Source organism: Mytilus galloprovincialis, chromosome 3, assembly GCF_965363235.1.
Source record: "Mytilus galloprovincialis chromosome 3, xbMytGall1.hap1.1, whole genome shotgun sequence".
In the NCBI taxonomy this organism is placed as follows: Eukaryota; Metazoa; Mollusca; class Bivalvia; order Mytilida; family Mytilidae; genus Mytilus; species Mytilus galloprovincialis.
The window spans coordinates 60,549,452-60,687,415 of record NC_134840.1 but is presented as its reverse complement, the minus strand read 5'-3'; the positions used below and the strand labels follow the sequence as shown (position 1 = coordinate 60,687,415).

Below are 137,964 nucleotides of genomic sequence, written 5' to 3'. Positions count from 1 at the left end.
AGTTCTCCCAAAGTGAAACGCATTTTTATATTATTATTTGTTATATTTGAAATTCCTGCAAAAAAAAAATCACATGTCTAAGGGTATCTTCACCCATGTTTTCTATAAGTAAATAAAAATAAAAAATGGATTTGACAATGCTTTCTTAAATTGTCAGATTGCTTTGGATTTGTCCATATACCTGTTTCATTGCCTTTTATTTGCCAATATACCTGTGTTATTGCTTGGTTTGTTGATGCATCTGACAATGTAACATTGTTTTTGATTTGTCCATACAATTTTCTCTTTGCCCTCATTTTGCCAATACAATTGTCAACATTTTGCCAATACAATTCATTTTTGTCAAATTGCTTTTGATTTGAAAATACAACTGTCTCGTTGCTTTTGAGTAGTTTATACAACTGTCAGTCTACTTTTAGATCTAATTTGTCAATACACTCATGCACTCATCTCTTGCGTTTAATCTGTTAGTTTTGTTTATATAACTGCTGTCCCATTCTTTTGATTTGTCCCTACGTCTGTCTAATTGAGCTTTTTGGTTTGTCCAAAATTCCTCCCAATTGTGTTTGATGTCTCCATACAAATTGACGTCTGCTTGTTTTGGGGTTGTCACCTGTCTGATAAATTTTGATTTGTCCACACACCTGTTGCTTTTCATTTGTCAATATACTTGTCTTGTTGCATTTCATTTGTCAATATAAAATTGAGAATGGAAATGGGGAATGTGACAAAGAGACAACAACCCGACCATAGAAAAAAACAACAGCAGAAGGTCACCAACAGGTCTTCAACGTAGGCTAGCGAGAAACTCCCGCACCCGGAGGCGTCCTTCAGCTGGCCCCTAAACAAATATATACTAGTTCAGTGATAATGAACGCCATACTAATTTCCAAATTGTACACAAGAAACTAAAATTAAAATAACACAAGACTAACAAAGACCAGAGGCTCCTGACTTGGGACAGGCGCAAAAATGCGGCGGGGTTAAACATGTTTGTGAGATCTCAACCCTCCCCCTATACCTCTAGCCAATGTAGAAAAGTAAACGCATAACAATACGCAAATTAAAATTCAGTTCAAGAGAAGTCCGAGTCTGATGTCAGAAGATGTAACCAAAGAAAATAAACAAAATGACAATAATACATAAATAACAACAGACTACTAGCAGTTAACTGACATGCCAGCTCCAGACTTCAATTAAACTGACTGAAAGATTATGATTTCATCATATGAACATCAGGCACAATCCTTCCTGTTAGGAGTTTAGTATCATACCATCATAACATATATGAGAAGAACATAACCCGTGTCATGCCAACAACTGGTTTTTTAATAAATGTGTTTAGTTCCGATGCAATATACTTGTCTTGTTGCTTTTGATTGTCAATATACTTGTCTTGTTGCTTTTCATTTGTCAATATACTTGTCTTGTTGGTTTTGTTTGTCAATACGATCTCTCGTTTTAATAATTTTATTTTTATACAACTCCTGTCCCGTTTATTCTGATTTGTCCCTATGTTTGTCTCATTTTTTTGAATTGTCCATACAACAGTCTCCTTGCTTTTTTGTCTGTCTCGTTGGTTTTTAGTTATCCATGCAACTCTCTCATTGATTTTGAGTTGTGCTTACACATGCTACGTTGCTTTTGATTTGTCAATTCAATGTCATGTTTCCTTTAATTGTAATACATATGCTGTCCAGTATCTGATGATTTTTCCTATGTCTTACTCATTGGTTTTGAGTTGTTCATACAGGTTAATAATTGCGTTTGATTTGGCTACAGACTGTTGTTGCTTTTGATTTTCCATACACCTGATACCTATTTAATTGCTGTCTTAATGCATAATGATTGTCCGTAAACTTGTTGACTTATTGCTTTTGATATATTAATATAACTGCTTTCCTGTTTCTTTTGATTTGTCCCAACGTCTGTCTCATTGCTTTAGATTTGTCCCTACGTCTGTCTCATTGTTTTTGATATGTGTCTACGTCTGTCTCATTGCTTTTGATTTGTGTCTACGTCTGTCTCATGGCTTTTGAATTGTCCTTACGTATGTCTCATTGCTTTGATTTGTCCCTACGTCTGTCTCATTGCTCTTGATTTGTCCCTATGTCTGTCTCATTGCTTTTGATTTGACCCTACGTCTGTGTCATTGCTTTTGATTTGTCCCTACGACTGTCGCATTGCTCTTGATTTGTCCCTACGTCTGTCTCATTGCTTTTGATTTGTCCATACACCCGTCTCATTGTTTTACATTGGTAGATACAGCTGCTTTCCCGTTTCCATTGATTTGTACCTACGTCTGTCTGTCTCATTGATTTTAATTTGTCAATACAGTTTTTACATCGCTTCTGATTTGTTAATACAATTGTCTCTTGCTTTTGATTTAAAACAATTGATGTTCCTTTCTTATTATCTGCCTTTAACCTGTCTGGCTTTTGATATTTGTTGGTCCACTTGTCACGTTGCTTTGACTTGTACATACACTTGTCACACTTTTGATTTGTCCATGCTTTTAATTTGCATATTCATCTGTCACACTGCTTTTATTTGTCAATACAATTGTCTTCTTCCTTTTGATCTTTTAATTTCTGTTAATTCAACTGCCGTTTCTATTAATTTGCCATTTAAAACTGTCACAATGCTTTTGATGCTCAGGGAACCTGATTCGTTGCTTTTGTGTTGTCAACTGTTTCGTTGATTTTGACTTCTCAATATAAATGTCTCATTGATTTGAATATTCACTTGTTTCTTTGATTTTGACTTCTCAATATAAATGTCTCATTGATTTGAATATTCACTTGTTTCTTTGATTTTGACTTCTCAATATAGAATGAAATTCAAAACAGTGTAGCTGTGGCCATTGATTGACACATTAAAATCATCCATTGACTGGGACAATTTACGTGAACGTACCTACGATAGACATTTAAACTGTGGGGTCACCAAAGGTTTCTTAACGCCTTTAATTATAAAATAATTCGAAAAATTAATCAGGAATAACCTTTGTGTTTTGATTTATATAATTGATATAAATCAAAATATCGTGTTATTTCTGATTAATTTTTCGAATTACTTTATTTAGGTGTTGAGAACCTTTGGTGACCCCATAGTTTAAGTGTCTTTAAAAAGTACATAGTGAGCATTGGTCGTTACATACAAACGTTCACCTTAATTGTCCCAGTCAATGGATGATTTCAATGTGTCAATCAATGGCCACAGCTACACTGTTTTGAATTTCATTCTAAATGTCTCATTGGTTTGAATATTCACTTGTTTCTTTGATTTGATTTGCCAATAATAAAAGTGAGAATGGAAAGAGGGAATGTGCCAAAGAGACAACAACCCGACCATAGAAAAAAAAACAAATAAAAAAAAAAAAAAACAACAGCAGAAGGTCACCAACAGGTCTTCAATGTAGCGAGAAATTCCCGCACCCGGAGGCGTCCTTCAGCTGGCCCCTAAATAAATATATACTAGTTCAGTGATAATGAACGCAATACTAATTTCCAAATTGTACACAAGAAACTAAAATTAAAATAATACAAGACTAACTAAGGCCAGAGGCTCCTGACTTGGGACAGGCGCAAAAATGCGGCGGGGTTAAACATGTTTGTGAAACATGTTTTGTTGCTTTTGGTTTGTCAATACAATGTCTCTTTAACTTGTATTTCAACACAACTGCTATCCTGTTTCTTCCCTACATCTGTCTCTTTGCAACTCATTTGTCCTTGTCTGTACAACTGTCTCGTTGGTTTTGATTTAGTCAAATAACTGCCTCATTCACATTGGTTTGAATTTGTCCATTCACTTGAGCTGTTGCCTTTGATTTGTCCATACAATGACACTTGGATTTTCCTTCAATACAGGTTCTGTTGTTTTTTGTCTTTTTTTCCCCTTTGACTGTCTCACTACCTTTAATTACCAATACACCTGTAACTTTGATTTTGACGCCAATACACCAGGACTGGGTTGCACAAACGTCTATTAAGTTAATAGACTGTTAACTTCTAATAGACTATTAAATATCTAATTGACAATTAGTTAATAGAGTGATTTAATAGCGTTGCACGAATCACTTTTAAGGATACTATTACCTAATAGACAATTAAGTGACTATTAACATTTTAATAGTCAATTAAGTTCCATTTAATTCTGCGATTTTCATCATTTTTTCACAACGTCATTACGATTTTCTCGATTTTCATTATTTTCACGACGTCATCATGATTTTCACGATTTTCATCAATTTTTCATGACGTCAACACGATTTCAGCGATTTTAATCAATTTTTCATGACGTCAACACGATCATTCAGCGATTTCATCATTTTTCAACGGGGTTGTGTTCAACATCGAAGCAGCATAATGCTACGTAGTGCTACGTAGATGTATGACTATTAAACGTGTAGCTAGCCTAGCTTCTATCAATATCTACGTAGCTGCTATAATTATAGGCTAGCTATACGTTCAATAGTCATACATCTACGTAGCACTACGTAGCATTATGCCCTGGGTCTACTTTCAATTGACACCAAAACATGTCCAATTCTAAAATACAAGAAATTGCATATGTTGTATTGAAAAAGATAGAAAGTCTCGAAAAACAAGGGGAATAGGGGAATAAAAAAGTATTAGTCTTAAATTCCATTATGTTACTAATTTAAATATAAAGTTTATTGTCGACGTCTACAAAAGAATATTGACAACTGCAGCCTGCTATATTTATATCTTCCATTTCGAGAGACTGACTCAATCTAAGTCGATTTTTCACTTCGTTTTTTAACTCGAATAAATTACTATAGTCACAGTGTACAAGCGGACAGTGACACAAAACGGAAGTTGCTGATCTGTCCGACGGCGATCGGCTCGTTATTTTTCAAAAAAATATAGAATATCAACACAAAGTGTCCCATAATGGATTGTTCAGCAGCTCAAGGTAAGTGAATAACTACAATGATGTATTTTTGACCATTTAAAGCTTATTTTATGCTTTTAGCATCAACCGTCTTTTTAAAATAACTCCTGATCATGAAGAGGGGTCAAAATTTTGCGATTTTTCGAGTCATAAATCTTAACAAAACTCCGAAAATTCAAACATTTTCAAGATTTTTAATCGATACATAGTTGAATAATCATATTCCGCATACACACACAAAAGTTTGGTTCATTTTTTTTTTTATTATATTGTCACAATTGAATCTTTTCTATTCAAAGTGTACTGTCCGCCTCGTTGCCACCGTATGTTTTCATACTGTCCGATTCGTTGGTCATATTCATGATCGATATCTTAAGCAAAAGTAAGATTGAAACATGCAATTTATCCACATTCATGACCGATTTCCTAGGAAATATCAACATTTATAAAATGTTACTGATTATTACATATAAAAAGCATTGTTAATGCATGCACATGAAAATTTAATATACGTTTCTCTAGTTTGTTTTAGGAAAATGGGGCACGTAGGTGATTTTTATGGTATATTTATTCATACATTCATGTGGAACATTGTTATTTTTATCACTCAAAAACATAAATAGGGGTAATAACTTTTCATGAAAAATACAACCATGCAACAAAAGTTATTTCTAGGCCTTTTATAGCTGACTATGCGGTATGGGCTTTGCTCATTGTTGAAGGCCGTACGGTGACCTATAGTTGTTCATTTCTGTGTCATTTAATTTGTTATCTTGTTTAGAGTTGTCTCATTGGCAATTACACCAAATCTTCTTTTTTATATTTATAAACGTTTGACACAGAAAATCAAAACAATAGTTTCTTACACCCAGTTTGCGTCTTATTTCACCAATAATCAAACAAATCTCATGGCTTGGAATTCAAGTCAAAAAGAATCAATTGAAAAGTTACGGTGTACTTGAATGGTCCATGAGTTTGTTTTCCTATTGCCTTAGTAGAGGTAAGAATACTTATATACACACATTTAACATGAAGTATGCGGTGAAGCCTTTCTTGTTAAATTTTTTATCATAACTTGCATTTATTCTGTATGAGTTATTATTCAATTCTTATATGTACAAATCATCGATTAAATAAATTAATATGAATACATTCACGTTACTTAATACATGTATTTGTAATCGCTTAGGCAGTTGCGGATCCAGGCGGTCGGGGGTCCGGGGTTGGGAACCCTAGTTAGAATCTAACAACAAGGTCCGCAAACGATGAATACGAGCAGCAGACATGAGTAAAGGTTCTGGAAGAGTGACCAATGTCCCCCTTTAATTGACACGAGATCCAAGCTGAATATATAATCTATAAATATTTTCCATATATAATCATAGACAGTATCTGTGTTGAATAAAGTTTAAATGTGGATAAATTGCATGTTTCAATCTTACTTTTGCTTAAGATATCGATCATGAATATGACCAACGAATCGGACAGTATGAAAACATACGGTGGCAACGAGGCGGACAGTACACTTTGAATAGAAAAGATTCAATTGTGACAATATAATAAAAAAAAAATGAACCAAACTTTTGTGTGTGTATGCGGAATATGATTATTCAACTATGTATCGATTAAAAATCTTGAAAATGTTTGAATTTTCGGAGTTTTGTTAAGATTTATGACTCGAAAAATCGCAAAATTTTGACCCCTCTTCATGATCAGGAGTTATTTTAAAAAGACGGTTGATGCTAAAAGCATAAAATAAGCTTTAAATGGTCAAAAATACATCATTGTAGTTATTCACTTACCTTGAGCTGCTGAACAATCCATTATGGGACACTTTGTGTTGATATTCTATATTTTTTTGAAAAACAACGAGCCGATCGCCGTCGGACAGATCAGCAACTTCCGTTTTGTGTCACTGTCCGCTTGTACACTGTGATAGTATTTGGCACAATCGTGGAAAATCAGAAATTTTTAATCTCCCATGAGAGAAATTTAGCCGCTAATTTATTTCAAACAAGATACAAGAAATTACTTGTGTTGTCATTGAAAGGGATTAAAAATTCTCGGAAAAATACATGAGGGAAGAAATTAAGTATCATAAATCGGGGCAGCCCCGTTATTCAGATGTCCCATTAGTCCGACACCCCATTGGTCCAACAACCCAATAGTCCGACGCCCCATTAGTCCGACACCCCATGATAGTCCGACGCCCCATTAGTCCGACACCCCATGATAGTCCGACGCCCCATTAGTCCGACACCCCATGATAGTCCGATACCCCAAATAGTCTGACATGGAATAATTCAACAACTTTTTTAAATAAATAATTTTGATTTCAAGAGAATAATCCCATCAGTTAAACCTATTCCTCCTGATAGTCCTAAAAACAATAATACAAGTAACATATCATAAAGTACTTACAATTTTGCGTGATGTCCAGTGGCAAATATTACTGACATGTATGTTCAGGCCGAGAACAATCACTTGACATTAGAAAAAAATAGATAGGCCCTGTAATAGTTGCCATCCGGCATGAAAAAAGGTCAATGACACTTGAACTGCCACTATACAATGAAAGTACATACTAGTATTGAATAGGAACCGCAGCGAATTTGCCTTGTAGCAGGCTCAGGCAATTTATCACGGTCGGTTGGTAGATATGTATTAGTGAAAGTAGTCGGATATATTCACCCCTAAAAATAAAGAATGAATGAGACTCGGTGTAGCGAACATTTTGTCAAACTAAATACGCTTTGTGAAGCTTTATCGAATAACTAACATGACGATTCACAGCTATGTATCTCTCCCAAAGCAGAGAAATTAGAAAGTTAAGGCTCCAGTTAGGCTTTACCGCTTAGACAATTGTATGCGAGATGCTTAGTTTAGTGTACAGAATTATTTTGAGATGAACATTAGTTTAGTTAGTCTATATATACAACAATGTTTATACACTACTTAATTGAAGAGTGAATTATTTGAAGTTAATACGCGGTACGTTGAACGATCTATATAAGGTATGGGGGAATCTGCATTCAAAATATTTTTTTTCATCTGCTTGACCAGAAATATTTTTTTCCATCAAATTGGGGATCAGAATAATTTTTTTTTAGGAAAAAACCATAACCCCCTTGAAGTTAAATGGTCGTTCCCTGATCACGTGAACATTTTTCCTTATGAAGAGAGACTGAACTGCTGATGACATTTCTTTTTTTTTTAGTAGAATGTGTTCCCACTTTCTTATGTACCAAAACTTGCAAAGTTTTCAGTTTCTTTATATGCATATGGTTATGGTATTTCTTTGATAGTTATTTCCGATAGGTGGCATGCTAAAATCTATTTCTGTGATATTAGTAGAACGAATAGTTCAAATACCATGTCAACAATTATTCTACCAAGGGGTGTCTGGATTGGAGAGGAGGGGGTCTTTCATATCTGTATTCTTTAAAATGTTTGCCATTTTCTCTATTCTTTATACTTTTTGCCCGTTATTTTAGGACCTCATTTTTCTCTATTCTTTAACCCCCCCCCCCTCATTATTTTCTATTCTGTAAATCCACATCAACATTCTCATGAAGCTCTACTCATGAAGTATATTTTCTATTACAGCAGTTATTAACCTTTTTCGGCCTATTGGGGTGTTGGACCAGTGGGGTGTCGGAATATCTAGGCGATCCCCAAAAGTCCAATAATTGTTTATGTTATTATGAACCCTATCCCATGTCAATATCAGATATTTGTTTGAAGTTTATACCCAAGATATACTAAAGTGTCGGTCTACTCGGATAGTTTCGTTTCATCTATATAACAGTTTTCAGTTGCAATTAAAAATGTTAGATATGTATTATTGGTTATAAATATCATGGACAATTTACACTATGCCATCTTTATTTAAAAAAAAAACCTTGTGCACTGTTCTGTTATTTGTGTTTCTTATCTGTAGTAATCATTAAAATGTTAACTTGGCATGCCATACTTGGTAGAAATGCGGACGTGAAAGAAAGCACGTCTATTATATTTTTTTTCTTTGACGCCTTACTTCGACGTTGAAGTATAAAGGCGTCAAAGAAAAAAATTATAATAGCCTTTCAAGACGTCATAATTATTTGGACTAGTTCGATGCAGTCCGGTGTATCCGCGCATTGCAGAATTATTTTGAGAAGAACATTAGTTTAGTTTGTTTATAGACAATATACACCATGCCATCTTAAATAATAAAAAAAAAAAGATCAAAATTATCACGTAGTTTCTCTTATCTCCTACGAATAACAATGTATGTTATTGTACGTTATTGTGCACTGTTCTGTTATTCATTTTTCAAATCTGTAGTGATCATTAAAATGTTAACTCGGCATGCCATACTTAATAGAAATGCGGACGTGAAAGAAAGCACTCTTTATCAAAGTGTCAACGGAGATTGCACATTCTTCACCCCTGTTATAAAAGGTTTTCAAATGTCCAATGCTTTCGTCCATGCATGCCTTCTAAAAATTGTTAATTTTGGAGAATGGATTTTATACTAAGAAATATATTCAGTTTGAACAAAGCATACTTCGAAGGATGTGGGCAAAAGTTTTTTTCTTCAGTTTAATGACACTTGTCGTATTGAAAATAAAACCATTGTTTCCCTAATAGATTCATAATGAAAATGGTTAATCATAAAAAAACAATTATATCTTCATTTATGCTTCAAAAACTTATCAATTTTTATCTTTTCTTTCTATTATTATTTTAATAATAACAAAAACAATTCTTTTTGTGACGAAATCATACAATGTGGGATATCAGCGGCTGTGCGAGCTAGGCTCTCAGTCTGTCAAGTCATCGAGTTGAGAAGCCTGTCACGGTATTTTTCGGCTGATTTTGAGGTACAAGTAATCCAAGCACTTGCATGGCATCCATTTTAAATGTACAATTAAGGACTTAATAGCGCTCCTTCGTTCAATTAAACTTAATAGTGAGTTAAGGTGGTATGGGTGTCTTCCTCCATCTTGGATTGTAAAAAACAGAGAATCAAAGGTCCAGATTTTCCATCAAGTTAGCAAAATTTGATGCAGAAATGCAGATGTTTAATGTACATTTTCATTTAAAAGTACCAATTTATAAGAATATAACTTCTAAATATTGATATTTTTGCAAATGTTAATTATTTTTGGTTGTTTTTATCTTTTTTAAAAATTGTCATTTTAAGGGGAGGTAACTCTAAAAAAGTGCATTTTCTGAAGGATTCTGTATGGAATTTTCCTATTTTGTATTTTAGCCGGAAAAAACGTACGGTGACCCTATCTTTTCTTTTGATATTCTCAAAGCATTGTCTGAAAGCTATCTTTTCCTGAAGTATTTAACAATTCTATCATTTTGTTTAGTTTCTAATCACAAAATGGTGTTTTTTCCTGTATAATCCATACAAAATGTGTCATTTTGTCCCGTCCTGTAGCTTGAGAAAATGCGCGGTGACCTATCATTTTTATTATATTTTTCAACATGTATCAATAGATACAACGTTTTGGCAAAGTATGAACAAATTCTATCATTTTTATTTTAGACTCCCATACTACCTTAATAGACTATTAACGTTAATTAAATTTTGTGCAACGCAAGTAATAGACTATTAAATTTAAGTGTACTTTTAATAGACTATTAACTTTAATAGACGTTTGTGCAACCCAATCCAATGCAATTTTTGTCGTAAAAGCGAAACAGCAATCCTTCATTCCATCGTCGTCTGCCTTGTCCATAAATATTCACTTGGGTTAAGTGTTTGAGATTTTGATAACTTTCTTAAATCAAAGTGCTGGATAGCACCTCTGGAAAGTTTGCAACTGTATATGTGCATTATTTCAAATAGGTTATAGACGTGTATTATTTCAAATATGTATTTAATCACAGTTTTGATTTTTCAAACTAAACCATTGTCTCGCAGCAATTTCCAAAAATCACTTTTTATGCCCCATTTATGGGCATTATGTTTTCTGGTCTGTGCGTCCGTCCATCCGTCCGTCCTTCCGTTCATCTGTCTGTCCCATTCAGGTTAAATTTTTGGTTGAGGTCGTTTTTGATGAAGTTGAAGTCCAATCAATTTGAAACTTAGAACACACCCGTGATATTTGGGGTCCGTGACTGAACTAATGTATATAACTATGCGTAAGCCTTATTTTAGTATTGGGATTGTCATATGATAAAGTCATGCCCATTATAAGATGCACAGTTTCCTCTGCTTTCAAAATCTTTCTTTTTGAACCTGTCGACCTGGAACTTATCAATTATTGGGTATATTAATTATTCGGAAAACAAAAGGCCCTGAAGTATTTTTTAATTTTTTAATCAACATGCAGCATTGTCCTCTGTTTATTCATTTAGTTATAAATAAAGTTGAATTCTTTGATTCGCTGTTTTATGTCATACCCGCTAACAAATTGAAAACTGTACCTATACACCTTATTTTAGTATTCGTATTGTCATCTTAGAAAGTCTTACTGATTAAAATACTACAATAGGGAACAATTTGACAATGATTGAATTTATTAGTGTCAACCCTGCAATTATGACTCGTGTATATAGCAAAATTCGAAATACACCGTTTGGTGGTGCACCTGTCAGATGAGAAATGTACAGATAAGGTAATAGAAGAGGGACGAAAGATACCAAAGGGACAGTCAAACTCAAATATCTAAAACAAACTGACAACGCCATGGCTAAAAATGAAAAAGACAAACAAACAACAGCACACACGACACAACATAGAAAACTAAAGAATAAACAACACGAACCCCATAGGTAATAGGTGAATATACATGTACTATTGGTATAGGTATCGGATTCGACCCTAAACTTTTGTACTCATTTGTGTACTATGGACACATTCTCGTTTTATATATATACATATCTATACTTCTAAATCTAAAGACCGTTTTTATGTTCACCTGATAAATGTATAACCGAAGAAAGCTACAAGTCAAACCAATCTAATTAAAAACCGATCTCTCATCGCTCCTGTTTCTGATATGTCGCGTGGGAGATCTAACGAAACCCGCTTTGAGGTCACATGTGAGTGAACTAAAAGTCATGAATTTATAAAGATATGCAAATGAGTTGACGACCTATTAATAAGCCAATCAAAAAAGTTTATGAATTATTATGACTGACGATTTCGTCGTAAATAAAATGAGTTACATCCCTTTGCCTTACGTTAAACTTCCAAGATCGTGGAAGACTCAATTTCATTGGTCGAAAAAGACACACCTACGAGGTCACTCACATGTGACCTCAAAGCGGGTTTCGTTAGATCTCCCACGCGACATATCAGAAACAGGAGCGATGAGAGATCGGTTTTTAATTAGATTGAAGTCAAACTTATATAAAAGGGTAAATATACTTGATAGGGTATACTGAACATTTCACCCCTTTACATCTAGAATGGTAAAAGTGACGCCAACAAAATTCAAACTTGACTTGTGTTTTGTGTTTAATATAAGAATTGCGTATAAGTTTCATAAACTTTGGTTCATGCAAACTAAAGTAAGAGACGAGAAATCAATTTTGGGATGCATGGACATACGTACAAGTAAGGGACGTACATATTTACAGAAAAAAACAAGGATAAAACTCAATAAGGTGGGGGCATAAAAATAGTAGTATGACCTCAGGAATAAAACGTTTATATAATTAGATTCATACAATGTTGATCTGAGGTGCTTATAACCCTGTAACACATTTAAGTTGCTGCTGTGTTATTACCATTGAAGCAATGACATTTGAGATTTTTGTTTTAAGCCATTTATTTGATATACTAGTAAAACATCTGTGTTAGGACGACACATTGTTAATTATAGGTCAATCTTAAAGAATCATACTGCCCCAGGAATAAAGTGTGAGTATAAAAAGTTCTGGATCCGCCACTGCATTGTTAAGCACTAATAAAGTCATTGTGCTACTTACATGCTTCAAGCAAATAAGGCAAAATTCCAAATAGAAAATGCTGACTCAACCTGTCCCATTTGCAGGATTGAAGAAGAAAACCTTATTCATTTCATTACAAGATGTCCTGTCCTCGAAGGTATCTGTAGAAAACACTATGGAACCATCAAGCAAGAGATAGTGAACAAAATTGGAAGCATTCAGTGGAATAACAAGTTCCGTGATAGAGACATTATATGCCAATTGATAACAGACTGTAGGAAACTCACTGGAGAATATCTGCCCTATGATGCAGAGCTTATGAACAATATAGAGTCAACATCTCGTAAAATGTGCTATGATATGCATGTAAAGCGTCTGAACATAGATTAAAACAAAAGTGAATATGTACATGTACTCAGTATTAACCATAGTGACTAATCAATAGCTATCGTTTATAAATCATCTGTGTGCTTAGACTTTAGCATGCTTAACTATAGCATTATTGTAATTTGAATGGCTTAATCTGTGTGGCTTGGCTTACCTGCTAGATTAACAGTAGCAAATATTAGTGGCCTTGTCTTGCTATGTTGTGCTGATTACAAAACCTTTTATATGAAAACTTTTTAGCTCTTAAAAATTTCAGTCTGAAATTGTTAGTCTGTATATATTAACATTGAAAACAGTCCATAGTTTTATGATAGAAGTTTTAAATAACATTCTATGTGGAATACTTTTAAAATGGATTATATTGTGCCGTGTAACATAAGCCTCACATTCTATATTGATATTTGTGCCCGTGTAATATAAGCCAACTATTTCTTAAAATCCGTTTGGATGTACTCCTCATTAGCAGGAGGAAGATACAGAAAAGAAGAAGCTAGTACATGAATAAATGTTATAAGATCATTTTAATAATTTCTACAGCACTTGTCTTTAGCTTGACCTCGGTCTTGATACACTGAACTATAATATTCTAAGAAGTAGATGATGACTTGGTTGTTTTTAAATTATGCGGATGCTATGATAATTGTCATTAAGACAATGTTTTTCTGTTGTCAGTTTGATACACTTGAGCATGCTGAACGAGTGAAGGTCCTTATATCCACATAAGAATGTGAAACAGCTCGATATTTAAATAACGCAATAAAGTTTTCAAATGATTTTTGGCATCAAAACTTTCAGATCGATGTCAGTTTGGCAAAAACAATGCATTTTTCTATTAAAGCCGGTATTTACCTTTACTCGTCCTTGGCGTGAGACACAAGCCATATAATTGTCGATTATTTTATATTCTATCACCTGTGTATTGTTAAAATAAATCAAACCATTATCACTTGTCAATTATCTGACAACTTGGTCAAATATCTACTTGTTCTCGCATACCGGAATCTTTCGATACACTCGGGCTTTTACTTATTCAATAATAAACAGTTGTAAATATCGTACATAGTAAAAAAAATTCGTAAGGGTTCCACGGAACCCAATGTCTCGCCTACTTTTGCTGTTAATTGCAGACTCAACAAAAATGAGGAAAAACATCAATAAAAATTTCCCTCTCGATACTGTCGTTTGATTGAAAGAAGCTTCCAAGTTTGGTAAAAAATCCAGGATAGTTTATGAATCTAATAAATGTTTTATAAACTTTAACTGCAGACTGTATGCAATGTTAACTGGAAGAAAAACTAAGTCCATTTATAAGTAAAATACGGAAAAAGTGATTTTTTTTTTCACAAAATTTACTTCTGAATAATATCTTATGATCAGAAACAAGCTTATGTCTAAGTTTGGTAGAAATCCAGGATAGTTTAAGAACATTATAAAAAATTTTAAAACTTAAACCACAGAGTGAATGTTTTGTTTCTGGCCAAAAAAATAAGTCCATTTATAAGTAAAATACGGAAAAGTGGAAATTTATTTTTACAAAATTTACTTCTGGATACTTTCTTATGATCATAAACATGCTTCTGTCCAAGTTTGGTAGAAATTCAGTATAGTTTGAAAGTTATTAAAATTTCAAAAACTTTAACCACAGAGTGAATATTTGTGGACGCCGCCGACGACGACGCCGCCGACGACGGAATGTAGGATCGCTTAGTCTCGCTTTTTCGACTAAAGTCGAAGGCTCGACAAAAATAGTGCGGGAAAATGTTCATTCATGAAATATTCATGAATGAAACGCTGTCTCGCGTAGATTTTTTTTGATTTTCTCTTCAGCCAATGGTCGATCCGCAAAGTAGTGTTTGTGATATTTATTTTCAAAATGATGTTAACTCATCTGAATTGTCGGTGAACATTTATTCCTTTTTTTTCAAGCTGTAATCTTTTCAAAAGATTAGCAACTCAAAATATCCAAGAATCAGAATTCGAACACTAGTACTACATTATCATGGAGCAGAACATTGCGATAGTCTGTCTAATCAGAAGTTAAGGCCGATGCCTATGGAAAGTAGCTATAGCAAGCTACAGCAAACTTTCCAAAAAATAGCATGGATTTATACCAAATATGGACATAACTTGTTTATGATAATAAGATAGTATCAAGAATTAAATATTGTAAAAAAAAATCCTGTTTATCCGTATTTTACTTATAAATGGACTTACAGACACAAGACAACATAAATAAACAGCTGTGCCATGAGCGCATGATACGCCCGACGTCTTGTGTGGAAATTTTATGCAATAATCATAAATAGTTTCTGAGACACGGTGGGACTTGAACCCCCCCCACCCTGTTTTTTTTTTACAAATATCATTAAAATAAAATTTTGAATCAAACCAAAAAGTATACAGATCTTTAGATTAATATAACAAAGCAATAATCATAAATCGTTTTTGAGATACGGCGTGACATGTAAAAAAAAAACCCTCCTTTTTTTACAAAATACTCAATAACTCAAAAATAAAATTTTGAATCATCACCAAAAAGTATACAGATATTAAGATTAATATAACTAAGAAGTGTGTAAAGTTTTAAGCAATAATCAAGAATCGTTTTTGAGATACGGTGCGACATGTGAAAAAAACCACACCCCTGTTTTAGTTACAAAGTGCCGTAACTCAAAAAGTTTAAATCTTATTTTCACCAAAAAGTATACAGATCATTTGACCATCATAAAAAACAACTATATCAAGTTTCATGATAAGTCGTTCTCAAGTTACGGTGCGACATGTTTACGCCGGACAGATAGACGGACTGAGGGACACCGGACATTTGTATACCATAATACGTCCCATCAAAATTTTGACGGGCGCATAAAAACTAAAGACTAAGCAACAAAAACCCCACCAAAAAGGGGGTGATCTACGGTGCTCTGGAACTATCCTGGATTTGCACCAAACTTGGACAGAAGCTTGTTTATGATCAAAATTTAGAATAGTATCTGGAAGGAAATTTTGTAAAAAAATATTTCCTTCTACCTATATTATTATAAATGGACTTTAGTTTTTTTCTTCCAGTTAACATTACATACAGTTTGCAGTTAAATTTTTTAAAACATTTATTAGATTCATAAACCATCCGGAGTTTTACCAAACTTGGACAGAAGTTCTTACAATCAAAAGATAGTACACTACAGCTTGTGTGGATTTTGCTTTGTCCACCGGCCCACCATGGAAGTGGGCACCGGGTGGGCAAAATTTCTACCTTGTCCACTCTGCCCACCTGTAGGAGTGGGCATTCAATTTCTTTTGTATCATCAAAAGACTTGCAAGTACAATCACTTGAAAAAAGCAGATAAGCATTTTTAATCAATATTTTTACAAAAAAGAGATTATAGCTAGAGTGGGCACGGGTGGAAAAAGTAAAATCCACACAGGCTGTTGTGTATTTAGAGGAATTTTTTTAATAATGTTTTCCCCATAAACAAGAGCAAAAGTAGGCGAGACATGCGGAACCCTTTCAATTTTTTATATGGGTTAATAACATGGTAACATTATTTTAGTATGATCTCATATTTATATAACCAAGATAAAAAATTTCATGACGAGCCTTAATGTTTGATCTTGTTTTTGACAAGTGTCTGAATGAACTCTAAACCATACAAAAATATGAATAGGTCAGCAAGAAGCGCAGTTTGTTTCCAATGAAATGCTGTGCTGACAAATTAGAGTATTCTACAAAAAAAGCACGAACCTACAGGCATATCCTCATGAGTGGTGTATAAAACAAATAAAAAAACATCTAGAAGCAATGAAACAGTTGTATGAACAAATCAATGCAAAGAGAAAGGTTACAACTTGAAAGCACCATTCAGCAGCAATCAATAGCAAGGAGACAGTTGCATTGAAAAATCAAAAGCAAGACAGGAAAAGAAACCAGACATGTTTAAGGACAACTCCTTTATTTTGTATGTGAAGATGATTTTTGATATGGACTCGTTGATAATCAATTCATAAAAAGATTAACATTTATAGAGGCGATTCCTGAAACATCCATTCACTTCATAATACACACATTGGAATAAGAATTCAACAGCAACGGTCAAAATAAATATTTTTTTTACTTGTGTACATGCCAATAATTGTACAATGTGTCCATAGTACACGAATGCCCCACTCACACTATCATTTTTTATGTTCAGTGGACCATGGAATTGGGGTCAAAACTCTAATTTGGCTTTAAAATTAGAAAGATCATATTATAGAGAACATGTGTACTAAGTTTAAAGTTGGTTGAGCTTCAACTTCATCAAAAACTACCTTGACCAAAAACTTTAACCTGAAGCTGGACAGACAGTTGGACAAACGAACAGACACAGAAACCAGAAAACATAATGCCCTTGGAAAGATATTTTGTTGTTAGCCCAAACTTCTTAATTTACTTCTTTTTTTTCTGAAATGTCTGGAAGATTTGTAATCCCTAAAACAAATGACAATGGCTTTGAGTTCAGCAGATACAACCAACATTCGGCAGCTAAATAATCATCAGATTCCAATAGTATTATAATTTGTTTTAATTGGTTTATCAAAAAGTACAACAATGTTATGGATAACAACATTTAAACTTCTTGAAAAAAATGATCATCTGTATCTGACTATAGTTTTACATAAATTAATGACCTTTATACAGCACTGTACTACTTGGAATTATTTATGAAACAAAATTGTTGCAACTGAATCTCTAGGATTTCCTCAATGACACAATGGAAACGTCTGTTGAAGCCATTTTAAGATGTATCATGTCTTATTTAGGACAAAAAGAATTATTACATTTTCTTGGTCGTTGCAGATATATTTTCCAATCACTATGCAAACATTTACTATTTAAAACATTTTAATATGTCTTAATATTTTAATAATTGCGACTTAATAGAAAAAAGTTATCAGCTATTTAAATGCAAAATTCAGTTTTGTTTGACTTTTTTGGATAAAATAAATCCATTAGTTTTGTTATTTTTGAAAGATAAATGGGAGACAACTCTTAAATTTAAAACCAAAAATAAAAAAAAATTGGTTGTTTTGTTTTACAATTTCTCCTTCTGTCCTTTTTAACACATATTTACAAAGCTATTTACATTATATACACTACTATTTACAAAGTCTTATACATAAAATTATATAAAACTCATCAAAATATACATGATTTGACAACTAGGAATCTGGTGGATCAGTGTTTTACAATATGTACATATTTACATAAACATCTTGCCATCTTCTTAAAATGAAAATAGCAATTCCATGTAAATGTTAAAATATGAAGAAATAAACTACACTGTTTGTGTTTTGGTTGGTTTTTTTTTTCATTTATATAATAGAAAAATATAGAAGTCATTTTGAAACATGCATGTATATGAAAATGTTATTCTATCTTAATATATTAACAATGGCACTGTGTTCCAAACAAATAAAATAGTATTCCAATTGATTTTAAAAAAACTTAAAAAAGGTTTTGGTAATTTCATGTTTTCAAATAACAAAATAAGTATCATAGAGAAACAAGTGGCAATAAAAACTTATTCACAAGGTTTTGCATACATCAATTTTGACTACAGGACGAAACTTCAAGAATCAATAAGAGTTAAGGCTATCTCATAAGTGCTTATTAAAGGTGAGATCATTATGAACTTGAGTATTCTCTCATCTTAGCAGATTTGAATACATTTATTCCATTCTGTTCATTCATGTTTACCCTGACATTTAAACAAAATAATTTTTTAAAAAATATAATAAAAGTAGATTAAAATTAGTTGAATTTAGTTTAATAAAATTAGTTGAACTTAGTTTAATAAAAATTAGTTGAATTTAGTTTAATTTAAAAAAAAAAAAAAGCCAATTAAAATCTTCCAAAAATAAATTGAGCAATACATTTTCTAGTCAAACATAATGATAATGGAAATTAGCTTCAAAATAAAAATAATACAACATATCAATGGACATGATTAATAACAAAATATAAGAGAATATTGCTCTGGATTAGTCAGATTTGCACTAGTATATTTTTGGGAATATTCTATATGGAACCCTCTCACAGTACCGATCCCAGCTGGCTTTGTACTTCTTAGCACAAACTTGTTCATCTCTTCTCTGACGATGAATGAGCAGAATTGTGAAGTATATTGGATAAAACCATACAATTGGTGTGGAAAACCCTGAAAAATAAATATGTGATGAGTACAATTGGTGTGGAAAACCCTGAAAAATAAATATATGATGAGTGGATGTTATCAATATATAGCTTGAATAAAAAACTTTCTGAAGGCAAGTCAGGTTAATTACAAGTAAAATGTTAGCACTGCAATAGGATGTTCCCCAAACAGCACACTATTAACAAAGCCAAAAGAATAATGTCTGCAATACTAGGAGAATGTGAGTTTAATTTGCCTATGCAGGTGAACATTATTATTTGGAAACAATTTTATCTCCAAATTGCCATCTTTTATAAAAGATTAACTACCATGATGATTGCATCCAGTAGTAATTGAGTTTGTAAGAAGTTAACTAAATTGGGATTCAACAACAATCTTACAATTATTTGGATAATATAATTTGTTGAACCTGTATCTATAGGTGTCTTGTCCTGTTAAAATAATATCCTGATTTGCATTACTTATGTGTAAGCTTAGATTTAGGTTTGTATTTTTCTGTAAGCTTTCTGAGAAAAATATTCCTCACTAAATATTGACACTTTTTAACACTAATTCTAGAATACATACCACATGGTAATGACCAAGCTATAGACATGATTATATCACCAAGGTAGTTTGGTTTCCTACATAATCCCCACCATCCAGATACCAATAATCTATTCCCAATTGTTGTTGGAATAGTTTCCAAATCTGCAAATAAGAATATAAAATAGTTAATGACACTAGAAAATATCTTGTCTGTTTAAATATGTTTATTATTTCAAAGTTCAAATAACTACAACTTGCTATGCAGTATGAGTTTTGCTCATTTGTGAAGACCTCACAGTGAACCATATTTTCTAACAAGTTTATCATTTGATCTCCTTTGGAGAGTTGTCTCATTGGCAATAAAAATCTTCTTATTTTTTACTGATGTCAAGATTAAATGAAACTTTTTTTTTTACTAAAAGCACTTTCATAAATTCATATATAAAACAAGAAGTAATTGTAACAGGATGCTGTTACGAAGTCTCCCAAACAAAGCTCCCATAACTCCCCATTCATATGGTCCCATGTTCATTTGATTTGATTTTTTGTCCCATACAAGAATATATATGCCTTACGTGTAGGGATCTCCTCCATTTACAAGTTTTCAAACAGGAGGGGGTGGTGAGGACCCCCAAGGACTTGACCAACATTTCATTTGAGTTGTTTTATTGTCCCCTACGAGAATATATGATTTAGGGGTGGGGATATTGACCGTTTACAAGTTTTCAAACAAGAGGGGGTGGAGTGACCCCCCCCCCCTAGAGTTCCCTTTTATTTCATTTCATTTGTTTTATTGTCCCCCTACAAGAATATATATGGTTTAGGGGTTGGGATCTGGACCGTTTACAAGATAAAAGCACATTCTCAAATTGAACGGGGTGGGGGCAACCCCCAGGCACTTCCCTTTTATTTCATTTGTTTTATTGTCCCCTACAAGAATAAATATGGTTTAGGGGTGGGGATGTTGACCGTTTACAAGTTTTCAAACAAGAAGGGGTGGGGTGACCCCCTCTGAACTTCCCTTTATTTCACTTTATTTGTTTTATTGTCCCCTACAAGAATATATATGGTTTAGGGGTGGGGATCTTGACCGTTTACAAGATAATAGTACATTCTCAAATTGAACGGGGTGGGGGTGACCCCCAGGAACTTTCATTTAATTTAATGTGATTTGTTTTATTGTCCCATACAAGAATATATATGGTTTAGGGGTGGGGATATTGACCGTTTACAAGTTTTCAAACAAGAGGGATCAGGGTGACCCCCTAGGGACTTCCCATTAATTTCATTTCATTTGTTTTATTGTCCCCTACAAGAATATATATGGTTTAGGGGTGGGGATCTGGACCGTTTAAAAGATAATAGTACATTCTCATATTGAACGGGGTGAGGATGACCCCTGGGGACCTCCCTTTAATTTCATTTGATTTGTTTTATCGTTCCATTCAACAATATATATGGTTTAGGGGTGGGGATCTGGACCGTTTACAAGTTTTCAAACAAGAGGGGTCGGGGCGACCCCCTAGGGACTTCCATTTAATTTCATTTCATTTGTTTTATTGTAACCTACAAGAGTATATATGGTTTAGGGGTGGGGATCTGGACCGTTTACAAGATAATAGCACATTCTCATATTGAACGGGGTGGGGATGACCCCCGGGGACCTCCCTTTAATTTCACTTGATTTGTTATATCGTTCCATTCAAGAATATATATGGTTTAGGGGTGGGGATCTGGACCGTTTACAAGATAAAAGCATATTCTCAAATTGAAAGGGGTGGGGATGACCCCCCAGGGACTCCCCCTATATATCATGTGATTTGTTCTATTGTCCTATAATCATTTCTGAAGACTGAATGTATCTATCACTTACAGTTTTCAAGTTATATTCATTTGAAAATTTTAGAAAATAAAATCCCATAGGGTTCTATAGTAAACCCCTTCCTCCTTTCTACCCCCAAAATACCCCTTAATAGACCCCAATGCACAAACGAAAGATTGATGGCTCACCTAGACATATTGGTCTACCATATTATGAAATCCTAAGTCAATCTGACAAGCGGTTTTGGAGAAACGCTGCGGACAAGTTCATTTTTTAAAGTGGCGGAAGAGGAAAAGGAAGTGGAAGTGGAAGTGGAAGAAGAAGAATAATAAAAATAATAAGAACTGAGCAAAAACAATAAGTCTCCAAACTGTGTTTGGGAGACTTAATAATGTGAAAATTTGTAAAGTTATTGAAGGTTATCAACTACAGTGGTGCAGCACAATAAATACTGTTTTTGACTACAGGACCTTGTGTACAATCCTTGTGATGTTTTCATATTCACATGAAAATCCATTTGACCCATACACACGAGATTTCAGATTTTTAATAATCCACCTGAATAGACCTGACCTGCATGATCTAGAGGAATCTAAAAAGCCTGCTTCAGATTCGAAATAAATTCCAGTCAATTGAAACGTTGTTTTTTTTAAACTTTTAAACCTAGATTGAGCAATCATTTATTCATTTATGTTTAACAAGTCAAAATAAAGATCCAAACTGAAAAAGCAGGGTACAACAACATGTATATGCCTTCTATCAAAATAGATCTTTCTGCTAATTTACTGGGAATCTACAATAACTTGTTTTTTGCATTATAATTGCCTATTATCAATACTTACGTGATAATGTTGGATTATATGGATTCTTCCTAAATTCATTTTTCTGTGAATTACTTCCTCTGAACATGAAATAACCAATAACTACAATATAAAATGGCATTGGATTCATTTCTTTAATTTTACAAATTATCATTTATTTTTTTCCATTACCTTTTTAATGTCTCAGATATAAAAACCCTCTTAAAGAGGAATACTTGTACATAAGGAAGACAAATTCAGAATTAATCATTCATTTCTATTATCAAAATTATCTTATTCACAGTCTGTACCGTTAGCCCCTAAATGCCCCAGACTAGTAAAACTAAATTCAGAGCAAGGATTTTCAAAATTATATTTAGACACATATTAACATAAAAAAAAAAAAAAAAATGGTATATTGATTCTTTGGACAAGTAGTTGAAAAAAATCAGTATTTCAATATATCCCTTTAAAGTTCCTAACAGTTCAGGTACATGTATGACTAATTTTTCAGGTATGTAGCAGGACGCTTCTAATTATTCTTTTGGCCTTTTTGTAAAAAGGTATTCTACAAAATAAGGTCTGTAAAGTCTTTTTGAGACAACCATCATCCATCTGATATAATAATTATAAAAGCGAAAGGAAAACTACAGCATACAAATTTTGACTTCTCATTTAGATTGTGTTACCAATATTGATTGTCTCTGTCAACAGTAGCATGGCTTTTAATTCTTTTAAGGAATATTGTTAAATAATGGCGCTTAACATCAACTTAATGGAAATAATCAGATGGGTGTTTAAGTCTGGTAACTTTACTTTGGGATAAAAATATTTCCCTGATTCTTCCTCAATTTATCCCTTTTTGCACCTATTGTATAAAAAGATTTAATCAACCCCTGGTTCCTTTAATCTCAGCACCTCATTGGTTAAAATCCGATTATGATGTTGAATTTTTTTGCTTTCCTCTGGATTTCCTATTGTGACGGCATGAAAAATGGTGACCATGCCTGATGACGTCAGATAAAAAGAACACATCTTTTGCAGGTCATTCGAAAAGAAGGAATAAGTTTGCCTGTGTATTATTTGAAAATCATTAGAGAAACAGATTCCACCACCAAATCTCGTGTAATACGATATTTATCCACTCTTGATAGTTAAAATTTTAAATATTTAAAATGCTCTGCGAGCCTGGCATTTTAAATTTCATTTTGAAATGTAAACTGTCTCGAGTGGATAAATATTTTATCACACTTGATGCAGTGGTTGAATCTATATATATAGAAGAAGAGAATCTGCATACATTTATAAGAAAAAAACATCCCCAGCCTCTGACAGGAGGTTATAATAATACTTACAGTTTAAGACTCCAATGGCTGCCAAACAATACCAAAATAAATGAACATCATTCTCTGCCAGAAATTTAGTCTGTAGACAGTACAAGAATGGCACCCAAACAAGATCTCCAAACACTAACATGAACCCAAATCCATCATGTATAATATCCATTGTAGTCAGGATGGCATCCTAAAAATATGAAATAAAGTCATGTTCAAATCTATATTGGGTTTTTTAAAATAATTTCACAATGATACAAAATTTAAAAAGCAATGACACAGAATATGTCCCACAAGAATATGAACAAATTACGTGGTAGCAATCTTTACTTAAAAGATCGTTGAAATTCCATTGCAACTCTTCAAAACAGGAGCAAACATTGACAATGACAGCCTTCATGAAATTAAATAATTGACAGAAGAGCTGGATGTGGAAAGCAATATCAATTAAAAATTTCTTTAGTTTTATATTGCTTGTCTGGACCATGGGCTTAGGTAAACCTTGAAGACTTTGGTTACTAATTCAAAAAATAATGATTTAACAAAATATATCTTCCTTTCATTGCTTTATACATGTACCTTTATGTCAGCTCTTTTTTAAAATGAGTTCCAAACAGTTTGGAAACTTTTTTAATTTTGAAAATATGAACTCTTCAATAAAGTTATACTATTTATAACTAAACAGCTCCAAATATTGATACAGATATCAAGTCTTTAACTTACCTCAAACCAAAGAGCATCAGCAACATATAGTGCCTGGAACACAACCACCATTGTAAGGCCAGGAGGGAGAACACCATTGTTCTTTTGGTAAGCTTCTGTCAAAAATACTAAGTTGATCATTAACCAACCAATCAGACCTGGTCGAAGTTCACAGAAAAACTTCAGGTCAAAGCTTCCTATTCTTGGATTAAGTTCATGGCCAATGAAGAAGTCATACAAAAAGTTGCCTGTAAAATAAAGCAAAACCAAGGTCATTAAATATGTGTATATGAAACAACTGGCACAAATATAAAGTCTTTTCTCTGGAACTGAATTCAAAACTAAGCTAAATACTGAAATCCCATAAGATAAGATAAGATAAATAATAGTTTATTAAAGTGTCACATATTGATCTACATTAAAATACATAACATCATTAAAAAAAGGATCAATACCCAGCCTATAAAGACTTACGAGACACATATAAGATAAACATTGGGCGTCTTTTTTTTGTACATTATTTTTCAATGAAAGAGCATTAAAAATATTCTTTGTTTAAACCTAAAGGTAAAAAGCCATGTTCAAACTGCAAACTTTTTTTTACCATAGACATTCAGCATCTTCAGGATAGAACATAATGCCCTTAATTTTTTTTTTTTTTTTAGTTTTATAATAAATATTTCATTACCTGTATTTCCACCAGGAGCTAGACTGGCATTTAGTCCACGACGAGCTTTAATGTACAACAATAGACTCAAAACAAAGCTGAAGATAATTCCACTGGTGATCAACTGTATAAATTTAGTGTGGACTATCTGAATAGGATATTTCATGTAAACTGCTCCAGTAAAAGCCATTAAACTTACAATCAAGGCAAAGAATCCTGAAATAAAAACATGCATCTCTTTAAATCATAATGGTATTCAATTCAAATGGATAATATTGTGGTTTACCTATAGAACCAGGACAATTGTTTGAAATGTGATCACGCATAGAAAATATTGGTTATTTTTTTTCTAGGTGCGCATGGTGTTACTGTTTTCAATTTAAAACAAGTCTGACAAGTCCAAAATTAAGATTTATTCTATATCATATTCTACCAAGCTATTCATTGACAACCAGATCAATAACATTTGTTCAACTAAAATGGCGTCCTATTAGTCTTTTGAATACTGATATGAAAATAGCTTCTGCTGTTATAGCTAATAGACTTAAACCCGTTTTACCATTTGTCATAAGTGACACACAAAAAGGTTTCATTAAAGACAGATTTATGGGTGAGAACACACGCCTTTTATATGATTTGATGCACTATCTTGAGGAAAATAATAGGACAGGTCTTTTATTACTTGTTGATTTTGAAAAGGCATTTGATTCCTTGGAATGGTTATTTTTTAAAAATTCTTTGAAAAGCTTTAATTTTGGGCCTTCTATATGTAGATGGTTTGAAACTTTATACTCAGGGGCATCAAGTTGTGTTATAAATAATGGACACATGTCTAAGTTTTTTTCATTCAGAAAGAGATTGCAGACAAGGAGATCCTCTTTCTCCTTATTTATTTATAATTGGGGTTGAATTATTATCTTTGAAATTAAAAGGTAATCCTGACATAAGGGGAATTACCATCAATGATAATGAATCTCTTTTAAGCATGTACGCAGATGACACATTTCTTATGTTAGATGGAAGGGAAATATCGTTGAGGGAAACACTTTCATGTTTTGAATCTTTTTATAAAATTTCAGGTTTGAAAATAATGCTTCAAAGACAAAAGCACTATGGGTTGGAAGTAAAAAATATTCTGATCTTATTTTATGTCCCGACTTAAAACTTCATTGGTCACATCAAAATTTAAACTTTTGGGGATTGAATTTTCTTTAGATTTAAGCTGTATCACAGAAATTAATTTTGCTAAGAAAATTAAAGAGGTCTCTGCAATTCTGAAGAGCTGGCAACATAAAAAACTCACATTATTAGGAAAAATTACAATTAAATCACTTGCTCTTTCAAAGTTGGTCCATTTATTGACTGCATTACCAAACCTATCACACTCCAGGTTAACAGAGCTCACTTCATTATTTTATGATTTCATATGGAATGGAAAACCAGACAGAATTAAGCGAAACACACTTATTGGTGATATTTCACAAGGTGGACTTAATATGGTACATCTTCATTCAGTTAATATCTATTTGAAAATTAGTTGGATAAAAAGACTGCTGGCAAACCCTAGCGGTGGCTGGCAGCAGTTGTTACTGGCAGACCTTATGCAGTATGGGGGTGAAAGGGTTTTAAATCTTCAGAAAGAAAAGCTGATTGAGATTTCTAAAAGATGTAAAAATTCTTTCTGGAAGGATGTTTTACTATGCTTTTCCGCAGCAAAACCTATTACTGAGATTTCTGTCAGTGACATTATATCCTTAGATATTTTGACCTTTTCTTCTTTGGATGATTTCCCATATTACATTCAATGGGAAAAGGGGTGTGTGCAGTCAGTAAGTGACCTTATTAATCGTGAAAATATGATTTTTTATAAATTTGAACAATTTCAAGAAAAAGTACAAACCTACAATTTTATTAAATATTATGGTTTGTGATAAAAAATCCCTAACACTATGAAAAAATGCCTTAAAGAAAACTGTCTAAAATCTAAAAGACTTAACACTGGTGAAGCTTTCTTAAAAAAAATCGGGTGTAATGTGAAAGCCAAATTTGTATATAAAAACTTAGTAGATGAAGTTATTCAACTGCCAACAATCAAATTTTTGAAATGGGAAAAACTGTTATTAATTGATACTACAGAATGGTCAGAGTATTTCATGATAACAAAAAAGTCTTGTAGAGATGCTTATTTAGTATGAAATTCAAAACAGTGTAGCTGTGGCCATTGATTGACCCATCAAAATCATCCATTGACTGGGACAATTTACGTGAACGTTTGTCTGTAACAACCACTGTTCATGACGTACCTACGATAGACATTTAAACTGTGGGGTCAACAAAGGTTTCTTAACGCCTCTAATTATAAAATAATTCGAAAAATTAATCAGGAATAACCTTTGTGTTTTGATTTATATAATTGATATAAATCAAAATATCGTGTTATTTCTGATTAATTTTTCGAATTACTTTATTTAGGTGTTGAGAACCTTTGGTGACCCCATAGTTTAAGTGTCTTTAAAAAGTACATAGTGAGCATTGGTCGTTACATACAAACGTTCACCTAAATTGTCCCAGTCAATGAATGATTTAATGTGTCAATCAATGGCCACAGCTACACTGTTTTGAATTTCATACTAAGAACCTTTCAATATAAATTTTTGCATAGAGTTATAGCAACTAATACCTTTTTGTACAAAATCAAATTAAAAGATACCTAGTTATTTACTTTTAGTAAACTTGGAGAAGAAACCATTGAACACCTGTTTTTTGAATGCCCAATAACTTTTCAATTGTGGCAGTCTTTTTCCAATATTGTGAAACTTTTTTTTGTAAATTTTGATTTCAACAAAGAGAATGTGTTTCTTGGTTGCAAACATGAAAGTTTATTATTGAATCTGCTAATCATAATTACAAAGAATTATATATACAAATGTAAATTAAATGAAACAAAACCAAATATGATTGAGTTAAAGAATAAAATAAAGAAATACCAATTTCTTGAAAATCATATTGCAAAGAAAAATGATAAAGTCCAAGTTTGTGAAAAATTTTGGTCTCCTTTACATGTTATATTTAACTAAGTGTTGTTTTCATATTATCTATGTTTAGGTCAGAGAAAAGAAATAATTTATAAATTATGTGCAATTTTTTTATAAAAGATACTATAGCTGTTAATTTCTGTGTCATTTGGTCTCTTGTGGAGAGTTTTTTCATTTCTCAATCGTAACACATTTAATACTTTTATTTTCTTCACTTTCAACGAGCATTCCAAAGTAATATTATTGCTACTGCAGCAGTCTGCTATTTTTACAAATGTTTGCAATTTTTTTTATTACCATTACACCTGTACTGAAGTCTGTGTCCAGATTTAAGTGGCTGTCCATTGACAACTTTTCCTATTGGTAACATGTAAAGAAAAGCTTGGAACAGGAACCAACCAACATAAATTAATGCAGCTTCCTTGTCCAAATATGTCTGCCAGTTTGTTGAAATCTTTGGCATTTGCACTCCACATTTATTCTGAAATTGATACAGTAAAATTTAAAGGTGTGTATGAAAAATAATAATAAACAAGAATGTGTCCACAGTACATGGATACCCCACTCACAGTACCATTATCTATGTGCAGTTGACAATGTCATTGGGATCAAAACTCTAATTTGACCTTAAAATAAGAAAGATAATATTATTGGGAACATGTAAATTGAGTTTCAAGTTGATTGGACTTCATAACAAATCAAAGTGCTGGATAGCATCTCTAGAAAGTTTGCAACTGTATATGTGTATTATTTCAAATAGGTTATGGACGTGTATTATTTCAAATATGTATTTAATCACAGTTTTGATTTTTCAAACTAAACCATTGTCTCGCTAGCAATTTCCAAAAAATCACTTTTTATGCCCCATTTACATATTTATGGATATTATTTTTTCTGGTCTGTGCGTCCGTTTGTCTATCTGTCCCATTCAGGTTAAAGTTTTTGGTCGAGGTAGTTTTTGATGAAGTCAATTTGAAATTTAGTACACACTAGAACACACTCGTGATATCCCGGGAACGTGACTGAATTAATATACTAAAGTATAACTATTCGTAAGCCTTATTTTAGTATTGGGATTGTCATCTGATAAAGTCATGCCGATTATAAGATGCACAGTTTTCTCTGCTTTCAAAATCTTTCTGTTTGAACCCGTCGACCTGGAACTTATCAATTATTGGTAATATTAATTATTTGGAAAACAAAAGGTCCTGGAATGGAGTTTTTTTTTAAGCAACAGCATTGTCCTATATTTATCAATTTAGTTATAAATAAAGTTGAATTTTTTGATTCACTGTTTTATGTCATGCCCGCTAACAAATTGAAAACTGTACCTATACTCCTTATTATAAGTCCAGAGTTTAATTATTCATATTGTCATCTTAGAAAGTCTTACTGCTTAAAATTAATACTACAATAGGGAACAATTTGACAATGATTGAATTTAGTAGTTGTCAGCCCTTTGATTATGACCCGTGTATATAGCAAAATCAGAAAAATATCGTTTGGTGGTGCGCCTGTCAGATGAGAAACATACAGATAAGGTAATAGGTAACAGGTGAATATACTATTGGTATCGGTATCGGATTCGACCCGGAACTTGTTAGTTATTGGCAATATTAATTATGTGGAAAACAAAAGGGTCTGGAGTGGTGTAATTTTTAATCAAAACCATTGTTTTACATGTATATTGGTAGCAGGGCTTCCAAAAAATATTTGAGCCAGCCGGACATTTCATATCTGATCCCGATTTTAATCCCTTAAGACTTAGTCACAAAAGGCAATTATGGTAATCAGATGGCCATTCCAATGATTGACATTACATTAAAAAAAAAAAACGATTTTAAACTTTACTTTGATATGATATGAATTTGATGTTAGGATGTTACTGTTAAACTGGCAGTGTATCATTCAAAGTGTGCACATCAGCGTGCTCATATCTGCCATAGACTTTTTATTTGTGCAAAATGACATTGTCAGAAACTACTTTCGTTTTCAACCGGATGTTGACTTGACAATGGTAAAACATGGACCATAAACGGATACGTAAAATCCGTGTATTTTTACAAAGCACGACTGAGAGAAGAAGCTCTTTCCACGTTATTTCTTCAACAAAATACTTGAATTGAACGTTAGATACAGGTATCATTGATAATTTTAGCATTTTTGAAGAAATGTAGGATGCATTATTAAATTTCCCACCTGTGCACATGCGCACACGTGTTCTAGTTCATACGACATAGTTCTGACGATTTTTTATTTAAAACCTTAAAATTTTTCATCAAATCATTTTGATAAACTAATTTCTAATGATTTTAATCTTTAGAACGAAATCAATTAGATACAAACCGCTGAAATGTAAGAAAATATTTGTGATTAAACCGATCAATGTATACGATGTCCGGTACTGATCATAGTTCACCTGTCACCTGAACAGGTAGATTTCAGCTGTCCAACTGCTAATTAGCCTTGATTAAAATTAGAAAGTATTTAAGTAGGTGTTGTTTTGATAGTAATTAATCATCATGTCACATTTATGACCGGAAACGTGTTGATGTTAAAGGCAAAAGGTTGGGTCAAAAAGATCGTGAATTATGTAAAAATGACCGAAAAAGCCTTGAAAAATAAAAAAAGTATATGACCGTTTCATGCTTTGCCCAGCCGGACTTTTACCGGACATTATACAAATGACCGGAATATATGACCGTTTTGGAAGCCCTGATTGGTAGTCCGAGATTACTCTGACGTCCAACGGCTGTTTTGCCAGACAAGCTGGGGCTGTGGGACGTCAGAGCTCGTCCCATATCAAAAAGTGGATATTTGCCCACCCAAAATAGATGCGCTGCCTTGTTGCTTCTGGTGCCAATTGAGGGCCTTGGAATTATATAAATCGGGCATCAATCTGTTTATTTTTCATTTATCTCTTCATTTCTGTAAGTTTCACCTACCTGCCAACCTTTATTTTTCCATATTTTAACAGTTTTCACAGAGACCCATCGATTTCTGCATTTTGACTTTCATTTTCAAAGAGTATCACGTGACCACGAGAAAACAGTGCAAATGCCAATAATGTAACACCTCGTTCATTTACGATGCATGTCTAAATGTCTGAGAGCTTCCGATTGTTATCGTGGTCGGAACTAAATGCTTAATACCGATCTCCTGTAAAGGAGGTGAAAAATCGTGGTTGGCCTCTAGATGTTAAACATCGATCTCCTATAAAGGAGGTGAAAAAATATAAATATTTGCATATTTGAGTCTCAAGGCCACGAACTCTCTCGTAACTTGACGTCCATTTGAAAGTGAAAGTCAAAATGCAGAAATTGATGGGTCTCTGTGAAAACTGTTAAAATATGGAAAAATAAAGGTTGGCAGGTAGGTGAAACTTAAATATTTCCATACACCAAATATAGTTGACCTATTGCATACAGTATAAGAAAACAGACCAAAACACAAAAACTTAACTATAACCACTGAACCATGAAAATGAGGTCAAGGTCAGAAGACACCTGCCAAGTTGGACATGTACACCTTAGTGCTTCCATACACCGAACAGTGTTCTCCCCAGGATTTTTTTAAGGCGCAAAATTCAAGGGCGCGTAACTCCTTTTTTACAGTGAACTTTTGTGATCTGAATCAATCAGTCATAAATCATAACATGCAATATAGCTTTGTGTTGTGTGTTTAATAATGCAAAGTATTAATGAATTTATACAAGAATATATATGAAATAAATTGATTTTAAACACAAAAGTTATTTATATTAAGTCAATTAAAGAAGTCAAAATATAAATATTCATCTCTGTACTCTCAGCTACTTCTAGGGATATTGTTTCAAGATAGTGTTATTTTGTTGGACAGTCTGATCCTCAACATTGTCTTAATCCTCTTCAGGGTTGAAAACCCCCTCTCATTATATCTTTTGCTTATACCCCCCTTAACCCTTTCACCGATTGCTGCCCAGACAGAAGCTACTCTGAGACGATGGCTTCCCTGGCTACTTTTACTCAAGTGGGAGATCTTCATAATAAATCTCAATAAAAACTTGTTTGTAGTTATTTGTGTATTTATTTCATTCACTAACACCATGTTCACAGTTTTGTTTATGTTTTGATAATTTTTTCGTCATAAAATATTCAAATTTTCAAATTTTCGGCATTATATAGGTGAAATTCTCAAAATTCTGCTCTTTGACCCCAAATCGTAATTTTTTAACCCAAAACGGCAAAATTTTGAAAAATTTTATGAGGCTGTACAAATTCCTCACACTGAACGATGTCCATTCCAAGTGTTTTGTACATAAAACGACATATTATGTCAAAAAACTATAATAGTTTGGCTTCAATTCTTCCATATTCTTTCAAAAAAAATGTTCCCTCATTTCAAATTCTCGTAAATTCCGTAAATTTCCTCTGATTTTGACACGGTTTTCAACAAACGGAAGCGACATGTTTACACTTTCATCCGGGTATTCATCAAAGAAAGATAACTCATGTTTGCACTGTTTTGAGCGGGAAATATAAAAGATGTATTCTGATCCCGGTAAAACGGGACTCGTCGTCAGCTGTCTGAAGCGTGAATCCCGGTAAACCGGGACTCATCGGCGAAAGGGTTAATTTACATTTCTATGCCATGAAAACTCAGTCAGCCACTTGTCACTGAAACCAGAAACATGGTGCTTGCTGTTATCACTTGCTAAAACTTTAGCTCAGTTGGGATTAGGAAAAGCAATTATAACATCTGCTTATACTGACAGCTGAGTGTAGAGGGAGGTTTGTGTATTCCCCTTTTCATTAGAAGTCATTGATCTGAAAAAAAAAACTTCTACATTTGTACTTCCATCATGTCTTAAACTCTTTTGCTTAGAATTCACCCTTTGTTATTTGGAGAGAACATGTTCATTCAGAATTAATAAAATCGAATATGGTTAAGATACCGGTAGTTGGTATACAACTTTTTAAAACAAAAATATTTTAATGATCAGCTGACAAGATTCCGTAGTTTGACATTTATTTACGCTTCCATGTACATTATTGTTAAAACCTATCTTTGGCAGGTAGATATAAACCAAATTTCAGTCTTCACGACGAGTGGCAGCCCAGGCAGCCTAGGCTGGTAAAATTGCTCTCGGGCCTGTAAAAATCAGACCTACAGGCCAACAGAATCTAACTAAAAATTTTCAAAAATTGAGCTGCGGGCCTGTAGATTTAGCAGTTCAACGTGAAGACTGAAATTTTCGTTAAAGTTAAGACCATTGGAATTAATTACTAGTGACATTATACAGAAGCCGCGGCGATTCCGTACCCGTGTTGATTGTCACATAAAATCATAAAAATGTTCCCGACGCACAGATTCACGATCGATGTTCAATGATCATTTTATTTCTACAAATATGAAAATTAACACGCTGCGGGATCAAGTAGTAAGGGACAGCGGCCAATTAAGACGCTGCGGGATTTACGAAAATATTATGAAGGCGCTGCGGTGCCTATCGGCCTGGGGAGAACACTGCCGAATATACTAGACCTATTGCTTATAGTATCTCAGATATGGACTTGACCACCAAAACTTAACCTTGTTCACTGATCCATGAAATGAGGTCGAGGTCAAGTGAACTGTCTGACATGCAAGAGGACCTTGCAAGGTACGCACATACCAAATATAGTTATCCTATTACTTATAACAGTCTTCACGCTGAACTGCTAATTCTACAGGCCCGCAGCTCAATTTTTGAAAATTTTTAGTTAGATTCTGTTGGCCTGTAGGTCTGATTTTTACAGGCCCGAGAGCAATTTTACCAGCCTGGGCTGCCACTCGGCGTGAAGACTGTTATAATAACTTTTTTTTCAAGTAGTCACTGAACCATGAAAATGAGGTCAAGGACATTGGACATGTGACTGACAGAAACTTCGTAACATGAGGCATCCATATACAAAGTATGAAGCATCCAGGTCTCCCACCTTCTAAAATATAAAGCTTTTAAGAAGTGAGCTAACACCGCCGCTGCCGCCGTAGGATCACTATCCCTTTGTCGAGATTTCTGCGACAAAAGTCGCAGGCTCGACAATAAGCAAAGACTGCAAAATTTCCTTAAAATTACTAATTCAGGGGCAGCAACCTAACAAAGGGTTGTCAGATTCATCTGAAAATTGCAGGGCAGATAGATCTTGACCTGATAAATAATCTACCCCCATGTCAGATTTGCTCTAAATGCTTTGGTTTTAGAGTTATAAGCCACAAGAGTGCACACGCTGAAATGTCTCGCCTTCTATACTAATCATTGATATTATGTTGATAGTCCTAAGTATAAAGCTTAGTTTTATTACAACTGTCTCATAAACTTAACATTAACCAAGATAACTAAACAAAGACCAATGAACCTTGAAAATGAGGTCAAGGTCAGATGAACCATGCCAGGCAGACATGTACAGCTAACAATATATATAGTTGACCCATTACTTATAGTTTAAAAAAAAATAGACCAAAACACAAAAACTTAACACTGTGCAATGAACCGTGAAAATGAGGTCACCGTCAAATAAAACCTGCGCGACTGACATAAAGATCATAAAATATTTCCATACACCAAATATAGTTGACCTATGGCATACAGTATTAGATAAAAAGACCAAAACTCAAAAACTTAACTTTGACCACTGAACCATGAAAATGAGGTCAAGGTCAGATGACATCTGCCCGCTAGACATGAACACCTTACCGTCATTCCATACAACAAATATAGTAGACCTATTGCATATAGTATGAGAAAAACAGACCAAAACACAAAAATTTAACTATAACCTCTGAACCATGAAAATGAGGTCAAGGTCAGATGACACCTGCCAGTTGGACATGTACACCTTACAGTCCTTCCATACACCGAATATACTAGCCCTATTGCTTATAGTATCTGAGATATGGACTTGACCACCAAAACTTAACCTTGATCACTGATCCATGAAATGAGGTCGAGGTCAAGTGAAAACTGTCTGACAGACATAAGGACCTTGCAAGGTACGCACATACCAAATATAGTTATCCTATTACTTATAATAAGAGAGAATTCAACATTACAAAAAATTTGAACTTTTTTTCAAGTGGTCACTGAACCATGAAAATGAGGTGAAGGACATTGGACATGTGACTGACGGAAACTTCATAACATGAAGCATCTATATACAAAGTATGAAGCATCCAGGTCTTCCACCTTCTGAAATATAAAGCTTTTAAGAAGTGAGCTAACATCGCCGCCGCCGCCGGATCACTATCCCTATGTCGAGCTTTCTGCAACAAAAGTTGCAGGCTCGACAAAAAACTGCATTTTTCCCCTATGTTCTATTTTTAGCCATGACGGCCATTTTGGTTGGTTTGGCGGGTCACCGGACACAATTTTAAACTAGATACCCCAATGATGATTGTGGCCAAGTTTGGTTAAATTTGGCCCAGTAGTTTCAGAGAAGATTTTTGTAAAAGTTAACAATGACGACGATGATGACGCCGCCGGACGCCAAGTGATGGGAAAAGCTCATTGGCCCTTTGGGCCAGGTGAGCTAAAAATGAACAGATTGATGCCCGATTTATATAATTCCAAGGCCCTCAATCGGCACCAGAAGCGACGTTGTAGACATGTCTTATGATGTCATGGATACAATCAACATGAATGACTGAGTTCATGACCCCTGCAATTTCATCACAGCTACATGTTTACAAACATTTTAAGAGGGTAGACTTTTGTAACTTTTTCATTATAAAAGATTGAAAATGGAGAATGTGTCTATTGGACACAGATGGAAATCCCACTTGCATATCATATAAAGTTATAAAGGGACATAACTGAAGAACGGTAAAAGTGATGCTACACAAATTTGTACTTGATCTATGTTTTGTGGTAATAAATAGTGTGTATTAGTTTCATAATATTTGATTGATTAAAAGAGTTATTATCCTTTCATGATAATATTAACTAAAACAAAATGGCCATCACCTATACAATGACATTTAACTTTGCATACATGTACACAACCACACAATTCGAACTTCATGACCCAACACCACCTATACAAAAACAATTTAGAGTGTCTTTAGGCCAACAACCCCATTATATATTGTATCTTAAATAACCTTGAGTAAATACAACATATTGAACTGAATCCTGTTGAGTGTTCTTTACTGATTGACAAATTATTTCATTAACAATTTAAAAAAAAACGTACCTGAGAACACAAGATATTCAACCCAAGTACTCCAGCAGGTAGTCCTAAGACCATAAAGAATGATCCTATAGCCCCACCAAACTCTCTGGACCTTGTCATCCCAATTCGTACTTTCTCGGGTTCTTCCATCATCGGAAATTCAACAGGCTGCTTCTCTTTTTCTGGAAGTGTCTGTGGAAAGATGAGATCATTGAATGCCAATTATATTATAACTTTTTAGCTGTAAATATCAATACATAATTACTTTTCCATTCTCAAGCATTGTAAAAATAATTGGTATCTAATGATATGATGTGTTTATCACTTTTTCAATTTAAGCTGTTTAACAGATATTTACTATTTATTTTGGAGTGTTGAGGCAATCATGCATCAACGACTCCAATGGATTAAATTTGTTTGTATGCATCTGTTTAACATGTATAAAACTTGTACTAAAAGCCTGAGTCAATTTTATTCATTTTTATTGTCTGGGTTACATTTGTACATGAAGTTTTCAAGCTACATGTACATGCCATGTACATCGAACATATTTCAATTCTTTTTTATATTAGTGTAATACTGTACATGAAGCTGCAATTATTAAACTTGAAGATAAACAATGAAATTGAAATCTGTAAACAATATCATAAGTATGAAAGCATTTTAGCTTTCAATTACTTGTCAAAATTATAAAATGAAACTAAAAACTACCTTATTTACAAGTCTAGTAGACCTCCTAGTAGGAGTTACTGCTCTATCTTCCCTTTTCACTTTCCCAGCAGCTGGTGTTGCTGGTCTCTTTGTAGACTTTGGTGGAGAAGTTTTTGCTGGAGTAGATTTTGCTGGGGAAATTGATCTTTTAGAACGTACAGATCTTCCACGGCTACGACTTCTACTGCGACTTCTTGACCTTGTACTTCTAGAGGAACTTGTAGATCTCCTCCTAGAAGGTGATTTTGATGATCTAGTCTGGAATGACACAATCAAATTCACTTGTATATTACTTTTACAAATACAACATGTTTAAATTATAAATTTGTATACAACATTCATATTACAGGAAATTAAATTTAAATTGTTTGATGTTTATGAAAATAAGAAAGTATTGTATATTGGAAAAAATTGCATTGTTTTACAATTTATCATTGTGGAGGCTAAATAGGCTTATCGCTTGCAATAGGGTATGGTTTTTGCTCATTGGTGTAGGCTATCCAGCCACATTTAGTAATGAGCTTCCAAGTCTGGGAGAACATGTTTTGTATTTTTTTTTATCATTGTTGTACCTGTAGTATATAATAGGCCGACTAAGGCCCTGGCATTGGTTCATTAAGTGTTCTCACATAGTCTGAATGTTAAAAAGATAGAGGAACACAACCTTTTATATCTAGCATGTAGAGATCCCTGCACAGATCATTTACTTCATTCCTCAATTTTCTAAGGTACTAGAGGAATAATTGTATATAAATTATAAAAATTGTCAGGGTCGACCCATGAAGATTGAAACAGGAAATTAAAAATTTATTTAATAAAACCTACACTGGACACCAGACTCAGCATGAAAGATTATTAAACAGCAGCATGCTAAACAATATGAAGGTTATGAAACAAGATAATAATTGTCAATTATTTAGAAACAGACTATAAAATAATAGAATTACATTTTTTTAGATAATCATCATTTGAGGATTATGGATCCATACATTTCTTTATAAATTTAAAATAACAATACAATTTAATTTACCTGTCAACCTTTGATGGACTTTACCTATGGTTTGATTTATGTACACCTCTGAACTCAAGGCATATCATGTGACCAAAGTTCAGTTATTTAATAAACTCGACTATGTGACCCAACAAAAGTTTAAATATTTTTTTCAAATATGATAAGTGTACATATTTTACCTACTAAAATGATGTATTTATCTATATATATAACATTTAAAGATATAACAAGTAATATTACCAGACAGTCACATCAATTTTTTTTTAAATTTCAACAATTTCACATAAGGTATAGAAAAAACAAAGTATTTATTAAAAGGTTGAAAATGGAACCCAATGTTTAACAATTAACTAGGGAGTCAGAGTAGGAAAAGACATTTATCTAATCTAGGCCAAGGATTTTTTTTTTTGCATAAATAAAAGGTATATATTTATTCACTAATGCAAAAATGATTGTGGATTTAATCATATTATAAATTACAATTTATTGCTTGACCAGTTAATAGATAATTATCGTACCAGACTTTATAAATAAGTCATTATTTTAGAACATGAAGACGTTGAAAATCATGTTTTTACAAACTAATATCAAATATAGGAAAATTATTAAAATTAAATTTAAAAAAATGACTTTTCATCAATTTACATAATTTTAGTAGGTATGAATTTAATAACATCAGTAATAGCTTACCAATACTCTTAGTCTATACCAAGGATTTGTAGTGTCACTATACAAATCCTTCTCTACCATGTGTTTTAAAGTAAAATTTGCCTTCTAAGTACATGTATACAAAAATATTCCACCATTGTTTTATTTGAAGTATCATAGAACTTTCAGGGGGAAAGAAAAGGGAATTTGTGAAGCCTTTGCTTACCTTTCTTGGTGATGCCATCTTCTAATCTTTCAGTTTTTCACCTGTTAATTGAAAGAGTTATTTTTTTTGTATCCAGTAATAAATATACATTTAGAGTATAGACTAGAGTATGCTTTGCCTGTCATGTAGATCTGTAGATGTCAGTGGTTCATGTCTGTTCATTTGTTTTTAGGAAATTGTTTTGTTATATTTAAATAATGGTACATGTATTTCTTTTCTCAATTAAATTCATTTCATGTTCAGGCCTTTTTAAGCGATCTATATAGTATGCGTTATTTTTCATTGTTAAAAGCCATCCTGTTACCTACAGTCATATTGTTTGCCTTAAATTAATGGAGAATAAAGGCATGGTCCCCTGGAGAAGAATCCCAATTTAAAACAAGATGGCTTAAAATTATTCCCAAATAGACAACTTTTTTCCCAAACAGTGCAGTCTCACTGACTGTAGATGAATTCAAACTGAAAAACACTCATTTAATGATTTATACATTTTCATGCCAAAAATTACTATATGTGCAGATTTAAGGGTCTATTTACAATGTACGAATCATCACTGACAAAAAGGGGTCTTATTTCAAAGCAGGGTTTGACTCTTAAAAGGGGGTCTGTAAATTGAAGTTTCAGTCAAATTCATGATTTATTCTAAATTTCCCAATTTGATGAAAATTATGCATATTTTCCCAATAAAAAAGGGTAGAGGTTGTTTTGAAAAAAGCCAACAATATCACTGACCTATAATTGTTTGAATTTTAGAGTTTGGTGGATATTTGTCCCATTTACAATCATACTAGTTGCTACATCTCCTTATTTTAGTTTTATTTCTTTATTGTGTCTATATCCCAAGTTGCAATTTCAAGCATTGACAAAATTTGAGACAATGAAATTTCTAGATCTTTGTCTGTTTTATTTTTAAATAATTTTAATGAAACTGAAAATAGAAACGTTTATTTGAACTATTTGTCAGATAATTTTTGTCTAAATATGCTCCATATATTTAAAATTGGAATTTCAAAGGTACTCAATAAAACATTTCCTTGTATTTACATGTATATGTAAAATTTATGGAAGTGTCCACTTATGTTCAAATTTATGCATGCATATACCGAGAGTTATCTGTTCACCAGTGTTGCGAAATGCACCAAATGCAAGGACGATCTTTGTCAAACAGACTTTGTACTTTTCATGTAACTCTATGATAATGAAATGGACGGACTTTATTACGGACGAGAGAAATTAATACCGATTTGAATTTCGTCAATACATGTAGGTCATATCGTACCAAACGAACCACAACACAAAATTTGTTGGATGCCGAGTACTCACGAAATTTACATTTCTAAAAGTAAACAAAGACACGTGGACTAAATATTAAGTGTACAACTAAATAAAATCTCGTTAACATTAATTTATAATATACAAAAATATGTGCAGTTTTAACATTTTCATTCTTTTAGAGTTGGAAAGAAAAATTACAGTAAATTTTCAGCGACACAGCAGTTGTCAATCATTCATTTAAAAAAAGCTGATTTATTGTCCGAGGAGAACAAATCCCCGTATCTTTATATGCTGTAACTTATTTTGCACATAAATTGTGAGAACTTTTCAATATTTAATCAATTAATTTTTAATTCAGCATGCTATATTAATTAGAAATATTGTTTATTTACCTTCTTCACCCTTTCTTCTTGACAGACGCGACCAATTGTTTGGCGGGCTGTATTCTGATTGGCTGGTATTTAAGCCTGTTAGTGTCAAACATTATGATTGGATAATATTATTATACCCGTAAAACTTACAATATTTTGTAGTAAAGTTTGTTTCAAAAAAGTGTTTATGCAATGACTGAGATTATTCTTTATCAAGATCTATCAAGTAGATGACAATATAATTTAATATGTAATTTCTAATGACTTTTTAAATGTATCATGGAAAAATATAAAAATTATAGGTGATTTTTTTTATCTACCAGCTCTTCAACAATTAATTTCGTGAACAATAGAAAAATACCTTTATATAGAATAGAATTTTTAAATATATGGCAAAAAAGCTCTCAATCAGTATTCACATATATCATATACTAATTCATTTTAAGAATTGGATGCTTCTTTTTGTAAATTTATTGGGGTGTAAAAGCGTTGACCGAAGTACATTTTGTATGAAGCGCGGAAGCGATTCATTCTAAAAATGTACGCACGGTCAACGCTTTTACAACCCTATAAAGTTACAAAAAGAAGCATTCAATACTTATAATTACACTTTTTAGCTATGATCATGAAAACACGAATTTTATATATTTTATTATTTAATTCACCTGTGCACTTTATTGTTGGGGCACGTGTTATATCATAAGTGAAAAGTTGTATTGCGCAATGCAACTGCTTACGGAATAACACGTGATGTGCAGTAAGCCAATCAGAATAAAATATTATAATGAAACATACATCTAATGTAATTATTGAGATATGATATATGTGAAATATATCATATACTGAATGATTGAGAGCGGGAAGGGTGCGGAAAGGTTGAATAGAAGCAGTTATATCCAGGGGCGTAGCTGCCGTTAGGCACTTTAGGCACGTGCCTACACATAATTTTTTCACAAATATTTTTTTGTTACTGAAAAAAATAATAAACAACGTCATGTGTACATTAACTCTAATTATCGAATGTCATACATGTACACTAGTCTCTCGTCCTTAGTGAGTGGAATATTAGATAGAATTGAATAATTTTTATGTGTGTATCCGTTATATAGAAACTATAAACTAGAACTTTGGTTCAGATCATTTCAATTCTATCAACAAAAACTTGAATGAACCTCAACTTAGACACATGCATTTTTAATTAGTTGTTGTTAGTTTTCAACTAGCTTTCCACTTTGTCTTCACCCGACTTGCCAATGTTGGTCGTCCGTTTGGCTGTGCAGGATGTATAAATACGTAGTCCGTGACGTCTGGTCAGAATGGGGAAATTTAATATAATGCCTAGTTGCAGAGAGAATGCCACTCTTTGAGGAGTTTGTCATTTGTGAAATAGTAACGATATAAGATAAAAAGTTTTCGTTCTGTAATAATTTTTACAAATAAATTATAACCTCTGTAAAAAAAAAGGAAGATTGCGCATATTTCTTTATAAAGATCTAGAACTAAGTGTCGGCTATTTCAAAATCTGCCAAGATCGACATATTTGTAAAGATATTACAGAAACGTCATTAAAGATACACATACGGACTATGGTTTACCGATGAAATTGTGGGTTGCATCAAATATATTATAATAATTCAAGAAAAACAAGAAAAACGAACATTTTTCTACGATGCATTATTTTTTTTATAAGTTGTTAGTGGCTTTGAACTAGCTGTCAGTAACTGCGAGTTCTCTAAGATCAGTACTTGGTGTCTAATTTATTGTGGATATACAAGTACCCGACCACGTCCACTCTGTGTTTTTGTTAGATATATATATATATATATATATATATATATAATTTATAGACGGATCCATTACGGGAGCGACCCCTCCTTTTTTTTTAAGGTTATTTAGCCCCCCCCCCCTTTATGAAAAGTTTTGGATCCGCCACTGGTATCCATCTATTGAGTTAAGACTTATATTTTTACAGTTCGTTCGTATGTTGTACTGTTTCACAATTGTCCGAGGTAAAGGGGGGGGAGGATGGGATCCCGCATACATTTTAAATCCCACAACATTCTGTAGGTATATGCCTGTCCCAAGTCAGGAGCCTGTAATTCAGTGGTTGTCGTTTGTTGACGTGCTACATAGTTTGTTTTTCGTTCATTTTTTGTACATAAATTAGGTCGTTAGTTTTCTCGTTTGAATTGTTTTACATTTGTCATTTCGGGTTTTTTTATAGCTTACTATGCGATAAGGGCTTTGATCATTCTTGAAGGCTGTACGGTGAGCTACACAGGCGTGGATCCAGGGGTTGGGCCCCCCTGGATTAATTCGAAGTTGTTAAGTTCTGCGTCATTTGGTGGAGAGTTGTCTCATTGGCAATCATACCACATCTTCTTTTGTTAAATTTCATTGATTTTTTTTATTAAACTATTTCGTTTGTATTTGAAGAAATAAATAAATATTTATTTGAGATATTTTATGTAAAGTCTTCGAATTTAAATATTTAAATACATATATATGTTTAATATGCATTTAGTGTTCTTATCCCATATATTTTCAATTAGTAGAATTTGCTATGTTGTCTTGTCATATAAAAATTAAACATCGGTTGATTATTTTAGTTGTTAACGCCGACCATGGACAAAAGCCCATAATAATGTAATGAATTAATATTGTGACTAGGGTTAAACTTGTTAATGACCGGTCAACCCTTTCCTAGACTGGGACACTAGCTCACAGTGGCGTTGCAGCACAACATAAGAGCAAACTGTAAAATCAGTTGTAAATCCATTTGAATACTCATATATATATATGAACTACAGCTAGTTCACGTGAATGAAGTTTCCCAAAAATCAGACAGCGACTTCAAGTGAGAATGCATGAGCACACACAGACTTTTATTGATTAGTTTTGCTACCCGATTCCTACTAGTTGTTATAATTGTAGTGGCTGACAAGTTCTAATGGTACTGAAAACATCGCTTAATTTAAGCAATTTCGATAGCTAATTTAAGCAATTTCGAAAGCCACCATGTCAACAAAAGCTCCAATTCATATCCAAAATCATTGGCTTGAAATCCTGACAGAGTATTTGTAATATTTTCATATATATGGTGGATGTGGGTTTTTTTTCAGCAGGCAGTTGACATTCTTATGGGAACCAAATGTACCCTTAATTATTTTTACTGAATCATTCCTTTATAAATTCGTATGAGGCAGACTAGGCCTATTTTGGTTTACTTTTACAAATTGTGGCTTGGATAGAAAATGGTCTCATTGGTTCTCATTGCACCTCTTATATCTTTAAAATGTTAAATATAAAATACCATACGGTGTTTACGGGGTTGTTTCAACTTTGTACGTACTTCGCTAATCGTGCAGAATTTTATTTCGTTATATTCTATGAAGATTGCACCTTTCGTTGTGTATTTGTACTTCTTGATGTTTATTTTGGTGTCCTGTATTATTATTCACAAAATAAATAGGTTTATTATCACTTCATTTTGACAATTGACCAGGTATAATAAATAATACTCTTATTCAGAAGGACATTGATTTGTCACCAGGTTTGGTGACCGCAAGTACTTATGATTAAAATCTCTTGGTACATTGTCACTTATTTGAACCATTTATATCACCCTAATATTAGTTATTGTAAATTAAATGTAGCATGTCTTAATGTTTATCTTAAGTGGAAAGTTTTGTTACGGTAAATTATGTAACTATATTTTGTAATTGATATTAAAACTTCAGCATTTTAAAAGACGGTAACTGTAACTATTTGTTAAATTCATTATAGTTTTTATAAGCTGTTGTATGCTCTTTGGTCGGGTTGTTGTCTCTTTGACACATTCCTGCATGTTTATATTCTCAATCTTATTTTTTATTCATAAGCACATCTTAAGAATATCGCTCAACAAAATGAAATTCCAAGTTTTCAAGAAACGGTCACGTCTTTCTGTAGGGTGTGTCCGGGGAAATGGATATTTTGTTTATATAGATGAAGAATTACAATAAAATGAAGTTTCGAAGGCGTTTGACCTATTGATTTTAAAAGAAAAATGCTGTCTTATCATAAGTTAGCTCTTTCGTATTTCTTTCCGGACATTTAGCTGCCTTATTAGATCTTGAATGATTTTGATTAACGATTAATTTGTCATCTCAACGTACAATCGTGAAATCGAGTACACTTCTTCATATTTTATTGCTGTCTGGTTTTTGATTGTTTTTAATGTATTCTGTATTTCATAACTTGCCTTCAGCTACACATATTTACATCCGTTATAATAGATGCAACTATAAACATTGTGAATTATTAAAATCAAGTTATTATTACAGTGAAAAATGAAATCATTCAGAGACTACTGGTCTACATACAAATCTTTTTTATATATCTAGAGCTGTCCTGATAAGGCTTTTTCGTGGTGAAGTAGATTTCAGAAATAAATGTTGCATTTTGACAACATTTTTGATCGAATCTGTCAAACAAAATTGTCATTTGATAAGCTTCATTTATATACTAAGGTTTAATCAGAATTACCTTGTCATATATTTCATCTTTATTTTTCGACCTTGTCATATATGATAAAGATATGAATAGTGAAAATTTCCAGTCAAAAGAAATTTAAGGGACAAAACTAATTATGTAAACCAACCGCTTGCTTCTCAGGCTTTATTGTAACATAATCAGTTTTCATTTTAATACTCATTAGTTAACCTAAATAAAGTATTACATATAATATTTTTAATTTTAGTTTCTTGTGTACAATTTGGAGTTTAGTATGGCGTTCATTATCACTGAACTAGTATATATATTTGTTAAGGGGCAAGCTGAAGGACGCCTCCGGGTGCGGGAATTTCTCGCTGCATTGAATACCAGTTGGTGACCTTCTGCTGTTGTCTGTTCTATGGTGGGTTGTTGTCTCTTTGAAACATTCCCCATTTCAATTCTCAATTTTATAATCTTGTTGACCCTTAGTTTTATCTTTATCCCAAGACATTTAGAGTGGTCTCCCTTACATCGAAAAACGAAATTTGTTTTATCTCGCCTGTTCACTTACTTCCTACAGTTTCGTCTTCCTAACTGAAATTCAGGAACAAATGTGAACAAACTTTACTAAATAACGTGTGGACATCATTTTCAAATAAAATGTCAATGGGTCTTGATCTTCAGTTCTAGTCATTTTATCATAGTTTACTTTCTCTTGTAAAAAAACGTATGGACGAGTGATGTCTTAAAACCTAACCATAAAAAAAAACCCGGCCTGTTTTGAAATTGCTGAAACCAGAAATAATTTTATGCGGACTTCCCTCATACCGACCCTATAGACGAGATACTTATATTTGATTTTTAGTCGAAACTGAAACTTCTGTTGTAGAAAGCACGACATAGGGATAGTGATGTGGCGGTGGCATTAGCTATAACTCCTATAGACTTAAAAGCTTTATATTTTAGAAGGTGGGAACCTGTATGCTTCATACCTTTTATATAGATGCCTTTTGATGTGAAATTTTTGTCTGTCATATGTCTATTGTCCTTGACCTCATGTTCATGGTTCGGTGACTACTTGATTTTTTTTTTAATCGATAACTTTTTATTATTATGAGCAATATGATAACTATATTTAGTATTTGCATACCTTGAAAGGTCCTCATACCAGTTCGACAATTTTCATTTGACCTCGACCTCATTTCATGGACCAGTAAACAAGTTTACGTTTTCGTGGTCAAGTCCATGTATAAGATACTATAAGCAATATGACTACTACATTTGGTTATGGAAAGATTGTTACGGGTTACTTGTCCAACTTGCAGGTGTCATTTGATCTTTACCTCATTTTCATGGTTCAGTGGTCAAAGATAAGTTTTTGTTTCATGGTCTATTTTCTAATATTTTATGCAATAAGTCAACTATGTTTGGTATATGGAAATATTTTATGAACGCAGGTTTTATTTGACCTTGACATCATTTTCATGGTTCATTGCACAGTGTTAATTTTTTTGAGTTTTTGGTCTATTTAACTGTAATCAAAAGATCAACTATATGTGTTGTATGATGGAAGCATATTGTAAGGTATATATGTCTGTCTTGCAGGTATCACCTGACCTTGTCCTCGTTTTCATGGTTCATTGGTCAATGTTAAGTTTTCATGATTAAGTTTGTTTCTGAGATACTATAATAAGCAGCAGGTCAACTATATTCAATGTATAGATTGATTGTAAGGTGTATATGTCTGCCTGGCATGGTTCATCTGACCTTGACATAATTTTTATGGTTAATTGGTCAATGTTTAGTTTTCTTGGTTAAGTCTGTTTCTTAGAAACTATAATCAATAGGTCAACTATATCTGGTGTATTGAGTGATTGAGAGGTGAACATGTATTTCTTATTTGGTTTACCTGACCTTGACATCCTTTTCCTGTGTCACGTTAATATATGTAATACTTGAAGTAAAGCTTTATATTTAGGACTTTCAACATTAAAAACAATGATTAAGTAAAGAAGGAGATACATGTCAGCGTGTGCACTCCTGTATCTATATAACTGCAGGTAAATTTTGGATTTTAAAGTTAAGCGTATGAGGGCAACTTTAGGTCTAAAGATGAAAACGATAGCACTGGAGATGTAAAATCCACACTGCTGATGTTAACGCTGAAGATATAAAAACTGTCCTGTTGATATAAAATGTATATGCTATTCCGTATATCGTCAAGTAATTGGAATTCCAATGGGGACTTACTGTGCACCACTTAACGCGGACCTGTTTTTGTATTGTTATGAGTTACAATTTATGACTAAAATTAGCAAAGACCCATCGAAACAACATTTGATACAAACATTTAAGAATACTTTAATATATTTGGATGATATATTGGCTCTCAATAATGACGACTTCAGTATGTATACTAAAGAAATCTATCCTGTTGAACTTACTTCAAATAAAGCTAATACTAAAAATGACCACTGCCCTTTCCTCGATCTTGATATCTTTTCATTAACGGGAAGCTTGATACAAAAATTTATGATAAAAGAGATGATTGTTCATTTCCTATCGTTAATTATCCATTTTTAGATGGTGACGTTCCCTTGTCATCATCTTATGGTGTTTATATATCTCAACTTGCACGATTCGCTCGTGTATGTAACAACGTAATAGATTTTTAGAAAGAAATTTATCTATTACTGAAAAATTATTACACCCGGGTTTTCGACATCACAAACTAGTCAAAACATTAACCAATTTTATCATTGGTATAAGGAAATAATTCGTAAATATAACTCAACATGCAGACATCTTATACGTTCAGGTATTTCACATCCAATCTTTTATGGTTATATTCTTTACAAAGCACAAAAATGTCAGTATTCACCACAAAAGCTTACAAAACCTTTAAACAGACTTATTAAGAAGGGATATAGTTACGATACTGTTGTCAGGTCATTAAAGATTGCATATTTTGGCGTTAATATTGATTCACTTATAGGGTCTTTGCATCGGAACTAAACACGCTTATTTAAAAAAAACAGTTGTTGGCATGACACGGATTGTGTTTTTCTCATATTTTATGATAGTATGATACTAAACCCCTAACGGGAGGGATTGTGCCTGATATTCATATGATGAAGACATAATATTTCAATCAGTTTAATTGAGGTCTGGAGCTGGCATGTCAGTTAACTGCTGGTATAGTCTGTTGTTATTTATGTATTATTGTTATTTTATTTATTTTCTTTTGTTACATCTTCTGAAATCGGACTCGGACTTCTCTTGAACTGAATTTTAATGTGCGTATTGTTATGCGTTTACTTTTCTACATTGGCTAGAGGTTTAAGGGCAGGGTTGAGATCTCATAAACATGTTTAACCCCGCCGCAATTTTGCGCCTGTCGCAAGTGTCAGAAGCCTCTGGCCTTTGTTAGTCTTGTATGATTTTTAATTTTAATTTCTTGTGGATAATTCGGAGTTTAGTATGACGTCCATTATCACTGTACTAGTATACATATTTTTTAAGGGGCCAGCTGAAGGACGCCTCTCGATGCGGGAGTTTCTCGCTACATTGAAGACCCATTGGTGGCCTTCGGCTGTTGTCGGCTACGCTATGGTCGGGTTGTTGTCGCTTTGACACATTCCCCATTTCCTTTCTCAATTTTATTTTTATCACTAGACATATGCTAAAAAAATCTAACACTTACTAAAGATTTTAACATCTATGCTGTAGTCTATACAGCTCTGAACTTAAAATCTTAAGTCGAATAGTTGTAGGTTTCTTTAACATAAATCTAGTAGATATAAAAACATGCGCTTAAAATATAAAGCCTAGTAGCAGATATGTGAATTTATGCGCTGAGATATTATGTCCAGCGCAAGAGATGTTAAATATTTAGCACTGAAGATGTATCGTCTAGCACTAGAGATTTATAGTTAGGCAATAATGGTGTAACGTGTAGGACAATAAAGAAACGTACATCTAGCGGTTGAGATATGGACAGAGACGAATTTAGTGAGGTAGGGTGCCTTTCCACCCTCCTCCCCTTTTGTTGGAAAAAAATTGGTTGATTATAATTGACATAAATATTTTGACACATAACACTCTCTATTAACCAATGTTGCTTTAAACTCAAGTTAAATACGACAGTGATGACGATGTAAGGTTTAATGATAGAAAGGGAAAGAGGACTGTTAAAATTCACCACCTCAGTGTTGACCATCCAGCAGATTGAAATGAGCCATTACTCATTGACATAAATATTTTGACACATAACACTCTCTATTAACCAATGTTGCTTTAAACTCAAGTTAAATATGACAGTGATGACGATGTAAGGTTTAATGATAGAAAGGGAAAGAGGACTGTTAAAATTCACCACCTCAGTGTTGACCATCCAGCAGATTGAAATGAGCCATTACTCATTGACATAAATATTTTGACACATAACACTCTCTATTAACCAATGTTGCTTTAAACTCAAGTTAGATACGACAGTGATGACGAAGTAAGGTTTAATGATAGAAAGGGAAAGAGGACTGTTAAAATTCACCACCTCAGTGTTGACCATCCAGCAGATTGAAATGAGCCATTACTTATTGACATAAATATTTTGACACATAACACTCTCTATTAACCAATGTTGCACAACATATGCTGTATAAGTTAATTCCACTAGGTCATAAATCTTGTGGTTTGGTTTTTTTGTGTTTTTTTTTTCAGTTGAGTGATGATTGCAGAGATTTACCTTATGATATTTCTTATAAAGGGACTTCCCTTCATCTTTTTGGTCACGATCATAGAGTTTCGATTGCCAGGACCAAAACAAATACATGTTGCAAAACTTTACAACTTTAAGACTACAGCGCTGGAATTGACATCTCTCTTTATCTGCTCATCTCCAGTGAGAACTTTACTCTGTGGGACTGGGATTTATATTTTGAGTGATGGAGTTAACATCTTCACCTCTAACCTTAAAAGTCGTATAAAGTTAAGGAGATGTGTTACGATTGACAGGGAAACGACCACTCAGCAGAGTTAACTCTATATCTCTTCCAGACCAAAGGTGTTATTCATTTTAAAGTTCCAGTTCAGAAGTTGCAGATTTGCAGAGGGTAGACCAATTTGACACACAGTCCTTCTCAATCTGGACATGCAATCGTTATATATATATATATACATATGCGTGTTCCACGGAGTGACCCTAAATACTCATGCAAACATATACCCTTTCCAGCTCAACTGGCTCAATAAAAAACTAGAGGCTCTAAAGAGCCTGTGTCGCTCACCTTGGTCTATGTGAATATTAATCAAAGGACGCAGATAGATTCATGACAAAATTGTGTTTTGGTGATGGTGCTGTGTTTGTACATCTTACTTTACTGAACATTCTTGCTGCTTACAATTATCTCTATCTATAATGAACCTGGCCCAGTAGTTTCAGTGGAAAATGTTAGTAAAAATTTACAAATTTTATGAAAATTGTTAAAAATTGATTATTAAATGATAAAGGAAAAAAAACTGCTTCTAGGGGGTCAATTGACCATTTTGGTCATGTTGACTTATTTTTAGGTCTTACTTTGCTGTACATTATTGCTGTTTACAGTTTATCTCTATCTATAATAATATTCAAGATAATAACAAAAAACTGCAAAATTTCCTTAAAATTACCAATTCAGGGGCAGCAACCTAACAACGGGTTGTCCGATCCATCTGAAAATTTGAGTGCAGATAGATCTTGACCTGATAAACAATTTAATCACAGTCAGAGATTTTATCTAAATGCTTTGGTTTTTGATTTTAAGCCAAAAAATGCATTTTACCCCTATGTTCTATTTTTAGCCGTGGCGGCCATCTTGGTTGGTTGGCCGGGTCATCGGACACAATTTTTAAACTAGATACCCCAATAATGATTGTGGCCAAGTTTGGTTCAATTTGGCACAGTAGTTTCAGAGGAGAAGATTTTTGTAAAAGATAATTAAGATTTACGAAAAATGGTTAAAAATTGACTATAAAAGGCAATAACTCCTAAAGGGGTCAACTGACCATTTCGGTCATGTTGACTTATATGTAAATCTTACTTTGCTGAACATTTTTGCTGTTTACAGTTTACTAGCTATCTATAATAATATTCATGATAATAACCAAAAACAGCAAAATTTCCTTAAAATTACCAATGCAGGGGCAACAACCTAACAACGGGTTGTCCGATTCATCTGAAGATAGATAGATCTTGACCTGATAAACAATTATACCCTATGTTAGATTTGCTCTAAATGCTTTGAGTTATAAGCCAAAAACTGCATTTTACCCCTATGTTCTAGTATTAGCCATGGTGGCCATCTTGTTGGTTGGCCGGGTCATCGGACACAATTTTTAAACTAGATACCCTTATAATGATTTTGGCCATGTTTGGTTAAATTTGGCCCAGTAGTTTCAGAGGAGAAGAATTTTGTAAAAGTTTACAGACGACGGACGACGGACGCCAAGTGAGCTAAAAAGGGGTACAGTGCAAGATTTTTTACAATCGGAAAAACCGCTATCGAAAAGAAAATCTGACAGGAGCAAAAGTATTTGGAATGTTTTTAAGATGTAGTTTTTTTCACATTTGATAGACAATTATATATCAAGTAAATTACACAAATTATAATATTATTTATATAAAACTAGAGGTGAAAACAAGTCAGAAATTTGCCAAGCTTTAAAGAGAACTGTATGATACTACCCAAACTAATATAACTGATCAGAATTATGAAGGATGCCACAAGTTCATCTTTAACTTTATCCAAAATGCATTATTAACGTTACCTTTTTTGATGTATCTTTACATTCGTTTTCAAATCTATACGAATGTTTGTTTAGGGATATGCACTTATTCTTATCCTACACATGTTGGATAACATCTTGTGTCAGTTTGGGAAAAAAAAGTTGAAGAATAAGTTAAAAGTGTACCTTTATCTACTTGAAAATGTCATCTCTTCTTTTTACAATGTCTAAGTTATCCTTCAATTATTGGAGTTTATCTTTTTTATATATAATTATCAAGGTTAAATATACAAGAACTTGAAAAAAAGAAACAAAATCAAAAATCAAAATAATGTATGTACGTTTGAAAATTAACATTTATATAAAACTACATACAATGTAACATTTGATAACAACAAGTGTTAGGAGTAAACAAGAATGTGTCCAAAGTACACGGATGCCCCACTTGCACTATTATTTTACATGTTCAATAGACCGTGAAATTGGGTAAAAAATCTAATTTGGCATTAAATTAGAAAGATCACACCAAAAGGAACATGTGTACTAAGTTTCAAGTTGATTGGACTACAACTTCATCAAAAACTACCTTGATCAAAAACTTTAACCTGAAACTCACACTTTAATTTTCTATGTTCAGTGGTCCGTGAAATTGGGGTCAAAAATTTAACTTGGCTGTAAAATTAAAAAGATCATATCATAAGGAACATGTGTACTAAGTTTCAAGTTGATTGGACTTCAGCTTCATCCAAAACTACCTTGACCAAAAACTTTAACCTGAAACTCACACTTTCATTTTCTATGTTCAGTGGACCGTGAAATTGGGGTCAAAAGTTTAATTTGGTTGTAAAATTAGAAAGATCATATCATAAGGAACATGTGTACTAAGTTTCAAGTTGATTGGACTTCAGCTTCATCAAAAACTACCTTGACCAAAAACTTTAACCTGAAGCGGGACAGACGGACGAACAGACGAACGAACGGACAGACAGACGGACGAACGGACGCACAGACCAGAAAACATAATGCCCCCCTACTGTCGTAGGTGGGGCATAAAAATAGGAATGAGAGCAGATTCTTTCTGATTATTTTTTTTTTTTAAACTTTCGAATAAGCGGATACCAATGCTTTTACAGGCCGGTTTACGAAGTTAGTTACTTATAAAACTGTTTCATTCACGTTGTTCTTTACGTTATGAAATTTAATGAAAACAACAGTATAGTAATTAGTTATAGGTCAGGGCCGTAACTAGGGTTAGAATTCAGGGGAGGCAGGGGTTTGGGGCCACTGATTGAGGTCAACAAGAGAGAGGGGGTTGTGGGCGCAGCCCCCCCACCGATTTTTTTTTTCTCTCAGTCAAATGGCTAAAAATGACCCGTTTTCCTTCGATTAACTTACTTTAAGAAACATCATTATTGCTTGAACCTGGAAGCATTTTTTTTCAAACTGAGATTGCTGTTCGGGATAAGCCAAGGCTCCGTCTTGAAGGCCGTACTTTGACCTATAATTATTAACATTAAATACATAGTGACCTCGGATTTTGTTCTCAATATGGCTAAAAATCACCCGTTTTCCTTCGATTTCCGTAATTTAAGAAACATCAATATTGCTGGATCCTTGAAGTAATTTTTTATACAAACAATTATTATCTGTATTTAAAGATATTTTTGTTAGAAATCAGACTGGTAAGTTAAAAAAACATATAAAGCAAGATCATAGAAAGCAAGATATTTTTTTTGTCGAGGACCTTGAATTTTAATATTGTTGAAAGCTGAACAGACATGTATAACTACAACCAGGGACTTTCTAAACCAGTATATACTTAGTTTAGAAAGTCTATGTTTCAACGAATGGTAGTGTTTAACTACTGAGGCATTGACCATAATGTTCTCGTACGATCGGCCGGGAGACGTTAAAAAAATGACAACAGCTGATTCAGCCGGTAACGAATTTCCAATATCATAAAAGATTCACAATACAAAGGGAACTTCCTTTGTTTAATGGAGCCCCTAAATAAATGTGAATAGTTTTATTCAAAATTGTCGAACTGAAGCAAAGTTTCTTATGTGTTCTCGTACGAATAGTGAATAACAGACGGACAGCCACACGAAAAATAAAATACTGAAACGGTTCACTTTCGGTAAAAAATCTGGAAAATGACAGATATATCGAGTATCATGATAACAAGTGTTAAAACTTTAAACTTGTGTTCTTATAATATAAATTCAATTTCTTCGTGAACATATTGTCAATATTTCATTTTATTACTTCAAAAACAAATTTTTGTTGTAGAAAATTCAGGGGAGGCGAGGCACCCCTGAACTGCCTCCCCTGCCTCATAGGTAGTTACGGCCCTGTAGGTCCTTAGTTTATGACTAATTAGTATTAGATGTCGATGTTAGATGGGATGATGACCTTGGAAAAAAATTGCGGAAACGTACCGACTTGATTCAACATTTATATTTGTTACATTCGGAAACGATTTGTACAGAATACTCCAAAGAATATCCGAAATTCAAGAAAATCCCATTTTCAAGGATACATTAATCTGCTTATAAACATTGTGTAAATTTCGTACAGAAAGGATGACAGCGAATACAGGGACTGCTGTGCCTACCACTGTAAGAATTTTTCTTTAATTTTGTTATTGCATTCAAATTTGATTGATTTTAAAGTCCATAACAGTCGACACTGGCAAAGTTCGTGCAACGCAGAAACTGAGAAAGTCAAATTCTTAAATTAATACTCTTTTTTTCTTCTTTTATAAGTTTTGCAGTATATGAAACATGATTATTCACTATTGCATGCGTGGCCTTTTATCAAAAACAAACGTGATCAATTACAATTTTTTTTACTATATGCACCGCGACCGTATTAACTATTATTGTAAATATTGTTTTAGTCTTTTACTATTTAATCTTAAATCAAGCATATGATCTGATGTTAACAAATTTAAGATCAATTTAAGTGGTATAACAGGTTGGGAATAACCATTATTGATGAATGAGGGGTGGAAGATACTTTTTCATGACTTCAGAATAAACCTATATCATACATGGAATCCGGGTCCGTTCGCGCCCATTCACGTTCGCACCCACTCATGTTCGCCCCCTTTCACTTTCGCACCCTCCATGTTCGCACCCAATTTCAACTTTGTAATCAAGTAGTATTCGTATAAGTATTATTGTTTTCATTGTCTCAAAATAAAGTGATACAGCATTTTTTTGTGTTGAATAAATCTTTATCAAGTTTTGGATAGTGTATTGTTAAAAAAAAAAATATTCCTTTCTAAATAAAGTGGGATTCTGTCAACGTTTTATTTTGTGTTGAATAACTCTTTATCATGTTTTGGTTAGTGTATTACTATAACTTTGTTTCATTGACTTGTTTCAAAATGAAGTGAGATTCTGAATAGTTTTTTTTTTTTTTTTTTTGAGTCTTGAATAAATTTTATCATGTTTTGGTTATATTTTATTGTTTCATTGTTTCAGATCAAAGGGACCAAGCTGTTAAAAACAATTATCTTTTGTGTTTTTCATTTATAATCTTCAATCTTTTACTCATACCAAGCTATAAATACATTCAGTATTTACACGAAAGCAATTAAAAACAACAATGATGATTTTCCAATTATTCAACTGGAATTTGAATTAAAATTGGGCGCGAACGTGTAGAGTGCGAACGGACCTTGGATGCGAACGTGCGAGGTGCGAACGTGTAGGGTGCGAAAGTATATTGGGCGCGAACGGACCTGATACCTCATACATGTACATGTCTGTGGTAATTCAGGATAAGCCCCATATTTTTCGCTTGAATTCAAGACTTTCTTTTTTTTTTAAATTTAGATCAGAGGACATGAAAATTACTTGAACCTGTAGTTTTTATACAACCGCAAAAATTGGTCGTATATTGGTATCACATCGTCAGCGTCTTTCGATTTCCAGATAATAACTTAAGTATAAGTTAATAGAAATCAATAAAATTTTAACACAATGTTTATAACGAATCCCTGATATCTCGGCCTATAGCAAAATCGGACTATAACAAACTCGGCCTATCACATAATCGGCCTCCCAAAATCGGGACTATAACAAACTCGGACTACTAGAAGAATATAAGACATATATAAGTATAATGTTGGTTGTTTTTGCTATTGGGAATTAATTTTAATTAATTTGAAATTAATTTTTACCTACAATTAATTAAATAATTTATTTTAAACATTTTTGAAGGGGATAAAAAAAAATACGTTAACATGATAGATATCTATATATAAAAAAAAAGTACAAAAAACTTCTTTTTAATATGAAAATTCACCACTGATTTGTCTTTTCAGTATAATTATCCCTCTCTGAAAATAATTTTTTATTATATGCATATCTTAATTGATTATGACATTATGTCACGTGTATCGTTGACACCTTTTTAATCACCATAAGTTAAACAACTGGCACATGTACTGATGACACAGGTGTAAGGATCTTGATAATGATCAATATCAAGCCATTATTCAAATAACAGCTATTTCACAGGTTCATGTATTGCATTTCTTAAACACAAATAATCATTAATTGATTAGATTTCTTCACATTTTCATTTGAATTTTAGCCTTAAAACTAACTCTTATCTAAAAAAAAAATCCAGCACCTTAGAATGGAACATCCAGTGGGTGACTTAGCATGTTGTCTTTCGGGAGAGAGAAGAAAAAAATAATCCTTGGACACGGTCAATGATTCCTTTAACAAGAATATATCACCCATATTGAACAATGATTATCGATGTCAGTTTCTAATTCTTATACCACAAAAATAATAACTGAAACAATACATATTTATTAAACAATTATCTTATATTTAATGCCAAACAAGCATTTGGGTTTACGATTGCATTTCTTGTTTTAAAGAAAGGAATTTGTTTAAACATATCAAATCATAACTCATATAACAAATATTTAATACATTTCTATATATTGTTTTTTTTAAATATTTATTATAGTCTCATAAATTCGTATATAATTTTAATATAATTTTAATATATAAAGTGTTTTTTTTTTTGTTAAAGTGTATAATTTTAATATATAAAGTTGTTTTTTTGTTAAAGTAAAAAAAAAACCAATCTACTAATCGTAGTCCGATTTGTTCAATATACATATGTAGTTCTGCATATAAATAATGGTAGGCCGAGTTTGTTACAGTCCGAGTTTGTTATAGTCCGATTTTGTTATAGGCCGATTTTGTTTTAGTCCGAGTTATCCAGCAACGTTTATAACCACAAAAGGAAGCTTGGGATTGATTTTGGGAGTTATGGTCAATAAGGTTTAGGAATTAGGGGTCCAAAGGGGCACAAAACAAGCATTTATCTAGTGTCAGGACAATAAGTTGTGTATAAGTATTCCAATTGTTCTGAAATTGTACCACAATGTTTAATACCTTAAGTAGAAAGTTGGGATATATTTTAAGGGTTATGGGGCAAACAGTCTAGGAAAAAAGGACAAAAAGGGACCAAAAACAAGCATTTTTGTAGTTTCAATACAATAAATTGGAGTTATCTTTCTTTGTCCAGAATGGATGTTGAATCACCTTAAACCAATACTTTATGAAATCTTCTTTGAAAATTGGAGTTATCTTTCTTTGTCCAGAATGGATGTTGAATCATCTAAAACCAATACTTTATGAAATCTTCTTTGAAAATTGGAGTAATCTTTCTTTGTCCAGAAGAGTAGTTGAATCAACTTAAGTCAATGCTATATACAATATACAATGCAATATTCACTTCACTACCAACTGATAAATTAAAGCAATCTTTACCATTCAGTGATTACAAGCACTTTGATTACCATTCTACAATTATGCCCCTTTACAAATGGAAAATTGAAGAATTTTTTAGTTTCTGTTCTACTAACTTAAGTTTGTCTTAACTAAATTTAATGAAATGTGTATATTATGCTTATTTCCTCTAAACTCAGTTTAAGTTCAATTTTTGGGCAGCTTCACTTTTATAGTTCTAAAATTATGTCCCTTTATAACGTAAAATGCTAGAGTGGGCATCGTCTGTGTCCCTTTGGACACATTCCCCATTTATTTTTTTAGAAGTTACTATTAATTAATATTAATTTTAACCATGACTGTATGACATTTTATATTTTTATATTTATGATGTATTTAAATGAGTAGTTATTGTTGCAAACTGCATTAGCATTTGAATGGAGATCATTTTTGGAATAAAGGAAATGGGGAGGTGAATTTTTCTCATTTCAGATTTCAGAAATTAAAAAGAAAATTTCTTCAAATATTTTTTGTTTGAGAGGATAAATATTCAACAGCATAGTGAATTGCTCCAAAGCAAAAAAATATAATTTTAAGTTCATTAGACCACATTCATTCTGTGTCAGAAACCTATGCTGTGTCATTTATTTAATCACAATCCAAATTCAGAGCTGTATCCAGCTTGAATGTTGTGTCCATACTTGCCCCAACCGTTCAGGGTTTGACCTCTGGGGTCGTATAAAGCTGCACCCTGCGGAGCATCTGGTTTTTATTTACAGCACAAATAGACAAATAGTGTCCATTCATTAACATAATAATGCTATGTTGATATTTCCTGTGACTTAATTACAGTAGAGTTCAATTTTCACGATTTTAGCTTTTCTCATTGATGACTTGTAGCCCTTTCTAGTAACCAAAAGTGGTAGTTATTATGTGATTGAGTTATTTCCCTTTAAACAGAAAGTTTGATTACACTTCCATTATATGAAATGAAACGTTATGTGAATTTTTTTCTTTAGTGCTGGACAGGAGAAAAACTGTACTCATGCCAAGACTTAGTATTTCTTTATTTGAAAGAAAGGTAAATTCTGCATAATTTTTGGAAAAGTGCAGAATTTAACAAAGACTAATAGGGGAAAATCAATGGTGGTATTACATCTTTATATCAGTAATGTACTTGACACTTTTGAAAATAAGTACCGATCAGATATTGGTAACAATCTATGTCCCTGGAAATATTATTTTTAATGGAACTCAAAATAGAACTTGCTTTAAAGCATTCATTTCTCTAAGATATTGACAAAAAAATTAAAATAACAAAAAAAGTGTATTATTGCCCTTGTACCTTGTATGAAAAAAGGTGCAACACAGGGGACATTAGAACTCTTCTCTTTTCTTTATTTTCTTCCTGTTATTATGAAATCATCTTCATATTTATTATTTGGCTGTCTGAAGTTTTCTTCTTTTTTGCCTGAAAAATAGTAAACATTTTATTGTATTAATCTTATTTTATACTTAGACAATATATGTATAGTGTCTTGAAATATGAAATTTATTTGTATGAGGCTTAGAAACCGGGGAAATGCGAGGTTCTACCGAGCATTTCCCCTGTTCAGTGCCGAATACAAATAAATTTCATATTTCAAGACACTTTGTATATTTTTTTTAAACTGAAATCGATAAAAATAAAAAAAAATAAAAAAAATATGTAACAAATATTGTTAAAAAAAAGTGGTTGGAATTTCCCTCTTGGTGTACCATTTTTGGGTATTTCCCTATGACCTTAGTCACGGCGGTAGGACATTGACATTTTAAGGAATTGGAAAGGAAAAATGAACTTAGTTAATAACATTTAATAAACATGGTATATAAATTACAAATTTGAAGACATCACAAGTTTAAATTCTTAAAAGTTTGACTATTGTTACTACACGTTGTCATGGTTGTGACGTGACATTGTTGATGAAATATAGTAGTTCCGGTAAGAAGGCGGGGCTTATAGGTTAGTTGAGGTCATTGACGTATAAAGCTAACGTTTATACGTATAGCTTTATCTGTATAGTAAAATAGCTGATTGCAGTATAGATATTTTTTTACAACATATTTTTGCTATGATGGTGTTGTCAGCATCGTCTGCTTCATCGTCCAAAACACATTCGGTTTCCGGACCATAACTTTAGTTTAATTAAATGGATCTCTATAAATTATTTTAGAAGGTTCAATACCACAATTTAAAGAAGGTTGAGACTTATTTTGGGTATGATTGTCCCAACGGATTAGAAATAAGGGGCACAAAAGGGGCCTAAAACAAGCATTTTTTTTAGTTTCAGGATAATAACTTGTGTAAGTATTTCGATTGCTCTGAAATTGTACCACAGTGTTTGATGTCACAAGTAGAAGGTTGGCATGCATTTTGGAGGTTATGGTGCCAACAGTTTAGGAACTAAGGGCCAAAAAAGGGGACAAAAACAAGCATTTTTGTAGTTTCCGGACAATACATGTAACTTGTGTGTAAGTGTATGGATCTCTCTGATATTGTACCACAAGGTTCCATATCACAAAGAGAAGGCTGAGATTGAGTTTGGGGAAAATTGCTTCAAACAAGCAGGAGTAAGGGGCTAAAAAGGGCCAAAAACAAACATTTTTCTAGTTTCCAGACAATATCTTGTGTTTAAGTGTACGGATCTTATATTTTGTGTCAGAAACCTATATTTTGTCACAATTTGATCACAATCAAAGCTTGAATATTGTGTCCACGCTTGAATATTGTGTCCAAATTTGCCCCAACTGTTAGGCTTCGACATCTGTGGTCGTACCAGGCTGTGCTCAGCAAAACATTGCTTTACTGTTATGTCTTGGTTTGGTCTTTTATCAAATTCAATAAATTTGTTCATTTATGATGTGTATAGTTTTAAATGCAGAACTTAAGGTTTGTTTTTTTTTATAAATTCAAAGGTTATCTCCCCTTCTCTTCTGTTATCAATTATTTATCTTTTATTCTTTCTTGATGCAGAATATTTTTCATTCCTGCATATTTGACACCACAGATTTTTGCTGAAATGTTATTTCAACAAAAGCCTGAGATTATTTCGTTTAAAGATGGTGTTTTTCTGTTGGTCAAAGATACTTTCTAATAAAATTGTTTATTACCACACATAACAGGCACTTGTCTCTGAAATTAAAGTAAATATGTGTTATTTTTTTCATAGACAGACATTTGATACTTAAATGAACAAATTTAGTCTTTAGTGTCATGCAAGTAATAACACCTACCCATCATTCAAACTTGAGTTACATCAAAGTTTACATAGATATATATCATCTGTTTTCATTATGTCCAATAGAAAATTGGAAATGTGCTATTGCTGCATTAGGTGAATCAGAACCTGGGCATTTGAGAAATAAACTTGTCATAGAATACATGGTTGTTGTTTCTTTGACACATTCCCCATTTCCATTTTCAATTTTATTTAAAACAAATGCTTAATTAAATTAGGGTAGGTCCTATCCAGTTCCTATCTGTTGGACTGAAGATAATGATGTTTTGGATTGTTGTGTCACTTGGTTACTGTCTGACAAACATATAACCACATCTTCTTTTAATCATAAGTCTGAAAATACCTCATGCTGAATGTTAACTCATAGTTTTTAGTAGCATTACTCAAATCAAACCAACAATTTTTTTTATTTAAAAAATTGTTGTCTTTTCAATTTAGTTATTTATGATGAGACATCTTCATATTTTCTGGTTTAGCAATGCTTGAAGGATAAAGTTTCAAAAAGCTTGTTCTTCCTTGTTAAAAAAAACGTAAAAAAAGAAAAAGCAATAAAATTTGATGAGGCATTTGTTATTAATTTGCACAAATGACAACTTTGACATCACTTACCTGTATATGTGCTTTATAAAAGTCAGAAAAATACAAATCTGAAATTTGTCTTCAACAATTTAGTCCATAAACAATTCTTATGAATATTTTAGTATATTCTACAGATTTCTAGAATTACCGTACTTTTTTTCAACCATTTGGCTATTTAAACTGACAAAGACTATAGAAATTGAACTCCATATTGCAAAACAATCAATGAACACCTGAGACAAGATTACTACGTGTACTCGTCAGATTGTTTAATGAATAACAAGTACTTTTAGTTGGGTTTTTTTCTCGACATATCATGAAATAAACATATCATGAATTAAGTAAGGAGTTAGGAGTAGGAGAGATCTATGAATGATAAGAACATGACTGAGAATTGGGTAAGAAAAAAATTATAAATATGAAATTACATGTAATTTAAATAACAAGTAAAATTTTAAAGCTTTTAATTGATTTTTGTTTTTAAATGTAAAACTAGTATTTACAAGTCATGCATGTTTTTAAAAGTTAATATCAAAGAAAGGAGTTTTAATTTCTGTGAAACGATAATATGAAATGCACAACATACTTTAGTATTTAAAACGCACAACAACTATCTATTTCATATAAAAGTTGTTTTGTGTTTTTTTGGTGACAGACTAAAGGAACTTATTTTGAGAAGATATATAACATGTAAATAGAAGTATCATTTTGATGCCCCTCTTAAAGATTTACCTTTGTTCTTTTGACTGTTTTACTGTTAAATACAAGTTCAGTGATAAGGGGCAATGTGGCATAATTATCAATGAAAAAACTATCCACCGGAGACCAAAGGGTGCTGAATTATGTAACTGTGTGTCACTATATGTTTTCTGTGACAGGTAAATTGCTTGACCATATATTTTGGTATACTGATAACCCCCTCCCCCTCCCCCCCCCCTCTCCCCCCTCTCCACATAACAAAAGGTGAAATAGTCCAAACAAGAATACCTAAGGCTTTAATAAGCTATAACTATAAGTGGCCAAAAAAAAATGTTAGACAGCAACAAACAACCTCTTAACCACAGGCTCCTGACTCAAGTAGGCACATATAGAATGTAGTGGGACCAAAGACGCCTGTGAGGGGAGGTAAAAAAGACAGTGAAATGAGATTTTCCTGCCATGTATTATTATATGACTTGAATATTTGACCTTTTCAAAATAATTGTTGACTTTTGTAATTATCTTCCTTGTAATTGTTTTGCTATTTAAAAATCACTAAATGTGAGATTGTGTCCTTGTAAAATGCATAATACATTTTGTACAATTCTGTCTAGGATTTTTATTTATGAATATCATATTCCATTACACTTTTATTAAATTTATAGGAGCGTTACATATGTTTAAACATAAGGTTAATATTATCATGTATTATTACATTGGTTGCAATGAATTACATTGATTTCCCAGTTAAATAAAAACCGATAATTTCACATGTGAAATAAACGTGGTTATTTCGCTCTCTGACGTCATACAACAATAGGCGTTGTCAGGACGTCGATAACGGCGGATTAAAACAAATTGTGAATGCGTAGAAAAAAGACATAGTCCCTTACATGTTTAACATTAATTTCTTTAAAAAAGCCGTTTTTCAATGTAATAAAAAGAATAACTAATTAAAGAATTCAAATATCGAAAAATATTCAACTCGTGACCGAACAACACTGATAATTAACTCATGCGTTACTCGCATTCGTGAATTAATGTGTTGTTCGGTCACTTGTTGAATATTTTTCTCTATTTGAATTCTTAGATTAGTTATTCTATAATTATTGGTTTTCGTGCTATTTTAAGTCATACTTAAGAATTCATTGTGACGTCACAATTTCCATTGAAAAAACATGGTAAATACGAACATATATGACGTACGAAAACATGATCTGACGATATACACATATACATGTCTTGCAAGGATTTTTTTTACATGAAGCAATTTAATTTGAAAAGCAAACAATATCCTGTATTAATCCATGTAAAATCCTTGTTTCTAATGTTTATTATTTCAAGCTATCAATGGATTTATGAATAATTCTTAAATGGCTGTTTATGATTTATATTGTAATTTGATTCTATTTTAAACTTTTCATTAAATATTTAGACTATGGATGAACCAAGGTATTGTCCTTTCAAATGAATTAATTTTGGACTTTTTATGACTTCGAATTTAAAAGCAATGAATTAAATTAATTGTTACACCCATGTTGTCAGCAATGTATGATGTAATTTATTTAACTGTAATGTATTGACTCAAACATGCATTACATCGCTTTTGAATTTAATTTATCAATCATCCGCTTTTGAATTGAATTTATCAATCATCCGCACTAGCTGAAAAAAAGTGAATGCTGAATATTCAATGCAACTCACGTAAATTTTAAATATTTAAGATCTGATATTGCATATATCTCATTGATTTTAAAGTGTTTCCCATGCTTACTAAATCTAATATTTTACTAATAATTATTAGTTTTGGGATGCAACTTTAGTGAGCTTCACAGCTAGCAAACAAAAGTAGTTGAAGATGATCTTTTCGTTACTGGCTTGAATTTAATTTTGATCCTGTCAGAGCTTATTCTTCTAAATTTTATTCCCATCGTTGGTCATGCAAAATTGTATTTCAATTTATTTCTTGGTAGACGTAAGTGTAAACCTAGTGATAATGACCTTCATGTCAGCTCTTTTTAACCATTGAGTCAAAATTTACCACAATACATTTGAGTGCTAGTCACCCTCCTTGAAAGCTATCGTTTTGCATTAGCCGTGGTAGTACCATGGTGTAAATTAGATATCACCCTCTTTGATGTAACTTATATGAACAGTTAAACTGAATGAATAAAAGGAGACCTATGTATACACATCAATATAAATGTGGCAGGAACGCAATGTCTCAAATGGTCAAAGTCGACGCATACCCAGTTATTTTTAACAATAGACGGGTATGATGTATCTATACACCATACAGTATATCAAGGCTATTAATTGTCCCTGTTTAAAAAGAGTTGTGATTAAATTAATCAGGAACTATCTTAGATCTGTGCTCGACACCAATGTCTCCGAATAACATAAAACAATATGATACGACATAATACAACCATTGATGGGTTTCTAGAATGCACATGTACATATAAATGTGGTTAACTAATTTCCTCTCTTTTTTAGACCGATTAAAGATCGATTCAAAACGTTCACATTAGCCCTTAAATCGATTTAAAGCGAACAGATCTATTTCCAATCGGTCTAAATGTCCTAGTGTGAAAGGGGTCTTGACAATACTTTACTGAGTTTTCTTCATTTTACTTAATTAGAAATGTACCAGTAATCATAAAGAAGTGGATCATGTATAATACTGGCAGAAAAATCTTCTGAATAAATATGGTAATAAGCTGACATCGCCATCATTGTCTCTGTACATTTTTAAAACTAATGTAATGAGAATTAATTTTCAATGAGTTGTAAATTGCACCACTGTATTTGCAAAGCATCTCTTTAGACCTTTCCTATAAAAATCATTTCATCATAATTTTAAATTTTTTTTGTGATATTTGTTTGCATACAAATTAAATCTTTCCAAGAAACTTTAAAATCTGATACAAGGTAAAAAATGTATAATTGCTCTGTTTCGAAGAAAAATCAATCTTTAAATATTCAGTTTTTAAGTAGTGATAGAATCCAGTGAATTAGATAAAAGTTTGTAATTTAATCTGTTAATAGTAGGAATAAGTTTTCACACAACTTTCTAAAATTTTGCACCAGGCATAATTCAATGAATTTATGTGAATAATCAATCACAATGGCTAATGAGAGGAAGGGGGAGGGAGATCGAGGGGTGTTCTCAAAATCAAATTTTGGAACAGACATAAGGCATGATCCTGGGGTAAAAATCACACTCAATTCATATATTGAAGTATGGAAGTAAATCCTGATCCATATATATAAATTCTATAGCAAAATTATAACACTCATATCTTTCTCAGGTATCCAACAATCTGTGACATCTTAATAATTATATGTATAGCGTTTATTTAATTGACAAATAATGAAAAATCCAGCAGATGATAGATGTTATCATTATTGGATTATTAATATATTTATTTTGATCAGTTATCAGTGGCGGATCCAGAGGGGGGGTTCCGGGGGTTGGAACCCCCCTTTTTTTTGGCCGATCAATGCATTTGAATGGGGACTTATAGTTGGAATCCCCCTCTTTTTAAAATGGCTGGATCCGCCCCTGGTTATAGTACATTTTGTTAATCAGAAGTTGAAAAGAAGTGTCCAATTGACATATATATTACTACCCATTTACATTTTATCTCCTTGAAATTGCACCTTATGGAAGCAATTTACGTATATACAAAGTAGGATATACTAGGGGCTGTGTAAACCTTTGTGCTGTTTTGTTGTTGTCTCATTAACACCAGTTCTGCTGTGCTTTTAATACATATAACCAACTTTTACATTCTTCATGATGAATGTATTGTCCCCTTGTACAGTCTTCATCCCGAACCACATGCCCAGCAGCCAAGGCTTGTTAAATTGCTCTCAGGCATGTAATTATCATATTTACAGGCCAACAGAATCTAACTCAAATTTTCCAAAAGTTGAGTTTCTGGCCGGTAGATTTTAAAATTCATTGTTAAGACTGTATGTTTAGAGGGATAACACCTTTTGATATAAGGCATAAAGGTCATGCTAAGTTCAAGGTTAAAGGTCAAAATCTTGTCAAGACATTACTGAAACATAGATGCTTAGTTGGAATTTGTCATACAAGAATTGATGACCATGACAGCAATCATCTTCTTTGCAGTTATAATACAAAATTTTACAGCAGATTGTATATTTTCTGCTTGAGACTGTTTAGATGGTACAACATTAGGAGATGCTGGAGGATTATACATATATTTCAAGTTGTACATATAAACAAAAAAAAACCCACTTTTCTTAATGGCTATTAATACAAAATGCCAGACAGTTTTTTTTTTTTTCAAACTCTTATCTTATCCCATCTTTTTCCCCTGTGAATGTCATTCAAAGGTAAACATAAGTTGTTTAGATGTTTTCACCTTAAAAAAAAGTAACAGTAGAGACAGCTGTTAATAGAGTATATTTATGCTGACGTTTCCATGAACAATGTCAACTTTGATTGTAAGTGTTTGAATTTAATGTATATCATGCTCTTCAGCAATATTTAAAAATTTCTATGAGAACACTGTCAATATCTAAAAATTGTTTCTATATTATAATAATAGTTTAGCCTGTTTGTCAACAATACCCTTAGTGTGTTTTGGTAACTATATGTGTTAATTGGTTCAATGTTTCATAAATAAATTCATCAATCTTTTGATTTATCTTTGTTCATTTAATCAAGAAATTAAAAAAAAATGTCATTTTGTTCATAATGTTTCAGTCTGTGCTCAAAAGTTTTCCAGCTACATCATGTACATGTACTATCTCGAATCAGAAATTTCCAATAGCAGGCCTCAATTTTTACTCCCCCCCCCCCCCCCTCGGAGTGAGGATGACAATCATGACACCTTCATAGCAACAAGTATTGACTTCTATTTCACTACACCAACAAACAGAAAGTAATACTCTATATACCCTCACTCCACACAGGGGTTTCATTATCTTTCATGTTGACTGGTACTTTCCACGTTTCTAGGTGGTACTTTTCAATTTATTCCATGAATATCTTATATAAAACTTTCTACATTTAGGCGGTACTTGTCAATAGCATAGGAGGGTAAAAGTACCGGGTACCGCCTCCTAATGAATGGCCTGTCCACAACAAAGGAGTCATCTAACTACGAAAAACCCAAACGCCCCAGCCTATTTTATAAAATAACATAGCTGAATAATGATCCCTGGGGCAGTCATTTTAAGCTCTAAATAGATTTAAAGTCGTAAGTACGAACCAATGGATTTAAGGAGACAGTCTTAGATATTTGAGAGAAAAAAATTGACTCTGATTTTTGCCGTAATGTCTGACCGGAAAGTCTGTTTCGCCGAACTGATATATTGAATACTTTTTTCAAGACCAGACTGCAACCTGCCTGCTGGATGTGGCCTTTGTGAAAAATTCTGGCAGTATCTAGATTGAAAACAAAAATCTTGTCCCCCCTTTTGCTATTAGAAATGAATATTTCCAACAGAATTGTATGGCATTAAATGAACATGATGAAAAAAACGGGCATATTTGTTTGTGGCAGGGGTTTTAATGTCTGACCGGAATGTTCTTATATGATAGACAAAAAATAGGGAGAATACAGCATTGAAAATGTCCAACCCTATCAACACCTTTACAGCAACTACAAAATATGCCCCACGCCAGGAACGGTTTTTAAAAAAGTGCATATTACTTTATTTTATGTTTTTAGCCCAAAAAAGGGCTCCGCTCGTCGATCTTTAAAAACTTCGCCCCCCCCCCTTTTCCAAAATCCTGAATCCGCCCCTGAAATGGATTGTGACATCCTTAGTAAATTGAACTAAATGGTTGTTAGCAAAGCAAAACATGATTAATTTGTGTATTGACTTATAGAAGTTCAGTATCATCTCACACCTTGTACAATTATTCCCTTTGAATTTTTAATAAATATATATATATGTTACATCATTTATATTTATTGGCAGAGTGATATGATAGCAAATTGGACAAATATGTATGGTGCAAAAGTTATAACATCATATCTAGATTTCTACAATTGATATCTCTTCATTGATGTTAGGAACTGAAATGATATTGGAATGCCATATAATTTACCTCAATTTAGGATAAACTCTTGAATTTTAAATATATATATATATATCCTGATTGAATTATTTATAAAAGGTACCTATGTGTAAAAGAAAACAATAATTTGTGATCCATATACTTAACTAAAAAGAATGGTATTTCAAACTAAATGGTTATGATGTTAATTCTTTTAACAAAATATGTAAGGCCACCTATATTTTTATCTCTGACAGGTAAAATTAAAGAGAAAAAGAATGATGAAACCAAAAAGGAAATATGGTTAAAATATTTTTGTTCTTTATTTTATCGGCTGAGAAACCGAAGAATTATGTCATTGTGGCCTATCATCATAGTTTCATATTTCAGTGTCATCTAATTTGTAAGTTGAGAACATTTGGTTTATATATAATGTCAAATATGTTTTACTTTATCCCACGCTACTTGTTTAAAAGTAAAAAAAGAAATGTTTGTTGACTAAAAGTTTTAGCATAGTAGCAAGGCCACACAATATTTTTTCTCAATTTTTTTTATACAAATACACATACACACTAATGCAATTGTGAGCAAAATGATGGGAACTACATTTATAATTGCTTAAAGTTTTAATGTTTGTTCTGAAGTAGTATATCATAATCAGTCATTTTTACCTCGGCTTATCAATGAACATCTTGGAAGTTTTAAACTGATACAAAATAAACATACAAATAACAATAAGTCCTGTTTCAAATTTATCATCAATATGATTTAAGGATTAAACTGTACATAATTTGACATGTTTTTAAGACTCATAATACTGTTCATTACTCTAGATCAGTTGATTTTTAGCAGTTAAGCTTGTGAGGTTACTTTTTATATTACTTCCTCTACCTAAAAAAGTATGAGTACAATAAACATTCGTAATAAAAGTTTCTTTGAACAGCTCCAGTGGCCAGAGGTAAGTTATTGTGTGGGCGTAGGTGCTATGTACATTTTATTTTTTCAGATCTTAAAAAGTGAGGACTCTCTTGTTTATCACGCTTTATGCTTAGTACAAATTGATTATCTTACATTTGCAAGGGATTTGATGATGGTCAATACTTCCATTTGAAAGACACTTTTAAAAATAAAACTCTGAAAATAGCTTTCTTGTTCACTTGATGTAATATCAGATGGTAAACAAACAGATAAGTTTAAAAAGAGAATATTGTCAATATTTTATAAAAAAATATTTTTTAAAATTACAATAATACATTATGCAGGTTAGGAAATGTGTTTATCTTTGGCATTGCTTAATGAGATTTATCAAATTTTAATCATAGGAAAGATTTAATCTCTTAGCCAGTCAAATGATCAAGACATTTTGACAGCTTGTTTTTATAAAAGGGATATTTTGATTTTTACTTTATATTTTACAAGAGATTTATTTGATCCATAAAAGTTAACCAAAAAAAAGGATGTAAAGAAAAGAAATCTTAAGCAAACCAAAGAAAAAATTATATCAAACTAATTGTTACTTTCATCTTCATAAATTTTAACTGTGATTTGAACTCTGTCCTATATTCATATCTGACATTTTTTTATTTAGTAATTGGTTATTCATAGACTTCTAATTTACCTCTTGGACTTGAAGAGAAAAATAACAAGTTTTAATCCAGGGATTTTTTTTTTAATTATTGTTACTGTCTGCAGTTTGCCTTTTGATATAGATTTGAACATACACATTTTTAGTGATGAATTATAAGTACTTGCAAATGGGAGACAATCTATGTTTGACAAAAAGGAAAACATTACTATATCATAGGCTAGAAATAATAAACAGTATATTTATTGATATTATGAATATGTACATATTTATACGAGAAAGGTTGCTTTTGTAAACAAGTAAAAAGCTGTATATCTTGTTTCACCACAATTAACTCTTTTCTTTTCAATCTTATTATTAAAAACAGAAAAAGGGTTTCAATTTAAATATATTTTTACTGATTTATATGAGATAAGTTGATATGAGAATTATTGAAGTTCAGTAACAGAATTGAAAATAGAAATTTGATTATGTAAGATTTAAAGCTACTAACAAAAAGTAAAGTGAAAAGTTAAAAAGATTCATACATTTACATTTGATAAGAAAATTGGAAGGTTTCAATTTTAAAATTAGTGATTTAATCTTCTATAAATGTATGAAGTTTATGGTTTTAATTGTATTGGAAGTGATCAGGGTAGCTGCTGAAATTCTGTTACCAACTTTATGTCAGATCTTATGGGATAATGACAAAGGGCAACATTGCATGATAAATCTATTCAAGTAGGGACTTATTATTTTAAGAATAATAACTATTACTAAATTTGCTAGATAATATTATTTAATTACACATTTGGTATAGAGTCAGTCATACTTTAAACATTTAAATATTAATTTGAAGATGGGCACTTATTGGCGAATTTCTGTATTGTGGGTGTTTTATTTGTTGCGAGTTCACAAAGAACAAATAAAACACCCATAATACAGAAATTCGCCAATTAGTGCCCATCTTGACACTTGTGGTAAAAAGCATTTTCAAATAATGCCTATTTTTAAATGTAGACAGGATGAAGCATATAGAAAAGAGATGGAACGTTATATCATAACAACGTTCCGATCGAAATTAAATCCAGAGAACTTTTAATAACGAACAATGGCGGAACATCATAAACCTCCTTAACGATGTCGCCTATAGCGACACTACATCAGTTATCCTGAAGAGTCCCAATGGAAGGATGAAATCGATAGAATGGAATTGTTAACTTTTTACTTATTTTATTATTTTATTTAATGAATATATATATATTTATATCTTTTGAGTCTATTAACATTATTCAGTCTTTATTTTTTATAGCTTCATTGATACAATAAAACATTAACAATAAAACACTTTATAGAGGAAATAGCCTATATGAAGCTAGAGAGATTAGAAGTACTTTATACTACTAAATTGTTAACCCAAATATATGTCTCACCTTTATGTAATTTTGATACATGTACTAATGGTATAATGTAAATGCTGAAATTAAAATGGCAATATTTCAACATGTAAACTATGGAAAACATTTGAAGTCAATGAACCATGACTAAGGAGACAGTGCAAAATAAACTCTACGGAAATGAGATGTGCCAATGCTAATGCAAATGTTTTCAAAATATCATTTCCCTCTACATTACCAAGGAAATGTATTCATAATCAAATGAATAAGTCTTAAAAGTTTTCATGTTCTTAAAAAAAAAAGTTAATATGAACTTGTTACATGGTAAATTTGTACATGTCATACATATCAATATAACACCCAAAGGTTTAGAATACCACAAGATTGACAAAAAATGAAAGAAATATAAAATTTTATATGTAAAATTAGGTTTTTTATAAATTTGATTTAAATGAACTTAAATTTGATGTTTTTGTTATGCATAATTTAGTGATGATACACCTCTGTCTGTGTGTTCATCCCTTGTCATTGCGGTTGAAAGAGTTCCAAATGGTGAAGTTGAAATCATCCCTTCGTAAATTTTACGGACGCCATCACGAGTTGGTTGACCGTTATGGAATAACCGTTTCACAAATGATATCGGATATGTTCCTTACGTCGTAACTACAATCCCCTTCCCTTTCATGAATATGACCTACCGAATTAGACTATTTACCGGATTTGTAATCACTTAAGCAATACGACGGGTGCCACATGTGGAGCAGGATCTGCTTACCCTTCCGGAGCACCTGAGATCACCCCTAGTTTTTGGTGGGGTTCGTGTTGTTTATTCTTTAGTTTTCTATGTTGTGTCGTGTGTACTATTGTTTTTCTGTTTGTCTTTTTTATTTTTAGCCATGGCATTGTCAGTTTGTTTTAGATTTGTGAGTTTGACTGTCCCTTTGGTATCTTTCGTCCCTCTTTTGAAACTGTTATAACTTTGTAAAACAATTTCACAAAAATACAAAATATTTTCAAAATAAAAAACAAAATATATGTAAATTCACATGTAGTATTTGCAGAGGTAAACAGATTGAACAAAGTTCTATACTTTTTAGTTACATGTCTTCAGTACTGGACAGGGTTCATTCCTATTAGCTCATGTTGTCATTTTGTTGAGAGCCATAGATAAAATAGATTTACATTTGTTTTGTGTATACCATTAAAAGTAAGATGTCTTTAAAAGAACATTGAGAGATTCGAAAACATATGTTGCCTCAGACATATATATAAATAAATGTAAATAGGTACTTTAAATCATATATGATATTACATGATTTCAATCCATTATTGTTCCACTTGAATCATGGAAAATGGAGATGAAGAATGCCTATCATTTTATACATTACTTGAGGTATATTCACTTGCATGTAGTCATTAGTCAATAAACCTTAATATTTAAAAAAAAATCATCTGCTTTTCAATGAATTAAGGTAAGGATATAAACTAGTACTGTTATTTAAAATTTTCAATTCTACCGTTTAAGTTTGGTGAAAAAAAGTTAAATGCTTTACTTGATATTAATCTGGCATTGCTATATAAGCTGGACATATATAAATTAAGTCATTAAATTATAAACTAACAAACTAACAGTATAATTTTTTTATTATTATTTTTATTCTTCAATACCAATGAAAAAATCTTAGGAATTTTGTTTGTTTTTGTTTGTACCCAAAAAATCATGTACAACGTTCCTAAAAGTAACAGGTTTTTATTAATTCCAATGCAGTCACTGAATAAGATCATGTCACTATTTCAAGATAAATGATTTTTCCAAATACCAACTTTATGAGATGATTGTATGTTTTACAGACAGCATTTGTACGTGGACACAGAAGAACTGGAAGTGATGTACAGTTCATAGAAAGAACAAGACAAGATGCTCAGCAGTCCATGGGCAAGGAGCTTCAGAAATTAATTCTGACTGCTCCTGCTTCACAACAAGATGTAAGTATCAATAAAAAAAAAATTAGATTGAAAATTTTAAAAAAATAATTAAAAAAAATAATTTAAGAATTAAAATCCTAAATTCCTAAGATTATATATTTCAAGGGGTGAAGAGTAGGTACCTTGTATATCTGTTTTAGGTCCTGCATCTGATTGTTTTATTAGGTCCCTTAATAAGTGTAATGGGAATGTCTCAATGATCTTTTTAAATATTCAGTTTGATAAAATGATAAAAAAAAGTCAAAATGTTGGAAAGTTAAAATTTCATTTTCTTCTGACAAAAGAAATAAATGATAGTACGTAGAAAAAAATTAGGATGTCTATTTTTCTTGCCTACAACGAAAAGTGTGCCAGACATAAGGATTACTATCCTGTGGCTGCTGCAACAGCAGTGTAAATTATTTGTATAAAACTTTATATTTCAGAATATAGAAGAACTGGATGCTTTATATACCTTATGTTACAAAGTTTCTGTCTGTCACATGTCCATTGTCCTTAACCTCATTTTTAGTGGAAGAAGACGTCAAGTCTTCTGAAGACTTAAGGGGCCGACCATTGGCTTTGAGTCTCCGTATGCCGAATTCATTTCGTGTATTACAATTCCAAAACAACTTAGATTCCTGACACCGATTTTTACACATGATTGGGCATCTGAATCATTTAATTTGTAAATTATGATTGTAAAACAATCACTATCGTAAATATGACCCTTTTATTTATGTAAATTATTAGATTTCATCTCATCCACATGAACGTAATTTACTTGTAACAGGATGTTTTAACTGTAGATATTTGGGTACTTATAAAGTGAGAAACGGAATCGAAACGAAACGAAACGAAATATAACGAAACGAAACGAAATACAACGAAACGCAACGAAATACAACGAAACGAAACGAAACGAAATGAAAAAATGAAGAAACGAAACGAAATGGAAAATGAAGAAACGAAATACAACGAAATAAACGAAATAGGCCTATATAAAATATATCTTTTACATTGTTATAGGAGGTTAGGATTTTGATTTTAAACAGAAAATGTTGTATGAGTGCGAATGAGACAACTCTTATCCAAGCCACAGTGTAGTTTAACTTAGCAATTATAGGTTAGAGTACTGCCTTTCAATACGAACTCATGAACAATCACCGAACAAGATATAAAGGGTAAAAAATGATCAATGTAAAACTATTTAAACAGGAAACCAACGCTATAATTAAGATGTGGTTTGAGTGCCAATGAGACAACTCTCCATCCAAGTCGCAATGCATTTTAAGTTAACAGTTCAATGAGCATCGACTTGAACACAGAGTCTTTGCTAACACTAAACAGCAAGCTACATATAAAGTCCCCAAAATTGCCATTGAATACAAACTTTAAACAAGTTAATCAAAATATAGAAAACGAGAAACCCCTATGAACCACACCAACCACTGAACAACAGGTTACTGACAGTAGTATTGAATATGCATCTGGTTTAAACAGTTTAACAGGCTCGCCAACCTTCAACCTAACCTTAGACAGAAGTTAAACATTATAAAATAAAAAGACGCTATAAAATATTAACTCTATGAAAAAGACGCGATTTAAACAATATCAACACTTCAGAATATGTATGATCCGCGACACAATACAATATATACAAAACGAGAAACAGAAAACACATATGAACTACAACAACCACATGAACAACAGGCTCCTAAATAATCCAGGACAGGTGCATGCATACAAAATATACACAATTAAGTATCTTGTAAAATCTGCATGCACGTCAGTGTTAAGTTTTCGTGGTCAAATCCATATCGCCTATATTTTAAGCATTAGGTGCACTATATTTGCTGTATTCAAATAACAGGTATCATCTGACTTGGACCCCATTTCTATAGTTCATTATAAGGGGTGTACTTTATCAATAATTTGGTTTATATGATGCTAATAAGATGAAAATTGCCGTTTAAAAAATGTCATCTGACCTTGACCTGATTTTCATGGTTCATTGGTCAAAGTCCAATTTTTGTCATGTCACTGAGTTTGTTTCAGAGATACTTTAAGCAATTGTTCTACTAGATTTCAGGGAAAGGAATGATTTTGTACATACAAAAAAGATGTGGTGAGATTGCCAATAAGACAACAAGAGACCCAATGACACAGTTATTAACAAATATAGGTCACCGTACTGCCTTCAACAATGAACAAAGACCATACCGCATAGTCAGCTATAAAAGGCCCGAAATAATAAATGTAAAACAATTCAAACGAATCCACCCGCCCTTTAGAGTAGTCTAGTCTGATGAACAGAACGTTGTCTATATGTCGGACTAAACTACTTTCAAAAGTAACTACACTCAAAAGTAATGATTTCATGGTTCAGTTTGAAAGCAACTTTACCAAAGATATTGGTTTAATCTACACACAAGTCTGAATTGCTGTCAGTAAGATGTTTCAATATTGAGATAATCAACTTGCAACACGATGTAGATATTTGTTAATTATTAAAACATGGTGGACTCTTTCTGACCATCTAGGTATGTTGATTTTCTTTCTCATCGACGTCAGCAGCGGATCCAGTCATTTTCAAAAGATTGAAGGGGTCTCCAACCCAGGAGAAAAACATTCCAAATTTAAATCTCCATTCAAATTCATGTTTGGTAAAAAAAGGGAGTAACACAGAACGTTCACCTCAGATCTCTTTTTCAGTTCAATTTAGGTTTCGTTATGGCTACTCGTCAGCCGTTAGCATTTCACATTTTTAATGTCTTGTCAAATACAACTTCGCCAATTCAAACTTAGGGAGATACCATTTGATTTTTATGGGCTAGGATGAACTTTTTGTCCTGCATTTTATTTAGTTGTAATCTCTGTCCTACCTTTTTATTTTTCACTATATTTGGTCCTGCCTTTTTTATATAAATTTATCCCGTTTTTTTGCCCAGTTGCTCATCCTGCCTTCTTTTTTACTAAACAATCCTGTCTTGCCTTTTTTATACTCAAATCCCTGTCCTGCAGGTTTTTTTTTTTTATTTCATCATAGCCCTCTCCCCCCCCCCCCCCCAAACAAAAATCAAATGGTTTCGTTGTATTTCGTTTCGTTTCGTTATATTTCGTTTCGTTTCGTTTCGATTCCGTTTCTCACTTTATAAGTACCCTAGATATTTGTATTACGCATGCGTGAATTTGGTATCGGTACAACTCGCCCTGTTTACAAGTTCGCCCTTGAAGTTACGAATTTGCAATCCTGCAGACAAGAAGATTTTATTTTTATATAAATAAAAAGGATATATAAAGTGTTATCTTTATTCATGGGTTTCCTTTGTCATGTGAATTAGATGCCCTTCGTAACATACATGTGAACCTCCCGTTTAGGAGAAAAAACTCCCGTGTATGAAATTTTTTCAGACGCCATATTTGATCATTTCTTACTACTGTACGGGTGTAATTGACACCTGTGTTAAATTTTACCTGAACATCAAAGAAGATGTATAATTATATGGCTTCACTTGACAGCTTAGGTGTCAAACATACTGGTAATCAACGATGTTTACCTCCGGCTAACTGCCGTTGTGTTATCAAAACGATGTGTATTGGGAATATTGAAATACTTTTTTGTTACTTCCCTTTGTTTTATCCTGTTTTCAGTTATTTTGCTTTTAAAAATGTAAATGGTAAAAAGACTATCAATGATTAATATTTTAATCAAATAATCATAAAAGGATGTTGATTAAATGAATTTAAAAGATTTTGGACAAATAAAAAAATTAAAATTTATAAATTATTTTATTAATTTAGACCTCCTTTCAAGGATTAAATTGAAGTTTATATATTAAATTTGTTTATAACTGGTTAGAAGTCAACATACAATATGTGCAACTAGGCTAATAGTCTAGCTTCTGCTAGCTTCATGTATAATTTTTCTACCGATTTAATATATAACTAGAATTATGCAAACAGACTTAAGGAAAAGGCATGTAAGTCATGTAAGTTCATATAAATATGACACTTTTTCTAGACAATCCAGATCTTGCAAAATACAACGCTAAAAATTGTAACCTTTAATTTTGTTGTTGTGCAGTAAAAACCCATATGGGAACTTTCAAAAGTTGGCAGGTATGTAACAAGTCTTACTATTTTTATGCTCCATTTATGGGCAATATGTTTTCTAGTCTGTCCGTCCGTCCTGCTTCTGGTTATAAAGTTTATGGTCGAGGTAGTTTTTGATGAAGTTGAAATCCAATCAACTTGAAACTTAGTACACATGTGTTCCTCTTGATATGATCTTCTTAATTACTGCCAAATTAAAGATTTTACCTAATTTTTATAGTCAACTGAACATAGAAAATGATTGTACGGATGGGAAATCCATGTACTTACGACCTTTTCTTGTTTGAAGAAAAAAAATACATTTTAACGATAATGGAACAAAGCAGCCTGGGTAAGTGGGGCTGCTTTTATGGTAATTCAAGTTACCTTTTATTCACCTTCTTCCACTTCAGAGCTATCAGCTCTTTGATCATGGTTCAGGGACGGCTTGAAAAAAAATCAAAGTTTTTTTGTCATGTGTATTTCTCACTCATTATGAGTAATATGATAACTATAGTTAGTATATGGGTTCCCTGCAATGTCAGACAGGGTTCACCTGACCTCTACCTCAATTCATGGGACAGTGATCAAGGTTAAAGTTAGGTGATTAGGTCCATTACTCTGATAATTTAAGTAGTAGGTCAACTGTATGTTGTTTATAGAATGATTGTAAAGGGGTACATGACAGCCTGGCAAATTTCATTTGACCTTGACTTAATTTTCATTGTTCATTGGTCAATGTAACAATTTGTATGTGTTGGTCCGTTTTTCAAATACTATATATAAGCAATAGGTCAGCTATGTTTGGTGTTTGGAACAATTGTAAAGTTTTCATGTCTGTCTGGCAGGTATTATCTGACCTTGACCTTATTTTCATGGTTAATTGGTCAATAATAAGTTTTCATAATTTTGTCAGTTTATCATATACTGTAAGCAACACATCAGCTATATTTGGTGTAAGAAATGATTGTAAGGTGTACATGTCTGTCTGGCCTACATCATCCAATCTTCATTATTATAGAACATTGATAATATTAAGTTTATGTGATACATAACATAGTTGTAATAAAAAACCTTCTTGTTACTATCTTTCAACATGAATTCACCAATAATTAAAACAGACGAGACATTTCAGCATGTGTATTCTAGTTTTAAATCATTCATTTGTTTAGAATAAATAAATAATTTTCCTCATATAACTATATACAAAAACTGATTAAATACTATTTTAAACTCATGAATGTAGAATGTATTTTCATACAAAATATTCCATACTCTCAAAATATGAATTTGTATTTCATCCAGTATATGGATTTGATTTTATTGAGCTTTTTTTACTTTACCTATCAGTATACACCCAATTGCTAGCTCTTTGTAATTAAAATTAAGTCAAGTATTGACTAAGTACATTTACAACTTACAATGTACCTGTTTCGTGGATTTTATAACAATATACAGGGGGGGATAGGACCTTTATCTGGACACTGGGATCGAGTGTTTTTAAGCTCTTGATTTCGGGAATGACGCTTTCAGGGTCCAAGAATTATTTTTTTGAATTTCGGGGATGTCGGGATTTAAAATATTTAAATTCGGGACATCAGAATTTCGTGTTTTTAAGCCCAGGATTTCGGAATCAGGACCCCTCCTACCCCCCAAATATAGATCTATGCAAACAAAAGTAAAACTTTTTAAAACTATTTACACATCATTTATTTTGTATATTGTATTTTACATCTGTTGCCATGTCATGTTGTGCATCTGTTTACTAAATTATTAATTGATTTACAAAATAAAATAATGAGGACTATCAGATACCATGATAATGGATTTATATTGTATTACACAGTGTTAAACATTGCATTTATTATTTAGTTCAATAAAAAGCCCTTTTATTGGTTATTGCTGCTTATTTGTTATAATCATAGCAAAAGATAGTTTATAAATTTTATTAGTGTATGGAAACATATCATTGAACTGTAACAACATATCGCTGTTCTTCAGTTGAGGCAACAATATTTTGGTAATATCAACTGGTGAACAAGTTGACCATAAAAAGTAGACAATATCTATTCTTAATATCAAATGAGAACCTGTCGACTATTTAAAGTAGACAAATTTCTTTTGTGTCAACTTTTATCAAATTCCCCTACCTCTCATTCAACATTACTAAAAGTGACGCAAACTATGAAAAATTGATTGTTTGTATGCCCCATATGATAGTTATGGTTTAGGTAGTTACCACAAAGTTGTTGTATCAATTTCAAATTTCAGTTCATTATAAATTTAATATAAACTTTAAAAAAAAAATAGATGCTTAATATGGGTATTGACCTAGATTTTGTGGTTCACTGAACATTGAATCATAATCGTGCGACAGTGCATGGAGTCCACTATTCCAAAATTTTAGATGCTGTATTAGTACAGTTTGCCGTTTCACTCCTTAAGGTAGATGGGGTGTCTAAATTATAATCCATAGAATTTGCTAATAATTTGCCAAAATGTAGTTTATATTCTGCTTGTTTAAGAACATTAATAAAAAGAATGGGTCAACGGACTTATTTTCACACTACAGGTTGTGCAAAATTGTCTGATTTTGTATAAATTATGCATGGAAAACCCAATTTTCTGTCATAAACGAAAACTACACCATAGAATTTTGAGATAAAATATGAGAAGATAGCTCCAATAATATTCTTTCAGATAATAAGAAGAAAAAATGGGGTCACTTGACTCGTTTTCTTGCTACATAATAAAATGGGTAAATTACTAACACATTCTATTGTAAAAGAAACACCATCTGAATTATCTGCCCTTGCATTAGAGTTGTCTCTCCTAATTTGGCAAAGTTGGAAAAAAATGAATCAAACGAAAGTATTTGTTTTTTGGTAAAAAACAACCTAAATATGATTAAACATGGCATTTTCTATATTATAATGAAAAATCTTACACATGAATTACCTACTACAAAATTTGCACATTTTATGAAAAATCTAGACCTTGTTTTCTGGTATTTTAAAATCCAAAATGGAGGAAGACACCCTATCTACCTGAAACCAATTTTAAACAGAAAGGTAGTTCTTCATGAATATTTTTTCTTACCGGTACATAGATAATGTTTTTTTTTTTTTTTTTTTTCAGTTAGCTAGAACTGAGTTAGCTGGATTTGAACAGTTATTTGGTCGATACCTTCAGGAAACTGGGCCATCAGTATTATGGGATAAAATTAAACTGTTACCAGAAGGAGGTGTAAGTACCAGTTGGTATATATAAAACACATTATACTAGAATTGTGTTGCAATTGATCAAAGTTAGATATTATATTGATTTTCTTATTGTTTGTTTGGTTCTCATAAAATTCCATTACCAGTTCTGCACCTTGCTATTCATTTATTTGATAAAAGTAACAAAGGCTTGAACAATTATACAATGTATTAAACTCTGGTTTATTTTTTTTTTACCAAAGGTTACTAAACCAAGAAATAAAATGATTAATGCCTATAAACATAACATGGTGGTGTTCCTGTGATAAAGTGTGGAATGTTGTGAGTTTGATCCTGATTTTGGTCAAATCAAATACTTTAGAATTTGTATTTGCTGCTTTCAGCACAGTACCAAGCATTTAGTAGTAAGGGGTCATCCATAATTGTCAACCATTTTCCAAAGTGTACAAAACGTACACTTGGGGGGAGGGGGTTTAAAAATCAACATTTTTACCGTATGCTTTTTTTATTTTTTTATTTCCAGAATTTATTTTGTTTCCGTAGGGAAGGTCGATGTATAAAATCGAGAATTGGCTTGGGTGTGTTTCTCTTCTTATTTCTTCTTTATTATTTTCACTTGTTGATATTTATTTCGATATCATAATTCTCTTCAATCCAGATTGAACGATTAAAAGATCAAATCATATGAAAACTAAATCTTTCAAAAATGTAAACTTGTAAAAAACTTTTAAACAAAAAGTTTGCAAGCATTTCTCAGTATTGTCAATTTCACCTGCTTTATTATAGATCTTATCGCTTCACTCTGATTATTAAACAAAACTGATGGAAACACTAAATTCTTTGAATGTTTTGATTTTGACAAGACGCCATTTTGTGAAAAGATTTTAAACTGGTCCTTCGATTAATTTCCTTAAAATGTATTCCAAAACAGTAAACCAGTAAACCGGAAGTAAACTTATTTTTCTTAGTATAAGCCTCCTTTAATTAGGAGCACCTCCATATGAAGTTTAACCTTAACCTTAAAAATTATCCAATATATGTACACGTTACAGTATATTACATAAACGATAATAGTGCCATGAATGGCATATTTACAGGGACCTTTTAAGTTAGAATACAGGCGGGAAATTTGAAAACTTAAAATGTTTTAAAACATTACACTTTTATTGATTGCTGTCTTGAGCTTTGATTCCATCAACAACTGTCAGTCCATACTTTACCAATGCAATATATGCATTTATACAACCATGCATTTCCCTTTCTTTGATTCTTAGCATAGTTTATGTGCCCTTTTGTTAATCTTTTGAATGTTCTAGGTGCCCTTTTTCATCGGAGTTCCCACTGTGTGATAGGGGAAACACTAATCTTTGAACTCTTTATTCTAACAAAACACAAGCATCACAGATAGATGTCATAAAAAAAAACCAGTCAGATATGTTTTAGTTTATTTTCAATGCAAATTTCTATATTAAACTAAAATATAATAAACAGGATCTTCTTTTTATTAATAATGATTGATTTCTCTCTTGAAATCTGAAAATGGTTGATGTACACTTTTTGAGGGAGGGTGGGGGGTCTGAAAAAGTGTACGTTTTGTACACTTTGGAAAATGGTTGACAATTATGGATGACCCCTAAGAGCAAAAAACTGCTCATATCATAGTCAGAATAATATATCAGGGGGGAGGAGGGTTACATACATTTTTGTACTCATCTGAGGATTTTTACCTTTTAAACAAGAAAATTTGCAGTCATAAACATTTTTGTTTGATTGAAAGTTAGATTTTAATGCCACTTTTAACACTCTAACTATACTAAAATTATTAGCTAGTTGTTCTTGGTAAATGAAGGCTGAGTACCCTCAAATAACCATGAACCTTCTGCATATTAAAAAATCAGTGAAAGCTAATTTCATATTAAAATGTTGTGTTACTTGCTGCTTATCTTTCATTTTGTCTCATTCTAAAAAATCTTTGAAAATTCATGATTATGATTCTCCATAGGCAAAACCATATAATGATCTAGCAAGGCCTGAAACAGCCAAGGTCAAGGACTTATTAGACAAGTTAGTAGTCCTCAAATTAAATGGAGGTCTTGGTACTAGTATGGGATGTAAAGGACCAAAGAGTACAATCAGTGTCAGAAATGAGTTGACCTTCTTAGATCTCACAGTACAACAAATAGAGGTAAGTGTTGCTAAATAGACACATTCTTAAACAAACAACACATTGAGCCTTACTCATGATCAGATGCAAAATAACACTTGTTTGAGAAAGGTAAGCTGGATGTTTTATCTGCTAATTTGCAGAAGCATGAGTTCGAATCCTGCAGATTTAAAATTAGTGCTGATATTTAGAATAATTAGGAATACATATGTGCATAACCAATTAAAAGAGCATAATCTTGAATATTATTCTAACATTTTCAGAAAAAATGTAATGAAGGTTATCAATGCAATTCATTAACATCTTGTTAGGTTATATAATTGAAAATTTTGAGTTTGCTTTATGTAATCTGCAGACATAAATCAATACAAATATACAAAATAGATTACATCATTTCATAACAAAGATATCTGTTGACGCATGTATAGATAAAATATTTTTCAAAACAGCATGGACAAGACCATTTCTTAGTGAGCTCAGTTTATTAATAACAGACTGGGTCAGATTAGGTGAATATTCGTCTGTAACACCCAATTGTCATATTGTACGTGTTATAGACATTTAAACTGTGGGGTCACTTAAAGGTTCTAAACGCCTAAATCAAATAATACAAATAACTAGCATTAATAACTCGGACAAAACCTTGTGTGTTAATTTAAATGTTGAATGCCTAAACTTTTCTTCTCCTGCACCTACATTTACTTTACTATTTTATTCTATTTGAATCCCAATACGAAGGTCTACGACAGACTGAGTGAGCATAAAATCGGTGTTATCGAAGCCGATGACAAACAAGTTAAAGGTTAATGATTCAGTATTATTCCCAACAAAAGTATTGTGGCTGTCCACACTGTTATGAAAATGATTCTAGATGAAAGAAAACATTGGGTTATTTTAAATTTCTTTTTTTCACTTTTTTTTATTATTTGTAAATTATAGTTTAACATTATGTAGGTAATGGGATATAGGGAATACATATGTGTCGAATGACATTCTGTTACATTATATACATTTAGAATATATTGATATATTGTATTAAAATGACCTATAAAAAGATTTTTATGTCAGGATTACCTTTTAAGTCATACGGTTCAAAATAAGGTGAAAACAGCTGAAGAATCTTGGGATATTCAATAAAAAAATATTTATGTGAAAAAGCATTTTTGATATGAATGTCAATGTGTAAAAATATGATTAATAAGTAATTGAGTACTTGGATAATTATCATTTAATTGATTTCAATTTTTTTTAATAAATGATATTGGAACAAAAAATAAATTAGGAGATATGATTGATTCATTCAAGTACCATTAATGCACTTTTTTAAAAGTTTGAAAACAAGGATAAGTATGAAATATTTGTTACTAAACCATGAAGCAACAGTCACTCAATCTAATCAGTCATAAAGTGCTACTCAGGATTTTTATCTTTTTGTAGTATAAAAACTACTATTTCCTGCTCAACAACAGTCTGAATATTGATTATCAGTTTTTATGTTACATAATTGAATTTTTCATGCAATGCACAAATACTTGTTTATCAATTGAAATCCTAACTTCCATAGATGAAAAACTTATGGCGACTTAAATTTATGATACATATTTTTACTCAATATATATGGGTTAACAGTACTTTGTTTCAAAATATAGAATTTATTTATGCAATGCTTAGAAACAGGTAGAATTGAGGCAATTCCTAGCTTTTCTATCAGTTTCAATCCAAGTACAACACAAGTTTATAAATTGAAAGTCAATATATGCTTGCTCTCTTTATACTGCAACTATTTTCGCTTTTTCAAATAGCAAAAAGCACAGTTGCAGCATATATCATATCAAAACTAGAGCATTTCCATTCATGATTTTTGTAGCCAAAAAAAGAAATTTAAAAAAACATTTAACTTCTATGTCATTGGTCTCTGGTAAAGAGTTGTCTCATGGGAAATCATACAACATTTTAGTTTTACCGTACATTACTATTTTCTATTTACAATCTTTCTTTTTTTTCTAAAAATTTCTAAGAATTTGTTCTTTCTTCTAATTAGAGGAGGCAGATTTGAAGAAAAGAAGGATTTTAGAAATAAGATAACTTGTATATATTGTAGCATTTAAACAGAACCCATGGAACTGATGTTCCCCTTGTATTGATGAATTCCTTCAACACTGACGAGGATACACTCAAGGTTTTACAGAGATATGGAAAACTACAGCTACAGATACATACATTTAACCAAAGCAGGTAGGAAGCTTCATACATTTAACTAAACTGGTTTTGAAAAAATTTGTGATGAAGATTTATACACTTTTCATGCAAATGCCAGAATTGTGAAAATGTATATTAATATATTTTTTACTGAGTATTGATTCAAACAGTTCAGCCTGACTTTTATGATATTTTATTAAGAACAAAAGCACTTATGAACCAAAGAGAACTGAAGTTTATTTTTTTCTAAACGTTTATCAGTTTTTGGAGATTTATTCTTGTGTTTAATGCATTACTGATATTTGAAAAATAAAAGATGGTCAGATTTGTTATGCATGTATATGTATGTTTTAAAACAGATGTTTTGTTTTGTTATATGCTATGTCAAAGCAAATGGTTTATCATGAATTTCTCTCAGAAACGGTCATCACTCACATGCAAAGCTGATATTTTTTCTCCAGATATCCTAGAATTAACAGAGAGTCATTACTGCCTATTGGTAACAGTTTTACATCTGATAATACTGAGAGGTAAGCTACTGTTCTTGTTAGTTGAAAGAAAAATAATTCTGGACAAGTTGTATACCGATATCATACTGTTCATGGTCTCTGTTGATAATAGCTAGTAGTATTACTAGTTATCAAAGGTATAAGGCTTAAAATTTGATACCTCTACATAAGACTCATATATTTATCACCGACTCATCCAAAAAGAAAAAACATAAAGACAAACAATGCAGTGATATTTTTGTCTTTTTTCAAAACTACCTCTACCATTTTTTATTGGGAAAAATGCGTATTTTTTATTGAAATTGGGAAATATTATTCTAAACACATCTCCGATTTTTTGCTGACCTTTTCTGTCTTTTTTGCACTGTTTTTTCATGTAAATTTTTTGGTTGTCAGACATTTTCAACCCGTAAGGTACTTTTCGGAGAGGGGAAAGAAACAGAAGCAATGATGGTACTTAATGCATTGAAAACCACATGTGTTACAAACACCATGATGATTCTGATCAGAAAACTGGATCTCAAAAGTGCTTTATAATATCAAAATAATAACATGAATACGATATTTACAAACATAACTACCAATGCCATCACTGTTTGGGGAAAATGTAGACCTTTTTGGGAGGAATTTTAAGCCATTTTTTTTAGTAATTGGGAATTTTCTCTAGGGGAAAAGGCCGAATTTAGGCTGTTATTTGAGGCGAACAATATCACTGCAATATAAAATGAATGTCAGCTCCATATAAAAATAAGATGTGGTATGATTGCCAAAAAGACAACTTACCACCAGAATCCTTACTCGGGTCAGGCACATACAGAATTTTGCGGGGTTAAGCATGTTTCCTAGGACCAAACCCTCCCCTTAACAGGGGACAGTGGTGTTACAGTACATCTTAAAAAGAAATTATTAAAATGAGTTGAACAGGGCTTTACTCATTAGTGAGTAATGATAGGTCACAGTTCATCTGGTTATGCATGTACAAGGTTAATAGAGTCAAATGGGAACTGAAAAATACTTTTGAGTGTAAATCACTGAACACTGTATTAAACTTCGAGTACTTTCTTTCAGCTGGTACCCACCTGGTCACGGAGATGTTTATCAAAGTCTAGTCAACTCTGGTTTATTGAAACAATTTTTGGACAGTGGAAAGAAATATGTATTTATATCAAATATTGACAATCTTGGTGCCACAGTAGATCTGAGTATCCTTTCTAACTGTATATTTTAAAATTTTCATTGATTTTTATATCCACCATGCCTGGCTTTAAAGTGTCTAAAACTATTTTCACATAAGGATGATGGTCAGCATTTTATTTGACCTTTGTTGCATGAAAAATATTTAGTCAAACTAAAAGTTCATTAAAATTAATAAAAATGTTAAAGAAAAAACAAACATCAAAATTAATAAGGATGTTAAAAAAAAAAAAAAAAAAAAAATGACAGGAAAATACAAAAAATCATTAAAAAAAAAAAAAAAAATCACAAAGATATGAAAATAATAAAAATTAGAGCTATATAAAAAAGAAGATGTGGTATGATTGCCAATGAGACAACTATCCACAAAAGACCAAAATGACACAGACATTAACAACTATAAGTCACCGTACAGCCTTCAACAATGAGCAAAGCCGATACTGCATAGTCAGCTATAAAAGGCCCCGATAAGACACTGTAAAACAATTCAAACGAAAAAACTATGCTGGTCAAAAAAAATATAAAAGTATTCCTTAATTATTGTAAGACATTCTAAACTTTTTAATGGAACAAGAACAGCCACCAGAGTTTGTAATGGAGGTTACAGATAAAACTAGAGCTGATGTCAAGGTAAGACTAAATAGTATCAACTTTTCACTCTTCATGATTTGTACAGTTATTTCTACAGTAATGGGAACTTTCCATGAGGCAACAATTATAATGTTAAAAACAAGAATTTGAAAATTGTAACTGTTTATAAGTTTGTTCTTGACCAAATAAATGTTCAGGTGTCATGTGGTATTTTGAAACCCTGAAAAGTTAACCCAGGGTAAAAATGCCATAAGAAAGTGGGGTTATCAAAATATTTCTAAATCATTTTCAATGTTGAAAGAATGAACTATAATGATACAGTACCAGCTACCAAGAAATTAAGGACAATACCAATAAATCAATGATAATTATACATCTCATCTCAAAATGTCTTGTGCTTTTTGATTTTTTGTTATAACAGTTAAGGATGTTGGTATGGTTGCGAAGTTTTATTTTTAGGTAAATACATAACAATGTTTTTTGGATTTTTTTGTTAGACAAGAATATAAGTAGTAAATGTTTGCATTTTTTAAAAGATTTCTGAGAGATTATCAGTTTTATTACATTTTGAACTTTTTCTTTCTTTTCCAGGGTGGTACGCTTGTGGAATATGAGGGCAAATTACGGTTGTTAGAAATTGCTCAAGTTCCAAAAGAGCATGTAAGTGATTATATAAGAATGTAATGTTGTATAGAGACAGGAACTTGTTACATGTATATATAAACTTCTTAAAAAGGATAAACTATTTAACTTACATTACGTTATTTTAATCTGAATCAGAGAAGGAAATAGATAATAATACTTCATATCAAAAATAATAGTTGCTTTTCTTGTAGGATCATTTTGGGTTTAATATATCCTTTAGAAATGACTATACTGGTTTATATTGTAGGATATCTTATTACACAATTTGTCAGAATGTGTTTGTGTTTATTATTGTTATTATGATAAAACACCAAACAAGAGATTATAATAGATTATATGACATAGTAAAAAGTATAAATAATAGCATCCTCCTTTCTCCATAGTGAAGAGGATTAGGATGATACACAGACCATCTCATGAGTATTTGGGGGGGGGGGATCCCAAAAATAAATGTACCAGTAGTCTTTCTTTATCTTTTTCTTAATTTTGAATAAATTTAACCTTTATTTCTTTCTTTATAAACATGTGGTAAAATTTAAAAAAAATTGACATGCAAATTCATTATAGTTATGTATTTTTACAGGTTGATGAATTTAAAAGTGTATCAAAGTTTAAGTAAGTAGCCTTTAAACTCAGGTCTATGCATTCATTACTTTTGTTGTTTTGAGGCTGTTTTATGCCGATGTTGCTAGGAGAAGGTGGCATTAAGTGTAACTCATAAAGGATACTGAGAACCATAAATGCTTAACTTACCAAATAAACAAGTAAAGCTAACATAGAGATTAGAAGTAAAATAACTAAAGAATTCTTGAAGAATTGAGAAATTCACTGGAAACAACATAAAAACAAAATATGAAAATAACAAACAGCACAAAAGTTCCTAAGACTATAACAATAAATCTCTTTGCAAGCTAGCATTCACAGCTGTAGTGTCATTAATTTTTTATTTTTTTTTAAATTATTTTCATATATTATAAGCACGCTTGAGCTGGGGCATTCATGTCCTCAGACATATTACTCTTTTCTTTTCTTTTTTTTTTATTTTAGAATAAAAGATTATATGTTATCCACATAGAATATAAACTGCACTCTCAAGTTCATTCATTATAAAAATGCACTTAAAACAATATTCAACATTCAAACAATATAATCCCTAAATTATTGATCACTAGATTATCTGTTGTCTAGTATTCAATTATGATATATGGCAATAAATTCTGAGTTTACAGGAAATGCGAGCATAAAAAAAAACTAAATTTAAACTGATATTTTTTACAGAATTTTCAATACCAATAATTTATGGATAAGTTTAGATGCTATCAAAAGAGTAACAGATGATCAGTCACTACATATGGAGATCATTGTCAACCCAAAGGTAGGAACAATTTACATACAAAGATGGATAACTGATCCATGGCAGAAAAATTTAAAAAAAAAAAAGGAAAAGTTTTCGTTGTTCAGTATTGTATTATTTGGAAGTTCTTTCAGTTTTAATAGCATTTTAAGTATTTTTCAAATTGAAGAACAGAATATCTTTTTAAAATAACATTAATATTACTTAGATTTTTATCTCTGTGTCAATAAATACATTGTAATTATTTGTAATTTGAGTACAGCAATTTAAGTGTAACACATGTTTAAACAACACCAGTTGTTGACCTACAAAATAAGCAAATAATGTTAACTAAATAAAATCTACTATATAAGCTCAAAACGTACATGTACATAACATTTCAAGTGAATTTTTTTTTCATTTGTGTTAATTTTCCTTCAATTAAATGCAATGTGCTTAAAATATAATATAAAAACTTATAATCAGTTTATTATACTGGTTGTCGTTTTTAATATAAGACTTTGTTCTTCAAACATTATGGGATATGAGTAAAGCTATAGTAGGCTATATGTCAATGATAAAAAGACAGTAATCCAACAACACATAAAAAACACAAGAAATTAGTTCAAGTTTATCTAGTTAAAAAAAAAATCAGCTGATTTTGTCTAATTGAAAAATATGAGGTCATTGATAACTCTGGTTCAAGTGACAGAGTTATTTATCATCTTCTTGAAAGAAAAATACAAATGATACAGATGTTTTCTGCAGGGATAAGCAGACCTAAGAAGTATGAAGGGATATGCAATGTTTTTATAAATCACATATTTAGTCCCTGTTCAATGCTCAGGCTGGTATTGGTCAGAGTTTGACTCTGCATTGGAATTACAATTTTATAATTACTTATTCTCTGTGTAATGGATCATAGAACTCTGTTCTATGTACAGTACACTACCAATTTAATATATTAAAAGATCTTCTCATAGGTTTTTGATATTTAAGAATGAAATCTTATATTTCAGACATTAGACAATGGTGTAAATGTTATTCAATTAGAAACTGCTGTTGGAGCTGCTATCAAAAGTTTTGAGGGTGCTATGGGTCAGTATATCATTTGTGATAATGGGCATTTAACACTGATATTATACATTTTATTTATAAAAGAACAAGTATTGGATATAACAAGTGCAAACTTTCATTTTCATAAAAATAATCCATAGCTAGTAAACATATTGTTCTAAAAACTTTCAATACCTGGAGATTCTACAACACAGTTGTAATTTTTATATAACAAAAAAAAATTGCAAACATATCATATGAAATAAATTTAGAAAAATAAAGGGAAGTTGAGAGAGGATAAAATTATATAAGTGAAATATTCCATTCATATCAGGACGTGAACATGTAAATGTGAGAGGAATATGAACCCTGCAGTTTGTTGGACTGATGTGCTGAAACAGATTTTCAATGTGATAGTTCACTAGGTAACAGTCTGCAAGAAGACAATGTCATTCTATTTGAAGCCATTATTCTGACCTGAGCCTTACTGTTACCCCCAAATGCTTAGTGAAAAAGCTGCAGATACATGTATCAATTTTCAAGTATTTGGTTTTATCCAGTGGGAGTAGAACGCACAATTCCCCACAATGGATGAAACCTAATGATTTAATTTTTATTAAACTGTATCATAAAAAAAAACCAATAACAGTTTGATATAAAAATGTAGGTCACATTTTATACAAATATATCAATAAAAAATTTCAAACTGCAACATTTACAATAATGCCCAATACAAGTCTTACTTATTTTTGATTCCACAAGAGAAAAAAAATGAATAAAATAGGTCTGTTTTACTAATTGTAACTCAAATATTAATTGTAGGAATCAATGTTCCACGTAGAAGGTTCTTGCCAGTGAAGACTACATCTGATTTACTGATTGTGATGTCTAACTTATACAGCCTACATACTGGAGCATTACAGATGAACCCAAAGAGATCATTCCCACAGGGACCTCTAGTAAAACTAGGATCACATTTCTCAAAGGTACAACCATAATTTGAAAAAAGAAATTATTTTTGCAAATCATACTGAATTTAAAGGTGTATTCTAAATGGCATCACATTGTATAAAGAGAATATAACAATAAAAAATAAATCAAAAAGGTTTATGACTATCAACATATGTTCTCCTTTTATACAACCGCAAAAATTGAAAAAAATTTGGTCGTATATTGGTATGACGTTCGTTTTGTCGTTCGAAAGACATTTTGTTTTCGCACTATAACTTGAGTGTAAGTAAATACAAATCTTTGAAATTTAAACACAAGGTTTATGGCCATAAAAGAAAGGTTGGGATTGATTTTGGGGGTTTTGATCCCAACAGTTAAGGAATTAGGGGCCAAAAAGAGCCCAAATAAGCATTTTTCTTGGTTTTTCGTACAATAACTTTAGTATAAGTAAACAGAAATCTATGCAATTTTAACATAAGGTTTATGACCACAAAAGGACGGTTGGGATTGATTTTGGGGGTTTTGATCCCAACAGTTTAGGAATTAGGGGCCAAAATGGTCCAAAATTAAACTTTGATTGATTTCATCAAAAAATGAATTATTGGGGTTCTTTGATATGCCAAATCTAACCGTGTATTTAGATTCTTAATTTTTGGTCCTGTTTTCAAATTGGTCTACATTATGGTCCAAAGGGTCCAAAATTAAACTTAACTTTGATTTTAACAAAAAATTAATTCTTGGAGTTCTTTGATATGCTGAATCTTTACAGGTACTTAGATTTTTAGCTCACCTGTCCCGAAGGGACAAGTGAGCTTATGCCATCACTTGGCGTCCGTCGTCGTCTGTCGTCTGTAGTCCGTCGTCTGTCGTCGTCTGTCGTCGTAAACTATTTCAAGAATCTTCTCCTCTGAAACTACTGGGCTAAATACTTTCAAACTTTAACTGAATGTTCCTTAGGGTATCTAATTTATAAATTGTATCGGAAGTTTTGATCTATCAACAAACATGGTCGCCATTGCTAAAAATAGAACATAGGGGTCAAATGCAGTTTTTGGCTTATAACTCAAAAACCAAAGCATTTAGAGCAAATCTGACATGGGGTAATATTGTTTATCAGGTCAAGATCTATCTGCCCTGAAATTTTCAGATGAATCAGACAACCCGTTGTTGGGTTGCTGCCCCTGAATTGGTAATTTTAAGGAAATTTTGCTGTTTTTGGTTATTATCTTGAATATTATTATAGATAGAGATAAACTGTAAACAGGAATAATGTTCAGCAAAGTAAGATTTACAAATAAGTCAACATGACGGAAATGGTCAGTTGACCCCTTTAGGAGTTATTGCACTTTATAGTCAATTTTTAACCATTTTTCGTAAATCTTAGTAATCTTTTACAAAAATCTTCTCCTCTGAAACTACTGGGCCAAATACTTCCAAACTTTAATTGAATGTTCCTTAGGGTATCTAGTTTGTAAATTGTATCTTAAGTTGTGATCTATCAACAAACATGGTCGCCATTGCTAAAAATAAAACATAGGGGTCAAATGCAGTTTTTGGCTTATAACTCAAAAAACAAAGCATTTAGAGCAAATCTGACATGGTATAATATTGTTTATCAGGTCAAGATCTATCTGCCCTGAAATTTTCAGATGAATCAGACAACCTGTTGTTGGGTTACTGCCTCTGAATTGGTAATTTTAAAGAAATTTTGCTGTTTTTGGTTATTATCTTGAATATTATTATAGATAGAGATAAACTGTAAACAGCAATAATGTTCAGCAAAGTAAGATTTACAAATAAGTCAACATGACGGAAATGGTCAGTTGACCCCTTTAGGAGTTATTGCCCTTTATAGTCAATTTTTAACCATTTTTCGTAAATCTTATTTATCTTTTACAAAAATCTTCTCCTCTGAAACTACTGGGCCAAATACTTCCAAACTTTAACTGAATGTTCCTTAGGGTATCTAGTTTGTAAATTGTATCCGAAGTTATGATCTATCAACAAACATGGTAGCCATTGCTAAAAATAGAACATAGGGGTCAAAATGCAGTTTTTGGCTTATAACTCAAAAACCAAAGCATTTAGAGCAAATCTGACGTTGGGTAATATTGTTTATCAGGTCAAGATCTATCTGCCCTGAAATTTTCAGATGAATCAGACAACCTGTTGTTGGGTTGCTGCCCCTGAATTGATAATTTTAAGGAAATTTTGCTGTTTTTGTTTATTATCTTGAATATAATTATAGATAGAAATAAACTGTAAACAGCAATAATGTTCAGCAAAGTAAGATCTTCAATTAAGTCAAATTGACCAAAATTGTCAATTGACCACTTAAGGAGTTATTGCCCTTTAAAGACTTTTTTCACAATTTGTTCATCATGTTGACTTACTTTAAAAAATCTTCTCCTTTGAAACTGCTGTATCAATTTCAGCCAAACTTAGGCTAAATGAGTTTCAGAGTATCTAGTATAAATTTTATATTTTATTTCCTTGTATGTCAAGAAACATAGCTCCTATGGCTAAAATAGAACATAGGAGAAAATGATTATTTTTTTTGGCTTTTGAAGAAAATAGGACAATCCAAAAAACATTTAAATAAATTGAAAAGCCAAAATAATCATTGATGAGAGATTTAACCAAAAGAATTAAGGTGAGCGATTCAGGCTCTTGAGAGCCTCTTGTTGATTATGGGCCCAGTTTTCAAGTTGGTCCACAATTAAACTTTGTTTGAATATATGGGGTTCTTCAATATGCTGAATCTAACCATATAGTTAGATTTTTATACGACCGCAAAATTTGAAAAAATTTTCGTCGTATATTGCTATCACGTTGGCGTCGTCGTCTGCGTCGTCGTCGTCGTCGTCCGAATACTTTTAGTTTTCGCACTCTAACTTTAGTAAAAGTGAATGGAAATCTATGAAATTTTAACACAAGGTTTATGACCACAAAAGGAAGGTTGGTATTGATTTTGGGAGTTTTGGTCCCAACATTTTAGGAATTAGGGGCCAAAAAGGGCCCAAATAAGCATTTTCTTGGTTTTCGCACTATAACTTTAGTTTAAGTTAATAGAAATCTATGAAATTTTGACACAAGGTTTATGACCACAAAAGAACGGTTGGGATTGATTTTGGGAGTTTTGGTTTCAACAGTTTAGGAATTAGGGGCCAAAAAAGGGCCCAAACAAGCCTTATTCTTGGTTTTCGCACAATAACTTTAGTTTAAGTTAATAGAAATCAATGAAATTTAAACACAATGTTAATGACTACAAAAGGAAGGTTGGTATTGATTTTGGGAGTTTAGGTCCCAACAGTTTAGGAATTAGGGGCCAAAAAGGGACCCAAATAAGCATTTTTCTTGGTTTTCGCACCATAACGTTAGTATAAGTAAATAGAAATCTATGAAATTTAAACACAAGGTTTATGACCATAAAAGGAAGGTTGGTATTGATTTTGGGAGTTTTGGTCCCAACAGAATAAGGGGCCCAAAGGGTCCAAAATTAAACTTTGTTTGATTTCATCCAAATTGAATAATTGGGGTTCTTTCATATGCCGAATCTAACTGTCATGACTGTGTATGTAGATTCTTAACTTTTGGTCCCGTTTTCAAATTGGTCTACATTAAGGTCCAAAGGGTCCAAAATTAAACTTAGTTTGATTTTGACAAAAAATGAATCAGTTAGGTTCTTTGATATGCTGAATCTAAAAATGTACTTAGATTCTTGATTATTGGCCCAGTTTTCAAGTTGGTCCAAATCGGGGTCCAAAATTAAACTTTGTTTGATTTCATCAAAAATTGAATAAATGGGGTTCTTTGATATACCAAATCTAACTGTGTATGTAGATTCTTCATTTTTGGTCCTGTTTTCAAATTGGTCTACACTAAAGTCCAAAGGGTCCAAAATTAAACTTAGTCTGATTTTAACAAAAATTGAAATCTTGGGGTTCTTTGATATGCTGAATCCAAAAATGTACTGAGATTTTTTATTATGGGCCCAGTTTTCAAGTTGGTCCAAATCAGGATCTAAAATTATTATATTAAGTATTGTGCAATAGCAAGTCTTTTCAATTGCACAGTATTGCGCAATGGCAAGAAATATCTAATTGCACAATATTGTGAAATAGCAAATTTTTTTTTTAATTAGAGTTATCTTTCTTTGTCCAGAATAGTAAGCAAGAAATATCTAATTGCAAAATATTGTGCAATAGCAAGATTTTTTTTTAATTGGAGTTATCTTTCTTTGTCCAGAATCAACTTAAATCTTTGTTATATACAATATACAATGTATATTCACTTTTTACTACCAACTGATAAATTAAAATAATCTTTACCATTCAGTGATAACAAGCAGTTTTTTTACATCTTAATATTTTATGATGTATTTAAATGAGTAGTTATTGTTGCAAACTCCATTAGAAATTTTAATTGAGAGTAGTTTTGGAATAAGGCAAAGGGGGATGTGATTAAAAAAATTGGGTTCAATTTTTCTCATTTGAAATTTCATAAATAAAAAAGAAAATTTCTTCAAACATTTTTTTGAGAGGATTAATATTCAACAGCATAGTGAATTGCTCTAAGAGAAAACAAAAATTTTAAGTTCATTAGAACACATTCATTCTGTGTCAGAAACCTATGCTGTGTCAACTATTTAATCACAATCCAAATTTAGAGCTGAATCCAGCTTGAATGTTGTGTCCATACTTGCCCCAACCGTTCAGGGTTCAACCTCTGCGGTCGTATAAAGCTACGCCCTGCGGAGCATCTGGTTAATATTTGGGCCCGGTTTTCAAATTGGTCCACATTGAGGTCTAAAGGGTCTAAAATTGAACATTGTTTGATTTCATCAAAAATTGAATTCTTGGGTTTCTATGATATGCTGAATCTAACCATGTATTTAGATTTTGGATATTGGACCATATTAGGTAAATGTCCAATTTAAAATTATTATAAGTTTTTAAGTTTAAGTTCTTAGACCACATTCATTCTGTGTCTGGATCTCATATTTTGTGTCAGAAACCTATATTTTGTCAAAATTTGATCACAATCCAAACTCGGAGCTGTATCAAGCTTAAATGTTGTGTCCATACTTGCCCCAACTGTTCAGGATTCGACTTCTGCGGTCGTATAAAGCTGTTCCCTGCGGAACATTTGGTTACCCCTAAAAAGATAAATACTGTGAAAGTACTTTAATTCATGGGTATCAATTTTCGTGGTTTGAGCAATATTTACATGTTCAAATCAAGTACAAACTGTACTGGAAAATACAAGTACCTAAATATTACAATAATTCTAAAGTAAAGAAATAGTACTAGATATTCAAAGTAAATTTTCAGTACTACAGATTTTAAGTACAGAAAATAGTACCTATGCAGATTGAGTATAGTACCTATGCAAAAGTAGCTGTGTACTAGCATATCAATACCGGAAATCTGACTTTCATCGATCAAAAATATTTTTAAAGAGAATTAACAGATCAAAAGTTGTACAGTTTAGGTTATTAAAAATTAAATGGGTATAACCCGGCATTCGGTTGTAGTTCTGTGACTGCTATTAAAGTATTCTCAGATTTGGCGTTATTCAATATATTCTCTAACATATCAGTAGTCAAACCTACCGATGGATCTTTCCATGTCTTGATTCAATGGACAAGGGTTGTTTTATTTCGTAGGACACTTAAATTCGTGGATAAAGTCATCCACGAAATCCAGGAGAATTGGTACCCCACGAATAAAAGTACTTTCACAGTATATAATCAATATTAAACTGGAAAATTAACTAAAGCCTTCTTGAATTAAACCTTCTGTCCCTTTCAAAAGCCAGGAATTTGTAACCCTGTGAAAGGATGGTGCACACAAAATTTATGTCTCATGAAATATTCATTATATACAAAATTCTTATAATGATACAAATGAAAGGCTATCATATATTTTAAGTATTTATGTTTAGTTCAGTTCTGTTCTTTTGATGTTAATGAAAAGTCAATTGATGCAAATTAAATTTACCAATTAATGAAAGTATGTATGAAGATCCATTGTTCAATATATTAATATTCATAAAAGAATGGACAAAGATCTAGTTATTATGAAGAAAAGCCAATGAAGGGTAATCTTTAATTAGACAGCAACCCATGAGTATAAATAACTTAAAAGATATCTACTTTTCACTGGAAGAGAATAATCATTTACAATGTTTTACATGTTATTTCAGGTTAAAGATTACCTATCAAGATTTTCCAGTATACCTGATATGTTAGAATTAGACCATTTGACCGTGTCTGGAGATGTGACATTTGGCAAAAATGTGTCTTTAAAGGTATAATAAGTCATTAAATCTTGTATGAGAAATTCAAAACAGTAGAAATGTCTCTTGGCTTTTATACTCTACTACCGGTACTTAATAATTGCAATGACTAGAGAGTAATTAAAAACATAAAACCTGGTGTTACCAATTGTTAAAAGCTAACAGAAAAGCTTTTTAATTGAAGTGTTTTAATTCCAAGTACTTACCATGAGACTTGAACCTCAAATTGATGAAATTTGTCATAAGACAGTTTATCCCAGTTCTTGTTATCTAGAAAGCTTTCTTATTCCAATCCTTCTGTTTTCTACATTGAATTAGCGAGCAGTTTCATACTTTGTCACTGCATATTTTTTTGGTTTTACACTGTGTGAAACTTTATTTTCCCTACTTGTCAAATTAGCAAGCAGTTTAAACATGCTAAATTTATATTCCACTTGCCAGTATGTGAATTACTAATTTGGGACTCATATTTTTCATACATAATTATAGAATTTTAGTTTATATAGCATGTATAGTTTGATAGCATTATCCAAATTAAATCAGGAAAATTTTCACAAGGAACTCTTTTTACTGAAATCATTTGAAATGACACCTTGTTTATATATTATTATTCAAAAACATTGTCACCTTACTTACCTTAGTGATATCATTTTATCCTATGAGGATTTAGACAAAGTTCTCAGCTGTGTCAAACATAAGACCATGAAATTAGAAGAAAAAAGCTTCTCTGCCAACCACATACAATAAACAATTCTTCCTGTCATATGCGCATGAATGTTCAAAACTTAAATCGTTATGTCCTCTATTATAAAACAGGGTATGTTCATATAGAATTACCATACTGTCCTCATGAATTTGCAATATTTGATCTGAATGTGAGGCAGCCATCAGTCATTGTTCAATACAAGTTAAAGGGAGGTAACAAGAATCTTAGACCTACATTAAAACGATGATCTTCTTTCTTCTTCTTAAAAAAAAACAGAAAAACATCAACTGGTTGATGAATACTTTCTGATGCATGCCTGGTTCAACAGTATTGTTAATTATTACAAATTTATGGTGGAAAAACAGAACAATTGACAATGCTCTTGTTTTTTACAGGGAACTGTGATTATTATTGCTAATCATGGAGACAGAATAGACATCCCAGCTGGAGCTTTACTAGAAAATAAAATAGTGTCAGGAAATCTGAGAATTCTCGATCATTAAACAGCAGCTACATGTAGAGTACTTAATATTGGGCCTCATTCTACAATGTAGAAACTTTGTGTTTTATGATATTTTTTTTACTGTGGGAATATTAGAATAATTTGGTTGTGTAAGTTGCATTTTTGTACAGTATTCTGACCTGAGCAACCATTGCAGACAAGTGTGAAATATTGCTACTGCTTTGTGTCTTTTGCTAATAATTTCTTTTTGATGATGACATTGGTTCCCACATTTACCAGAGGGAAACCACTTGTTAGGCTTTTTAATGAAATTTATTGCAGTCATCTTAGTTTTCAAGTAAAAACAAACACACAGAAATTCTGAAAAAAATGCCCACTTTATAATGAATTAAAGAGTCTTTTTAGGTTTGAGAGTGACTATTTGTCAAAGATGTTAAGTGAACATACCGGCTTGGTAAAACTTTTATTATTATGATTTGACAAGTCTTTGTTAAGTTATCTACAGCATAAGTGTCCGTTATTGTATGTTAAAATGTTCATTGTGGGATTGTGTTTTTGATGCATGTGTAAAAGCAAATAACTCCCCACTTTTTTACCACAGCTCTAAAGCAGTGAGTATAATGGTTTACGTCAGTTGTTTTTCTGTCCATCCCATCAAATTTTTGTTGTGTTTTTTTCTCAGGAACTACAGGTATCATTAGTTTGCAATATCTCACATTTCACATGTTTAATTTTCAATCTGATTGTGATGCATTTCTATTTGCAATTTCATTCAGATTGGGTATAAAGTTTGACTGTCTGGGGGTGTGAATTACATAAAGTGCCATCTCCTTGAGTTTTTCTTTGTTCTTTATTTTGCACCTTTGATTTTTAATGTAAAATATAGAAATCTAGCAAAAGTAAAGCTTCTTGTGACTTTAATGAAGCCCACGTTGACTAGAAGTGGCTATCTGCCCTTTATTTTTTACACATAGTATAACAAAGCTATTTTTTTAATTTATGAAATGAAAGAGTGTTGTAACTATATTGTGCTTGGAATAAAAGACTTACTTACCCAGTGCTTTTTAATAGACTGAATGTTTTATTTTATATGTCTTTAGTTCACAATGGTCCTTGTTACACACATTGTGACTGAATTCTTGTTGTAATTTGTTCAATGTACTCCGTGGTGTAAGGGAGGAGTAAAGTTGTTTGTTTGACACTTGTTTTTGGGGTAAAGATTTTATGAAATACAATCAAAACTCCATTGACACTGGCTGAATAGCAATATTTTCATGGCATAGTTAATTCTGGACAAAGGAAAATAATTCCCAATTCAAAATATTGCCTTTCATAACTAAAAACATGAATATTCAGGTTTAAACTCTCATTGTAAAAATTCAAATCTGTAAACTTAGGTGCTCACAAGTACTTTGATTATTATTGAAAGTGGCATGAAAAGGTACAAAGTACATTTTGTATAATATGCATTTTTATAGGTTTTTTTTTGTTGTTGATGTATGAAAGGGCTGCACTTTGCCAACTTTGATGTTTTTGTATTTAATACAGAAGACTTTCTGTTATTTGTTGATTTTTGTTATATGTTTTAAACAATTGTTACTTCATGTGAGTTACAAGGTCAGGAAAATGACAAGTATTTTCCTTGGGTATCTTTCTAAATTATAAGGGGATTTAGTCTATCTTTAGGTATACTACATTTGTTCTATTTTAATCTTGTTATTGGGTTTAATTTACTGATAAAACATTACTAACAATTAACTTATGTATTGTTTGCAGTTTTGAATCAAACTTTATTTGGTTAAACCTTTTACTAACTAAAGGGAGATCATCAAGAAAATACATATTTTCATTGAGTGCAAATATGTTTATCTTAAAACCATGAAATGAAAACCAAACAAACCAAATATGTTTTCACAATCCACAAAAATTGATACCATGAAAATAAGTACTTCTACAGTTAACAATGCATAAATTAGATCTTTTTTTTTGTTAACTTTTAAAAGGATTGAATTATTCTTTTTGTAATTTTATTGCGTTGTAAAAGTGGAAACATGGAAACCCTTTCTATAACAAAAAATATGTTAGCTTAGAAAACCCTTTAAAATAACAGAAAAGATTCATTCAATTAACTACATTTCTATCTTATTACCATAAAGTTAAATTAAGTTTTGTCCTATGCACTGTTGTAATGTTGTCATGGAGAAATCGTTGCATTTTATTGAAAAATAACATAGCATTGGAATGTCATGAGATTGTTGTCTGCATGTCAAATAATGGAGTCTTCAGACACTTCATAATATCTAATTATATTTTAATGTTTTAATATATATACATTGTAGTCTTCCTAAACATTTATTTAATAAAACTGGTGACCTAACACAGCTTACAACTATATGTATTATTAAAAAAAAAAGTTGCAGATAAAGGACTTTTAAAAAGGAGTCAATCTTATTAAAATTAAATCCTTTAATTGCTCCTGTTCTGATATGTCGCACCTTGAGGCCCGAAATATTAGATTTGAAGCAATTAAAGAATGCAATTTTAAGTGCCAGTCTGCCTAAGGATCAGGCAGTGGTGAAAACATGACCAATAAAACCCACCCTACTTGACATTGATTTCAGTTCATAATATGTAGTTATGCACAAAAAGAACATTCATTTTTGTTTTCTGTTCTGGTAATAGAAGATACAATTTGGTTGAAATGCACTAAAAATTATCGAATAAGGGGAGATAACTCTGTAATTTGCTATCATTCTAACCAATTTTCTAACCGAGTTATTTGATATTACCAGACACACACAAACGAAAGACTAATAATTTTGAACTCAGGATGATGGTTAGTATTAAATAACATGATTAGCTCAGTGGGTTTTTTCTGATCATGTTTTGATTTTTACCTAAATTGCCTGCTTCTTACAAAGACTAGCACTTAATTAGATTGAAAAGGAGTCCAATTGCAGTCTTGAACAGTTTTATGGTTACTGTACATTAATATAGACAATAGCCCTGATCCTTCATTTGCAACTGGTTCTGACACTTACACGGAAAGGAGTTAAGATCAGCCATTTTCATTATGAAATATGAATTTAGTTTTTCTTACGTTTATAGCTGCTTATGTTAGTAGATATACCATTCAAACAATGTGATAGAACAGGTCAGTACAGTTTGTAATATATAAAAAGTAGATCTGAAATACGAATAGTCTTATATATTTCATCATTTAGATATAGGAATGATGGGCAAAATTTGAAATGTACAACATGTAAAAGGTAAACCTGGAGATTTGGTCTTTTTTTCATCATATGTTCATTGTTACAGCCCATTAACCAAAATAAATATATTGTGAGTATTTTGAACTACAAATTTGTTTTTTTCTTTTTAAATAAATGCAGCATGGCTTAAACATAACATGACTGCAAAATTTTGCCATACACATATCTCGAGATAGAACACATATGTAATTAGATATAACATTACACTATGTGTTGAAGATATTTATACCCCTGCTAGAGGGGGTATGTATAACATTTGTATCAGGCTGTGATATCCATTGGTTTGTTTTGTGTCAGCTTTAAGATATATATCCATAAAAGATATAGAAAACTTTTTGAGTTAATTTATTTGTGTGTTTTGCCATCAAATACAACCATTATACTGTTTGTTCAACAAAACTAGTGCCAAACATGCTTTAAGACTTGGTGTAAGTAGGCTATTATCTCATAATATCTATATAAGTACCTCCACAAACTCACCTTAACCTCCCTTTACAGTTCCAAGAGATATGCCAATTTTCATGCTAAGGTCAGATTTAAATTAATTTCTGAGTTAAAAAGTCAACAATTTTACATAACAGGAGTAATATAAACTTGGTTTATTGGACAATATCAACATTTTGGGCTGTGTCTGGTTCTCATTTACAATGATAAATAGGTCAACTATATTTGGTCTACATAATGTTTTTTTGTGCTCTGTTCATTTTCAAATGTCCTGTTGTGCTTAGTTCAGGTTCAAATGTCCTGTTGTGCTAAGTTCAGGTTCAAATGTCCTGTTGTGCTCAGTTCAGGTTCAAATGTCCTGTTGTGCTTAGCTTAGGTTCAAATGTCCTGTTGTGCTTAGTTCATTTTCAAATGTCCTGTTGTGCTTAGTTCATTTTCAAATGTCCTGTTGTGCTTAGTTCAGGTTCAAATGTCCTGCTGTGCTTAGTTCAGGTTCAAATGTCCTGTTGTGCTTAGTTCAGGTTCAAATGTCCTGTTGTGCTTAGTTCATTTTCAAATGTCCTGTTGTGCTTAGTTCATTTTCAAATGTCCTGCTGTGCTTAGTTCAGGTTCAAATGTCCTGTTGTGCTTAGTTCAGGTTCAAATGTCCTGTTGTGCTTAGTTCAGGTTCAAATGTCCTGTTGTGCTTAGTTCAGGTTCAAATGTCCTGTTGTGCTTATTTCAGGTTCTCATTCACCTACACTTTACTTTATTTTCATGGCTCAATGATCAAGTAAATGATACGTGCTGAGACAAGTTTTGCAATAACAACTGTGAATTCATTATTATTTGTTTTAAACCAATTTGCATGGATCCACAGGATCCACAAATGACAAATTTTCAATAAGAATGTATGAACTCTTTTGCACAACCATGAAATCAAATATCCATGAGAATTCCTGTTTTCCTCAATCCAAGTAAATAAGTACCCATGAAAATACATTAATTCACAATATGATTAATTCCACTATGTTTGTTGTCTAGAATGAATGTAGGGTGTATAAAGTCACGGTACCCAAATTGCACTGAGTACCCAAATTTCACCTATTCAACATAAACAGTTGAGAAATTCGTAAAAGTTTTCTTTGAGACTAAACAATTTATATTTTGTTATTTGACATTATAGACCCCTCATTATACATGTCCTACGAAATAGGTGAAGATATTCAAATATACACTAAACGTTCACAGTTTATATCAGCAGATGAAGCATTCACTGGAAAAGAAAAATGTACAAAAATGCCGCCATGCGACATTTACAAAAAGTCACCTTTTCAAAAATGAATTAAAAAAATATGTAACAGGCATCCATTTAAAAAAAAAATGAATAGTGAGCATGTACTATAGTCAAATTGTTTTGATTTTAATTGCATTATACTTTGGACAAATTTTGTTTATGGTGAAAAAAATAAAACTTGGGTGGCGTTTTAAACGAAACTGAAACAATATCAAGACATACATTTCATACAGCTTTATAACTTGATGCAAAGCAAAGTTTGCTAACTGTAACTTAAATACTAAGAAATTCTGTATGTACACGTATCCGTGGAGGACGTAATTTCGTTCATCAACAATGTGTCGGACTTTAAAAACAACTTACTGGATTTGTAGAAATTGTCATTGTAAATAAAAAATTACAGTAAATAAATTGTATGTTATAAATGTATGTAATAAATGTCCTCAACTATTATTATTTAGTACATATTACTAGTCCCATCGTACATTGCTTTTTTTCATGTAACAATAACGCAATGTAACCGTAGCCTTAATAATTATTGTTACATTCGTAATTAAACCGGTCCTTACCCAACCATGCATTCCGGCATTTAGTCTCCAATGTAACAATAATATTTTTATTATTGTTACATTTCCATGTAACCGTAGCCAGTGCCTAATTTAAACTCACAGTTTGAAAGTTTTCATACAAACTAAACATTAAACAATTCTGCAAAAACGCATCTCTAAGTTTAAGTTCAATACTTTTAATTATACATTTATCTAATGATTGGTTCAACTATATATTTGACATTCCTTTTAAAGTATCAAGGTCATTTTTTAATAATTTGTATCCATTTACATACAAGACCATAGTTGTGAAAATTGATATAGAATAGGTTATATTAAAGACATTAAAAATTACTTTCTTTACAACACAGTAATCTACAAAAGAAACCATAGGCGGATCCAGGGGGGGGGGGGGCGGCCGGCCCCCCCCCCTTTCGTGGGAAAAAATTGGTTGATTATATAGGGAATCATTGAAGCATGACTGGAGCGGGCGCCCCCCCCTTTTAGGTCAGTCAACGGGCCCCCCCCCCCCCCCCTTAGGAAAAGTTCTGGATCCGCCACTGGAAACAGACCATATGCACTTTAGCATTAATAATAAGAGGATATCTACCCAATTCTGCATTAACAATACAGCTAGGTGTCATCGGTTTTAAGTGTAGAACAAGCTTACAAAATTTTAAATCAACACGATCAAAATGTTCAAATCCCAAAATTTCCGAAACATAAAGAAGAACATAAAACTATCTGATAAAACTAATTGATGTTGTAGCTTGTTCACAAATATATTTTTGGGTCTTTAGAAATCACATAGCAAAAACTATACAATGGTATTTATTACAGTTACAATTTCTAGTTCGATCTCTACTTTATTACTACGCGGGCTAAAATAAGTAATTTTTATATATTTGGGTTGTCTCACTTTGAAGAATATATGAACTTTGGTCTTCTTTATGTTTATTTTTAGTTCAGTGCCACACTAATCACAAAATTCATTTAACGTGTTTTTGTTGATCTTCATTTCTCTCAGAAAACCCCACAGTGCCATCCGCTTATAAAAACATAAATATATAGACAATAATAGTGCATTGACTTGACATATCAACGATATAAGGATGAGGCTTAGAAACGGGGAAATGCGAGGCTGTGCCGAGCTTTTTCTCTGTTTCGGGCCGAATCCTTATATCGTTGATATGTCAAGTCAATGCACTATTATTGTCTTTAAACGGCAATCTAAAAAAATATTTTCCATTGTTTTTTAATGTGTTAATGTTATTTTTTGATTGAATTATTGGGAACTTCCCCTTTTATAAAAAAAAAAGCCTCATATCATGCAGGCGGAGAAATGTACAGCACAATGAAACGGACATTACCTGTTGAAACAGTAATGGATGATGAACAAATTTGTTTGAGAATCAATAAGCATAAAACATAAGGATATATATGTAACCAAAAAATATTAACAAGTGAAATATGTTTTTTTTTCTTCTAAAAATTGCAAAAGATATAAGTTTGCGTCGTTGTATACATTGAAAACAAGAACACTACAGGTTGAATAGGTCGTATGAATAATTAAGTATGATTTCAGCAATTTCTATTTAAATATTCATGAGAAAAAGTGATATAGGCTGCGTTCAATATCGTAGCAGCTACGTAGTGCTACGTAGATTTTCACTATTGAACGTGTAGCTATATACTAGTTGTTACATAAATATTGATAGTAAACTGGAATCCGCTTGTATTACGCTTCACTTAAACAAAGTGTAGTAGTCAGTCGAGAACCAGCTTATATTGATAGCAGCTACGTAGCCGCTACGTAGCTGCTACGATATTGAACTCAACCCTGTTTAGTGTCTTTAAATATCAGCTGTATTTGTACGAGGCTAGGAAACATGGTGTATGCGAGCTTTTAGCGAGCTACTACACCTTTTTCGAGTCGAGTACAAATACAGCTGATATCAAGTTAAAGACACTAAACAGTTATTGTCTTTATCATGCAATTAATTCTGTATATTGTTTGTGTTTTGAAAGACACAAAAACTAACATATTTAGCATTCATTTTCGATTTGTAATCCCTTGAGGCCCGCGTAGTAATATCAAAATCACACATTACGCTGAAGACGGGTTCGCAAAAAAAGGATCTCGAATTGTCAACAATAAACACATCGCTCAAGGTGAATAATTATTTATTTAAACATAACAACTAATTTCAACAGTAAAAACAAATAACAAAACCTTGTCAAATTTAAGACAGTTCTAAGTGAACGAGTTGTCCAACGCTTCAGACTTATTCACTAAACATGCATCATGCTGAAATTGACATGGTTGATTTTGCAACACAATCATACATATTCAAGTTTTGAAATAGACAATTGTCATCGTCATTGGAATGCAACTGGAATACACATTCTGAGGTCACACAGGTTCAAACAATACTCAGTCCGGCAGTGGGCGGAGCTTTAAAGCGATATCTGGGTTGAGTTCAATATCGTAGCAGCTACGTAGCCGCTGCTATCAATCATCTATGTAGCAGCTAGTCTATAGCTTCAGGTTCAATAGTCAAAATCTACGTAGCACTACGTAGCAGCTATGATATTGAACGCAGCCCAGTAGAGTATACAGATACAGCATAGCGATATCTGAAGGGCTGTATCTGTACAGTAGGACACCCAATTGCAGTATAAATAAAAGATCAACGCATTTTGACTGCTCAAATAGAACGAGTGCAGTATAATTTTTAATATACTGTCAACTCGTCAGTGTTCAATATCATCACTAAGAGAGGTAACAACTGCTGTAAATCGTTTACAAATATTGCAAAAAAAGCATTAGAAAGATTTTCGCCCTTTCTCTCACGCATTTCACAAGCAAGCAACTCGAATTCTCACCATTAGATATAATGCACGATTTTACATTTTCGTACATATTTTGTATAAATCGGGAAAATTTACCGTTTATGTTATTCTCTAAAAGTTAAAATAAAAAAAGCTAAAGTAACTCAAATAGTGTATACAATGAAAATGACGTATGGGCGTCAAGTTGGTTACCTATTCCCTATTCCCTATTCGTTACCTATTCCCTATTCCCTATTCGTTGCCTATTCGTTACCTATTCCCTATTCCCTATTCGTTACCTATTCGTTACCTATTCCCTATTCCCTATTCCCTATTCGTTGCCTATTCGTTACCTATTCCCTATTCCCTATTCGTTACCTATTCCCTATTCCCTATTCGTTACCTATTCGTTACTTATGTGATTTTTAATATCCTTCCCCCTTTTTAATTATGGCATGGAATAGTTTAATATGGCTGCCGTTACCATGGAAACGGCACAATTGTGAAAAAAATGAGTTTTTTGTTTTTTTGTGAAATGTTTGGATATGCTTCAACTCAGAATCATCATATTTTAAAACAATGTAGGTGCCCACTATATACAGGTGTTGGATGATTTTGGCGATCATTGGAACTACTATGTTGCCATGGAAACTACACCAAAATTTTCAAAATTCTAAAAATGCTCAAAACTTCATGAAACTTCACAGTAATGATGAGCAACATTGGAGTTGGAATTTCCAAAATAGGTCTTGTTACCATGGAAACAATGCAAAAAGGTCAAAAATTTCAAAAATAAGAATTTTCCGCAAACTGGATGAAACTTTACAGGAATGGTAACTGGCATAGGCAGAGTTGGATTTTGAAGTTAGAATTTTCAAAATGGCCGCCGTAACCATGGAAACAGCAAAAATATCAAAAATTCAAAATGTTCAAACTTAATGAAACTTTGCAAAAATGGTTGAGGTAAAATGATCTTTCTATGACTGATTTATATGTGTTTGTGCTCAACCGATCCTTTTACTTCATGTTCGATACGCATTTGTTTCTTACTGGTTTTTTATACGTTCTACCTTTTAACTGCTTTATGTCCGTATGTTTGAAGATGGATCTTGGTTCGACGGGATGAAATCACCGTGTTAGCGCTTGCTAAAAAACGAAGATGTGGTATGATTGCCAATGAGACAACGCTCCACATTAGACCAAAATGACACAGAAATTATCAACTATAGTTCACTGTACGGCCTTCAACAATGAGCATAGCCCAAACCGTGTAGTCACCTATAAAAGGCCCAGACATGACAACCTCATACAATTCAAACAACAAAACTGACGGCCGTATTTCATATACAAAAAAATAAACGGAAATATGTAACACAAAAACAAACGATAACTACTTAATTTCAGCCTCTTGTCTAGGGACAGGCACATACTTACATAATGTGGTAGAGTTAAACATGTAAGCAGGGTGTACATCGTTTCGGAGCATGCTATTACCTTGTTTAATTCGTTCCATCACTCGCTTATAATTCGCTTATAATACGTGTATCTTACGTTGCACCTTTTAAAACATGATTTTCAATTGTTTTGTTGTCTCTGGTGGAAGATTTGGGCTCTTAGAGGTGATATAACTCTATAAGTGCATTTGTATCCGTTCCAGCGGTCGGATAATACCCTGTTAAATATTCGTTACTAATTCGCTTTTAAAAAGTTTGTTGTACGTTGCACCTTTTAGAAAAGGATTTCCAATTGTGTTCATATCTCTGGTGGTAATAATGTGTTCTTATAGATGAAATACCCCTATAAGCGCATATGTACTCGTTCCAGCGATCGGTTAATACCCTGTTACCTATTCGTTACCTATTCGTTACCTATTCACTTATAGTACGTTTGTTGTACGTTGCACCTTTTAGAAAAGGATTTTCAATTAAATTCATATCTCTGGTGGTAACAATGTGTTCTTAGAGATGAAATGACCCCATTAGAGCGCATGTACCCGTTCCAGCGCTCGGTAAATAACCTGTTACCTATTCGTTACTTATTCGCTTTTAATGCGCGGGGTATACGGTGCACCTTTAAATAAATCGTGTTTTAATTGTGTTCATGTCTGGTGGTAACAATGTGTTCTTAGAGATGAAATGACCCCATTAGAGCGCATGTACCCGTTTCAGCGCTCGGTAAATAACCTGTTACCTATTCGTTACTTATTCGCTTTTAATGCGCGGGGTATACGGTGCACCTTTAAATAAATCGTTTTTTAATTGTGTTCAGGTCTCTGGTGGTAAGAATGTGTTCTTAGAGATGAAATGACCCTATTAGCGCGCATGTACCCGTTCCAGCGCTCGGTTAATACCCTGTTACCTATTCGTTACCTATTCGTTACCTATTCGCTTATAATACATTTTTTTATACGTTGCACCTGTTAGAAAAGGATTTTCAATTATGTCCATGTCTCAGGTGGTAACAATGTGTTCTTAGAGATGAAATGACCCTATTAGCGCTCATGTACCCGTTCCAGTGCTCGGTAAATAATCTTGTTACCTATTCGTTACCTATTCGCTTTTAATGCGCGGGGTATACGCTGCAACTTGAAATAAATCGTGTTTTAATTGTGTTCATGTCTGGTGGTAACAATGTGTTCTTAGAGATGAAATGACCCCATTTGAGCGCATGTACCCGTTCCAGCGCTCGGTAAATAACCTGTTATCTATTCGTTACTTATTCGCTTTTAATGCGCGGGGTATACGGTGCACCTTTAAATAAATCGTTTTTTAATTGTGTTCAGGTCTCTGGTGGTAAGAATGTGTTCTTAGAGATGAAATTACCCTATTAGCGCGCATGTACCCGTTCCAGCGCTCGGTTAATACCCTGTTACCTATTCGTTACCTATTCGTTACCTATTCGCTTATAATACATTTTTTTATACGTTGCACCTGTTTGAAAAGGATTTTCAATTATGTCCAGGTCTCAGACGGTAACAATGTGTTCTTAGAGATGAAATGACCCCATTAGAGCGCATGTACCCGTTCCAGCGCTCGGTTAATACCCTGTTACCTATTCGTTACCTATTCGCTTATAATACATTTTTTTATACGTTGCACCTGTTTGAAAAGGATTTTCAATTATGTCCAGGTCTCAGACGGTAACAATGTGTTCTTAGAGATGAAATGACCCCATTAGAGCGCATGTACCCGTTCCAGCGCTCGGTAAATAACCTGTTACCTATTCGTTACCTATTCGCTTTTAATGCGCGGGGTATACGGTGCACCTTGAAATAAATCGTGTTTTAATTGTGTTCAGGTCTCTGGTGGTAAGAATGTGTTCTTAGAGATGAAATTACCCTTTTAGCGCGCATGTACCCGTTCCAGCGCTCGGTTAATACCCTGTTACCTATTCGTTACCTATTCGTTACCTATTCGCTTATAATACATTTTTTATACGTTTCACCTGTTAGAAAAGGATTGTCAATTATGTCCATGTCTCAGGTGGTAACAATGTGTTCTTAGAGATGAAATTACCCTATTAGCGCTCATGTACCCGTTCCAGTGCTCGGTAAATAATCTTGTTACCTATTCGTTACCTATTCGCTTTTAATGCGCGGGGTATACGCTGCAACTTGAAATAAATCGTGTTTTAATTGTGTTCATGTCTGGTGGTAACAATGTGTTCTTAGAGATGAAATGACCCCATTTGAGCGCATGTAACCGTTCCAGCGCTCGGTAAATAACCTGTTACCTATTCGTTACTTATTCGCTTTTAATGCGCGGGGTATACGGTGCACCTTGAAATAAATCGTTTTTTAATTGTGTTCAGGTCTCTGGTGGTAAGAATGTGTTCTTAGAGATGAAATTACCCTATTAGCGCGCATGTACCCGTTCCAGCGCTCGGTTAATACCCTGTTACCTATTCGTTACCTATTCGCTTATAATACATTTTTTATACGTTTCACCTGTTAGAAAAGGATTTTCAATTATGTCCATGTCTCAGGTGGTAACAATGTGTTCTTAGAGATGAAATTACTCTATTAGCGCTCATGTACCCGTTCCAGTGCTCGGTAAATAATCTTGTTACCTATTCGTTACCTATTCGCTTTTAATGCGCGGGGTATACGCTGCAACTTGAAATAAATCGTGTTTTAATTGTGTTCAGGTCTCTGGTGGTAAGAATGTGTTCTTAGAGATGAAATTACCCTTTTAGCGCGCATGTACCCGTTCCAGCGCTCGGTTAATACCCAGTTACCTATTCGTTATCTATTCGTTACCTATTCGCTTATAATACATTTTGTTATACGTTTCACCTGTTAGAAAAGGATTGTCAATTATGTCCATGTCTCAGGTGGTAACAATGTGTTCTTAGAGATGAAATTACCCTATTAGCGCTCATGTACCCGTTCCAGTGCTCGGTAAATAATCTTGTTACCTATTCGTTACCTATTCGCTTTTAATGCGCGGGGTATACGCTGCAACTTGAAATAAATCGTGTTTTAATTGTGTTCATGTCTGGTGGTAACAATGTGTTCTTAGAGATAAAATGACCCCATTTGAGCGCATGTACCCGTTCCAGCGCTCGGTAAATAACCTGTTACCTATTCGTTACTTATTCGCTTTTAATGCGCGGGGTATACGGTGCACCTTGAAATAAATCGTTTTTTAATTGTGTTCAGGTCTCTGGTGGTAAGAATGTGTTCTTAGAGATGAAATGACCCTATTAGCGCGCATGTACCCGTTCCAGCGCTCGGTTAATACCCTGTTACCTATTCGTTACCTATTCGTTACTTATTCGCTTTAAATACGGTTGTTGTACGTTGCACCTTTTAGAAACGGATTTTCACTTGTGTTCATGTCTCTGGTGGTAACAATGTGTAATAAGAGATGAAATGACCCTATTTGCGTGCATGTACCCGTTCCAGCGCTCGGTTATTACCCTGTTACCTATTCGTTACCTATTCACTTATAATACGTTTGTTGAACGTTGCACCTTTTAGAAAAGGATTTTCAATTGTGTCCATTTCTCTGGTGGTAACAATGTGTTCTTAGAGAAGAAATTACCCTATTTGAGCGCATGTACCCGTTCCAGCGTTCGCTTAATACCCTGTTACCTATTCGTTACCTATTCGTTACCTTTTAACTTATAATACGTTTGTTGTACGTTGCACCTTTGAGAAAAGGATTTTCACTTGTGTTCATGTCTCTGGTGGTAACAATGTGTTCTTAGAGAAGAAATGACCCCATTAGAGCGCATGTACCCGTTCCAGCGCTCGGTTAATACCCTGTTACCTATTCGTTACCTATTCACTTATAATACGTTTGTTGTACGTTGCACCTTTGAGAAAAGGATTTTCACTTGTGTTCATGTCTCTGGTGGTAACAATGTGTAATTAGAGATGAAATGACCCTATAAGCATGCATGTACCCGTTCCAGCGCTCATATAATACCCTGTTACTTATTCGTTCCTTATTCGCTTTTAATGCGCGGGGTAAGTATACGTTGCACCTTGAAATAAATCGTTTTTTAATTGTGTTCATGTCTCTGGTGGTAACAATGTGTTCTTAGAGAAGAAATGACCCTATTAGAGCGCATGTACCCGTTCCAGCGCACGGTTAATACTCTGTTACCTATTCGTTACCTATTCGTTACCTATTAACTTATAATACGTTTGTTGTACGTTGCACCTTTGAGAAAAGGATTTTCACTTGTGTTCATGTCTCTGGTGGTAACAATGTGTAATTAGAGATGAAATGACCCTATTAGCATGCATGTACCCGTTCCAGCGCTCGGTTAATACCCTGTTACCTATTCGTTACCTATTCACTTATAATACATTTGTTGTACGTTGCACCTTTTAGAAAAGGATTTTCACTTGTGTTCATGTCTCTGGTGGTAACAATGTGTAATTAGAGATGAAATGACCCTATTAGCGTGCATTTACCCGTTCCAGCGCTCGGTTATTACCCTGTTACCTATTCGTTACCTATTCACTTATAATACGTTTCTTGTACGTTGCACCTTTTAGAAAAAGATTTTCAATTGTGTTCATGTCTCTGGTGGTAACAATGTGTTCTTAGAGATGAAATGACCCTATTAGCGCATATGTACTCGTTCCAGCGCTCGGTTAATATTCTGTTACCTATTCGTTACCTATTCGTTACTTATTCGCTTTATATACGTTTGTTGTACGTTGCACTTTTTAGAAAAGGATTTTTACTTGTGTTCATGTCTCTGGTGGTAACAATGTGTTCTTAAAGATGAAATGACCCTATTAGCGTGCATGTACCCGTTCCAGCGCTCGGATAATACCCTGTTACTTATTCGTTCCTTATTCGCTTTTAATGCGCGGGGTAAGTATACGTTGCACCTTGAAATAAATCGTTTTTTAATTGTGTTCATGTCTCTGGTGGTAACAATGTGTTCTTAGAGATAAAATGCCCCTATTAGCGCATATGTACCCGTTCCAGCGCTCGGTTAATACCCTGTTACCTATTCGTTACATGTTCGTTACTTATTCCCTTTAAATACGTTTGTTGTACTTTGCACCTTTTAGAAAAGGATTTTCACTTGTGTTTATGTCTCTGGTGGTAACAATGTGTAATTAGAGATGAAATGACCCTATTAGCGTGCATGTACCCGCTCCAGCGCTCGGTTAATACCCTGTTACCTATTCGTTACCTATTCACTTATAATACGTTTGTTGTACGTTGCACCTTTTAGAAAAGGATTTTCAATTGTGTTCATGTCTCTGGTGGTAACAATGTGTTCTTAGAGATGAAATGACCCTATAAGCGCATATGTACCCGTTCCAGCGCTCGGTTAATATCTTGTTACCTATTCGTTACTTATTCGCTTTAAATACGTTTGTTGTACTTTGCACCTTTTAGAAAAGGATTTTCACTTGTGTTCATGTCTCTGGTGGTAACAATGTGTAATTAGAGATGAAATGACCCTATTAGCGTGCATGTACCCGCTCCAGCGCTCGGTTAATACCCTGTTACCTATTCGTTACCTATTCACTTATAATACGTTTGTTGTACGTTGCACCTTTTAGAAAAGGATTTTCAATTGTGTCCATGTCTCTGATGGTAACAATGTGTTCTTAGAGATTAAATGACGCTATTAGCGCGCATGTACCCGTTCCAGCGCTCGGTTAATACCCTGTTACCTATTCGTTATTTATTCGATTTTAATACGTTTGTTGTACGTTGCACCTTTTAGAAAAGGATTTTCAAATAAGTCCATGTCTCTGGTGGTATCAATGTCTTCTTAGAGATGAAATGACTCTATTAGCGTGCATGTACCCGTTCCAGCGCTCGGTTAATACCCTGTTACCTATTCGTTACCTATTCACTTATAATACGTTTGTTGTACGTTGCACCTTTCAGAAAAGAATTTTCAATTGTTTTCATGTCTCCGGTGGTAATTATGTGTTCTTATAGATAAAATACCCCTATTAGCGCGTGTGTACCCGTTCCAGCGCTCGGATAATACCCGGTTACTTATTCGTTAATTATTCGCTTTTAATGCGCGGGGTAAGTATACGTTACACCTTGAAATAAATCGTTTTTTCATTGTGTTCATGTCTCTGGTGGTAACAATGTGTTCTTAGAGATGAAACGACCCTATTAGCGCGCATGTACCCGTTCCAGCGCTCAGTTAATACCTTGTTACCTATTCGTTACCTATTCGTTACTTATTCGCTTATAATACGTTTGTTGTACGTTGCACCTTTTAGAAAAAGATTTTCATTTGTGTTCATGTCTCTGGTGGTAACAATGTGTTCTTAGAGGCAGCACTCGCACCCTAAAAGAGGAAAGGGGTAAATATAAGTTGCAAAACTTGTTTCCCAATCCACTATAAATAAATATATTTAAATTAAAAAATAAAACGTGTGTTATGCGTTTGCTCTTGAAAAAAAGAAATATGTTTGTGTCTTTGGTGGTAACTGTCGGTTTTTAGAGGTGAAATAACCCTAATAGAACATATGTACCCGTTTCAGCGCTCGACTGATACCCTGTAACTTATTCGTTCCTTATTCGCTTTAAATACGGGTGGTATACGTTGAACCTTGAAATAAATCGATTATCGATTGCTTTCACGTCTCTGGTGGTAATTATGTGTTCTGTGATCTGAGTTGAAAAAACACTATTAGCGCATATGTACCCATTTCACCGCTCAGTGATACCCTGTTACTTATTCGTTCCTTATTCGCTTTTAAAACGTGTGCAATGCGTTGCACTTTAAAAAGAAATATTTTTGTGTCTCTGGTGGTAACTGTCGGTTCTTAGAGTTGAAATAACCTTAATCGAACATATGTACCCGTTTCAGCGCTCGACTAATACCCTGTTACTTATTCGTTCCTTATTCGCTTTAAATACGCGTGCTATGCGTTGCACCTTGAAATAAGAAGTAACAAATAGGTAACAAGGTATAAGCCTAACGCTGGAACGGGTACATACGCGCTAAAAGGGTTATTTCATCTCTAAGAACACATTGTTACCACCAGAGACATGAACACAAATGAAAATCTTTTTCTAAAAGGTGCAACGTACAACAAACGTATTATAAGCAAATAAGTAACGAATAGGTAACGAATAGGTAATAGGGTATCAACCGAGCGCTGGAACGGGTACATGCGCGCTAATAGGGTCGTTTCATCTCTAAGAACACATTGTTACCACCAGAGACATGAACACAATTAAAAAACGATTTATTTCAAGGTGTAACGTATACTTACCCCGCGCATTAAAAGCGAATAAGGAACGAATAAGTAACAGGGTATTATCCGAGCGCTGGAACGGGTACATGCACGCTAATAGGGTCATTTCGTCTCTAATTACACAGTGTTACCTCCAAAGACATGAACACAAGTGGAAATCCTTTTCTAAAAGGTGCAACGTACAACAAATGTATTATAAGTGAATAGGTAACGAATAGGTAACAGGGTATTAACCGAGCGCTGGAACGGGTACATGCGCGCTAATAGTGTCATTTCATCTCTAAAAACACATTGTTACCACCAGAGACATGAACACAATTGAAAATCCTTTTGAATAAGTAACGAATAGGTAACGAATAGGTAACAGGGTATTAACCGAGCACTGGAACGGGTACATGCGCGCTAATAGTGTCATTTCATCTCTAAGAACACATTGTTACCACCAGAGACATGGACACAATTGAAAATCCTTTTCTAAAAGGTGCAACGTACAACAAACGTATTATAAGTGAATAGGTAACGAATAGGTAACAGGGTAATAACCGAGCGCTGGAACGGGTAAATGCACGCTAATAGGGTCATTTCATCTCTAATTACACATTGTTACCACTAGAGACATGAACACAAGTGAAAATCCTTTTCTAAAAGGTGCAACGTACAACAAATGTATTATAAGTGAATAGTTAACGAATAGGTAACGAATAGGTAACAGGGTATTAACCGAGCGCTGGAACTTGTACATGCATGCTAATAGGGTCATTTCATCTCTAATTACACATTGTTACCACCAGAGACATGAACACAAGTGAAAATCCTTTTCTCAAAGGTGCAACGTACAACAAACGTATTATAAGTGAATAGGTAACGAATAGGTAACGAATAGGTAACAGAGTATTAACCGAGCGCTGGAACGGGTACATGCGCTCTAATAGGGTCATTTCTTCTCTAAGAACACATTGTTACCACCAGAGACATGAACACAATTAAAAAACGATTTATTTCAAGGTGCAACGTATACTTACCCCGCGCATTAAAAGCGAATAAGGAACGAATAAGTAACAGGGTATTATCCGAGCGCTGGAACGGGTACATGCATGCTAATAGGGTCATTTCATCTCTAATTACACATTGTTACCACCAGAGACATGAACACAAGTGAAAATCCTTTTCTAAAAGGTGCAACGTACAACAAACGTATTATAAGTGAATAGGTAACGAATAGGTAACAGGGTATTAACCGAGCGCTGGAACGGGTACATGCGCTCTAATGGGGCCATTTCTTCTCTAAGAACACATTGTTACCACCAGAGACATGAACACAAGTGAAAATCCTTTTCTAAAAAGTGCAACGTACAACAAACGTATATAAAGCGAATAAGTAACGAATAGGTAACGAATAGGTAACAGGGTATTAACCGAGCGCTGGAACGGGTGCATATGCGCTAATAGGGTCATTTCATCTCTAAGAACACATTGTTACCACCAGAGACATGAACACAATTAAAAAACGATTTATTTCAAGGTGCAACGTATACTTACCCCGCGCATTAAAAGCGAATAAGGAACGAATAAGTAACAGGGTATTATCCGAGCGCTGGAACGGGTACATGCACGCTAATAGGGTCATTTCATCTTTAAGAACACATTGTTACCACCAGAGACATGAACACAAGTAAAAATCCTTTTCTAAAAAGTGCAACGTACAACAAACGTATATAAAGCGAATAAGTAACGAATAGGTAACGAATAGGTAACAGGGTATTAACCGAGCACTGGAACGGGTACATGCGCGCTAATAGTGTCATTTCATCTCTAAGAACACATTGTTACCACCAGAGACATGGACACAATTGAAAATCCTTTTCTAAAAGGTGCAACGTACAACAAACGTATTATAAGTGAATAGGTAACGAATAGGTAACAGGGTAATAACCGAGCGCTGGAACGGGTAAATGCACGCTAATAGGGTCATTTCATCTCTAATTACACATTGTTACCACTAGAGACATGAACACAAGTGAAAATCCTTTTCTAAAAGGTGCAACGTACAACAAATGTATTATAAGTGAATAGTTAACGAATAGGTAACGAATAGGTAACAGGGTATTAACCGAGCGCTGGAACTTGTACATGCATGCTAATAGGGTCATTTCATCTCTAATTACACATTGTTACCACCAGAGACATGAACACAAGTGAAAATCCTTTTCTCAAAGGTGCAACGTACAACAAACGTATTATAAGTGAATAGGTAACGAATAGGTAACGAATAGGTAACAGAGTATTAACCGAGCGCTGGAACGGGTACATGCGCTCTAATAGGGTAATTTCTTCTCTAAGAACACATTGTTACCACCAGAGACATGAACACAATTAAAAAACGATTTATTTCAAGGTGCAACGTATACTTACCCCGCGCATTAAAAGCGAATAAGGAACGAATAAGTAACAGGGTATTATCCGAGCGCTGGAACGGGTACATGCATGCTAATAGGGTCATTTCATCTCTAATTACACATTGTTACCACCAGAGACATGAACACAAGTGAAAATCCTTTTCTAAAAGGTGCAACGTACAACAAACGTATTATAAGTGAATAGGTAACGAATAGGTAACAGGGTATTAACCGAGCGCTGGAACGGGTACATGCGCTCTAATAGGGTCATTTCTTCTCTAAGAACACATTGTTACCACCAGAGACATGAACACAATTAAAAAACGATTTATTTCAAGGTGCAACGTATACTTACCCCGCACCTTAAAAGCGAATAAGGAACGAATAAGTAACAGGGTATTATCCGAGCGCTGGAACGGGTACATATGCGCTTATAGAGTTATATCACCTCTAAGAACCCAAATCTACCACCAGAGACAACAAAACAATTGAAAATCATGTTTTACCACATGAAAGGTGCAACGTATGATACACGTATTATAAGCGAATTATAACGAGTGATGGAACGAATTAAACAAGGTAATAGCATGCTCCGAAACGATGTACACCCTGCTAACATGTTTAACCCCACCACATTATGTTAGTATATGCCTCTACCTAGACAAGAGCCTGAAATTAAGTAGTTATCGTTTGTTTTTGTGTTACATATTTGTTTTCCGTTATTTTTTTGTATCTATGAAATACGGCCGTTAGTTTTGTTGTTTGAATTGTTTGAAATTGTCATATCTGGGCCTTTTATAGGTGACTGCACGGTTTGGGCTATGCTCATTGTTGAAGGCCGTACATTGACCTATAGTTGATAGTTTCTGTGTCATTTTGGTCTATTGTGTCAGGGTTGTTGTCTCATTGGCAATTATACCACATATTTTTTTTATGCAAGCGCTAACACTGTGATTTCATCCCTTCGAACCAAGATCCATCTTCAAACATACGGACATAAAGCAGTTAAAAGGTAGAACGTATAAAAATCAAATAAGGAACAAATGAGTATCGAACATAAAGTAAAAGAATCGGTTGAGCACAAACACATATAGATAGGTCATAAAAAGATCATTTTACCTCAACAAATTTAGAACTAGTACCAGATATAAGAGTATAAAGAACAAGAAGTAATTGTAACAGGATGCTGTTACGAAGTCTCCCAAACAAAGCTCCCATAACTCGCAATTCATATGGTCCCATGTTCATTTGATATGATTTTTTGTACCATACACGAATATATATGGCTTACTGGTGGGGATCTCCACCATTTACAAGTATTCAAACAGGAGGGGTGGTGGTGACCCCCAGGGACTTTACCTACATTTCATTTTATTTGTTTTATTGTCCCCTACAAGAATATATATGGTTTAGGGGTGGGGATGTTGACCGTTTACAAGTTTTCAAACAAGAGGGGGTGGGATGACCCCCTCAGGACTTCCCTTTTATCTCATTTTATTTGTTTTATTGTCCCCTACAAGAACATATATGGTTTAGGGGTGGGGATCTGGACCATTTACAAGATAATAGTACATTCTCAAATTGAACGGGGTGGGGGTGACCCCAAGGAACTTCCATTTAATTTCATTTGATTAGTTTTATTGTCTCTTACAAGAATATATATAGTTTAGGGGTGGGGATGTTGACCGTTTACAAGTTTTCAAACAAGAGGGGGTGGGCTGACCCCCTAGGGACTTTCCTTTTATTTCATTTCATTTGTTTTATTGTCCCCTAAAAGAATATAGTATGAAATTCAAAACAGTGTAGCTGTGGCCATTGATTGACACATTAAAATCATTCATTGACTGGGACAATTTAGGTGAACGTTTGTATGTAACGACCAATGCTCACTATGTACTTTTTAAAGACACTTAAACTATGGGGTCACCAAAGGTTCTCAACACCTAAATAAAGTAATTCGAAAAATTAATCAGAAATAACACGATGTTTTGATTTATATCAATTATATAAATCAAAACACAAAGGTTATTCCTGATTAATTTTTCGAATTATTTTATAATTAAAGGCGTTTATAAGAAACCTTTGTTGACCCCACAGTTTAAATGTCTATCGTTTGTACGTCATGAACAGTGGTTGTTATGCCCGCGTCACACTGTCCCGATTTGTATATACGATGGACACCCGAATGCGAAAATTGTAAGTTCGTACGAAGTTGGTCCCGATCTCGTTAAAATACCCAAAAGTGACCAAAGCAAGTACGATGAATAACGAAGTCTATACGATGGGGCCGAAATTATATACGATAGCAAAAGATGGACATACGAAGGTTAACCGAAGACGGATATTTAAGCTTCATATCTCAGCCGTAGCCTACACGATGGATCACGAAGGCTACACGATGGATTACGAAGGCTACACTATGGATTACGATGGTGGCGCGATGGCCATACGATGTCTAAAAGACGTCGTGTACAGTTTACGATGCATTTAAATGATATGCCGTAAGTTGCGTGTAGATAAAATTGTTATGGACACTATAGAACCAAAATGCTCAAAACTTGGTATGGTGTTACTCGTTAAGAATATCTTAAGCGCTATTGACTTTAAAGTTCAAAGGTCAAGGTCACAGTGGCAGTTGTAATACAAGACAATATCACCCTTGTGGACATTCTAAAACCAATATGCTTCAAAAGATTTTAACCACATTTGGTATATTGTTCCTCCTTGTAATGATCTGACTTTTTTTACGTTCAAGGCCAAAGGTCAAGGTCATGCAGATGGACTTGTTTTTTCTCCTTGAAATAGCATAATACACAGGAAATTGGTTCCTCATTTTTTTACCTGCTGGTTCTAAAGACAATATTAAAGGTATTTCCAGTTACTGAATGTTTTGGTTGATTTCTAAAAAAAATAGTTTATGTATCAAATATGCATATTCAATTTACCATTTTCTGCATGTGTCATATACAAATATAGTGTCCATATTTGTCCCCAATATGTTAAATACGAGGGGATACCACACTCGGCATTGCCTTGTTTGAACTGTAAAATGTGTTCACTAGTCTGACTAATCACCCATAATTATGCCCCTGTTTACTGATCTATCTTAAAGGTAAGGTAATGGGTTTCTAGGAGAATATCATAATAATATAGACAAAAGGAAGGATGTGGGGAAAGCAACAAATGCGGCAAAATATGACATATAGAAAACAAAATGGTTATGGAGTAAACATTCGTGTGACAACAACTCAGACGATACATAAAAAATCAGAATAATGAAGAAAAAGTTGGTTTCCCTATATACGTGTACCTGCAGTGTTGGTGTACGAGGCGAGTTTATGATTTTCATTATGCTACTTGATATGAAAAATTGACAAAAAATAATATTTTACTTGTAAAAGTAAATCCGGAGCCTGTAATACAGCTGCTCTTCTTGTTCCATTTGAATTAATAGAAACAACGCTGTTGCCTTTCTTGTTCTCATAGAATCATATGATATGAGCTCCATGTTTTGTGAACGTCTTTCTTAACTGTCGTATTAGACTGACCAGTGCATATCGCGCATGGCACTTTAAATGTATTTTAGCGCGAAAATTAACTTATATTTAGCTGGATTTATTGCCGTCGTAGTTCCATCTTGTCGCCTTCGTACTTTTATTCGATGGCAACACGACGGGATTACGAGGTCTTCGCGAAGTCGTGTTGCTATCGTAAGACCTTCAGGTAGCTTCGTGATTCGTTCGTGTAGACATCGTAATGTCAAAACTGCCCGATGGAAACGATGGAAACACGAATGCAATACGATGTTCAAAGATGCATTCCGGGTGACATTACGATGGCGAAGATGGTGATACGAACTCAATACGAACCCTCAACATCGGACGCACCTTCGGGGATTTTTTAACATGTTAAAAAATTTAGAACCCTTCCCGAAGTTGTCCCCGAAGGTTAGAAAAAGTGGCAGATGGTTCTACGATGGTTAAAGATGGCACTACGAATAGCCCGATCTGGATACGATCAGTCCCGATTTTGAAAATTTTCATAATCGTGTTGCCATCGGCGTAAAAATTGGGACAGTGTGACGCGGGCATTACAGACAAACGTTCACGTAAATTGTCCCAGTCAATGGATGATTTTGATGGGTCAATCAATGGCCACAGCTACACTGTTTTGAATTTCATACTATATGGTTTAGGGGTGGGGATCTGGACCATTTACAAGATAATAGTACATTCTCAAATTGAACGGGGTGGGGTGACCCCCAGGAACTTCCATTTAATTTCATTTGATTAGTTTTATTGTCCCTTACAAGAATATATATAGTTTCGAGGTGGGGATGTTGACCGTTTATAAGTTTTCAAACAAGAGGGGGTGGGGTGACCCCCTAGGGACTTTCCTTTTATTTCATTTCATTTGTTTTATTGTCCCCTACAAGAAAATATATGGTTTAGGGGTGGGGATCTGGACCATTTACAAGATAATAGTACATTCTCAAATTGAACGGGATGGGGGTGACCCCCAGGATTTTCCATTTAATTTCATTTGATTAGTTTTATTGTCCCCTCCAAGAATATATATGGTTTTGGGGTGGGGATCTGGACCGTTTACAAGATAATAGCACATTCTAAAATTGAACGGGGTGGGAATGACCCCCGGGGACTTCCATTTAATTTCATTTGATTTGTTTTATCGTCCTATTCAAGAACATATATGGTTTAGGGGTGGGGATCTGGACCGTTTACAAGATAATAGTACATTCTCAAATTGAACGGGGTGGGGTGACCCTCAGGAACTTTTATTTAATTTCATTTGATTAGTTTTATTGTCCCATACAAGAATATATATGGTTTAGGGTGGGGATCTGGACCGTTTACAAGTTAAAAGCATATTCTCGAATTGAAGGGGGTAGGGATGACACCCCCAGGGACTCCCCTATATTTCATGTGATTTGTTTTATTGTCCTTTAATCATTTCTGAAGACTGCATGTATCTATCACTTACAGTTTTCAAGTTATATTCATTTGAAAATTTTAGAAAATAAAATCCCATAGGGTTTTATAGTAAACCCCTCCCTTCTTTCTGCCCCCCCCCCCCCAAAAAAAATACCCCTTAATAGACCCCAATGCACAAATGAGCGATTGATGGCTCACCTAGACATATTAGTCTAACATTTTATGAAACCCTAAGTAAATCTGACAAGTAGTTTGGGAGAAATGCGGACAAGTTCATTTTTAAAGTGGCGGAAGAAGAAGAGGAAGAAGAGGAAGAAGAAGAATAATAATTAATTAAAAAGGGGGAAGGATATTAAAAATCGAATAAGTAACGAATAGGTAACGATAGGGAATAGGGAATAAGTAACGAATAGGTAACGAATAGGGAATAGGGAATAGGTAACGAATAGGGAATAGGGAATAGGTAACGAATAGGTAACGAATAGGGAATAGGGAATAGGTAACGAATAGGTAACGAATAGGGAATAGGGAATAGGTAACGAATAGGTAACGAATAGGTAACGAATAGGTAACGAATAGGGAATAGGGAATAGGTAACGAATAGGGAATAGGGAATAGGTAACCAACTTGACGTCCATTGAAAATGAATCATCAGTAGTGGAATATCCATGTCTGAAACCGGATTGATATTCTAGTTGATATTCTAGTTAAATAGAATACTCATCAAAATAAATCTAGTGTTCAAAGTAAAAGTAAAAATCATGCCAAGACAAGAAAAAATAGTAATAGGACGTTAGTTCTGAGGTTCAGTATTACTACCTTAATTTCTAAAGATTGGTATGCCATGTCAGTCACTTTATCCTTTTTGTAAATGCTTGAACTTGAACCGTAACATTCCATACTACAATAGTATTTGTGTTTAAAGTTTGATCGCAGACCGATTGTAGACCAATTTTATAATTAAAATATAGATATTTGATATTGTTATGCTCATTCCAATGCAAGAAATAGTTTTTTTTTTTGTTACAAATCATAGTGTATTATTTTGTGTGTATATATTAGGTCATGCTGCCAATCAAGGACCCTGATTTGGAACGATACATATTTTTCTAAGACGACGAGTTACTCCGATAGATCTGGATTTTAATCAGAACGATGGCAGACAGTAGTAATACCTCGACGTTTTCGAATAAGGTAAGTTGTCCAATAAATATATTAGTAAGTGTTTTTAAAAAGAACAAACAACTATAGGGAAAGTTTCTCTTACATAAAAGATTTTGAATTGCGAAAATGTTTTATTTTAAAGAGAATATTTCGTTTCTATATATACTTGGTTTTGTTGAATTACCAAAGACTCCTGACATACGATCAAAGTTAAGTTTGTTTAAACCTGCAACATTCATTATGTGCCAATCTAAAGTCAGGAGCATGTAATAATACTATAAAAGAGGGACGAAAGATACCAAAGGGACAGTCAGACTCATAAATCTAAAACAAACTGACAACGCCATGGCTAAAAATGAAAAAGACAAACAGAAAAACAATAGTACACATGACACAACATAGAAAACTAAAGAATAAACAACACGAACCCCACCAAAAACTGGGGGTGATCTCAGGTGCTCCGGAAGGGTAAGCAGATCCTGCTCCACATGTGGCACCCGTCGTGTTGCTTATGTGATTACAAATCCGGTAAATAGTCTAATTCGGTAGGTCACATATTATATAACATAAGGGGGCATTTTTTTTTATACTTCTGATCTTTTCTTTTTAATTATTTTGCTTCGAGTCCAGAACGAGAATAAATCAACATAACTCTATTAGGTAGGTTCTGCATAGTGGTTGCAATGCATTAAATTTCGACTGGTACTGGAAATTGGAAGCAGAAATTTTGCCTTTAAACAGACCACATAATCCTCTAACAGTTACCAGGGTTCTTTTAAGTGTAGGGAGCCTGGCATTTTATGGAGGTCTTTTTTCGTACATCAGATTCTGTTAAACTGACGTTTTTCACATTTTAGCACTATCCTGCTTATAAAATATCATGAATACTTGCATACTCCAAAGAGAAAAGTTGAAATCTTGGAGTGTTATGTTGTAAATAATCAGGACTTTTCGATTTGTAAGAACCATATAAGTACTTCGGAACTGCTTTCTATAATTCAAAAAAATATATTTGCCGATGACATGGCATTTTGTTTATTATAATTTCAATATTTTTTTCTTTGAATTTTAATTTTTTTTTTTATATATATAGCTCTATAATTAAGACATCAGAACTTCTTTCCTTTCGACATTTGTCTACCATTTCCGTTTATATTCATAATAAAATTGAACGCAATATTGGCAATACAACACTCATTAAATTTAAAAGTACCACTGTAAACATCCGTGTTTTAATTTTAATTTTGTAGGGCTATAGTTCGGCTGAAGATGATACTTCAGGCATAGAATTAAAAGAGAAAAATAGCGATATATTGGAAAATTATGATGATTTCCGGTGTAAGTGCAAACTGTTGTCTCATATAAAAGTGAGACGAAAAAGTGACGACTTCCACCATTTCGTAGTGTTTGCCATCGCTGAAGTATCAAACGGGATAGACGCTGTCACCATCGGACACTACACACATCCGGCTGAAATTGGGATGGAGAGTTGGGAAGATATCGGTAAATTTGTACAGCACACTTTCTTGATGAAGGAAAATGACAAACATACACGTACACATGATATTTTAGACTTTGAGCGGGGTGTATACTTAGTTAAACATGAGAACTATCCAAGTACAACAAAAGCAATTGAGGAAGCTTTTAATTGTCTAAGCGAGAGAATTGGGCAGTATGATATATTGACAGACAATTGTGAACATGCAATAAGCTGTATGTTAACCCGAGATAAGATCAGGACTCAAAAGGAAAATACAAAAATTTCTAGCCCAGAAGATCAAAATAAACTGAAAAATTATGATGATTTCCGACTGAAGTGTAAACCATTGTCTCATATAAAAGTGAAACGAGATGGTGCCTTTCGTGAATATTATCACCATTTCGTGGTGTTGGCAATCTCTAAAGTAACTGACGGGATAGACGCTATCACCATCGCACAATACACAAGCTCGCCTGTAATCGCGTTGGCAACTTGTGAAGGCATCGGTAAATTTGTACAGGAGACTTTCTTGATGGCAACAAACGACAAAGATACAAAAACAAACGACAAAGATACAAAAACAAACGACAAAGATACAGAAACAAACGACAAAGATACAAAAACAAACGACAGAGATACAAAAACAAACGACAAAGATACAAAAACAAACGACAGAGATACACGTACACATGCTATTTTAGACTTTAAGAAGGGTGTATTCTTAGTTAACCCGGAGACACATCCAAAACAAACAAATGAAATCGAGAAAGCTTTTAATCGTCTCAGCGAGAGAATTGGAGAAAGAAAGTATGATTTAATGTCGAACAATTGTGAACATGTAATTAACCAAATATTAACCGGAAAAAGTGTCAGCGATCAAATAGACTCTGAAACTGGCTGCAATACATGTTTTGAAGACTCTGGCAGTCATCAAACAGACTCTAAAGCTGGCTCCTATACATGTTTTAATGATTTGTTCAACATCATTATAATAGACTGTAAAGAGGTAGGGCTTAAAACAGCTTTGTTGGTAGCTGCCCTTGGTGCAGTTGCTGGTTCGTTGGTGCGTAGAGCTTATGTAAGAGTAATTATTGCAGCTATTGTCAGCCTTACCGTGGAAAGTAGCATAATCAAATGTGGAGACAAAAGGGGAAGTAATTTACGTAACGAAGCGAGTATCAGAATAGACTTGGCTGCTGATTTGCCCGATATCAATGATGCTTTTAAAAACACAAGTATTGCTATCCTTGACGATATGAAGAATCACACTGATACGAATTTTGTTTGTAACATTGCAGAGAAACTTATCTATGAAGCAGCCATGACGACGTGTTTGGTAACTATTGCTATCGCTACAGGAATAGAAACTATATTATTCTTGTCTTTTGTATTTAACAATCTAATTCCAAGAAGACGAAAGGAAACTTTGACAGCTAAAGATCTATGTCGGAAGTTGTTTCTACAACTATTTGCAGGATATGGCTCTATAGGAATTGCTGTAGTTTGTGGATATTTCGCATTCTTAGATTTTAATCGTCCTGCATTGTCTTTCTTTGGAATTGTTTTTGGCTGTTGTATCGTTTTTCGATATATATTGACTTGTACTGCAGGGATGATTTTTCAGTCCGTCTGCTTTTATAAGTGTTGCTGGGACTGTTATGATAATTCAAGCTGTTGTAAATGTGACGAGGACAGTGGTAAATGCTATAAATGTTATTTCAGCACCGTTTGTTTTATATTTCTATCTTCAGTAATTTTTCTAGTTGGTGCATGTTTAGTTGTTATTGTTTTCTGGAATGATTAGTTAAACTGAACAACGGGCTTAGGTCGCTATATGAGAGCTGAAGAAAGGAAGAGCGATAGGGGTCCAACGTTTTAGAACATAATCATTGTATTTAAAAAAAGAACGATTATTTTGAAATAGAACTTATCAGAATTATTTGAATACAATACATTTACTGTAAATAATTTAGGCTTTTGCGTTAGCTAAAACTCGTCTGACATATTAATCCCTTTTCAATTGATAAAAAGATATCTTAAAGTATTGGACCCGGTAACATTAGACACATAGAAGTAGAATTAATATATTATAAAGGATCTCCTGTAGTTAGTGATCGCAATACTGAGCTTATGACTTGGGGTGTGTTTGTTTGAAACCACCTTAATGTTATGTGTTTTATGTCTAAAATAGTGAAATCCTTGTGGTAAGTAATATGCAACAAATTGATTGGTTTTGCAGGGAATTAAACAATTTGTATAATGTGGTGCTCACTTTCGTCGTAATTTCCATGTTTTATGCAGTTTATGGTCAGGTCTTTATGTTGGTATTTTTAAGTATACTGATATAACTATATGAAGCTAACATCAATAGCAAATAATTTTTAGCTTGAAAACGTGTTTCTTTGAAAAAAATCATCTGAAAAATTAGAGTAAAGACTGTTTGAAATTTCCTGATGTCTTGTCAAAGGGGGATACATATGACATGATAAAACAAACTTGTTTATCTGGTTGTCTTTTTTTGTTAACAAAAAAACATGGAAGTTAAATTGAAATGTGAGCATATCAAATATTTAATGAATTTCATAATACTCATTAACTTCTTGTATGAAAAACTATTAAACAAATGTTAGTAGAATTTCTAAATTGTATATATTGCTGTGTATATCATTCCTTGCTTTTAAGTGTTTGTAATCTAGATAAAAATGTTCTCTGAAAGTGTTTTTGTTCAATGAGTGCCGAAAAAAGTAAAATAACAAAAATACTGAATTTTAAGGAAAATTCAAAACGGAAAGTCAATATTCAAACTGCATGGAAAATATCTATCATATTCCTGACTTAGTACATATATTTCCTTCTGTAGAAAACAATGAATTAAACCTCTTTTTATAGCTAGCTAAATCTCTCACTTAGTATTGTATGATAGTGACATATAATTGCATCATATGGACAACAAAAGATGGACAAAAGATACCAGAGGGACATTCATTGCGTGAGCAAAACAAACAGACGTTATAGATCAAAAAGTAAAATTGGAGTACAGCAGTTAACACTGTGCTTTAATCTTAATCTCTATAAAACAAATAAAATTGAAACACAATTGCATATAGACAATCAATGAGCAAAGTTCATAGGCAAAATGTAAGACAGGATTACAAACTTGAGCATAGTACAATAAAACAATTGCAAAGTGTATGAATACAACAAATTACCTAAAAAGGATTTAACAGTCAAAATTTAAAATATACAAATACAATAAACATGACCATGACTATAGCACCTAAGTAAGACGATAAACAACGACAGTACCTTGAATCTATACTTCAAGATCATTTCATACGATTTCATAAGTCCATTCAGTTACAATACTAATGCTGAGTTCACACGTAATTCGAATTCGTTCGCATTAACTAATTCGAATTAGTTTAATTCGCATTCCAAACGTTTTACGTCCTAGCGTAAATTCTAATTCGAATTGGAATAAGCGTCAAATTCGCTTTACCGTCCTAACGACGTAAGGTTTTAATTCGAATTAACAAAAACGTATTTCTAATGCGAATTGGATAATTCGAATTAGCCAATTCTCGAATCAATTCGAATTAAAAAAGAAGAGTGTGTGAACGCGATTAGCGAATTCGATTCGAATTCAATTCAAATTAAACGTACGTGTGAACGAGGCATAAATTACATATTTTCTATCGAGTGCGAATATGTTTATTTTAAAAACATAAATTGAAAAAACAAACGATCGAACCAAGTATGTTTTCACATTCCACAAACATTGACCCCTATCAATACCAAAGTTTCTACAGTAAATAATATGCGAATAATATTTAATTTCTGATTATTTAAAGGATTGTCTTGTTCTTTTTAAATTTTAAATGGCATTTAAATCGTTGAAAGAAACAAATTTTGTATGAAGCATTGAAGCTCTTTACAAAGAGAATGCGTGTCCTTTAACAACTATATAAAGGTACATTCAAGAAACATTCAGTTCTTACTTTACATGTCCTTGCTATTACCTTGGCGTTAAATTAAGTTTTTGTGTATGCTGCCTAGGCGTTGTTGAACTTTTGTCATAGAAAAATAATTCATTTTATTGAAAAATTACGTAATATTTGAATGCATTGTGATGGTTGTCTGGCAGTCAAGTTATGATTCTTATGAAACATCATTGTGATCTAATTTTTTTGTTTTAAATTGTTTTAATATATATATATTGTAGGCTTCCCTAAAAAATGATTTATTTGTGTAATAAAATGTGGCCTAACACAACTTCGATTATTCTTTAAAGAAATTATGATATGAAAGTAAATGATTTTCAGAAAGGTAGTTTGCTCATTGTTTAAGGCCTTACAGTGACTGCTCCTTATCCTTAGATCCCAGTGTGATGATAAGTAATTTTTTTCTTTTAATTTTTGTTAGAATTTGAATTTTACACATATACCAGTAGACTAAAATGACTTGCCTATTGAAATAGAAAATGTGTGCTTTATTGGACATTCAAATTCAAGGTTGCCTATAACCATAAATTCTGCGAAAATGGTATGCAAGGAATAATATTGAATCCACACCATGTGAATTTAACTTTTCTTATGTTATAGGTATAAGAAGATGTGGTATGAGTGCAAATGAGACAACTCTCCACCAAAGTCACAATATATAAAAGTAAACCATTATAGGTCAAAGTACGGTCTTCGTTGATACATTGTACTTTAATATGTAAATTAAACCTAAATATGTAACTATTCTTCCATCCAAACAATGTGATAAACGGATCAGGAATATTTAAAGGGAACAATAGAGTTTGTAATGTTTTTGTAGTACTGGGTGACAGAAAATTTAACACACAAATAGTCATTCGTTTCATCATTGAAATGTGAGATAATTATACAAAACACAAATAGTTTCTGCACTAGTATATGTAAACTATGATTTGTTATATGTTCATGGTAAAATTCATAAACACAATAAAAATGTCTAAAATAAAATATATTGGGAGTATTTTTAACTAAAAAAATAAATAGCAGAAAAATCATTTCATGCATACATAACTAGAAATAGAACATAAAATGGAATAAGATTTAACACGTTACAGTGTGTTGAAAATTATGGAAGATATGTACAACCCAGCTTGTAATGGAGGGGTATGCTTATCATTTGTTATAGGCTGTGGTTCTGGCGTATACTAAATTTAGTCCTGGTATCTATGATGAGTTTATTTGTGTCAGATTGGTTATATAAATTATTATAATATAAAATATAATATAAATTATAATATAAAATATAATATAAATATAAATTATTACAATATAAAAACCTACCGATTTCATGGTTTTTTTTATGTGTTTTGCCTTCAAATACTACTGTTTTGTTGTTTCACTTTGTTCAAGACAACTAGTACTAGCAGCTGAATTTTCTGTTTTATCTGGAATTAAATACTTAAAATTAAAAAAGAAATGGATTTTTTTATTGAATTCAGTGGTTGTCGTTTGTTGCTGTGTAACATGATTGTTTTCCGTTCATTATTTTGTACATTGATTAGGCCGTTAGTTTTCTCAATTGAATTGTTTAATATTTTTCATGTTATGGCCTTTTATAGCCGACAATACGGTATCGGTTTTTCTCATTGTTGAAGCCGTACGGTTGCATATAATTGCTTACATCCACTTCATTGAACATCTTCTTATTTTCATTAAAATAAATCATAACCGATTTAGACGTGAATACAAGAGCATGTAAAAGGAAACAACACAAAGTACAAATGAAGCAAAGCATAAAAAAGAAACATAGAAACAAACCCAACAATCAAAATTTTAAAAAAGAGATTCTACCATATTATTCAAATATAAAAAATGAGGCAACTGTCCAGAAGAGACCAAAATGACACAGACATTAACAACTATAGGTCACCGTACTGTCTTCAACAATGAGCAAAGCCCATACCACATAGTCAGCTATAAAAGGCCCAGATATAACAATGTAAAACAATTCAAACGAGAAAACTAACGGCCTTCTTTGTATAAAAGTCCATTATAAGCTATGATAGTTATGGACTTCTGAAATTATTCATATAAACTATGATTATACTAGTATCAATGTAAACATTGCTAAAAGAATCTTTGAATCTTGGTGAAAAGTGAAATCGCAAAAATACTGAACTCCGAGGATAATTCAAAAAGGAAAGTCCCTAATCAAAGGGCAAAATCAAAAGCTCATACACATCAAACGAATGAATAACATCTGCCATATTCCTGACTTGGTACAGGTATTTTCTCATGTAGAAAATGGTGGACTGAACCTGATTTTATAGCTAGATAAACCTTTCAATTGTATGGAAGTCGCATCAAATTCCATTATATTGACAAAGATGCGTGAACAAAACAAAAAGACACAATAAGTAAAACTGTCAAAAATTAGGGAACAGCGGTCAATATTGTGGCAGCAGTCCTTTTGCGCCATTTACTGTTTTTCAGGGGTATCATTTGCGCCAAATTTTGTTTTCCAAATGTATCCAATTTGCGCCAATATTCGGAACTCATTAGCGCCAATTTACCTGTACACATATCTATCATAAATATTAATGATTAATATATATTTACTCTTCGTAATGTCTTCTTAATCACTATAAAAACAAACAATGTAACAAAGCATTAGTTTGTCTATACTGGTCAGTAAAAACATTTGCGCCAACATAGTTACATCGATACATTTGGTACCTCCCCTAACCTGGAACATTGGTGTAACATGACAACTATAAAATGCAGTTGAAAAAGGTTAAACTCATCAGATAGATACATTGAAAACAACAGAAACACATCCATTCGATATATAGAGCAATCAAAAGTGAACCAGATTCGGATTTTGCGATTGTGCTTATGTTTCGATTGTTTGTTTTACTGATAGGAAAAGTATCGAAACCTTTCAGGGCTCGCCGTCGCGAAAAAACGTATATAGTTCGGTGGTAATTAACACGAATTGTTTTAACAAGTTTGTGTCAGCTTACATAGATATATTTACTTTGGTCGTGAATTTACAGAAAATGTTAAGTTACGTTCACTTACAACTTTCTAGTCATCTCCGGAAGAAATTTGAATCGTCTGTCGAGTGCGAATGTCCTGTTTTATTCTTACATAACTTCGTGAAATGTAACTTCATTATTTTGTATATTCATCGATAATGATTTACAAAAGAGTGCACATATCTGCATGCAGTAAATCATTTAGTGATTTTTTTATAATCAATTATTTAAAATCCAAGAATACCGTCTTTTTATTAGCTATCTGACTTTTGTTTTGTGTGTAAAAACAAGTTAAAATTCGCCATTTGATTGAGACTTTTATCAAACTGGTAAAAATACTGCATATTGTACTTAGAATAGTTGTGACATAGCTAGTAATACAAAATAGCTCCTTTTTGGGAGTATTACATTTTAAATAACTAAGATATAACAATAATTAATGCATTTTCTTATGTTTTAACGGAGGGTTTCGCTATTTTTTCCATCATTATTTTATATACAGTTTTTATCTTAGATAAATGTGGCTGCAACCCATGTTCCTGAAAAAGTGTGGGTTTTTTTTTTTGGAATTTTGGTTTCTGAACAATTTGGATCGTAGATGTCGGTCAAGATTTTCTTTGAGCTTTGAGATATAGAAATTTACTGAATCGGTGAGTTTTGACAACATATGTGCTGACATTGGAGCCTATACTCTTTTGAAGAGAGATATTTTGATTAGCGTTGAAATAGATCCGTTGAAGAACCATAATTTGACAGAGTGATACAGGGGAAACACAGCTCATCTAAAAATTAATTAGTTAATTCGTTATAATTTAACTTTGTGATTGTCTCACATTTTTGTGCTTTTTATTTTTAGAGAAGACAGAAGATTCAAAATGGGCATATATATGACATTCATAATCCCACCACGCAACAAATATTACCGAAAAAACCGTCAGCAGATTAACGAAATTGTCACTATTAGATATGTTTTCTGCCTATAAATGTACACCCTCATCTAATATATAATACTTGAATACTTGAATATTCGTATACAGTCCTTCAATTTCGTATTTGGACAATCCATCATAAATAATATTACATAGTTATATATCTGATCATTTCATATCCTTGTGGTACGTGCACTTGAACCATAACATTACTACAATTGTATTTGTGTTTCAACAACTAAAAGTTTGATGGCGGATAATAAAAGGTTGTCTGATACAGCACCGGTAAGTTAATCGTTGTTATTTTATTTTTTTTTGCTTTCATATTAAAAAACGATATTTTTATTCATTACAAAGCGATAATTTCATATGCATCCTATTGTTACCTTGGTTTATCGTTTTGACAATGGCCTCTACGATTCACACATATATATACATATATACATACATGTATATACACCTTGAAATGACATGACATGAACATTTTCACTTAACCTTTGATATATTTAGAAATAAAAAGATGTTGTTTGATTGCCATATAGACAACAATTCATACGATAAGGATGGCTGTCCGTCCGTCAACAATGATCAAAACACACAGAACAGTTATCTATCAATGTTAGCGGACTGATATAATGGGAAACAATAAGAGAAAATAATCGGACTGATTTATTCTATCATTATGAATGAAAACAAATAAGGCAAACACAAATCAACGACAAAATCGAAATTACATGTTCCTTGGTTTGGACAGACGCTTAAGGAATGTAGCGGGGTTAACATGTTTGTAAGGGCCCAATCCTCCCCTATAAACCTTACTTTTAATTTACAATTGTATGGTATTATGCGTATTGAATGTCATGAATACCTAACACGAATAAGTAATAAAAAACAAACACGCGATTCTACATCAGAAATAATGTTAATCTGACCATGTGTCTGTCATCAAAGAAAGGATTCGGTCCCAGTACAATCTTTCAACCCATTATGGTTGAATTTTACATAGATAAATAAAATCGAATAATAGAAAAGCAAAACGAAGTTGCTAAATTTAATGTATGCCTTTTTGTGCTTCTTTGTTACATTTGTTTGTTTTATAATGATTAAGATGACAACACTATATTGACTGCTGTATGTATCACTAATTTTGACATTTTTACATCGGATACTACTGTGTCTGTTAATATTGTTCACGTATCGTTGTCAATATAATGGAATTTGATGCGACATACAAGTGAGAGGTTTAATTAGTTATAAAACCAAGTTCAATCCACCATTTTCTACATAAGAAAATGCCTGTACCAAGTCAGGAAAATGACAGTTGGTATCCATTCGTTTGATGTGTTTGAGCGTTTGATTTTGCCATTTAATTAGGGATTTTCCTTTTTGAATTTTCCTCAGAGTTCAGTATTTTTGAGACTCGTTTTACTTTATGCTACACTTACTAGAATGAAATGCTGTTGTGTTGTACATTTTCATGATTTTTTTTAGAACTATTATAACTACGAAACTGTCTACAAATATACTTGAAAATATATGCCCATGTCATCGCAGTTTATTTTTGTTTTCGTTTTTAACTGAATCTGTATACATGAGTTCTATTATAAGACAGCAGCAATCACTCTCCTCAACATTTCCGTTTATATTGAAAATATCATTTAAGGCAATTTAGGAAAAAAGAACACTCGCCAAAATGTAAGTGTAAAATACGTCTTGTTTATTATTGTAGATTGTTAATCACGATGATAACACAACACCGGAAAGTAAAGAAAATATTTGTCAGGGAAAAATTCCAAATCAACTAAGTAGCTACAAGGAGTTTCGAAAGAGGGTAAAATTGTTGTCTCATATTAAACTGAAACGACCAGGTGGCTACTTCCACCATCTTGTTGTGTTGGCAATCTCTCCGGTATCTGATCGGGTAGATGCGGTCACCATTGGGCATTACACAACATCTGCTGAAATAGAGACGGAGAGTAGTCATGGTATCGGGAAATTTATACAGCAGACGATCTTCATTGGAGAAAACGATACAAACGATATTTTTGATTTTAACCAGGGTGTGTATTTAGTTGAAAAGGAGAACTATCCAAAGACAAAAGATGAAATTGAGGAAGCTTTTAATCGTCTCAGCGAAAGAATTGGTGAGAGAATGTATGAAATATCATCAAATAATTGTGAGCATGCAATCAACTATATTTTGACCGGAAAGAGCGTCAGTCATCAAGCAGACACCAAAACTTGCTCCCGGATTTGCTTTATTGATTTGATCAATATTTTGATAATAGATTGTAAAGAAGTAGGACTCAAAACAGCTTTGTTAGTAGCTGCCCTCGGTGCCATTGCTGGTGCATTGGTGCGTAGAGCTTACGTAAAAATAATTGTTGCAGCTATTGTCAGCCTTACCGTCGAAAGTAGAATTATTAAATGTGGGGACACAAGAGGAAGTAATTTACGCCAAGAAGCCGATTTCAGAATAGATTTGGCTGCGCATGTGCCCGATATAAAACGTGTTCTTAGCAAATCCAGTATTGCTATCCTTGACAACATGAAGAATCACACTGATACGACTTTTGTTTGTAAAATTGCAGAGAAACTTATTTATGAAGCAGCGTTGAAGGCGAGTTTGGCGACTGTTACTGTCGCTATAGGAATTGAATCTATATTATTTTTGTCTTTCGTTTTTTACAATTTAATTCCAAGGCGACGAAAGAAAACATTAGATGACAAGCATCTTTGTCGGCTCCTGTTCATGCATCTGTTTTCAGGATATGGTTCGATCGGACTTGCTGTAGTTTGCGGATATTTCGCTTTTTTAGACTTTAATCGTCCTGCTTTATCTTTCTTTGGAATTGTATTTGGCTGTTGTATCGTTTTTCGATATATATTGACTTGTACTTCCGGTTTGGTATTTAACGTCTGCTGTTGTCATGGTTGTTGGATCTGTTGTCAGTCAAGCTGTTGTAAATGTTTCGAGGCTTGTTGTCGTTGTAAATGTTATAGGTGTCATTTAAGTACCTTTTGTTTTATTTGTCTGACTTCATTAATCATTATATCTGTTGCTTTACTTTTCATTGTGTTCTGGGACGATCGTTCATATCTACGGATTTAAGTCGCAGAGTGAGTATTAAAGAATGCATGAATTAGAAGGGTGCGCGGTGGGCTTAGACAAACTTCCACCAATCGAAAAAAGAACATCTAGTAAGAAAAGAGTTATTGTTATTATAATAGAAAGAACGATGATTTTGAAGTTTATTTTGATAAAATTATCTGAAAACAAATACCTTAAATGTAAACAAACCATTCGCCGTCCGGGCTCATGGTTTAATTTTCAAGATCTACGCTTATTCATTGTATCTATATTACATGATAAATACAGACATGAGCTTTTCGTTAAAGATTTATACCATTTTACATATTGTTTCATTATGTTTATTAACCCACTAAGTTAACACATGTTTGGTCTTCTGAGCTGTAAATTAATGCGACAAGATGTAGTTGAAAGTCCATCAGAAAAATAGAAAATTCTCCAGAATTTGTTTTGTAGGAAATGTTTAATGCGGGAACAAGTCTGTCCGATAACAACCACAAATTATATCCAAAACGCAGTAAGACTGACATTTTAGAAATAAACAGTTACTAACTTAGTAGCAAGTGATGGTTCTGGTTTTGTGTGTGTGTGTTGATATTGAAAGTACAGGTTGCTTTCAACAATAAGAAATAACCCATAACAGCAACAAAAGACAGCCAATTAGTACAGTGTTTTGTACTTGATTGTTTTTCAAATTTTAGATGCTAAATTTGCTTGCTTTTTATAGTCTTTGTTTTAGTTTTTTAAAGTTTGTTTAAGTCACATGCAAAAAATTACCATGTAATTTGCATTTAATTTTTATTGTTATAAAAAAAACTGTATGCAAATCAGTGTTTATCGAAATAAAAAAAATGGTACAAAATTCCAAAAGAGCTATGTATAAGTAGGATAGACATTACTGTAGCCGAAATGCCAACAAATATCAAACGAGAAGTATTGTGATATGCAATACCAGCAACAAAAACTGGAATACATACAGGCTGCTGGCTTAAAAAAGGCACGCGGTAAAAATATAGCGGAGTTTTAATTGTCATGAACACCCAATCTCACCATTTTCTAGGGCAGAAATAAACAATTAATACCATTTTTAAGGGACTCGACTCACCAGGAGGGTTGACGATCAAATGAAAAATGAAACAAAGTACAGATATAACAATCATAAAGCTAGGTTCACACTGCCGATTGT

At 32.9% G+C, this 137,964-nt stretch overlaps 2 protein-coding genes and 1 long non-coding RNA gene across 6 annotated transcripts; 2 read left to right on the top strand and 1 right to left on the bottom strand.

The window, feature by feature from the left end:
• Window positions 1–17,747: 17,747 nt before the first annotated feature.
• On the bottom strand, window positions 17,748–40,808 carry LOC143068531 (delta(14)-sterol reductase TM7SF2-like). Its single transcript, XM_076242661.1, has 11 exons — window positions 40,739–40,808; window positions 39,072–39,112; window positions 37,186–37,443; window positions 36,496–36,666; window positions 28,583–28,766; window positions 25,272–25,466; window positions 24,605–24,831; window positions 23,903–24,071; window positions 22,590–22,670; window positions 19,965–20,087; window positions 17,748–19,400 (listed from the first exon to the last, which is right to left on the bottom strand). The coding sequence occupies exons 2-11, from the start codon at window positions 39,087–39,089 to the stop codon at window positions 19,240–19,242; spliced, it is 1,587 nt and encodes a 528-aa protein (XP_076098776.1). The 5' UTR covers window positions 39,090–39,112; window positions 40,739–40,808; the 3' UTR covers window positions 17,748–19,239.
• A 13,614-nt stretch (window positions 40,809–54,422) lies between these two features.
• LOC143068532 (UTP--glucose-1-phosphate uridylyltransferase-like) lies at window positions 54,423–102,275 on the top strand. Of its 4 annotated transcripts, none has more exons than XM_076242662.1 (16): window positions 54,438–54,573; window positions 69,260–69,274; window positions 73,129–73,263; window positions 80,476–80,583; window positions 82,561–82,743; window positions 84,824–84,957; window positions 85,383–85,451; window positions 86,499–86,632; window positions 87,172–87,254; window positions 87,807–87,875; window positions 88,444–88,475; window positions 89,139–89,235; window positions 90,213–90,291; window positions 91,072–91,235; window positions 97,408–97,512; window positions 98,602–102,275. In XM_076242662.1, exons 1-16 carry the CDS (start codon window positions 54,538–54,540, stop codon window positions 98,707–98,709), a joined length of 1,551 nt encoding a protein of 516 aa, XP_076098777.1. In that variant the 5' UTR covers window positions 54,438–54,537; the 3' UTR covers window positions 98,710–102,275. The 4 variants fall into 4 exon arrangements, with proteins under 4 accessions (XP_076098779.1, XP_076098777.1, XP_076098780.1 ...); XM_076242663.1 differs by lacking the exon at window positions 54,438–54,573 and adding an exon at window positions 61,836–61,972; XM_076242664.1 differs by lacking the exon at window positions 69,260–69,274 and having other exon boundaries at window positions 54,423–54,573.
• Window positions 102,276–133,826: 31,551 nt separating this feature from the next.
• On the top strand, window positions 133,827–137,101 carry LOC143068525 (uncharacterized). The gene is made up of 2 exons (XR_012976191.1): window positions 133,827–133,972; window positions 135,417–137,101. It is a non-coding gene; the product is annotated as an uncharacterized LOC143068525 (long non-coding RNA).
• The last annotated feature ends 863 nt before the right edge of the window (window positions 137,102–137,964 follow it).

Bases quoted from the DNA above. Each gene is read 5' to 3' on its own strand.
- LOC143068531 (XM_076242661.1), bottom strand. The intron at 28,767-36,495 runs GTACGTTTTTTT...TATCAATTTCAG, and splicing joins TGAATATCTTGTGTTCTCAG to AATAAATGTGGAGTGCAAAT. The intron at 22,671-23,902 runs GTAAGTATTATT...TTTATATTGTAG, and splicing joins AGCCATTGGAGTCTTAAACT to TTATTGGTTATTTCATGTTC.
- LOC143068532 (XM_076242662.1), top strand. From the start codon at position 54,538: ATGACAGCGAATACAGGGACTGCTGTGCCTACCACT. The intron at 87,876-88,443 runs GTAAGTGATTAT...GTATTTTTACAG, and splicing joins CTCAAGTTCCAAAAGAGCAT to GTTGATGAATTTAAAAGTGT. The intron at 97,513-98,601 runs GTATAATAAGTC...TGTTTTTTACAG, and splicing joins GCAAAAATGTGTCTTTAAAG to GGAACTGTGATTATTATTGC.